Source organism: Sorex araneus, chromosome 6 (assembly GCF_027595985.1).
Source record: "Sorex araneus isolate mSorAra2 chromosome 6, mSorAra2.pri, whole genome shotgun sequence".
NCBI lineage: Eukaryota > Metazoa > Chordata > Mammalia > Eulipotyphla > Soricidae > Sorex > Sorex araneus.
Genome location: NC_073307.1, coordinates 83336991 through 83458886, shown reverse-complemented (window position 1 = coordinate 83458886; position 121896 = coordinate 83336991). Strand labels below are relative to the sequence as shown.

Genomic DNA, 121896 nt, shown 5'->3' with positions numbered 1-121896 from the left:
ACTGGAGCGAGGTTACCACAGCTTGTCCTCATTCAAAGTTAGCTTTAAAAAAATTATTTATACAGGTTTTTTTTTTTTTTTTTTTTTTTTTTAACTGGAGCGATAGCACAGCGAGTAGGGCGTTTGCTTTGCACGCGGCTGACCGGGGTTCGATTCCTCGATCCTTCTTGGAGAGCCTGGCAAGCTACTGAGAATATCCAGCCGGCTGGGCAGAGCCTGGCAAACTCCCCTGGCATATTGCATATGCTCAAAACAGTAACAAGTCTCACAATGGAGACGTTACTGGTGCCCGCTGGAGCAAATCGATGAACAATGGGAAGACAGTGCTACAGTTACTTATTTTGGTGTTTTCTCCGACAAAGGTCTCATAAGTTTCAAAGGCGGTTTTGAGATTCCTCCGTGGAAAGTACTAATAATACCCAGTGTTCCTCAAAGACTGTCTTTTGTTCTCTCCCTATTTAACACAAAACCTGGCACACTCGACTTCCAACAAGTACTTTCAAAGTAACGAAGAGAAGCAGAGGTTTTTTTTTTAAGGCCGGTGGCCGCGGATGTCTGAGCGCGAGGACCCTCGCACGGTGGAGGCCGGGGGAAGGTACCCCCGGAGAAGCGGCTGCCGGGAGCGCTGCCGCTGAGTGCGGCGCCGAGGGTCCCGCGCAGGATGCGGGCAACGCCGGCCGCGCCGTGCCGGAGCCGGGCTCCGGGGGCGGGGAGGCAGGCCGGGAGGGCGTGCGGTGGAGGCGGAGCTCCGGGCTCGCGCTGGCTAGTGGCGCTCCGGACGCCTCTCCTCACTCCCCTCCCTTGTCGCCTCCACCTGGCTCCTCCCAGTGCTCGGCGAGCTCCCCTTCCCCCTTCCCCAAGGACAGTCTGCAAGGAAGCCGCCTCCGAGGAGCGCGAGGACGAAAAGGCAAGAGGGGGGGGTCAAGGCCGAGAGAAAAGCCGAGCGCTCGGTGGGATCGAAGGTGCCGGGAGGCGGCGGCGAGGGGAAGAGGGCGGCGGAGCCGAGGGGAAGAGGTGGGGTGGCATCCGAGAAGGAGCCCCGGTGGGGGATGGGCAGGGCAGCCGTGCCGAATCCCAGCCCCTCGGCTCAGTTCTGGCCTTTGGAATGCTCTGCCTGGCTCCGTGGGAATCCCGGATGGCTGGATCGGTGCTCGGACCTCGTTGCCCTTGGCTGCCGATTCCCGTCCTGGCGTTCCGCCAACTCAAATCCGCGCACCTAAGATGCTGGTGTCTCTGGGTTTCTCCCTCACGCGCGCTCAGCTACATCTACACACGTGATATTTTATAGAGGTTTTTAGCATGCATGTTTCTGAGCGGTGTCCCTGTGGCTCGGTCCTTAGACGTGACCTATATATGAATCTGCGTGCATTTCTGTGTTCAGTGCTTTTATAGCTGTCTTAGAGATGCAGGAGGAGACGGAGCTGATTTTGCAGGACAGCAGGCCTAACCTTCCCATGTTATGGTGTATTCTCTTCCTCCCTGAAATCTCTGGGGGTGGAAGATTCCTGCATGGATTTCTCCAAGAGTGAATGAGAAGGCATCAGCATACTCCTACACTGAGATCTTTTCTTCCCAAAATTTCTCCTCTTTGCACCTACTACTTATTCTTTCTCTTCTGAAAACAGAAATGTGGACATGAACACTCTAAATAGAAGAGTGACTGTCTTCCTTCTGTCACTGTGTGCTTTCTGGCAGTCCTATTTGTCTGTGTAGAAGGGAATGGAGCTATAACTGTATCAGGCATGTTATTAAATTTTTTTATGTGTGTGCCTATTTTGTGTTTTTTATCATTTCATTAGTTCTTGCAACAGGTAGGTTTTTGGTAGGCTGTTATTTTGTTTTTGTAATTCTGGGCATCTAACTTAGGACCTCAGACTGTATCACTGGCCCTTTATAGAGTTTTGTTGTTGTTGTTGTTTTTTAATTGGGGTGAGAGGTGTTGAACTCACAACCTTCAGTCCTGAGGGGCTTCTTCCAGTTCTGTGTGGAGGGTCACTCCCAGGGAACTGAAAGCATGACAAATGCCTTAACCCCTGTACTATCTCTCTGGTCCAGATTTGGAGTTTTAAAAAAGAAAAGAACATATCCCTTCCTGAAGGAGTTTTAAATCTAGTTAGGAACAATTACTTTAGTAGTCATCAAGCCTGCCAGGTGTGTAAACTTTTCCTGCAAAGTGATGATAGTAAATAGTCTTTGCAGGCTATGTGGACAAGGTGGCAATAATCCATGCTTTTTTATAGGTGGATGCAGCCATAAGTGATATGTGAAAGAAAAGGGTGATACAGACTAAAATGTGTATTTTACATCATTTTTACATCATGACTTCAACAGTTTAAAAACGTAGGAAGATAGCACAAGGGCTAGTGTGCTTGCCTTACTGGTGGCGGGCCCTCTTTTTGGTTCCTGGCATTTGGCTATAGTCGCCTAAACACTGCCAGGAGTGATCTATGAGTGCAGAGCCAGGAGTATACCTTGATCGCTGCTGGGTGTGACCCACAGACCTGAAACAAACAAATAGTAAAATCTCAATTAAAAAAAAAAGTTTGAGATGTAAAATCCTTTCTTAGTTTGCTGCCATTTAGGAAAGTGGGAAGGGCTGGGTTTAGCTTTGGGTTGTAGTTTAATGACTCCTGATAACAGATTTTAGCCTATATAACTACAATGATGCTTACATTAACATTTTATAGATTTCAGAGTGTGTCTCGTGTATTCCTTTTGAGAACTCAAAATGAAGGTGTTTACATGTCCTGTGTATATGTGGCAGTGATTTTGTTACTCTTCCCACATGACAGTAGGCAGTGTGAGAGGCCTAAAAATAAAGGAGTAAGAGATACTCAGCAGGCAGAAAGCCAGAGGGAAAGATCATAGAAAGTTCTTCACTATGTTTGAATCTGGCACCATTAACTTGTCCAAGTCTTTATAACCCTAAGCTCCAGTTCGAACTTATCCCTATTCTATAATACCAAATCCTAATCTTTTTTTTTTGGGGGGGGGGGAGGTGAGGGCGGGGCGCCACACTCAGCAGTGCTCAGGGCAAGGCCAGGTTGGGGGTTGTACATATGGGGGACCAAGAATTGAACCCAGGTTAGCTGCATTCAAGGCAAGTGCTCTACCTGCTGTACTATCTCTCCAGCCTTATACCCAAGCCCTAATCTTAACTATGATCGTTGCTTTTCTGGCTTGTTAGCTAGTGCCCCAAACTTTATCTGATTCCTACCTTGTGCAACAGTCCATTCCTTCACTAAAAGAAAGCTGAGGCAAACTTTTCTTCTGAATTTCTTTTTAGTCAGCTGCCCTTCTCCATGACCTTCGGGTTTCTCTAAATAGGCCTCAATTAGGGGGAAGGATCAGGGAGGGATTAGCTTAGACTTTTGTGGCATTGGACTTCATTACTGTGACATTTCAGCTGGTCACTCCATGGGATGTGATTCTCTTCTGGAAGAAGTCCAAAGCTCTTGGTCCAGATTTAGCAGAGTGGGAGAGCTTGACTTGGGTGGCTGTAGTCATTCTAACAGTTATTTCCTGGTTTAGCAGTACCTTGATCCTCCTGTCTCTTAACTAACCATTATCTTGAATTTTAGAGAATATCATGACCCATGAAGAGCACCATGCAGCCAAAACTCTGGGGATTGGCAAGGCCATCGCCGTGTTAACCTCCGGTGGAGATGCCCAAGGTAAGGAGGACGGTTCTACATAGACCTCCTTGAGTTTCTTGTCTTCCTTATTCTATAAAATAGAATTATTCTCCTTATAATTTTGCTGCAAATTTAGGCTAGGATCCTGGGCTTTTAAAATCTGTCACATCTAAGTCCCCAAGTGCAAAGATCTTGTTTGCTATTCTGTTATTTATTCAGATCATTACAAAACTTCTTTCCAAGTTCATTTGCATATTTGGATCCTCTAGTACCTAAAAGATTAGTAATTTTTCCAGCAAGAATGGGAGGGAGACCCAGTGATAAAGTCATTGCAAAGGCAATAGGTAGATCTACTTAAAGTTCATTAGAAATGATAGGAGAATGACGAGAACCAGAATTGGTCTTCGGTGGTCTTCAGCTTTAGGAATCGCCTCTGATATTTGTAGAGTTCCTGCCTTGACCTTTGTAAGGCACCTCACATGTAATGCACATTTCTTTCTTCTAGGCATACTTATGCTTCACCCTTTTCTGTGGCCTCCCCGCGTCCCCATCTCTTTAATCCAGAGCACACAGTAGTATTAACCAGTCAAGATCCACTGGGAGGAGTGAGGGAAAGAAAGGATGAGGGAACCCATCTCTGGGCTGAGAAATCTGGAAACTGGAAAAGTTGAATACATGGAAAAATGAAATGTGAGATAAGGAAGGTGTATTTGTGAGGGAGAGGGAGGTGTCACACCCAGAAGTGCCCAGGACTTACTCCTGGCTCTGCTCAGGGATCACTCCTGAGCTGGGGTGGGATGCTGGGGATCAAGCACAGGTTGGCTGTGTGAAAGGCAAGTGTCCTGCCTGCTGTACTATCTCTTTGGCTCACAATGTGTAATTTTTTTTTTGGGGGGGTCACACCTGGCAATGCTCAGGGGTTACTCCTGGCTTTGCACTCAGGAATTACTCCTGGCAGTTCTTGGGGGAACCATATGGGATGCTGGAAATCGAACCCAGGTTGGCTGCGTGCAAGGCAAACGCCCTCCCTGCTGTGCTATCACTCCAGCCACACAATGTGTAATTTTTTACAAGATCTTTTTCTCCTCTGATGATCTTGTATATTCTGATATGTTGAAGAGAGACAGAATATCATTGAAAGGGATCCAAATATACGGAAATTGTGATGAAAAAAAGGAGAGGAAGATATTTCGGCTATTCTGTTTGTTTTTCTTCAGCCCCATGCCGAGGCTGTTCTGGAATCTGTGCTAAGCACCTGCTATACAGAGTCCTGAATTATGCTGTGCAAATAAGTTAATTTACTTTGTGAATTTATCATATAATCAAGAAGGATATCATACATTACTATCAGTAAAATTCTTTTTTTTTTTTTTTGCTTTTTGGGTCACACCCAGCGATGCTCAGGGGTTACTCCTGGCTTTGCACTCAGGAATTGCTCCTGGCAGTGCTTGGGGGACCATATGGGATGCTGGGAATCGAACCCAGGTCAGCCGCGTGCAAGGCAAACGCCCTACCCGCTGTGCTATCGCTCCGGCCCTACTATCACTAAAATTCTTTTTTTTTTTTTTTTTTTTTGGTTTTTGGGTCACATCCGGCGATGCACAGGGGTTACTCCTGGCTCTTCACTCAGGAATTACCCCTGGCGGTGCTCAGGGGACCATATGGGATGCTGGGATTAGAACCTGGGTCGGCCGCGTGCAAGGCAAACGCCCTACCCTCTGTGCTATCGCTCCAGCCCCACTATCACTAAAATTCTTATGTAAGACACATTAAGTTGAAAAATCAAGTATGTATTATCCAAGTAGAATCCATTTGTGAAATGACAGCTCTTTGTTGGATTAATCAAGGAAAACTTAATGGAAAGGACAGAATTCAAGAAATTGAACTCATTCAAATAAAATGCTTAGAACAATGCCTGGTGTATCGTAAATTCTCAACAAATGTATTACTAATAAACAGTAAATTTTTTGAGCACCTACTGTGTACCAGGCAGGATGGCAGGTGTTAAAGATTCAAGGTTAAAACAAATCATGCTTGTACTCTGCTCTTAGGAACCTTCTTTTTTTTTTTTTTGGTTTTTTGGGTCACACCCGGCGATGCACAGGGGTTACTCCTGGCTCTTCACTCAGGAATTACCCCTGGCGGTGCTCAGGGGACCATATGGGATGCTGGGATTAGAACCCGGGTCGGCTGTGTGCAAGGCAAACGCCCTACCCACTGTGCTATCGCTCCAGCCCCCAGGAACCGTTTTATATATTGGTAGATCCAGATTTCAAATATATTCTCAGCCATCTTAATCATAATTGTTAATATATCTTATGATTTGGAGAATGCTAAAATGAGAAACTGAAAAAGCAGGGCACAGAGGCCTAAATTGTAAGAATAGTGGCCAGATTACAATGCAAAGCCCTAGAGGAGGCAGTAGAGACTGCTGAACTGTCATGTCTCTCTTGGAAAGACTCCAGGCCAATTCAGGTCATAAACAGAAACTGTGTAGCTTCTAAAACCATAGTAAGATGGCCTGTTGAATTGGATTATTAGATTAGGGGAACTAAGAGCCTGTTAAAAAATCAAAGAGATAGAATTATGAAATTATGAAAGAGAACTGGTCTCTAGAAATTGAAAGAGGTTTTTAAAAATGAATATACAAGGAAAGAGATCTAGGATGTAACTAGGTTCCAGGAGCAGCAGAGTCCTAGTTTCTGATCAGATGCTGTGAGATCATTAGGAAAATCATTACTTGTTTCCAGGGAAGAGCCATTTTTTCATAGAAAGCCATTGATAGTGACTTTTGGAAGGTCCAGCTTGACTAAGATTCGTGGGATTCAGTGACAAGCATAATTAGCAACATAACATAAACGTAGGTCCATGTAGGGATTGAGAATGGCAAAGAATGAAATTTTTTAGTCCACATAGAATGGTGGAGGATGAAATTCTAGGCAGGCAAGGATGCAATGAGGAAATTGAAAAGTAGAAAGCCAAGAGATTCTAACTGAAGCAGCCTGCAGAGCCAACTTTAATGGTACCTAGTTTTCTCAGGAGAGAGAGAAAGGTGTTTTTCTTAGGGATTCTGGGCCACATGGGAAAGTAAAGTTAGATTCTATAGAGCCCACCGCAGTCACAGCTCTGTTATTTCCTGAGCTTAACAAGATGATTAATCTCTTAAAATAAGAGTGTGGCCAGGAATCACACATCCTAGACTCTGAAACCAAAACTCCAATATGTGGGGTGGATTAGGTACCGAATCCTAATGCCCTTTCCAGCCCAGGAACAGCCCCAGCTCTGCTAAGCCATGACACGTTTGGCCTTGTGAAATCGATGCATTCAGCTGGAAAGAACCTCAGTCATCCGCTCTGTCTGCTGTCTTTTGATAGGCAGTCCATTCCAAATGCATGTTCATCCTGCTTTTAGAGCTTTACATGAATAGGGATCCTATTTTTCCTCTGGATTGCTAAATTAGGATTTCTAGTTTCTAATTACATATTCATCAAATATGTGTACCTCGTGTTAGAATCTAATAATTTAAAAAATCTTATTCAAAGTCCAATCATGATACAAAGAACTTTATTAGCCCCTGCTTTCATAAAAGCAGTGACCAAGTCCATTTTTTTTCTGCCTCATAGAAGCCCATCATCTTTAGCTCTTCCCAAATCCTCTTCCCAACAGGCTGTAACTGGAGCCTGTGAAGTACGTGGTTCTGATGTTGGCCAGAGCCCCTCCTGCCTATCCCCAGAATACTCCTGCGGTGGTGCCTGTAATCTTACCCTTCATGGTGCTTCTAATAAGTCAGCCGCTGAAGTGGACTATTTAGGGAACATGGAGCAGCCATTGAGAGCCTGCAGCCAGAACAGGCAGTGAGATTACTCAGGAGAGCCAAAAGAATTTATGGGACTCCCAATATAACTATTCCCTGTATCCCATTCTATGTATTCTGGGGAAGTCGTGGTTTGTGGCACAGTTATACAGGGGTGCAAAGTGGGTCTTCAAACTTAAAATTTATACATATATATTTATATATCTCTCCCAGTCTCCACCCCCTACCCCAACGTTTGGCGGTGCTCAGGGCTTTCTCCTGGCTCTGTGCTCAGGAGTCACTCCTGACTGTGTCTTGGGGATCTGTGCAGTGTCGAGGATTAAACTGGGGTGATCATGTGCGAGGCAAGTGCCTTACCCCCTGTACTCGCTCTCTGGTCTGTTTCTGTACTTTTTGACAAAGGTCAGCTTTTTTCTAAAGTGTTGATACTACCTCTCAGTGGGTACATTGGAATGATCTGGGGTAGTAGAGACCTTGGGTACAATTAGGGGATGCATTCTGTTTAGTCGCTTAAAAAAGATAGATTTCCACAGGCATTGAGTAAAACACAAACAAAAAAAATTTTTTTTTTTCTGAAAAGGGAGTAATAAGCCAAGTAAGTTTGGGACCCTCCAATACTGGTGTGGGGTCCTATCTCATTGTCTTTGTAATTTGCATTTCCCTAATTTTTAGTGGTGGTGAAGACCTTTCCATAGGTCTGTTGATCACCAAGATTATTTTATAACACTGACTTTTACTTGTTTTTACTTGTGTATTTCCTTCACCTGGAACACTCCCTAAATTATTCAAAAGAGGTTTTTTTTTGTTTTTTTGTTTTTTTTTTTTGCTTTTGGGGTCACACCTGGCGATGCACAGGGGTTACTCCTGGCTCTGCATTCAGGAATCACTCCTGGCGGTATTCAGGGGACCATATGGGATGCTGGGAATCGAACCCGGGTCAGCCGCCTACAAGGCAAGCGCCCTACCTGCTGTGCTATTGCTCCAGCCCCCCAAAAGAGATTTTTTACAGAGGTTTTTTTTCCCTTTTTGGGTCACACCCAGCAATGCTCAGGAATAGCTTTTGGCTCAGCACTTAGGAATTACTCCTGGTGGTGCTTGGGGGACCTTATGGGGTGCTGGGGATCCAACCCAGGTCAGCTGCATGCAAGGCAAATGCCCTACCTGCTGTACTATCATTCTGACCCACAAAAAAGATTTAAAAGTAAGTTGTGACCTCTGGTTTCAGTCCCTAGCATTTTAAATAATAAATAAACAAAAGCAAATTCTTCTTTAAGTCTTAAGGTCATGGTTTTCTTTTCTGAATCACTTTCCCTGACTTCCTCCTCCAAGCTTAGATGCTTTGTCTCCCTGTTCACATAGTGCTTTCTCTTTATTCATTTTGTAATCCTGTTAGAAAATGCTCTTTATAAATGTTGAAGACCATTACCATTTCTTTATATCTTAGAGTCTCTACTATTCTCTGCTGTATTTCTAGTGCTTCATACAGTGCCAGGAACATGACAGGTATTTGTTTTGTTAAACAAAAAGTATTTATTCTTTGAGTGAATGAATCTTCCGTTTAATTTGGAGCATTTAACTGTGTAGACCAACCTTTGACAGCCTGTAAAGCAATAACAGCAACAAATAAAATATAAAATAACCAGACAGTCTGGTCTTTTTGGTTCCAGTCTGTTTCATTCCAGAGAACTTTGGATTATACAATAATATGTTTTCCTTTTTTTTTTTTTTCCCCTTTCACAATTTCTGCTCCGGGCTCACTTTTAGCTCTCCGTCCAGGATTTCTCCTTGGCGGAGCCTGGAGGATCATATGTAATCAAACCTAGGTCTCCTGCAAAGCTAACACCTTACCTTTTATGCTAGCTCTCTGGCCCTAATATATTTTAGATTTTAGTCTGATACTTTAAGTTTTTTAATTGCTGGCTTTTTTCCTGCTTACTGGTATAATATTTCTTCAGTCATGGTTAAGGACTATGTGAATAAATATTAGATTGCAACACAGTATATCCTTCAAAAGAGTAGCTAAAATGATTCAGTTGCAATTATCCCTTTTTGATTGTAAAAGTTCTTGAGTATCACCATAGACCCTGTCTTATATGACAAGATATGGTTAGGGTTACCAGGTTGGGTTACCAGGAATATCTCCAATATGTTGTCAATGAAATTGTGCTTAGCACAATATTCATGACATTATTTTTGATATAGAAATATTTGCAGCACTCACCATGTGTGGTATGTTGTGACAGGATGTTTCTCTATATTGCTCTTGGCAGTCCATCGCCTTAACCACTCGGCCACCTCGTCACCTTGTATATTGCTCTTGGGAGAGACAGTTCTTGTTGTCAAGAAGCTACTGAGAGGAGTGATAGAATTATCTGTGTCATATATGGCATATAAAGAGGCATAGGAAGGGACTAACAAATTAAAAAAAGCAACAAAACCTAAAAACTGACCTGTAGAACTGAGTTTAAAGGGAGAATCACTTTCCCTTCCTGTTTTAAGTTTTAATTGTTTCTCCTCATGGAAACAATAATTTGTAGCATAAATTTTAAGTGATTGTTTTATGTATAGGATCAAGGTAGAAATCAGAAGGCAGTGAGAGCCTCTTGCCCCCACTGACTCTGCTTGCGCCATGTTCACAGCCTCTTCGGGCAGTGTGGCAATGCACATTGTAGTGCCACCAGCTGAATGACACACAAAATCTCTGTATGTGGAGGCTGGGAGATTCCATGACCAGTCCTGGGCACAATCCTAAATGAACTGTGACTTACTGGATCACTGAACCTGAGCGAGTTGTGTTGTCTTGAAAAGCCTACCAAAGCTAGTATGTCTAGATTTAGTGCCAAAATTGAGAAAAATCTGGAATGTCATTGAAATCAGGAGGGTACAGCATAAAGCTCAATTGTGTTGGTTTAGGTATGTTAGGGCCTGGATTAAAATCTGAGCTTCCTAAGAGCTTTAGTTTATTAGTTTTTAATTTGAAGCTTTGTGATTTATAGTACTATTTTTTTTTTTTTTATTGAGTCACCATGTGGAAAGTTACAAAGTTTTCAGGTTTAAATCTCAGGATTTATAGTACTATTGATAGGATTTAATGCATACAATGTCCCAGCACCACATCTTCCCCCAAAGTATCTGCTTCCCTCCATCAATGTCTCAGGGTCCCCTTTCATTCATTCCCCTTTCCCTACCCCACCCCTACTCTTGGTAAACTCAGTTCCATAGACCAGTTCTTAGGTTTGTTGCTTTTGATCATTAGTTAGTCCCTTACTATGCTTCTTTATATCCCACATATGAGAGAGATAATTCCATTATCTGTTCCTTTTCTGACTGACTTACCTTGCACCCTCATGCTCTCTCTCTCTCTCTCTCTCTCTCTCTCTCTCTTTCTCTCAATCTTTCGTGGGTGGGGGGAGAGTATTGGGCTCTGCCCAGCGATGCTCAGGGGTTACTCCTGACTCTGCACTCAGGAATTACTCCTGGTGGTGCTGGAGTACATATGGGATGCCAGGGATTGAACCCAGATCAGACTCATGCAGGGTAGGTGCCCTCTGTATTATCTCTCTGGCCCCAACCATGTTCTATATAAACTTAAGTTTCCCGACTGTAAACTAAAGGTCATTCCTGGGTTGTGAAGAGAATTCAGTGATAAGATGTGTATGTGTGACAGTCTCTTAGCATATTAAGCATTCCAAATTATTGTTCTCCACAGAATTATGACTAGAAAATTTGGGAAAGGCAGAATTTGTGTGTGTGTGTGTGTGTGTGTGTGTGTGTGAAGGAGAGATAAAAGGGATTATTTGGAGCTTCAGCATTGAGTGTAGTAATTCAGTGTTAGTGGGGAGGCCCGCAGACTTAGATGAAAGTGGTAGTCTAGATTAAGAAATAAACCCTAGGAGAGGCTGCCTCCTATCTTGCTTTTCCCAGTAGTATCCTCTCCCTGACTTCTTCCCCTCTTGCAGGTATGAATGCTGCTGTCAGGGCTGTGGTTCGAGTTGGTATCTTTACTGGAGCCCGCGTCTTCTTTGTTCATGAGGTTGGTTTTCTCTGATTTCTTTCTGTCAATCTCAGTTTTCTCTGATCCTGTTTCCTGCCCCAGACCCTCCCCCGGTCCCCATCCCAGCCCTTACCTCCTCTAATAAATCTCTGTCTGGTTTGTTTTGGATCACTGTTTCCACGGATCACACCTCACATGTCACTCTGACTCCAGGAATGACGGTGGCACCCAGGAACATGCCCAGCAGGTCCTCATACTTTTGTTTAGAGAAGAAATAGCCATGAGCCCCCTCAAACAGAAATAAAAGACCCCGGAAGTTTATTTCACAGGGGATTAAGTATATCCAGAGATAGAGCCTGAAGATGGGGAAACTCTCACTTTATTTCTATGGGTCACCCAATTTTGTGAGGTGTTTTGGTTCCCATCTCTGTTCTCGCTTTGCCTGTTTGTACTAAGTGGTCTATCTGCCTTTCTTCTCAACTTTTAAGAGTCTCTTTATTTTTCCAAGTCACATTTCTGTTCCTTCTTCCCTCCAACATCCCCATTTCATTTACTTCTATTCTTATCAAAACTATCTGTTATCTAGTTTTCTTGGGAAATGGATTGAGGAAATAGAATGAACCAAAAACAAGAGGAGTTAAGGTTAAATTTTGGAAGGACAACATTGGGATCATCTGTAAAAGAGACTGAAAAAAAATTGCATTCTTCTTTCTTATACTATGCTAAATATGATAGTCTCACATGCATCCAGAAATCAGTGACAACAGGAGCTGATTCTTTTTTTGTTGTTGTTCTTTGGGTCACAGCCGGCGATGCACAGGGGTTACTCCTGGCTCTGCATTCAGGAATCACCCCTGGTGGTGCTCAGGGATCACCCCTGGTGGTGCTCAGGGGACCATATGGGATGCTGGGAATTGAACCTGGGTCAGCCATGTGCAAGGCAAACGCCCTACCCACAGTGCTATTGCTCCAGCCCCAGCAGGAGCTGATTCTCAGAGAGCCTATTCCCAGGGAACCCGTCTTAATCCTTGGAGTTTAGGGGGAAGCCTGGCAGAAACTGAATGGTCTGTTGTGTCTCACAGGGTTATCAAGGCCTGGTGGATGGTGGAGATAACATCAGGGAAGCCACATGGGAGAGCGTTTCCATGATGCTTCAGCTGGTAAGTTTCAAAAGGCTCGTGTCCCGTTTTTGTTCTGCCTAACCCTATTCTAGTTTGGGCTCATGGTTTCTCAAATTCTCTGTGATGTTTTAGGATGAAAAATGATTCAGTGACAAGAGGGGGGCTATGTCTATCCTTTGAAAGCAAACATCATCATGGTTTCCTGAAGTGGGAGGGGGGGTGGTGAGGATGGGATCACAGAACTGTTTGTTCTATAGAAAGGTCACGACAGGATTTGGGAAACTGGCATATAACACGTCCTGTTCTGGGGTCACAGGGAAGGTCTGCCCTGAAAATAACCTTACCAGACGACTGGAACCAGAGCCAGAAGCACAGCTGAAATCTGCCAGTTCTCGTGATGGTGATGCTGTGCCCTGAACTAGACCACTTAGAAAGGGAGGAACCAAGAGAGCTTTTCCACGTTATCCTGATTACATTCACAGTCTTTTTCACTACGTTCTCTTAAATCATTTTATACCCATTTCTGGTTTACTGAAAAAGTCTACAAATTAACAGCTGTGTCTCCGTTCTTCATCTCAGTGCCCTAAAAGTCTGTGGAAAGAAATTTAGTATGTAATGCTAAGTAATTTTCTGTGCAGATGATGATACTTGTCATAAAGAGATCTGAGAATGAACTAAAAAAATTTTGTCTTTACTCTCAGAATTATGGATGCCAGGAGCTTTTTTGATTTGTGAAAACCCTCTCAAGTTTATAAGCTCCTGAGAATTTAAATGTTTTTTTTTTTTTTCAGAGCATTTTTTTTTTTATGAGTACTCCTTCCACTAACATCATTGATCCTAAGAAGCAAAGGAGAAATGATTGGCAGTACCCTGTTACAATGAAAAATTACAGCATAAGGAGGAAAATTACTCCTAGGCACATTGTGATGAACTCCTAGTAATAATCTGGATGTAATCCAGTAATAGTAGGGCACCTAGGAAGATTCTTTTATTTTTTTATTTTTATTTTTTAAAATTTTTTTATATTTTAGTGAATCACCGTGAGGTACAGTTACAGACTTACAAACTTTCGTGCTTACATTTAAGTCATACAATGATCGAGTACCCATCCCTCCACCAGTGCCCATTCTCCACCACCAATGTTCCCAGTATCCCTCCCCCCTCCCCCCACCACCTCTGTGGCAGGCGCATTCCCTTTTACTCTCTAGGAAGATTCTTTTAAAGACTGAGTGATTGCTTCTTCTTACACTTGTAAAACATGGAGATCATTTCAAAAGCCTATAGATATTTATGCATTTCCTTATTCTCTTCAAGGACAATCATCTTAATGACACAGCCTTTAATAAAATGACTTGATTTTAGGAACCTAAGGTGTAGATATAGCCAACTAAGAATGACCCTTTGATACCTCAGCCAGCATCATTCCTTTTTTCTTCAGAAAGGGCAATAATTCTTAGTATACTAAGAAATTCTCAAGAAACTTCATGGTTATCTCAACCTCGCAGTGTTAAACAGAGGAACATTCTTAGCATGTTGAACCCAAAGTTGGCTGTGCCATTTGAGAAGCTGACTTCTGCCTCTTCCCCAAAGGGAGGCACTGTCATTGGAAGTGCCCGATGCAAGGACTTCCGGGAGCGAGAAGGAAGACTCCGCGCTGCCCACAACTTGGTGAAGCGTGGGATCACCAACCTGTGTGTCATCGGGGGCGATGGTAGCCTCACTGGGGCGGACACCTTCCGTTCTGAGTGGAGTGGCTTGTTGGGCGACCTACAGAAATCGGGTAAGACCTTATTCTCATCTCTATTCATTTGTGTAGCAAATATACCCCATCCCCACCCCCTATTTCTCACTGGAGAAAATTGTTACCTAAATCCCAAATAGGTGACTGGTAAAAAAAAAAAAAAATTATTTTAATGTAGGGAAAAAGCAGCAACTGTTGATACAATTCTAGGATTAAAACTGATGAGTTAACAAGTTGCAATATCAGTCTCACTAGATCTTGAAATTAAATTTATGTGAACATTGTCAGATTGCAGGACTGGTAAGGCCTGGTCTAAGAATTTATTAATCATTTTGAGATTATGAGACTGACGCGCTAAGAAGGCACATTTTATTAAGCATTTTGTTGCTTCAGGAAGTGTCATGCCACCATGTATGTGGCCACAGGGTCCAGACATTTCCAGATCTATGGTCTGGGCCAAAGAGTCTGCAAGGCAGCAGATGGGCGTGTTGGGCTGGACTGCCGGGCTACTGGGAGTACGTGGCGTTGGGGAGAGGCCACCCATTTAGATTTCAAAACCACCTAGAGATCTCATTCCGGGGGCTGGTACCTGAAATTATTCCGAGCTTGGTGTCTCTGCAGAGACTATTTGAGGAGTGGGAGAGTCGAGCCCGTGGCGTGGCTGTAGGGGTGGGGAGCGGCTGCTGCTGGGTATCAGCTCACCTGCCCCCCACGGGCACTCTGGGGTTTCCAGCATTTCCATCAGGCTTAGCTGCTTAACATGCTTCTCCCGGGAGATGTAGTCAAGAGTTGGTGGAGCAGGGCGGTGTGTGAGTCGACGTGGTGGTCTACTTGGATGGTGGGCAGGACTGCCCTGAAATAGGTGACCTTCTACATCCTCTTCCTGTCACTGCTTTTAATTACCATTGGCCACAGTTCTTGCTGTCACAGTGATTTGTTCTCTGGGTGTGCCAATACCTTACCCAGTGGCTTTTGGTTTGTTTCCTATTGTCAGGTAAGATCACAGCTGAGGAGGCCAAGAAGTCCAGCTACCTGAACATCGTGGGCCTGGTTGGCTCGATTGACAATGACTTTTGTGGCACTGATATGACCATTGGCACAGACTCAGCCCTGCACCGGATCATAGAGATTGTTGATGCTATTACTACTACTGCTCAGAGGTAGACTTCTGGGGAGGCAGTGTAAGGGGATGGCGTCTGGGGCAGGCTCAAGACTAGGGTCCAAGAAGAGTAAATGTTTGAATAGTTTATCTGCATTAACTGTATCACTCTCACTGTATCACTGTCATCCCGTTGCTCATCGCTTTGCTCAAGCAGGCACCAGTAACATCTCTATTGTGAGACTTGTTGTTACTGTTTTAGGCATATAGAATATGCCACGAGTAGCTTGCCAGGCTCTGCCGGGAGGGATACTCTTGGTAGTTTGCCAGGCTCTCCGAGAGGGATGGAGGAATCGAACCTAGGTTGACTGCATGCAAGCAAACACCCTACCCGCTGTGCTGTCATTCCAGTCCCCATAAAATATAGCTAGCAACAGCAAAGTCAGCACAACTATTTAACTATATAATCACCAGTCTTCTGGAAGCAGTATTTTTTACCTTTTAGCCTGAAAAGTGTACGGCTTTCTAAAAACATCAAGATTCGCCTCTTGCCACTGTCTAGCCCACTGTTCAAACATGTGTCCCTGAGGTCTTTACTACCTGTCATGTCCTATTGTTGCCTTTTCTTTTTTCTTTCACTTTTTGGGTCACACTCAGCAATGCACAGAGGTTATTACTCCTGGTGGTGTTCGGGGGACCATATGGGATGCTGGGAATCGAACCCGGGTCGGCCGCGTGCAAGGCAAACACCCTACCCGCTGTGCTATTGCTCCAGTCCCCTATTATTGCCTTTTAATACTGATTAGTGCCCAGACCAAGACAAATCCAGGGGGCCGCAAACCTCAGCTGTGCTTTCCAACCATACTGTGGCAACTGTGCGGAGGAGTTTAACACAACTGCTTGGAGATTAGGGGACTGTGGGAGGCGCTGTAGGAGGACTAGAGGAAGAAAGGGTGATAGTTGATGTCAGGGCACTCCTAAAAGATTCTAGGCAAGTCCAGTCCTCTCTTTTTTATTTTGTTTTCCTTTTACTGCTGTTTTTATTATTATTATTGTTGTTGTTGTTACTATTCTTAATTTTGGGCCACACCCTGTGGTATTCAGGGGCTATTTATTGGGCTTAGTGCTCCGGGTAGTTCCTGGCAGTGCTCAGATAGAAACTGGGCCTCCTGCAAGCATAAGATGTGCTCAATGTGTTGAACTACCTCTCTGGCCCCAGCTGCTATGCTTTCTTGGTTTTTTTAACATAAAAATATTTGGAACTTTTTGAGGAAGTTGCGGGGGGAAGGAGAGAGAGAGAGGAGAGAGAGAGATAAGGAGAGAGAGGGAGAGAGGAGAGAGAGAAGAGAGAGGGAGAGGAGGAAGAAAGAGAAAGAGGGAGGGAGAGAAAGAGGGAGAGAGAGAGAGGTGAGAGAAAGAGAGGGAGGGAGAGAGGGGGAGAGAGAGAAAGAGGAGAGGGAGAGAGAGAAAGAAGAGAGAGAGAGAAAGGGAGAGAGAGAGAGAGAGAGAATAAGACATTCGAGAAAGAACATCGGCTTGCCCAGAGTGGAGAAGGGGCCCCAGTACATATCCCAGTAGTAGATAATGAAAGTCTGAAAGTCCACACCTCACATGGGGAGATGTGGATGCCGTGTGCTTGGCCACTGCATGTGCTCGGGCAACACATGGCACAGGCAGCACATGGGCTTGGGCAGCAGCATATGCACCTTAAAATTTTTTTTTTCAAATTGAATTGCCGTGAGATACACAGTTACAAAGCTGTTGATACAAAGGGGTTTCAGTCATGCTGATGTCCCCGGTTTCCCTTAACCCCTGTCCCCCGGCCTGCCTCTATGGGAGGTACTTTTCTTTTCTCTCTCTCTCCTCTTTTTCTTTTAGGCATGGTCGTTTGCAACACTGGTCCCTTTTGGAAGGGTATCATGCATATCACTGTCTCCTTTCAGGACTCAGTTTTTGTCCTGAGTGATCATTTCCACCTATCATTGTCATTGTCCCTTCTCTGTCCTAACCGCGCTCCTTCTCCCCCCTTTGTGGCAAGCTTCTTACCATGGTTTAGTCAGTGAAGAAAGGTCACCCTTAGAGAAAAGTGGTCTTTTCTCTAAGGGTGGTCTTCCTGCTCTTGGAAGGCCTCACAACGAAAATTCATCCCCCAGAGAGTGGGTGGAGGCTTGAACCAAGCCAGTCGGACTCTTGAGTGTAACTCCTTTGTGTGTTTCTTACAGCCACCAGAGGACGTTTGTGTTGGAAGTTATGGGCCGGCACTGTGGGTAAGATCCCCATGTAGACTCACTTATTCCCTGGACCTGCAGTAGCTCTTTCTCTTCCCTCGAGCGTCCCAAGGGTCCCCTGTATCAGGTTTTAGATCTCTTGGAGATGTGCTCCTCTTGGTACAGCTCCCTTTCTCAGTCTCCATTCCTCCTCCCTTAGACACTGCAGTCGTGTATAAAGGTGTGTCTGTGCATAGGTACAGGTGAGCATTAATCGGTGCTCTTGACAGACACTGAGAAGCCATCTTAGCATGCTCTTATTCTTCAAGACTAAAACGGAGGACTCTCTGGCCCTTCTATGGAGACTACAGGAACTGGTTGGATATGGGTGAGACTGTTGGTTAGCGTCTTGGGTAATGCTTCTGTTTCTCATCTCAGCTACCTGGCTCTTGTCACCTCTCTCTCCTGTGGAGCTGACTGGGTTTTTATTCCTGAATGTCCACCAGATGATGACTGGGAGGAACATCTTTGTCGTCGGCTCAGTGAGGTACTTTACTTTATCCTTGAAAATAAGCCTTCCCAGGCCAGAGTGATTGTACAGCAGGGAGAGTGCTTCCATGGCAGTCAGCCAACCCAGATTCAATTCCTGGCACCACATATGGTCCTTTGAACACTGCCAGAGTGATCCCTGAGTGCAGAGTCAGGGGTGAACCCTGAGCTCCCAATTAATTAGTGCAGTTTTTCTCTGCTCCACTGATAACCCATTTCCTTACCATCAGTTTAATTCCACTGACCATTTTTCTCTTCCTTTTGACCAGACAAGGACCCGTGGTTCTCGTCTGAACATCATCATCGTTGCTGAGGGTGCCATTGACAAAAATGGGAAACCGATCACCTCAGAAGACATCAAGAATGTTAGTATGAATGAAACCAAAGAGCCCTATAATACTCTGTCTAATCATAAACCCCATTAAGTAGTGATTTGAGTTTCCCTTTAGTTCTCTGTATTGGTACCCTTTGTTTTTTCCCAATTGAAGAATCATTATAAGAGACTGTGTCATCCATGGTTTATCTAAGTCTCTACTTATTAACTGTGTGTGTGTGTGTGTGTGTGTGTGTGTTCTGTGTCCTTCTCTTGATCCTTTCAGCTGGTGGTAAAGCGTCTTGGATATGACACACGGGTCACTGTCCTGGGACACGTGCAGCGGGGCGGAACACCATCAGCTTTTGACCGAATCTTGGTAAATCCTGGGGCTCTGTGACCATAGCTTTTTTGAACCATCAGCTTGCTGTTCTACTGGGAGGACGACATTCCACCAGGACAGGGACTTAACCATCGTTGGAACCTGCCCCCCAGTCTTGAGCCTCTGGGCTACAATGACCTCTGCTCCAATTTTATCCCCTTGAGCTCTCATGTTAAAGAATGTTGGGAAAATACGTATTGGTCCAAATGGTGGGCTTAATATCTTAGAGTTTTGAGTAGTGAAATGATTGAAATTCAACCTTAGCACTTTGAATCATCTTGTCCTACTTTCATTGGAAGGGAGAGACGGGATTCTTCTTATTTTATCAATAAGAAGGAAATTGTATGACAAACTTGTCTCCTTGATCATTATAGAGGACATGTTTCTCTGGAACCAGCTAGAATCCTTGAGGTAGTGATGGCCAAAAGACCAAAAAAAAAAAAAAATCAAGCTTTAGATAAAAATTGGGTAGGAAACAAAAACTAAGTTCTTGGCTGCAGTCAAATGTAGAACTCAACCCTGTGACTTGGAAAGAGCCCTGAGTATCCTGGGAGGTCTGAATCAGACTCTTTGTTCCCCGGCTTCTGCAGGGTAGCAGGATGGGTGTGGAAGCGGTGATGGCTCTTTTAGAAGGAACCCCAGACACTCCAGCCTGTGTGGTGAGCCTCTCTGGTAACCAGGCTGTGCGCCTCCCCCTAATGGAATGTGTCCAGGTGGTAAGTACTGACCCCAGCCTCCCTTCCTATCAGCCTTGAGCCCTAAGCACCTGTTTATTGGAGTGGAAGTGTGAAGGCATAAGACCAGTTTCCATGTGTTCAGTGACAAGAGCAGATGGAAAGGCAACATGGTGTAGGCATAGACTCATGGGAGAGAGGGAAAAGTGCTTTGCAAAGCTGTACCCTCTTTGTTTTATTTTTTATTATTATTTTTTTTACCTGTACTCTTTTAATTAAGTCTCAGTGTACTGATGTATTAAATATCTCTAAAAAAAATGGGAGGCTATACCCTACTTAGTATTAAGACCTAATTTCTCATATCTGTCTAAATGCTTTCATCATATCTTTCTTGGAAGAGAAAGGCAATAATTTCATTAAACTTACTTTAAAGCAGGGGAATACTATTAAGGTCTGATGGAAAGCACATACCTCTCAGTTTCTTCCTTCAACATGTTTCTCTGAACTTGAGTATTATTCAAAGAATTGGAGAGAAGCTAGGCAAAGGGTCTGATGCAGTCCCTGGATGTGTGGAGTGCTCAGGAAACATTGCCTCTAACCCTTGATACCGCTGAGTGAACACTGTGGCTAGGAGCTGGGGGTCGGGTCTGAATTTTCACAGCTTGCTACTCATGTCCTGGCGTGTTTCTTTCTGAGACTTGGGAGTCTCAATAACTTGATGAAATATTTGAAAGATATGATGAAAGCTATTGCTCTAGTCCAGGATTGGAGCGATAGCACAGCGGGTAGTGCGTTTGCTTTGCATGCAGCTGACCAGGGTTTGATTCCCCCGTCCTTCTCGGAGAGCCCGGCAAGCTACCGAGAGTATCCCGCCCACACAGCAGAGCCTGGCAAGCTCCCCTGGCGTATTTGATATGCCAAAAACAGTAACAACAAGTCTCACAATGGAGACATTACTGGTGCCTGCTAAAGCAAATTGATGAACAGTGGGACAACAGTGCTACAGTGCTATGATGAAAGCATTTAGACAGATATTATGAGAAATTAGGTCTTAATACTAAGTAGGCTATAGCCTCCCATTTCTGTTAGAGATATTTTATAGATCAGTACACCGAGACTTAGTTAAAAAGGGTATAGCTAAAAAAAAAAAAACAAATAAACTCCATTCTTGCTTGGAACTATATGGCTTTTAGAGATACAGTAACTATATCGCTAAAGCACTGGCTCAATGCAGAATTCACCTAGGAAGCACATGTCATGGATAGCCTTTCTTTTAACTGGGTTATCTGCCCGACTGTCCTCTTCCACTCATTTGTGTGGAGGCTTCTTTGAGGCTGATCTTGAGTGTGGAATGGAGGAAGATGCTATTTTGGCTGTGTACATTACCCCACTCTGCCCTTATTCTAATTAAAAAAAACATTGAAATCAGCCCTTTTCTTTTCCTGCACATTACTCAAGGAGTTGAGTCAAAACAGCAAAACTTCTCCTTCTGTGCAAATTTTGGGGGCAAGCAAAATGTGAGGGTCGAGGGCAGACAGGACCCAGTCAGAAGCCTGAATATGAACAGAATTACAAGAGGATGGATGTCACACCCTTCAGAACCCTAGAGTCATGATTCTTGCTCTGTTCCTCCCTCAGACCAAAGACGTCACCAAGGCCATGGATGAGAAGAAATTTGATGAGGCCATGAAACTGAGAGGCCGGTGAGGAAATGACTAGAAGCCTCGAGCTATAGAACTCAGACGCTGAAATGAAGCCCAAATTCCCCCTCTTTCCAAACCCCAAATTTGAGCTTCTGCCTCTTGCTCTTCTTGGAGAACAACCTCTGCAGTAGTTTCTTCCTGAAGAGACTTTAACTGTGAGGTGGCCCGGGGGGTTGGTTCCCTCCAACGATGGCTTCTCCTGTTTGCTCTTGGTAATGTTATTTCCAGGAGAGGACCCCAGTGAGAGAAGTTTCTCTCTAGGCAAGGGGTAGTCACTTGTGTCTTTGAGGAGAGGGCTTGCAGAGTGTTTGATGTATCAGTGGAATCTCTTGCCGTCCCCTTAGCTGTCCCCTCCTGCTAAGCCCCGGTTATGTCCCCGGAGGTGTGCCCTGTGAACTCCATGGTGGAACAAGACTTCAGATCCTTTTGGCTGCTGGTCATGGGAAATGGCCTGAAGACATCCCCCTCTCGCTTTGCTTTGTACAGGAGCTTCATGAACAACTGGGAGGTATACAAGCTCCTGGCTCACGTCAGACCTCCAGTATCTAAGGTACTAGCAAGTTGCTCTCTTTCCTTGACTCTTTACCTCTCCTAGCCTTTATGAAGTGCTCTAAGTTGATACTCTCTATAGCCTTTGTCAACTTCTTGCACCCAGTCTAATTTTCAGTGCTGAGTTCTTGACTCTACTAAGATAATTTTCTCTTAGCCACCCCAGCTACCAGTCCAGTATTCTTAGTATTCTCTCGCTGTCTGGAACCCAAGACCTAGATCTAATTCAGGACTGAGAAGACAGGTTGCAGGGAACGGGAAAGAGGGAAAGGGGCAGCATATGTGTTCTTTCCTCTGGGGCAATGTGGGGATAATCCAGTGTACTCCAGCCACTCTCCCTGGGGGAATAGTTATTTTAGTATTTCTTGTCTATATGAAGTGTCTGGGTTACTTATTAAAGATGAATATTCTGTGTCTCTCGGGATTGGGATTTATCGCCAGGGGCCAGTGCTATGTAGAGTTTACAGCCGCCCTAGATAGATGATGAGGCACATGGCTTAAGGACATACTTTGGGAACTTCTGCTTTGGAAATTCTCTTGCTCCTTATGGAATGATATCTGGGATTGGGTGTATGTTTTGACTTGTGACAAAGAATTTTGCTTCCATTCTATGAAGGGACAACTATGCCGGCATTGCCTGGGAAAATGCTGTGCTCTCCTGGTCCTAGAACCTTCGAGGGACCCAGCATTTAGCTCTCCTTATTAGCCTGCCCCCTCCCCTCTGGGCTTCTGTCTTTCCTTCCTCTACAGGTCGCGTCACACACTGTGGCCGTGATGAACGTGGGGGCCCCGGCTGCAGGAATGAACGCCGCCGTCCGCTCCACTGTGAGGATCGGCCTCATCCAGGGCAACCGAGTGCTGGTCGTGCATGACGGCTTCGAGGGCCTGGCCAAGGGGCAGGTATGCGACCTGGAAGGAAGGCGAGCAGTTGCGCCAGGGCCAGGGAGCAGTGATGGGAGAATAAGTGGAGTAGGGGTGAACCTGCTCACTCTCTTTCCTTCCTGAGCCCCTTTCTACTCTGTCTTCCCTCTCAGAGTCTGAGCAGAATAGATAAAGCTGGAACCGGAGCGATGGTACAGTGGGCCTGCACACAACCAACTCAGATTCAATCCTGGAATTCCTTATGGTCCCCAGAGCACTGAGTAATTCCTGAGTGCAGAGCCAGGAGTAACTTCTTTTTTAAAAAAAAAATTTTATTGAATCACCATGAGATAGTTAAACGCTTTCATGTTTGGGTTACAGTCACACAATGATCAAACACCCATCCCTCCACCAGTGCACATTCCCCACCACCAGTATCCCCAGTATACCCCCCCTTTCCCACCCTCCCTCGGCCTCCATGGCAGACAATATTCCCCATACTCTCTACTTTTGGGCATTATAGCTTGCAACACAGACACTGAGAGGTCATCATGTTTGGTCCATTATCTACTTTTGGCACGCATCTCCCATCCCAACTGGTTCCTCCAGCCATCATTTTCTTAGTGATCCCTTCTCTATTCCATCTGCCTTCTCCCCTCTGCTCATGAAGCAGGCTTCCAGCTATGGGGTAATCCTCCTGGCCCTTGTATCTACCGTCCTTGGGTGTCAGCCTCATGTGATGTTATTCTATAAGAAGTAACTTCTGAGCATCACTTGGTATGACCCAAAAAACCTAAATTAATTAATTAATTTTTTAAAAGATAAATAGAGAAGGCAGTGAAACAAGACAGACACCACTGCAGTTTTCCCTTTGCAACATGTCACTTAATTCTCTCCCAAACTTTCGTATAGTTCCTGGGATAGTAGTGCTTAATAGTGATAGATGAACAGCCCATGTGAAAGAAACTCACCGAGGAGGGTGAAAACATGCTTAGTGTTCCTCTTGAGATCAGGAGGGTTGTAAATGTGGTGGAAGCAAGAAGTGGCATCATCCACATTAGCTTCCTGGTGCTTCAGCCACCAGCTGACCTGTGCGATCTTTCCCCACAGATTGAGGAGGCTGGCTGGAGCTATGTCGGGGGCTGGACTGGCCAAGGTGGCTCTAAACTTGGAACTAAGAGGTCAGTGGCTTTCCAGCAGCACCTCCTCCCCAGCGGTCCATAAAACTGCCCCGTGGACTGTGGGCACCTGTTTGATCCATCAGGGTGTGCCCTTCCTGCTTTGGTTGTGTGAATTCTCTATTCCCAGCTGACACTCACTTTGGTGGGGGCAGACATGCCCACCCAGACACCTTGTGGCCGTCCTAACAATTTAGAGCCCGCTTTGTATTCTTGGACTAGAGTGAGAGGCGGGGTAAGGACAGGGGAACACGTCATGAAAGCGGCAAGAGCCTTCTCACCAACTTCTCTCACCCTCCATTTTGCTCTTTCCCAACCCATCGCATCATTGCCCGTCCTGCGCCCCATGCTCCCCTTTCTTCTAGGACTCTGCCCAAGAAGAACATGGAGCAGATCAGTGCCAACATCACCAAGTTCAACATCCAGGGCCTCATCATCATCGGGGGCTTTGAGGTGAGTGCTCTCTCGTCTCCTCTCCCCTTACCTTTCCTCTTCTCGTCTCACTCCTGTCTCCACTGCCCTTTACCAGGCTTACACAGGCGGCTTGGAGCTGATGGAGGGCCGGACGCAGTTTGATGAGCTCTGTATCCCCTTCGTGGTCATTCCTGCTACAGTGTCGAACAATGTCCCTGGCTCAGACTTCAGCATTGGGGCTGACACAGCTCTCAATACCATCTGCACGGTGAGAGCCCCACCACTGCCCGTTATAAACCTTGAAATGGATGACTAAAAAGTAATCAACTTCCCCCCCCAACCAAATGATGTTTGAAAATGTTTCTTCAAGTTCAGATACTTAAAAGACTCTTATTTACCCAAAAAACAAAACCCAAAACCAAAAGCAGTATTCTTTTTCTTCCTCATGCATTTCCCTAACCAAGAACTGCATCTGTATTCTGTATACTGTTTACTTTTTTCCTTTCAGAGCTCCTATATCCTAATTTCCCTAATTCAACAGAATGGTCAGGGGCAACCTCCTTCACTGGAGAAGAGTTTTGCAGCTGTGTTGGCAGATTGCCCAGTGTACCTCAAAGCAAGGGCCTGATGAAGTATAGGTACCCTGTAGGTCTGGGCAGTTGGGTTAATACAGGGTTCGTGAAAGTAACAAGAATCCTGACCCTGTTTTTTAACCTTGATCTCGTTGTCTTTGCAGACCTGTGACCGCATCAAGCAGTCAGCGGCAGGCACCAAGCGTCGGGTATTTATCATTGAGACCATGGGAGGCTACTGTGGCTACCTCGCCACCATGGCAGGATTGGCAGCCGGTGCTGATGCTGCTTACATCTTTGAGGAGCCCTTCACCATTCGGGACCTGCAGGTAGATGAACATCAAGTGCCTACTAGGTAGTTTTCCTCACCCGTGTGTCCTGACAGCTCAAAGCAACAACAGTTGATTCTTCTTCAAGACTAGGAAGAACAGCAAGCAGGCAGTCTCCAGTATAACCTCCCATTGTGAACACAGCTACCGTAGCACTTGAAAGAGTTATGGCTAAGCCCTTTCCCTCCCTCCCTCCTTTCCCTCCCTCTTTTCTTGGGCCACACCCAGGGGCGCTCAGGGCTTACTCCTAGTTTTGTACTTTGGAATCACTCCTGGCAGTGTTCAGGCACCATATGTGGTGCCGGTGTCAAACCCAGATCGGCTGAGTGCAAGGCAAACACTCCAGCCCTTGCATTTTAGTTTTTGACATGGCACGCAGGGGAGCTATTATCTCATATATAAGAAACTAGTGAGTAGGTGGTTTAATTTTCTGCCAACTGGGCCAGCGGTTCAGTGCTTGGGCCCTGTGGTCCAGGGATGACTTAGGCCACCCTGACAGTGCTTGGAATCCTGCAGGGCTGCATCCTAGCGATGGTCTGGAGACCATGGAGCACCAGGGTCTGTGGGTCTGCTGCATGCGAGTCAACATTGTATTAGCTCTCCTGTCCTATTGTTCCATTTTTGAAGGGGATACTTTTTTTTCCTTCTGGGATGGAGCTCTGGTTCTTGTCTCATAGAGAGACTATATGATACTTCTTTTGCAAGATCCTAGTGTGCTGGTAGAAAAAGGTGCAACAGAAATGAGGGGAGTCAGGCTAAGGGAAGCCTCTAATCCAAGAATTTAGCCAACCCTTGTCAGTGGGGGTGGGGGAGTCCCCCCTCCACTCCTGGAGTCCCCTTCACCCCCAACTCAAAACCCAAATAAGGGGGCTAGAGCGATAACACAGCGGGTAGGAAATTTGCCTTGCACGCAGTCAACCTGGGTTTGATTCCCAGCATCCCATATGGCTCCCTAAGCACCGCCAGGAGTAATTCCTGAGTGCAGAGCCAGGAGTGACCCCTGAGCATCGCCGGGTGTGACCCAAAAAGCAAAAAACAAAAAACAAAACAAAAACCCAAATAAATGAAGGAACTGGTTCCGGGTGAGTCCCTGTTGTACAGACAAGCAACCCATTTTCACACGGACACTTGGGACGGAGGGAAATGGAATCAGCAACCCCAGAAGAGAGGTTGGGAGGGAGTGGAAGGTACTGAAATTGATAAGTACCACAACTGTTCTTACTGTCCCCCTTCCAGTTCTTGTCTTATTTGCATTTTCTTTTTACCTTTCAGTCTACTCTAAATTTCTTAAAGGAATTAGGCATAGTTCAGGCCCCAGACTATAGCCAATAGTTTTCCGTGTCCCCGTCCCTCCTGGAAAGGCCTGGTGGGGAAGAAATCTATGCAATTGCACAACTGTGTCTCTTCCCAGCTGGAGTTTACCATTTCAGAATTTACTTACTGTTTTATTTTCAGGCGAATGTTGAACATCTGGTGCAAAAGATGAAGACAACTGTGAAAAGGGGCTTGGTATTAAGGTACTCACCAACAGTTTGTTCCTAAGTGAGGAGAAGCAATCGGAACATCTTAGCTCTAGCCATGATTGGGGTACTCTAACAAATCTGTGGCTACACAGGGAACAAATTTGAATCATGGGAGGACATAGAAAAGAGGAGAACAGAGCCTGGAGCAATAGTAGAGCGGAGGGCATTTGCTGGGCACATGGCTAATCTGGGTTCGACCCCAGCATCCCATAGGATCCCCTGAACACTTCCAGGAGTAATTCCTGAGGGCAGAGCCAGGTGTAACCCTGAACATTGCTGGGTGTGGCCCAGAAAGCAAAAAAATATGCAAATTTGAAAGTGGGGAGAACAAAGCCTTCAGAGGCAGGAAGTGGGTGGAGGGAGGGAGAGAGAATCAGAGTCACAGGCTTTTGGTCTTTCCCTGGCAGGAATGAGAAGTGCAATGAGAACTATACCACGGACTTCATTTTCAATCTGTACTCCGAGGAGGGGAAGGGCATTTTCGACAGCAGGAAGAATGTGCTTGGCCACATGCAACAGGTAGGGAAGGTGCCCGGGCCCTGCTCGCCGCACACAGCCAGCCAAGCTCCCGACCCACCGAGGCTCCGTGGAATGTCAGTGCCGTCACAGAGCGGCTGCAGTCTTAGGCCATCAGAATCTCTTTACCCATAAGGAGAGGGGAACGGGTGACTGACACGCTGGTGAAAGGTGTGGGGTTGGAATGTTTCTTACAGAAAACCCTACCATTATTGTAAGCCATGGTGCCTAAAATAAAAATAAATGAAAACCAGAGATGATGGCCTGAAGGTATTAGGTAGTCCCTCCTCTATATTTAAGGCAGCCTTTGTTATTTTACTATTTTTCATATATTATTTTGGCTTTGGGGCCACACCTGGCAGTTCAGGAGCTGCTCCTAGCTTGGCGCTTCGGGTCACTCCTGGCGTGTCTGGGGAACCTTGCTGGCTTAGCTCACCCTCGGTCCCTACATATTTCAGCATTTCTCCTCACAAATTTCTGTATTTCTTTCCTGGCAGTCAACCAAGGAGCATTCCCCTTTCTCTGTGTTTCCAGATAGCATTGCCGCTTCGCCAGTGTCCTTCCCTCTGGAAGAGTTTTTTGTTTGGGGGCCACACCTGACAGTACTCAGGGATCACTCCTCGTGGGGCTTTTTTGGGGGGGTGCTAGGGATGGAACTCAGGTCTCTCTCTGGCCCCTCTGTAATTTTTGTGATTCATCTTGCAGGGTGGCAGTCCAACCCCATTTGACAGGAATTTTGCCACCAAGATGGGCGCCAAGGCTATGAACTGGATGTCTGGGAAAATTAAAGAGAGTTACCGTAATGGTAGGCGGGGCAAAGGGGCGAATTTCATCTCCAGGGAGGTGACTGCTCCAGCTTGGAAGCTGACTGACCATTCCTTCTTGCAGGGCGGATCTTTGCCAATACCCCAGACTCTGGCTGTGTTCTGGGTATGCGTAAAAGGGCCCTGGTCTTTCAGCCAGTGACTGAGCTGAAGGATCAGACAGATTTTGAGTGAGTACATTGACTTTCTTGTTTTTTTGTTTTTTTTGCCTTTTGGGTCACACTCGGCGATGCACAGGGGTTAACTCCTGGCTCTGCACTCAGGAATAACTCCTGGCAGTGCTCGGGGGACCATGTGGGATGCTGGGAATTGAACCCAGGTCAGCCACATGCAAGGCAAACGCCCTACCGGTGTGCTACTGCTCCAGCCCCGAGTACATTGACTTTCCGGAGTGTTCCCTCTCTTGCTGTTTTAAATTGTGCTCTTGATTTGTTCCCTGTCTTTAGTCCTTGTCTCGTAGGAGTGATACTTGATCGATATAAGTCTTACCTACCTCCCTTTGACCTAATGCCTGTGCCCCAATCCAGCCCCTTCTGTGCTATTTCTATCAGCCTGTGATAGAAGTTGATTGGGTGCTGAAATATGCCATCCTCATCCCCCCTCTAGGCACCGCATCCCCAAGGAACAATGGTGGCTGAAGCTGAGGCCCATCCTAAAAATCCTGGCCAAGTATGAGATCGACTTGGATACCTCTGAGCACGCCCACCTGGAACACATCAATCGGAAGCGGTCTGGAGAAGTTCCTGTCTAAACCACTCTGGAGAAAGGGGAGTGGATTGTCCCATCATGATCAACTCACTGCCTGACAGATCCACGCCCCCACGTATTCTCAAGTGTTTTAGCTCATGTTTTCCACTAGGTTTCCTTTAATTCTGTAACTGCAGCTACGATCAGCTCTGCCAGAAGGTAGTGAGTGAAAGCTCCTTTTAGGTTCAGTTTGTCATGACTTCTACCCCAGCTTCACCTGTCACCACAAGACTGGGCTCCTCTAGTGCTACTGCTAGATTTCAGTTACTCGGTTAGAATTTTCCTAAAAGTAAGCTTTATTTATTTCTTTGTGATAACAAAGTCTTGATTCCCCCACGACTTTTACTACAGTGACAAATATTAACTACACTAATAAATGCCAACTGGTCACTGTGCTTTTGGTTCTCATGTTGTCTTCACAAGTAGGAGGTACTCCGACCGGCCTCAACCACCAGATGCTGCACAGAAAGAACACGTGGGGAAGTGGAACCTAGGCGTTCACCATGCAGATTCTGCCTCCTGGATTATTTTCCCACAGTATCTCTTGATTCAGTACATAGGGTTCTAGAATAGCGTATACTGACTGGTCTTCACATTTAATCTAGGTTTTTGTTTGTTTTGCTTTTTGGGTCACACCTGGCATTGCACAGGGGTTACTCCTGGCTCATGTACTCAGGAAACACCCCTGGCGGCGCTCAGGAGTCCATATTCACATTTACTCTAGACTAATTCCTCTTGCATCCTCTATAGCCAATAGATGTCTTGCATCCTACAGCCAACAGATACTCCCTGAAGCATAAAATTGTGTTTGATCTCTTTGTTTGGGGGTCACACCAGACAGTGTTCAGGCCTTATTCCTGACTCAGGGATCACTTCTGATGCGCTTCGGGGACCATATGGGATGTCGGGGATTGAATCCAGGTTGGCCACGTGCCAGGCAAACACCCTCCCCACTGGACTATCGGTCCAGCTCTGTGTTTGACCTCTTGATCATACATGTCATACATACCCTTTAGCCAGAGCTGCTTTCTTTCATTCGTCCCAGGATCTCTACCCCCAACAAAGAGCTCTTCGCAGCTTTCCCCCTAAACTTCTACTCTAGGAAAGTGGAACTGTTTCCTTCTTTGGAAAGACATATCCATTTTGTTTTGGGGCGCACAAGCAGTGCTCAGGGCTCACTCCTGGCTGTGCTTGGGATCACATGGCATGCTGTATGGGTCAGCCATGTGTAACGCAAGCAACTTATACCCCATACTATCTCTCTGGCCCAAGACACATCCATTTTGAAAGCCTGGGAAATTGAAACACCAAGTCCTGAACTGTGTTTGGTTAGAAGGCTGAAATACTGCTTTGCAGAGTTGTCGCTATTTCAATTTGTTTTCTGTTCCATAACAACTTCTTCCTTTACCTAAATATCCAACTGCCCAAACTACTGGATGCCTCATGAATGCCAGGTTAGCTTCTAATAACCAGATCCTGACTCTTGGCACAAGCATCTCTGTTTCTCCCAACCTAGTTGGAGTTTACTGATTTGCTTGATGTAGTAGAAGAGGTGTGAGATTAGGATTAGCTTTAGTACATCACTGTTTCTAGCTGTCTGTGATTATTACTATAAACTGAAAATAGTCCTAAAAAGTGACTGAGAAGGCTGGTCAGAGCCTAGAATTAAAAATTAGCCAAGTAAATGCTCTTTGTACGGTTCTCTAAGAAGAAAAGATACTAACAACAAGTATCAAGTACTATTATTCAATCCTCAAAATGGTTTGTGAGGGGCTGATGTTAGCCCTGTTTCAGAGCAGATTTCACTGGGGCTCAGGATGATTAAATAATGTGGATAAAAGTAGGAACAGTAGAAATTACCAAACTTGCTTTTAGAACTATTTATTTCTATTTTTTTTTAAGTGAGCAAAAAACAGCAAAAGGGCAAGAGGAAACACTTTTTCAGATTCGCTGTGCAGCAGGTTCCGTTCTTTTCCTTCTTTTTTTTTTTTGGTAGTTCCCAACCAATATTTTTGAAAAGGCTTTTCAAATTTGCATATAGATAATCTAAGATCAATAACAACTTGATCTAGTTTAGGAACATTAAAAAAAAGTATTTTTGAATAAGTATTATTCATTAAAACTGATCTTTTTTTTGGGTAAACAGCTCATAAAGTTCATAAAATGTTTTCCCTCTCCCCAATTCCACCCCCGTCACCCCATCATATAAATCAGTGAAAAGCAAAGTTTGCAAACCAACTCAAAGAAATATAACTCCAAACTCTTAGCAGAGTAAGCGTACAACAGGTAATGAAGATGACCCCTGGGAAAAGGCAGCCCAGACTATCTATCCAACCCACTACAGCACACATCTTCATCTGCAATGCAAAAGAGAAATGCACTGCATTAGGAAGAGAAATAACTACATCAGAAATTCTTAATACTTTTAGTACTCAGGGCTGCTGAGAACCTGCTATGTCCTCTACTCTATGGAAAACAGCAAGACAATCTGTCTGGAATTTTGAGCTTCTGTTATAACCCTTGGGCACACCATGGAAAAGAGGCCAAGACTGCTGTTTACCCATGATGTGACACTTTAGGGATGCTGTTCAGTCCAATTATGAAAGCACACCCTTTTGGTGTATTTGGCTGCAACTAACAGGAATTTTCTTTAACTTTCTCACACATCAGTTAAAATAATTCTAGTGGGATTCTTCTGAAATCACATCTACAAAGGAAAACCAAACACAGTCTTTAAATATTCCTTATCTTCCCAGAGAAATATGGCTGCACGGTTGACTGTTTTTCCCCTAAAGGGGAAGCCGGGGAGGGGAAGAACCTCTTCTTTTGCAGGGTACAATACAAAAAGCAATAAACAGAAAACAAAAGTGAGGGATTTTTTTTGTTTGGTTGTTTGGTTTGGGGAGGTGAGATGGTATGGAGGTTACTGTTGTGACGTGTTGCCTGGAAATATAAACCATACAACAAGAATGTCTGCTTTTCCGGTTTTCCAAGACAGAGTACTTGAGGGGAAACCTCACCCCGAGTTGCCTGCCTGCTGGTGTAAGTGTCTCTTCCAGATTATTCTATGAGTAGCAGGTACTCTTTCAGAGAAGCTGGCAGTGGAAGGCCCTTCACTGCATCTGGTAGATACTGGAGCCCCAGGCTGCGGCGCACGGCATAACGAGATAGTGTCTTTAGAGTTCCTGGGACAGAGCACAGAAGAGTCAGTTTTTCACACAGCTGCTGGTCTCTGGCCACTTCACGGGGCATGATGCCATTTTTCCTTAATTCAAAGTGTCCAACAGCTCTGTGGAGGAGCTCAAAGCAAGAGTCCTCTTTTTCCGTTCCAAGTCCCCTGACTAGGAGAGCCACCAGGCGGGAGATGGGCGTCTGGCCTTTTAGGTTGGTGACTCTCACCTCTGCACCATAATCAAGAAGGATACTGACACTCTCAAGGTTCCCCTTCATGGCAGCCCAGCTGAGTGGAGTATCATTGTTATAATCCAGAGCGTTGACAGAGGCGCCGCTCTCTAGGAGGGCCCGCACACATTCAGCATTGTTCTTAAAGGCTGCCCAGTGGAGTGGGGTATCTCGGTTGCCATCCAGTGCATTAGGATTTGCACCATACTCCAACAAGACCTCCACACAAGCCTCGTCCTTCTCAGCCGCATAGTGCAAGGCAGTTCGATTGTAACCATCCAGGGCATTCACCTGTAAAGAGACAGGAATACATTACAGCAGACAATCTATTGAACGGAAGAAAAGTAGACAATGCAGCTTACCTATATCTAATCGCTGTGGAACTTTTCTATGGAATGTTCTAAAGAAGCGGGTCAATAAGCAATTTCCAGGGAATTTGATGGCGATATGACAGGAACATAGGAGCAAATAGGAAAATAATTTTCCCCAAACAACCAATATTCTAGCTTTTGCATCGATTAGCTGGTGGGCATATTTCAGTTTTTGCTGTGTTATTATATACTATCAACAGCCAACATCCAGAGACTATAAAACCAAGCTCCCGGAAGAGAGTGACGCAGTCTCTTGCCCCCGTGCCTGGCTGTCTTCACCGAGGCCCTCGAACGGGATGGGCGGCGTTTCCCTCCCCGCTCTGAGCAGAGCCTCAACAGTTGAAGACCTCCGGAACCCAGCCACAGCCATGCTCAAGGCCCCTCTCCACACGTTCAGACGAGCCTCACGCATGAAAAAACCGGCAGAGGAACCCCAGTGTGTGGGACCCCGGGCCTCGATCTCCAAGGCTGCTCGTATTGGGACTGAGCCTCTTCCATCCAGATTCCCCATTTTCCAGTAACTAGGCAGTCACACCCAGAAACTGCCCCTGGTGCCATGTAATCCCATCAACGGCCAACATCTAATGACTATAAAACCAAGCTCCCAGAAGACATCTTATAGCCTAGTTCTCCCTCTTGGAGAACCTGACAAGCTACCGAGAGTATCCCGCCTGCATGGCAGAGCCTGGCAAGCTACCTGTAGCGTATTCAATATGCCAAAAACAGTAACGATAGGTCTCATTCCTCTAACCCTGAAAGAGCCTCCAACAGTTGGGAAAGATGAGTAAGGAGAGGCTGCTAAAGTCTCAGGGCTGAGTGTAATAAAGACGTTACTGGTGCCCGCTCGAGTAAATCGACGAACAATGGTATGTCAGTGACAGTGATACAGTGATTATATATTATACACTAAAAAATAACTCAGCACAGAGAAAGAGGTAAAGAAGGTGGGGGTTGAAGTGATAGTACAGCAGGCCGGGCACTGGCCTTGCATGTGGCTGATTGGGTTCAATCCTTGGCATCCCAGGTAGTCCCCTGAGCCTGCCAGGAGTTATCCCCAAGTGCAGAACCAGGAGTAAGCCCTGAGCACCACTGCTATGTGTTGGCTACTACTCCAAAAGGCATTTGCTGGAAAGCAGCCTAAATGTACTCAACAGGATAAAGGCTCTGGATTCTTCTATCATCCCAGCTCACTGTCTCCAGTGGCCAGCAGCAACCAGACTGAAAAAGAATGAGTCCAAAGCTGTGTCCATCTAGCTTTCCTGTGTTCTTTGGTCATAGAGAGAAGCTCAAATTGTTCGTCCAAGCCAGACCGATTGTCCCCCAAAGTTATATATATATAAACAAAGCCCTGTGGGTTCACAAGATAACCTGGATAAAAGCATATGGAAGGAAGGTGCTGGAAAAGCAGATGCCTTGCCTAAAACTGGAGCCACTTACAATCTCTAAAGGCTACAAAACTTCCAAATCCAAACTTTAAAATAGCATATTATCTTCCTCTGAAAAATATCGTAAAGAAAAGCTAAAATACTGAACAGAGTTCAACTGTATATAGCTCAGAGGTTCCCAAACATTTGGTCTACCATCTGGTATAAGAGAAAAAAAAATCACCCAGTAGCCCTCTCTCCCCCACCTGTCTCTGAAAATCTATACTTCATTTAAGCAAACAAAGCACCCTCTGGCTGCAGCTAAGGCCAGGACCACCCGTCCCCTGAATTATTCCAGTGCCCTCATCCCACCCACACTGGGAAAAATAAATATAGTCAAAATTTTTTTCCAAGATATTTTCACTTTCATCAGTAACATTGTTCAGTGGCTTTCACTTCAGGGTCACTCACAAAAGTGATGGAATAATAATGACAAGTACAGAACAAAACTGTATGGACAAGGATCCTGGATGACACCTTAACAATAACGACTAGTGTGTTTGTTTTGTTTTTGTTTTTTCTTTTTGGGTCACACCGAGCGATGCACAGGGTTTACTCCTGGCTCATACACTCAGGAATTACTCCTGGAAATGCTTGGGTGACCATATGGGATGCTGGGAATCGAACCTGGGTTGGCCACATGCAAGGCAAATGCCCTACCCGCTGTGCTATCTCTCCAGCCCCTGACTAGTGTGTTTGGAAATGACACACAAATGTCTGTCTCAAATTAACACTTTTGTATGTGCACTTTTAAGGTTACTCACACATAGTTAAAACTGCAAACTTCTTTAGCCAATTTAGTTCACTGTTACATCCTACTGATCCTCCCTCCCCTCATCCCTCATTCCCTCCTTCCTTATTTGATTTTTGGTGCCACACCTGACAATGCTCAGGGTTTACTCCTGCCTCTGCACTCAGGAATTATTCCTGGTGGTGCCTGGGGACCATACGGGATGCTGGGGATTGAATCCCAACTGGCTGCATGCAAGACAACTATCCTACCTGCTCTGGCTCCTGATCTATATTTCTGTTTTAGGATATATAGAAAATAAGAAGAAAACAGGTCTATGATATAATAGTATAAACAGCCCAATCTTGAGAAAGATATTCTTTTTAGTGTTGGTTTGGTTTTTGGGCCACACACAGCAGTGGTCAGTCAGGGCTTACTCCTGGCTCTCCAGTGCGATCATTCCCAGCAGGGCTGGGATGGCAGGAATCTAACCATGTACGTCAGTGTGCAAGGCAAATACGGTAGCTCCCAGAAGAGAGAGATGCAGAGTGTCTTGTCCGCATGCCTGGCCGTCTTCCTCGGGGCCCCTCGGAGGGGATGGTCTCCAGCTTCCCTCCCCGCCCTGAGTAGAGCTCCCGGCGGCTGAAGACCACTGGAACCTGGCCACAGCCATGCTCGAGGCCCCTCTCCACATGTTCGGACAGGCCTCACTCATGAAGGTACCGGCAGAGGAACCCAGGTGTGTGTAATCCCATCAACGGCCAACATCCAGAGACTTAAAAGCAAGCTCCCAGAAGTGCGCGGCCGCTTTGCGGCCGCACAATATCTTATAGCCTACTTCTCCGTCTGGGAGAAACTAGCAAGCTTCTGAGAGTTTCCTGCCCACATGGGACTGCCGTGCAAGCTTCCCATGGTGTATTCATATGCTAAAGCCAGTAACAAGCTGGATCTCATTCCCCTGACCCTGAAAGAGCCTCCAGTGTGACATTGTTGGGAGGGCCGAGTCAAGAGAGACTTCTAAAATTTCAGGGAAAGGACGAATGGAGAGGTTACTGAGCCCACCCGAGAAATCGACGATTAACGGGATTTTGTGATTCGTGATTATTTATCTGCTACTGAAGTTTGACAGTAGGTCTCACCTGGTGTAGATCAGTGGTTTTCAGTCCTTTTATACCTGCTGATGAGTACTAGCCTGCAGACTGGGGGGTTGAAAATCCCTTGTTAAGCAGCAATACCTTTTTCATGGAATGGCAAGAAATTTATGTTCATTGGCGCAGGTCAGAGGAACCAGTGGCTGAAACCACTGGTTTAGATTTAATCACAGTACATGGGTGTCTTAAGAATTAACTAGGAAAAATAGGCAGTTCCAGAAGAAAGGCTGAAGAGAAAGGATGGAATAGATTTCCCTCTTCTGGAACCGTAACAGCTTGGAAGAAAGGCAAAGGATGTAATCCTTAGGATCATTTTATATATTTACCACAATATTTTGCTTTAGAATGGGCTGTGCCAGTGTTATATCATGTGCAAAGAGATGAGAAAAGAGACAAAAAAATTAAGAAAATATGAAGCACATGTTTTAGACTATAACCAAAAAAATGTTAAAAGCAACTCAAACATTACCTCTGCTCCTTTCTCCAGGAGCAGCTCCACACAGTCCGCATCTGACACCATGCAGGCACAATGCAGAGGCTTCAGCGTGCCGTGGGTACAGTTCACATCGGCTCCCTAGGGGCAGAAGGACACTCAGTCAGTGTGCTCAGCTCTGGCTCACAAAGGGTGACAGTCAGAGGGGTGGGTCTGAGAGAAGAGGGCTCTGACCGACTACACTCTAAACATTATCCTGGCCCCAATTTCTATTTCTATTACCTAAATAATATAATGCTATTATATCAGCCAAGAGAATACACTGAAGATGAATGAGAGGAATAATCAATTACTTAGAACAAGTTCTTAACTTCCTACAAGGCAACCTGCCAGATGGCCACGCGGACACTGCTGAGAACATAAATTTAGGCTGGGAACATAAACTTATGTGTAACAGCAACAGGAACCTGATGCTCGAGCAGGAAAGATGGAAAAGCAATGTACTTTCTGTGGTCACCATGTGCTGAAAAGTAAGGAAAGCAAGTTTGCCGGACTGAAACAGGAGGACTGGCACATTCTTTTTGCCATCCAAGAGATGAGCATCATGAAAGGACAGCATCCTAACATTAGCTTGTTTGTAAACATCTTCAAGTAGCCTCTCTGCATCAGCACTCACTGCCACTTGGCCCCTGCTAGTGCTTCTATTTCAAATCTGATAAAGGAGACAGATACCAGTCAGGACCAAAGTCACTGAGTGACTCAGCAGCAGAGCTAGAATTAGAGTGTGACAAAGTTTCTACTGATGAGCCTTCTGATACCATAAGACTTCCCACAGCTCGCCACAGCACACTAAAGGACTCAGACATACAGACTCTTAATAAGAATTCCAAAGTTGCTATAAAGGACATATAGAAATAACATCTGGATTTATTTTGTAGTGACAAAAAATTACCTAGTAACTTTAACAGCAATAATATAAAGTAATATGCAAAAATATACAAAAATAATATAGACTCAAAGAACTTATAAGTTATTTTTACACAGAATTACTGAATTGCAATGGCAAGTATCAAGAGAGTTAAGAAATTTTCTTAATGGGGCCAGTGATAGTACAGTGGGTAGGGTGCTTGCCTTGCTTGTGGCCCACTCAGGTTCGATCCCCAGCATCCCATATGGTCCCCATGCAACACCAGGAGTAATTCCTGAGTACAGAGCCAGGAACAGCATCTGAGCACTGCAGGATGTGGTGCAAAAAAAGAGAATTTAAAAAAAGGGAAAAAAGTATATACCATTAAGCCCAAAATGAATATTTGTTTTAGGCGTTAACTTTCTCTTCAGAACAAAAAGTAGTAGGTACTGGAGGCTGGAGTGATAGCACAGCGGGTAGGGCATTTGCCTTGCACGCAGTCAACCCGGGTTTGGATCCCATATGGTCCCCAGAGCACCACCAGGAGTAATTCCTGAGTGCATGAGCTAGAAGAAACCCCTGTGCATCGCTGTGTGTGACCCAAAAAGCAAAAACAACAACAAAAAGAAACAAAACAAAAAGTAGGAGGTATTAAGACAGAAGGGAACTAATTAACGATAATAAACCACAAGCACTTTGAAACCACTTCTGCTTTGTTCACCGTCTTCCTCCCTTACTAAACACATGTAGAATACTTTGAGTTTCCTGGATCCCATATATATTGTTTAAATAGATTTTTACAAAGAACAGAATATATTTCCTGAAGAAAAATATCAGATACACAAAGGGAAAGAGAGAAGCAAAACACAGGCAAAATAGATCTTGATGGTCTAGTAAGTGCATTTCTGCGCTGAGCAGGGTTGCAAATCTGTACCTATTGGGATTCCCCAAGACCCTTTGACTTCACCTCCTAGAAGAATGCACATCAATGGAAGCACACTCACCCCTCTGATGAGATCCTCCACATTATCATGTGGGAAGGAACGAATGGCAGCGATTGTTCGGATCAGGCGTTCTGAGAGAGAGTATTTGCTCTGGATGCTCTGCATAATATACCACATACTGGAACTCATCAAGGCTCAGAGTACGTTCACATGCTCCAAACTGCCTGGAACAAAGAAGTTTTAGGCATACACAGCATCACTCATCATTCCTGTCCCACAGGTAGAAGTACTTTGTGGACTTCCTAACACTAACAAAAGATTTCACAGAAATCAGTGTTTAATTAATACATAGTCTTAATCATAAGAAAATGATGTAAAAGCTTTGACCCTCTCTGGCCTTGTTTAGCAGAAGATTTCTTCAAGACTCACTAGGAGGGGCCGATCTCCAGAGGGTAGGGCACTTGCCTTGCGTGAGGCAGACCCACGTTTGATCACAGGTTTCCCAAATGGTCTCCCAAGCACCACCAAGACTAATTCTTGAGCACAGAGCCAGGAGTACACCATCAGGTTTAGCCCCCAAACAAAATAAAACAAACAAAAAGATTCCTAAAAAGGTCTGTTTAGTCTACAGACAAGACTGGGTAAAATAAGGGAGTTTAAAGCCATTTTTTAGAGGATCGACATCAGGTGCTCTGAGTGCCGAGGAAGGACACAACAGGAGCTGGGGACTGAACTCGGGGCCTTGCACATATTGGACGCCTGAGCTCTCTCCTTAGCCCTCAGAAGGGAGTTTCAAAAGCTGAGGATGCCAAAACATTCCTTTCTCCTTTTGAATTTTGTGACTTCATTATCAACACTGTCTTTAGGTTATTTGTTACATCTGACTTGCAGTATATTTGTGTGCATATTATTTCTTCATCTAAATTTTAATGAGTTGTAAGTCAAGGTCCACGACTTGTATTTGCTTGGCACAAATAACAGCGCAACAGCCAGAGTGTCACAAAAGTGGATATTTAATAAATATTGGTTGACTGACTAAAGGGGATGGAGGCCATTGCTGCGTCTAAGGAGAGGGAAAAGGCTATGAAACAAATATCAGTAAAAGCAAGTATCTGTGAAATAGTTTAAAATGGCTCTATCTATAAAAGGAAAAAAAGGGGACAGATTCAAGGTAACAGTCTACAACAAAGAGGGAATGTAAAAGTATAATTATACTGTAGACACCTATTAACATTTGAAAAAATTTCAAGGTTCACATCAGTGACGTTTAAGTTGCAGGCAAACATGCAGCGCTACCACAAGAAAATGAAAGCAAAAAACTGGCTGCTCATCATGATAATTGAAAAACAGTTTTAGGCAAATACATGCTGAAACAACAACACGGCAGAGTTTAGGATGAAGATCATAATGAACTATCGTAAAATTTTGGGCTGACTAGGAACAACATACTAGATGGTTACAGGAAACAAGGTGGAGGATTTCTATTAAAATGATCAAAATCTGAAAATACAGTATGCTGTCCCAGCGTGACTGTTTACGAATCGATGTTCTTATTAATCTACAGCTCCTGGGAAGTAAATATAGTGTCATTTTCAATAGTCCCGGGACAAGGAAGATTCTCAAATATTATTAAGCCAACTGTAAAGCCAACTACGTGGAATCCTCAAAGTATCAAAACTGAGGTACTTACACATGACATAAGTATATCACGTAGACAATATAGACAATGATCACTATTATACAGACCACGATTACTAAGGGAACAATGCTAGTTATTCCGGCTATTCCATCCTTTTCGCTTCACGGCAAGGAGTACCCCTTCTCCGTTATGTATTACACGATAAACTAATGGTTCCTGTTTTGCTAATCATTAGCCACTGATCGGTTTCCAATATACACGGTGCCAATTAAGAGGATGCAAGCTAAAAAAATAAAAAATCCATGAATGTGTGTCAGTGACTCAGTTGGCCCCCTCCCCTATTTGACGAGGACCCTCTAAGGACACACGGCTGTCTGCAGAGCCGCAACTGAGCGGTCTAAGGCGCGGCGGCTGCGGGCGGCCCGGGTTCGAATCGCGGCTTCGGGGCCTCGGCTCCGCGGGGCTGCGGCCGCCCGGCCCCGGGGGGCCCTCACGGCGCCCCTCCCGCGGCCCCCGCGCGCGGGCCGCCCCCGCCTCCCCGCGCCCCCGCTCCCGCCTCGTCGGGCCCCCGGGCAAGCGGCAGGGGGCGCCGTGGGGGGGGAGGGGAGCCCCCGAGCCCGCCGGCCCCAGCCCGCCGGGGCCCACCCGCCCGCACCTGCGGGAGTCAGGCTCGCGGCCGCCGCCAGGGCCCTGCGCCCCCCGCGACCCCCTCCCCGGCCTCGCCCAGGCCGGGAACGGCGTCGGGGGCCTCGAGGGCGCGCGCAGCCCCGGTGCGGGCCGGAGCGGGCGTTACCGGCGCCGGGGCCGCACTCACCCCGGCGCGGCGCTCGGCGGGGGCTGCGGAGCCGCTGTCAACGCGTGACCCGGAAGCAGAAGTTGTCCCCGGCCGGGCCCCGCTGTTTACGGACGGCGCGCCGCGACGTGGACGGCGCATGCGCACCGGTGTCTGCCGGCCGCTTAACGGGTTCTGGGCTCGCCGCAGCCCGCGGCTTCGCGCAGGCGCCCTGCGGCCCGCCCCGCCGCAGCCCGGACGCGCCTCTGCTCCTGCCGGCTTCTTCCCTCCGAGCGTGTCGCTGCACGTCCCCAGGTTCCTCCCAGGCTTGACGCCTCGATCTAGTTGCCCAGGACGCTCAAGTGTTCATGAAAGCGGTGTCGACAGTTCAAAGAGACTCGCATTATTCGTACTATTGAAGTGATCTGTGCTCTGAAACCCCCGGGTGCCTCTCTCGGGGAACTAACTAGACTAAAGATAAACAGCCACCCCAGGGGGGTGAGAGCCCAGATGTTGAGGACCGCAGAAGATGTGCATGCGGATGTAACCCCGCTTTCCCGGAGACTGACACCGTCGCGGGCTGTACTGTCCTGGCAGAGTATGAATGTTGACGCCGGCAGTACATGGTGGTGCCCATCGAGAGTGAAACCGTGACGTCTGCTGGCTGTAAGTGCTCTCCATCAGCCGGCAGCTTGTTTAAGCCGAAGTGTCTAGCACTCACCCCTGGAAACTTGCTTAAGCGACAACATTTAATCAGAATAAAGCAAGGTCTAGCTAGTCCTCATGCGCCGTTGGTGGAGTGGAGAGTTGGAAAGGAGTGAGCCTCCCCTCAGTTGCAAACTCATAAAGCATTTTTCCATATGGTTGTGCTCCACCTCCCTACTTCCGGCTACTCTGCTATGTGAGTTTGTCTGATTTTTTATAAGAAACCAAAATCATATTCTAAGTGAATTATCTCAAATGTTAATTATCTCAAATCTCCAAGCCTGCTCGGATCGGGACTGGGCTTCCTCTACCCAGACCCCCCATTTTCCAGTAGCTTGGCAGCCACACCCAAAAGTTGCCCCCAATGCCGTGTAATCCCATCAACCCCAAGATCCAGAGACTATAAAAGAATGCTCCTGGAAGCAACCTCACAACCTCTTATAACCTAGTTCTCCCTCTCAGAAAACCTGACAAGGTACCAAGAGCATCTTGCCCGCATGGCAGAACCTGGCAAGCTCTCCATGGCATATTCAGTATGCCAGATACAGTAAGGACAATGGGTCTCATTCTCCTTACCCCGAAAGAGCCTCCAATGTAGCACCACTGGGAAGAATGAGTAAAAAGAGGCTGCTAAAATCTCAGGGCTAGGATGAATGGAGACGTTACTGGCACCTGTTCAAGCAAATTGATGATCAACGGGATGACTGTGATACAGTGATACAGTGATCTCAAACGCTGGCAAAGGTTTCTAAAGAATATTTTTTAAAAACAAGCAACAAATAGATCTATGAGCTACTACTTTCAGATTTTTAGATTAAAGCATGCTTTGGTTATTGGTAGATAGCTCCGTGGAATAAGAATTTAGTGGAAGCTCTCTGACCTGGAGGGAATCTTTAGTGTTGACCTGAAACTGTAGTTACATAATAAGGACATTTTGGGGGCTTTTGAGGGAGGGAGCACACCCCATGGTCCTTAGGTCTAACGGACCTAAGGCTTGGTGCTCAGGGATCACTCCTGGCGGTGCTCAGGGGATCGTATAGGATGCCAAGGATCAAACCCCGTTTGGCTGCATGCATTGCTAAGGCCCTACCTGATGTATTATTTGTCAGGTCTGGACATAATAACTATACTGTTTTTTAATTAATACTTACTTAGGACCTGACTAAGATTATGTACAAATTAATTCACTACCTTCACTACTTCGCTCATTCTGAGGGCATAGATCAGTTAATGGAAAACAGTTTGTGTGTGCACTGCTTTTAAACAAGGAACCTATATTAGGACTGTCCTCCTGTTGTTCATTAATTTGCTTGAGCGGGCACTAGTAATGTCTCCATTGTGAGACTTGTTGTTTCTGTTCTTGGCGTATCGAATACGCCACGAGTAGCTTGCCAGGCTCTGCCCTGTGGGTGAGATACTCTCAGTAGCTTGCCAGACTCTCCAAGAGGGACAGAGGAATCGAACCTGGTTGGCCGCATGCAAGGCAAACTCGGGTTCGATTCTCAGCATCCCATATGGTCCCCTGAGCACCGCCAGGTGTAATTTCTGAGTGCAGAGCCAGGAGTAACCCCTGAGCATCGCTAGGTGTGACACTAAAAGCAAATATTAGGACTATAAATAATATTTATTCTCCTTACACAGAGGAGGCAAGAGATACCCATGTTGGTGTTGATTCCAAACTGGGGAGTTTGTTCTGTGAAACATAATCCTTCCTGTTTACAAAGAAGGGAAGATTATAGAAAAATTAGCCGTCTACATTCTTGTTCCGACTGAGTCTAATTTCAGTTCTTCTAATTCTCCCATTTCTATATCTGGTAATGTGTGACTCACATTAATAGCAAGTTGGTATAATCTCTTCTGAGTCTTCTTGAGTTCAGTTTAACTTGGGAATTATGAAGGGAGTGGCAGAGTATAATAAATTCCATTCCATGGCATCATGGGTCCAACCAACTTTCTTCCTCTCTCTGGATCCAGAAAGGAGATGCTTTGGTCGGCACCACCAGAGCTTTGTGGTGCTTCTACAACTGAACTATTTTTTAAAAATAATTTATTTATTTTTAATTAGTGAATCAACGTGAGGGTACAGTTACAGATTTATACATTTTTGTGCTCATGTTTCCCCCATACAAAGTTTGAGAACCCATCCCTTCACCAGTGCCCATTCTCTACCACCAGTAAACCCAGCATCTCTCCCGCCCTCCCCAGTCCCGTCTCCCCCACCCCACACTGCCACTATGGCAGGGTATTCCCTTTCGTTCTCTCTCTCACAACTGAACTATTGAAGGGGGTTGACCACTGCCTCTTTGACCTTCATCCTTATAAGTCTAGTGCTAGTGGGTCCACCACACTCTCTCTGAAAATCCACTGTGGAAAAGAATGTCCTAATTTCGCTTGGGAAGTCTCAGGCTGGGGCTGGTACTGGCCCCGGCTTGCGCTCCGCCGGGATTCTAACCGGGTGGCCATGCATTTGCACAACCGCTCTGCTGATGAACGCCCAACATCCAGAGCCAGCTAGATGACTTCTGAACCCAGCAAGTGTTCCCAACCATGTCCCCAGACCGTGAATGAAGCTTTTGCTTTTTGCTGCCCCAGGAAGGGAAATGATGAAATTTCCCACTTAAATCTCCATGTACTGGGGCTGGAGAGATAGCACAGCGGGTGGGGCGTTTGCCTTGCACGCGACCGACCCGGGTTCAAATCCCAGCATCCCATATGGTCCCCTGAGCACGGCCAGGGGTGATTCCTGAGTGCATAGCCAGGAGTAACCCCTGTGCATCGCCAGGTGTGACCCAAAAAGCAAAAAAAAAAAAAAAAAAAAAAATCTCCATGTACTTAATTACCTAAACAGAGACCTTTTACCTCCTTATTCTCATTCATGGAGAACTAATTATCAAATGTTTCCTTGTCAATAGGGCTGTATTTTGGGGGGATAAACTCCAAGGAGAATAGTGAGTTCAGTGTTGAAAAACCAACAACAATAGTGAGCTTTAAGTTGAAATATGGAATGTAATCAAGGTAAAGAGAAAATGAAGTGAATTTTATCAGTTATGCAGGAGGGGGTGGGGGATGGGATGTGTACTGGGGTTTTTTTTTTTTTGGTGGTGGAATATGGGCACTGGTGAAGGGATGGGTGTTTGAGCATTGTATAACTGAGACATAAGCCTGAGAACTTTGTAACTTTCCACATGGTGATTCAATAAAATTAATTTTTTTTTAAAAAAATGTACTAATTTGTGCACAGTAGAAATAACAGAATCTGAGGTTCCATGTTGGCAGTATTGTTCAATGTTATATGCCAACCAAGGGTGGTAGACGGACCTTAGTACATAAAACCTAGGTTTTTGCTCTGGGTCTCAGGTTGATAGCTGTTTTATTCCATTTTTCAGTTGTCAGTGTTCTCATTTGTAAAGTGAGAGATTAGTTGAAATGATCTCTAAATATTTTATCTTGGTAAATTATGATTGTTCCAAATTTCTAAGCAAATTTCTTTCCAAAATTTTTGCTCAATGCAAAAAAGAATCATTTTCTGGTTATCATACTAGTACTACTACTACTATATACATAGAATTGTGAAGGCTTAATTTTATGGTGGGAGGATATTAAGAACTTCTATTCCATTGTTGCTTCTTCTGTTGCTTTCTTTCTAAAACAGACTAAGGACTGTTATTTTCCATTTCAATTTTTGTTATTTTTATTATAAAATGTTCAGACAGAAAATTAGAAAAAAAGTATAGTGAACTTTTTTTATTCATGAAATGTATTTGACATGTTAACATTTTGTCAGATATTTTAATCTCAATTTCGTGGGTTTTGCTGTTTTGTTTAGATCTGAAGTTTTGAAATAAATTACTGAAATGATATTTCCTGCAGATTTGGGGCATTTTTTTTCTGAATAGGTTTGATATGGCATGCATGCCCTGTCTTAAAAAAAAAATCCTACAAAACCAACAACACTACCATCAGTGAAACACCTGGACCATCTCATACTTTTCTATTTCTTCCTTGTAGAAAACATTTTTCCTCTGCTGTCTTTTTGTTTTATAAAATTATTCTTTTTTTTAGGCAGTTCAGATAGAGAAGGGAACACCAAGTAAAGTGTAGTTGGAGGACCCGCTTGGGATGGGAGATGCGGGCTGAAAGTAGACTAGAGATTGAACACTATGGCCACTGGGACCATTGGTGGTGGAGAATGAGCACTGGTGGAGGGATGGGTACTTGAGCATTATATGACTGAAACACAAGCACGAAAATATGTAAATCTGTAACTGTACCTCATGGTGATGCACTAATAAAAACCTTTTTTTGATTGTTCTTTTTTTTTTTTAATGAACAACTTTTGGCTGAGACTGACAGTGTTTGGGTGCTACTAGTGTTATACCTGGTGGTGCTTGGGTACCATGTGGCACTGGGAATCAAACTCATTGTTTTGTATACACTGTGCGTTTTCTCTATGTCTTGGGCTATCTCCCTGAATGTCAACATCTTTTTATTTTAAATTAAAAGGCAAGTGTGGGGGGCTGGAGAAATAGCACAGCGGGTAGGGTGTTTGCCTTGCACGCCGCTGACCCAGGTTCGATTCCCAGCATCCCATATGGTCTCCCTGAGCACCGCCAGGAGTAATTCCTGAGTGCAGAGCCAGGAATAACCCCTGTGCATCACCAGGTGTGACCCAAAAAGCAAAAAAAAAGGGAAGTGTGGGCTAGAGAATGGGTTAAGAGTACATGGATTGGGGAGAGAGATGGTGAGGGAGGGAGGAAAAGAAGGAGGAAGGGAAGGAGAGAAAGGGGGGAGGGAGTGGGGGAGAGAAAGGGAGAGAGGGAGAGAGAATACATGTGTGTGTGTGTGTGTGAGAGAGAGAGAGAGAGAGAGAGAGAGAGAGAACACAGGGGACAGCTTGCCCTGCATGTGGTAAACCTGGGTTCAATCTTTAGCACCCCATGTGGTCCCCCAAGCCTCACCAGAAGTGATACCTAAACACAGAGCCAGGAGCAATTCCTGAGCACTGCTAAGTGTGGTCCTAAACAAATGAAGAGTACATAGATTAAGGCACTGTCTTGCATATGGTAGACCCTGGTTTGATCCCCAGCACCATATGGTCCCCAAACGTTGCTGAGAAAGTAACCCGAGTATAGAGCCAGAAGTAGACCCTAAACAATGTCAAGTGTGGATTAGTACCTGACCCCAAGCAAAGGCATGTGGAAGTTTAAGAATAATAGTATATAATGATAATAATAATAACAACATACATGTCTTTTATGAGAGAGATCCAGAAAGTCTGAGATACTCTCTCAAAATTTCTTGACTGTTAAATACTTAAGTATGTAAATTATGGGAAACTCACAGATCTTATAAAAGAGTCATTAGGAGAAAATATTTTGGTTACCTATAAAATAGGTTATCCATAGATTATTTTTTCATATCCCTGAGAATTCACTGAAAAACCAAAAGGTTTCAGATCTATGCATCCATTCATCAAACATTGACTGGATACCTACTGTGTTCTAGGCTCTGTGGTGTAGAGAAGACAGACATAAAAACCCATTCCCTTGTTAACAAAAGTTGGAAGACAGATTTGCAAATTCTGAATTATAATTAAAGATTATTTCAATGAAAATTTTATATACTAACTCAATACTGAAGACAGTCCTGCATTCACAGTGAGATAAAGAGTGCAGACAGGAAGAGTCACTGCAGAAGTTTCTTGAGGAGAAAATTGTAGTATGGAATTCCTACTCCTGTACCGCCCAGATGAAGAAGCAATACTAATGCCTCATATTTTTCCTCAAGCATAAAGATGTATTTTTGTGGGATCAAACAGTTTGGAAATTGACCCTCTTAGTTTAAAGCTTGGAGAACTGCACTAGCTCTCACCTATAAATTAAAGAAGGTGATAGACACAAAAGACAGTAGACTGCATTGGGAACCACCCAGATTTATTAGGACTATAAATGTAGAAAAAAATTCCCTGGACCAGAGTGCATCACATATAAGACAGCCTGGAGTTACATTTAGTCTGTTCAAAAGTGCTGTCTAGAGGTATGGTGGGATCCAGGCCCAGAAGCAAGAGATGAACACAAGTATCATAGAACCCACAGGAGTTGTTACAGTAACTACTTATGTCTATTAAGACCCAGGGACCCTGGTGAGAGGCATTTGATGGTGGAAATGTCCAAAGAACTTTAAAAGCCTCTTACAGGATGAAAGAGTTGAACCCAAGAGGTAAATAACGCGTTCTATGAACAAAAAGCCTGCTGCCTTAACTGTCCTGCCCTCTTTTTTTCCACAGATCTAAAATTAGATGGTGATGAAGGAAGTAAGGAGAGAGCTGAAGCTAGGCATCTGCCAGTCACAGGAGACCTCACGTGGGGAGGTGAAGAAAAAAAAGGATTTAGACAGTATTATTTTATCATCATTTCAGACTGGAAACAGGTGCTCAGTGCTTCCTCTTAGCTCTGTGTCAGGGATCACTCTTGGTGGTTCTTGAGGGACCGTGGGTGGTATGGAAGATCAAACCCAGGTTGACTGTATGCAAGGCAAGTAAGTACTTTATTGTGAGTTCAAACTGTGGGTTCATTCGTGGGGCTGAAAACCGTTTCCCCAGCCAGCCAACCGACAGTGATGGACAAATGAACAACAGAAGCAAATGAAGGAATGGGGCCACAGGCGAGTTGGTAATCAATGACAATGACCGTTTATTACATTCTTATTTCTCACTTACAGCATAGTTATATGGAAATTGTGAAGGGTGGGAGGTACACATAGGTGAGGTTGAACATTATCATAACAATAAACAGATGTGAAACCACTCCTTGGGGAAGTTCTTCTAGGAGGTTAACACAAGGACAAAATCTCATCGGGGGTTCAGCACTCTAGATTACTAGGAGATCTGCTCAAGGGTGGGATTCCATCTCAGCGCATTTTGCTTTCTCCTTTGCTTAGCTAGTAATCCATTTAAACAACCATATTAAATTTATTTCTTACTAATATTTCTAGTCATTTCATATGAACATAGTAAAAGAGATATATTAAGCTTAAAGAGTGGCAATTCCTGGGAACATCTCTCTATATTCCAGACTACAGTCCTCAGCCTAGGTTCGTCTTTCCTAACCCTAGCAGGGTCCTTGTTCAGCTACTTCTTTTTGGACCATGTCAGAGTCTGTTTCATGACCATACTCTTAGTTCATACCTCTTATAGCCCTTAGCTTGTCCCTTTCCGATGCCAGGGTAGCTTGCAGTTTGCCCTGGGTCCATGCTTTGTCCATCGCTGGAACCCTCCTTTTGGGAGTGTTAGAAAGTAAGGGCAACTGAGGTTTAAGTCAAGTAAATATGATGGATGCCCAGGAGTAAATATTATTCGAAGTCAATTAACTCCCATGTTACAAAAGCATAGCATCAACTGTATTTCTGTGTCTATACAAAAAAAGACATTACTAAACCATGAAAGGACATAAAGGAAAGTGAAAAGTAATATAGGATTAGGAGTGCCTGATGGAATTTGGTGTTCCTTGGGAGCACTGTAGTGGGAGTAACTCAATAAACCTAAGCCCCTGGAGGAGGAGCAAGGACAAACCAATGTTACCTAACACTACCCTACCTGCTGTACCATCTCTCCAGCCCAAGACTGGAAACATTCTAATTACTAATCAAGGCTCCTTTCTTACTTAAACGGATTATAATGGTGTGCATTTGATTTTGATTTGGGGACCAAAATCAGAGGTGCTGAGGAACTGCTCCCTATTCCATGCTCACGGCTCCCTCCCAGCAGTGCCCTTTGAACTATCTCCCTGGTTCAAGCATCTTCAATTATTGAACAATGAACAACGAACGAATAAAAAAGTTCGTGGGTCTACCTAGTATTTTCATTTATGGCAGGAGAAGATTATACCCTACCAATTGATATTTTTAAAAATGATGAAAACAAAACAAAAATCACAGGTGTATTTTGATTATATTCAATGAATCTTGTATTCAACATCCTACTCCATTTCTACATATTTTCTGTATTTTTATTTTATAGCTATTCTTCATATTTTGATTGTAACTAACTTTACAAGTATTACTTGTTTAAATGTGTTACATCTCTCAGAAGCCTTTTAGATAATTAGGATAATTAGATATCTCCTGGGCTGGAGCGATAGCACAGCGGTTGGGTGTTTGCCTTTCATGCAGCCGACATGAGTTCGATTCCTCCGCCCTCTCGAAGAGCCCAGCAAGCTACCGAGAGTATCAAGCTCGTGCAGCAGAGCCTGGCAAGCTACCAGTGTGTATTGGATATGCCAAAAACAGTAACAATAAGTCTCTCAATGAGACTTATCTCTCAATGAGAGACGTTACTGGTGCACGCTCGAACAAATTGATGAGCAACGGGATGACAGTGACAGTGACAGATATCTCCTATGCTAATTGCAGTTCTGGTCTAAAGAAGATATTGACTGACAGAACAGTTAGTACTTCTATTTTCAGACCTGGGCTTAAACTTGAACCAGAGAATTGATACTTTGGTTTTGCTTGTAATGAAACCAGTGTTCAACATGCATCTGTCTCCGTGGGTAGATACCATCTAGGTGCTTCAGATTAAGAATCTGTGGCTTGCTTTTATAGTCTTGCTTTTATACCTTGCTGAATGCCTGGCTTTTATACCTTTGGCCACAATCTTTTGGGCAACTCTTGTTTGTAGTGAAAACAGTCATCTCTTCCCCTGCTGACTACAGACCCTTTCCTGATTTTGCTTGTGATCCTCTAGAATGACAGCTTTCTGGAGAACAGAATTTTACCTTGAAACCTCTAAACGGTAACAAGAAACCTTTGCCTCTGGCAAGAAGTGAACTCTCTTTTGTCTGGAAAGACTTCATCTTTCTTCTTTCGGGGGTTCTTGGCTAATATTAATGGCAAAAATTTTTACAACCGTCTGCAGAACAGCAACTTAAATCAAAAGTGACTCTTTCCAAATAAGTTCTTCTGCCATCACTAAAGAAAAAGAAAATAAAAAGAAGTATGAGATACCTTATGAGCAAAAGAGAGCAACTGATAAAATCAACTAAGTCGTGTGGAAAAATAGTAACAAATATTAGACTAATGGGAAAATAACTTTCCTATGTTCATATAATAGTGTGTTTTCTCTTTGAAGTTTGTCACTTGAGGTGAGGGCCACCCTTTGTGGTGTTCCTCAGGGCCCTCACCTGGCTCTTGCTTAGGGGTCATACTAGGTGGCATGCAGGGTACATTTTGTGGTGCCAGGATTCAAACCATTGTCAACTTCCACATGCAAGGTAAGTGCTTTAACTACTCATTGTCTTTCTGGCCCCAAAGTTTTTCTTTTTAAGATTCTTGCTTAATAGTACATTTCTTGTTTTTGATAGGATGTGGCACTGTAGCACTGTTGTCCTGTTGTTCATCGATTTGTTAGAGCGGGCACCAGTAACATCTCTATTGTGAGACTTGTAGATACGATGTAATAGCATGACAATACCAGAGGAACCCAATTTTCTTTATTGATTCTAGCTCAAGTTACTTTACTTGTCTAAGCAAAGATCTTTATCTAAGTCCCATTTTACTAATCTGTACAAGGAATGAGAGTAACACCAACTGTCCCAAGGGATAAGTTTACAAATTTTAAATCACATTTGTTGAAAGTGGTTTTTTAAGGTAGCTAAATATTCTTACCGACGTGATGTTCATATTCTTTTATATTTAAGGATGCTAATAAATGTCTAACCTTCCCAATTACATTGTAAGCGCCTTCAAGGTAGAGATTTTGACTTTTTATACTTATCCTCCCTCCCATAGCACAATCCCAAAATACACTAAAGGTTCAGATAAATACAGGCTGAATTGAACTAAAATGAACTGACCTATCAAATACAGGAATAGTAGAATGCCTCAATGTACTTGATCCTGAGAGAAAAGTCAGAGGCACATTTAAAAAGAAAATTGGAAAGGGAGCTTTTAGAATAGAGCAAAGAGAAAGAGCTCCCCTCTTTTCAAAAAAATAATGTGGGCCTCCCTCTCCAAACTTTTCATGCACTTAAGCCTTGTCCTAGAGAAAGTCAGTGGAGAAAAGAACAGTTTTAACGTGCAGCAGGCGTTGTCTCCCAAGACGGGTCACCAGGGTTGAACAAGGGCTTCTTTCAGAAACTGCTCAGGGGCAGACGTGTCTTCAATGCTTAAGCTTCACTCTTTTATTTTTCCTTTTTATTTTTTGTACAACTCAGGGAAATTTATAAATCACTTTATTTTTTAAATTAGCTTTTATTAACAGTTAGCTTTGGCGCCCACAGGATACCATGTCACACTATTAGAATAATTTTAGAAGATTCTGAGACTTCATAAAGATCACTTGAATAATTTTGAAAAAGTTACAGTAAAAACACAAATAACATGATACTATTTGTTACATATTCATGAGATTATTTTTTCCAAGTAAGTAGGCAATAGCTTCTCAATTACCTAGTAAACCAAGATTGGCCTAGACTTACTTTACCAGGGATTTTAAGGCTGCCTACTGGAAGAAAATCAACAATGGTAAAGCCCATTTGCTGGTACCAGTAGGTTGTCTAGACAGATTTAGAGAGTTCTACTTGCAAAGAAATTAAATTGGATTCTTTGAATAGATTTCGGGGTGTTGAGAAACAAATTATGGTGGATCTCAGAATTTTCTGCTTTCTTGATATTCTAGCTCTCTTTATTAAGTCTATGTCTCCACCTGGAGGGAAAATATAGTATTTGCTTCTTGCCAAGACTTTAATAGTTACTAGTTTGATTTTTCATTCATTCTTTCAAGACTTTAAAAATCCTATTACCGTACTTATTATTATGATAGATGCTAACATTCAGGGTGGAGAAGAAATACAACCTTCTGCCTTCAGGGAAATGATAATTTAGCATGAGAAATAAACATTGAACCATCTGGCTGCCTAAATAATCACAGTAGCGATAAGGTCTATAAAGGAAGTGTTGAGAGTATAGTCATGCAGTCTGGGAGACGAAAGAAAACTTTCGTAAAAACAGATCTGGACATGAGAAAGTCAGATGTTCTTTTATTATTTTAATTTTTTTTTTTGCTTTTTTTGGGTCACACCCGGCGATGCACAGGGGTCACTCCTGGCTCATGTACTCAGGAATCACCCCTGGCGGTGCTCAGGGGACCATATGGGATGCTGGGATTCGAACCCGGGTCGGCCGCGTGCAAGGCAAACGCCCTACCTGCTGTGCTATCGCTCCAGCCCCTATTATTTTAATTTTTAAATTTTAAATAAATCTCTGTGAGAGACACCGTTACAAAGTTGTTTGTGATTGAGTTTCAGTCACACGATGTTCCAACACCAATCCCTTTACCAGTGCACTTTTCTCACCACCAAAGTCCCCAGTTTCTCTCCAGCCGGCCCTGCCCACACAATCTGCCTCTATAGCAGACACTGCCCTCTCCCTCTCTCTCTCTGTCTCTCTGTCTCTGCCTCTCTTTCCCTTTTAGGCATTGTGGTTTGCTGTTATTTCAAGGGTATCATGCATATCACTCTACCTCTTTCTAGCACTCAGCTCTTGTGCAGAGTGATCATTTCCAAGTATCATTGCCATAATGGTCCCTTCTCTGTCCTAACTGCACTCCTTCCCCATGCCCTGTGGCAATCTTCGTACTATAGATCAGACCGCCTGGCTCTTGTTTCTAGTGTCTTTGTGTATTATTCGCATGATAGGCTTTGTTTGCTTTATATCCCGCAAATAATTGCCATCAATCTATGTCTGTCCCTCTCCCTCTGACTCATTTCACTCAGCAGATATTCTCCAAGTCCATCCATTTATAAGGAATTTCATGACTTCCTTTTTCCTGACAGCTGCGTGGTGTTTCATTGTATAGCTGTACCATAGTTTCTTTATCCACTCGTCTGCTCCTGGGCACTTAGGTTGTTTCCGGATTCTGGCTATTGTGAATGGTGCTGCAATGAATATAGGAGTGCAGATGGCTTTTCTGCATTGTGTTTTTGACCTACTAGAGTACATTCTCAGAAGCAGTATTGCTGGGTCATATGAATCTCAATTTCTAGTTTTTTGAGGAATGACCATAAGGTTTTCCAAAAAAGACTGGACCAATTGGCGTTCCCACCAGCAGTGAGTTAGAGTCCCTTTTCTCTGATCCACGTCAGTGCTGGCTGTTCTCTTTGGTGTGTGCCAGTCTCTGTGGCATAAGACGATATCTAATTGTTGTTTTGATTTGCACCTCCCTAATAATTAGTGATGTAGAGCACTTTTTCATGTGCCTTTTGGCTATTTGTATTTCTTCGAGGAAGCTTCTGTTCAGCCTTCTCCCCATTTTTGATGGGTTAGCATGTTTTTGCTTTTCTTGTAAAATTTTACCAGTTTCTTATATGTTTTGGATTTACATCTGAATTTTTAAAGAGAAGTTTGGTGGTCACATTTGATGGTGCTCAGGGCTTACTCCTGGCTCTGAGTTCACTTCAGGGATCATATATAATGTCAGGGATCAAACTGAGAACAATTGTGCTCAAGGCAAGTGCCTTAATCCCTGTACTGAGTCACACTGTTGGTGGTCAGGGACTTGGTTATGCTCAGGGGACTGGATAGTTCTAGGAATAGAATCCAATAGAATCCAACAGAAGCCAGCAAAGCATGTGCTGTCCCGCACATGCAGCTATTTCTCTGGCTCCTTGCTTGAAATATTTTTTTAAATGTCCAAATTTTTCAAGGTGATTTCAAACACATTTGTTTATTGGCTGGGGATTGAGCTCAGGGTCTCATTAGGACAAATACGATCCCTGGACCCACTGTCACTGCCACTGTCAGCCCGCTGTTCATCTATTTGCTCGAGCGGGCACCAGTAACGTCTCCATTGTGAGACTTGTTACTGTTTTTGACATATCGAATACACCACGGGTAGCTTGCCAGGCTCTGCCTTGCAGGCAGGATACTCTTGGTAGCTTGCTGGACTCTCTGAGAGGGGCAGAGGAATCGAACCCGGGTTGGCCGTGTAGAAGGCAAACGCCCTAACCACTGTGCTATCACTCCAGCCCCCCTGGACTCAGAAACATACATTTTTTTAAATTGAGATACATTTTAATCATGAGATACAGTTACAGAGCTGTTCGTGATTGGGTTTCAGTCATAAAATGTTCCAACACCTATCCCTTCACCAGGGTACATTTCCCACCACCAATGTCCCCAGTTTCAAGGTTATCACACATATTCCTTTACCTACCTTCAGCACTCAGTTCCTGTCCAGATTAATCATTTCCAACTATCATTGTCATTCTCTATCCTAACTGCCCTCTTCCCCCCCTTTTCCTCCAGTCACCCTCCGCCCCCCACCACACACACACCACGACACTTCTGGCAAGCTTACAACCATGGACCAGTCTTCCTGGCCTTTGACATATATATTCTTTTCTTCTTTTTTTTCCCCATGACTTCCTTTTTCCCATTTTCTTTATTTTTTACAGTTGAAGGTACCATTTTCTTTATTTTTTATAGTTGAAGGTACAATAAGTTTATTTTATAATATGTATAATTATATAATGTATTAAAATCAACATAATTCTATACATATTAACATTATAGTCATTTGTGTTTGATAAGTACTTTTCAAATACATTAACAGGTGTTAATATGGGGAAAGTATATTAAGCAACTTCTGTACTAATAAATCTAACAAATTCAGGCTGAATATTCACTTTCAGAAGCACTTCTCTGGCCTACAGAAAACAGGACTGACAGGTTTAGCTTGTTCTTCTTCAAACATGATAATTCAGCAATTCCAAATAAAGTATGATAAAGATCTACTATATCCCCAGACCTGTCTGCAAATCCTCTTGTTTCTTCATCTTAGATGAAGAACAGCTAAGATGAAAGTTCGTAGCTTCTCTCTATCAGTCTAATGAAGTCTTTCAGTTATCCTTAAGGAAGCCAAAATTCACCCTGAATAGCATACATCTGGTAGCTTCTCTGGTCTTCCATTGAGTCCACTTGGTGGTAAAGTGCCTTTCACAAAGCCACCAAGTCAGTAAATCAGAATTTCCTTAATACAACTGATTAGTAATAGCCAAGAATCCTGTGAAACGATAGATCTGCCCAGCATGAGATTCAGATCCTGGCCTACAACCAAATCCACCATTCAAGTTTATATATGACAAAACAAATTCACTTGCCTTTTGCACATTAGTAGCATCCAGCTTTCTCAATAGAGCCATAGTTGCCACCTCACAGAAAAAGAATCTCATATCAATTTCTCCCCAAATGTCTCCAATAAAAGAACCATTTTCTTTCTGTAGATTCTAAGCATATCCCACAACTTTGTTTACATTAATTACATTAATGATAGTATCACAAAGAGTAAGGATCTGGACAGTGCTAAGAGTGTCCAACAGACAATGATCATGTCCAGTGTTGATGTAGGCAGGATAGGGAAGGCCGCCCTCCCAAGGCAATGGCAGAAGCCAACCTTGCAGAAAACGGGAAAAACAGAGCCAAGAAGGATGATAAGACCTTGAGAAGCAATGGACTCTGAGGAGATTGGTCCTCCCCCTGAAGAAAATTCCTCGAATACCCTAACTTTAGTGATTCAGCCCAAAGAAGACCATCACCACTCCCAACCTCCCTGGTAACCTCCTTAGCAACGGACTTTTACCTAGAAAGAAGCCCCACATGGGGGCAGGTTGGAGAAACCCTATAAAAGCCACCTTGAACAAAGGAAGCACGCGCACATGCTACCCAAGCTCATGTGCTGCTTGTGCCCATGTGGCTGAGCACATGTGTCTCCCGCATCTCCCCTCTTGAGATGTATACTCTCATGCTTTCATTTCATTTCCATTTCTCGTGCTAATGCTGGGATGTGTGTAGGGGCTCTCTCTGCCTTTGAAGAGGCCCACATTCTCTATTGAGCACGTTAATCTCTCTCTTTCACTCTTTCTCCCTCCACACCTTAAAACCTCCAAATAAAATCTGTTTTACTTCACTGCTTGTCTACTCCCGAAATTCTTTTCTGCAAGCGAGACAAGAACTCGAAAACCCAGGATAAGGCCTGGGACTAGTTTCTCCTTTCCTGCAAAGACCAAATCTTCGTCCCGCCTGAGTCTGTGACTCCCTGAGAAGTCAGGTGCCTGGCAGACCAAGCAAACCTCAGGTGTGGCCTAATGGCCACCTGGTGGGGCTGGCGGTGTGTGTGTGGGGGTCGTGGGGGGATTGGAGGGAGGAGGGGGGAGGCTCAGGCCTGTGCCCAGCAGGGGCTCATTGCAGACTTTACCAGTCCTAGTCTTCCCAGCACAGCAGAACCCCGGGTGGCAGAGGCGGAGAGGGAGAAGGTGACCCTCTTTCCCTCCTCACGACTCACGTGAGCCACCCGTGGGGTCCACCGACATCAGTACTAGCACTTATTCCACCACACTCATGTTGATAGGATTTAATAAATATTAGAATTCATGTGATGAAGCTGTCCCATGAGATCCATCACTGTCAGACCTCAGTCGATGCCGATCTCTCTCAAATATTCCTACATACACTATTCATAGTCACCTCTTTTTGAGCCATAAGATGCAATATAATCTACATGCTTCTCCAATAGTAAGGTGTCTGTACATCCTGCTTAATACCAGTATACTTCTGTGGGGTGTCCATGTCTGAAAGAAGAAAGCTTTTCCTTCTTTAGCCCTACAATCCTCATTCTGTTCTGTAACTCTAAAGGAAGCCAACTTCAAAAAAAATTTAATGAAATAAATACATTGTTTAAACAAATGTCTGATAATGACTTAAAAAAAAACAGTAAAACCAAACTCATTTAGAAATACCAGTCTAGAAATACTAAACAAAACACTAGCAAATTGAATCAGACAGATTCCTTTGTCATGACCAAGTGGAAATTGTTTAAGGAATGCAAAAATGGTTAAGTGTCAAGAAATGCATTAATAGATTTAGTAATATTATTTATAAGAGGAAAGGCCTTATAATCATATTGATAAATGCTGGGGAAAAGCATGAAAAAACCCAGTAAGTATTTTTTTTTTTTATAAAACTCCTTCTGAAGGATGAATAAAAAGTATTTTCAAAAGTATCATGAAGCAGCCTGCTCCGCGGCCCTGAGCACCCCGGGCTTCCCTCCCCTCCGGACTGCCGGCCGAGTGGCCGGCACGCTGACCCCAAGCACCGCCGCCGTCCTGTCTTCCGGCAAAGGAGACAGGGATACTCATCTTCAAGGGCCCTCTTTCATATCACCACAAACAACATGAAGAAACAACGAAAATCCCCATTGCAACCAGAGGACGATCAAAGGAGTCCGGAAACCTCAATGGGCGCTTCCTACAAACTTGACCTCTCTGAGAAAGAATTCAGACTTGAAATCCTCAACATGTTCAATGAACTCAATGCAAAGATGGACAACTTCAAGGAAGACCTGACGGAAACAATACAACAGACAGTCGACAAAATACGGGAAGAAATGAGAGCAGAAATAAAAAACCTTCAAAAAGAAATGAAAGATTCCGTACATGAAATCAAAAACTCTCTGGCTGCCCTCAACAATAGGATGACTGCAGCTGAAGACAGAATCAGTATGCTTGAAGATGAGCTGCAAGAGGCCTACAGGCAACAACAAACCATGGCAAGAGACCTCAAAATAGCTCTAGCCAGAATCAGAGTCCTAGGGGATGACTTCAAGAGGAACAACATTAGAATCATTGGACTACCAGAACCACAGGGAACCAACCCCAACGAAAAAGACACAGTCAAACAAATCATTGCGGAAAACTTCCCACAGCTGGACAATTCGGGCATCCAGATTCAAGGCGCCCGAAGAGTGCCAGCTAAAAGGGATCCTAACAGAAAAACCCCAAGACATATCATTGTTACAATGCTGGACGTCTTCCAGAGAGACACAATACTCCAAGCAGCAAGGTCCAAGAAGGAAATCGCATACAAAGGAGCACCCCTTAGGCTCACAGCAGATCTATCAGAGGAAACCCTCCAAGCTCGAAGGCAATGGTGGGATATAGTGAAAAGACTCAATGAAATCAACGCTTCACCAAGAATACTTTATCTGGCTAAACTCTCATTCAAACTAGAAGGAATCATACACTACTTTGGGGATAAACAACAGCTCAGGAACTTCATAGACTCAAAACCAAACCTAAAAGAAGCACTAAAGGGGCTATTGTAAGACAAGAACAACCCCTACAAGCACAACAAACCCTTGCACAAAGACGGCACAAAATCCCATAACAATAATCTCCCTTAATGTCAATGGTCTGAATTCACCAATTAAGAGACACAGACTGGCAAAATGGATTCAGAGACTCAACCCAACATTCTGTTGCCTGCAAGAAACACATCTTCATAGCCAGAACAAACACAGACTCAAAGTCAAAGGATGGAAAACAATCCTGCAAGCAAACAACTCCCTCAAGAAAGCCGGGGTGGCTTTACTAGTATCGGACAACATAGACTTCAGGTTGAAAAAGATTAGAAGGGATAGTGAAGGCCACTTTTTATTAATCAAGGGATGTGTACATCAGGAAGAAATCACACTCCTAAATGTCTACGCACCCAATGAGGGACCAGCTAAATACCTACAACGGCTGCTAAGAGACCTCGAGAAGGACATCTCGAGCAACACAATAGTAGTTGGAGACTTCAACACCGCACTGTCTCCTCTGGACAGATCTAGAAGATTAAAACTCACCAATGAAATACTGGCTTTGAAGGAAGAAATAGAAGAGAGAGGGCTAATAGATCTATACAGGGCTTTATATCCCCCAAAAAAGGAATACACATTCTTTTCCAGTGCACATGGAACATTCTCCAGAATAGACCATGCTCTGGGCCACACAACATACCTCAACAGAATCAACAAGATAGACATTGTACCAGCTATCTTTTCAGACCATGATGCACTGAAGATAAAACTTAATTGGGGACAGATGCAGAAAACCAAATCAAACACTTGGAAATTAAATAGCTCGATATTGAACAATGAGTGGGTCAGGAAGGAAATCAAAGAAGAAATCAAAAGGTACCTAGAAACAAATGAGAATGAAGACACGAGCTACCAGAACCTGTGGGACGCAGCTAAAGCCGTTTTAAGGGGAAAATTTATAGCTCTGCAAGCATATCTCAGGAAGGAAGAAAGGGCCCACATAAATAACTTGACTTCACAGCTCAAGACCTTAGAAAAGGACCAACAAAAGGAGCCAAAACCAGGCAGAAGGAAAGAGATAATAAAACTTAGAGCAGAAATTAATGACATGGAAACCCAAAAGACAATCCGGAAGATCAATGAAGCCAAGAGCTGGTTCTTCGAGAAAATAAACAAGATTGATAAACCACTAGCAAGACTCACAAAGAAAGAGAGAGAGAGAACCCTTATAAGCCGAATCAGAAATGAAAAGGGGGACATCACAACAGAAACCAATGAAATTCAAAAGATCATCAGAGACTACTTTGAAAATCTCTATGCCACGAAACAAGAGAACCTAGAAGAAATGGATAAATTCCTCGACTCCTATAATCTCCCAAGGCTGAACCAAGAAGACCTGGAGTACCTGAATAGTCCAATTAACATCAAGGAAATTGAAATGGTAATCAAAAGTCTTCCCAAAAACAAAAGCCCAGGTCCGGACGGATTCACTAGTGAGTTCTTCCAAACATTTAAAGAGGACCTTTTGCCAATCCTTCTCAAGCTCTTCCAGGAAATTGAAGAAACAGAAACCCTCCCTAACAGTTTCTATGAGGCTCATATCTCCCTAATACCAAAAGCAAACAAAGACACCACAAAAAAAGAAAACTACAGGCCAATATCCCTGATGAACACAGATGCAAAAATTCTCAACAAAATATTAGCAAATAGAATTCAACAACTCATCAAAAAGATCATACCACGACCAAGTGGGATTCATCCCGGGGATGCAAGGATGGTTTAACATCCGGAAATCAATCAACATAATCCACCATATCAACAAAAGAAAAGATAAAAATCATATAATTATATCAATATATGCAGAGAAAGCATTTGACAAGATCCAGCATCCGTTTATGATGAAAACACTAGCCAAAATGGGTATAGAAGGGACCTTCCTCAATATAGTCAAAGCCATTTATCACAAGCCTATGGCAAGCATTGTCCTCAATGGGGAAAAACTAAGAGCCTTCCCTCTGAGAACAGGGACGAGACAAGGATGCCCACTCTCTCCACTTCTGTTCAATATAGTACTGGAAGTACTTGCAATAGCGATTAGGCAAGAAAAAGACATTAAGGGCATTCAGGTAGGAAAGGAAGAAATCAAGCTCTCACTATTCGCAGATGATATGATACTATACTTAGAGAACCCTAAAACCTCTACCAAGAAACTCCTAGAAACAATAGACTCGTACAGTAAAGTTGCAGGCTATAGAATCAATACCCAAAAGTCCATGGCCTTCCTATATGCAAATAATGAGAGAGAAGAAAGTGACCTGAGAAAAGCAATCCCGTTCACAATTGCGCCTCAAAAAATCAAATACCTCGGAATCAGCTTAACAAAGGAGGTAAAGGACTTGTATAATGAAAACTATAAAACACTACTTCAGGAAATAAAAGAGGATACAAGGAAATGGAAAGACATCCCCTGCTCATGGATTGGAAGAATTAATATTGTCAAAATGGCAATTCTCCCCAAAGCATTGTACAAATTCAATGCAATCCCTATAGGGATACCCTTGACATTTTTCAAAGAAATGGAGCAAGCGCTCCTGAAATTCATATGGAAAAATAAGCCCCCACGAATAGCTAAAGCAATCCTTGGGAAAAAGAAAATGGGAGGAATCAACCTCCCCAACTTCCAACTCTACTACAAAGCGGTAGTCATTAAAACAGCATGGTACTGGAACAAAGGCAGAGCGGCAGACCAATGGAACAGGATTGAATACTCCGACATACACCCCCAAATATATGATCATCTAATCTTTGATAAGGGAGCAAGAAATGTGAAGTGGAGCAAGGAAAGCATATTTAACAAATTGTGCTGGCAAAACTGGACGGCTACATGCAAAAAAATGGGCTTAGACCTCCATCTATCACCATGTACAAAAATCAGATCAAAATGGATTAAAGACCTCAACATCAGACCAGAATCCCTAAGGTACATTGAAGATAAGGTCGGCAAAACCCTCGACGACATTGAAGCCAAAGGTATTTTCAAAGCTGACACGCCACTGGCTAAGCTAGTGAAAACAAAGATAAATAAATGGGACTATCTCAAACTAAGAAGCTTCTGCAACTCAAAAGAAACAGTGACCAAAATACAAAGACAATCTACAGAATGGGAAAGGATATTTATGCAGTACCCATCCAATAAAGGGTTGATAACAAGGATATACAATGCACTGGTTGAACTCCACAAGAAGAAAACTGCCAACCCGATCAAAAAATGGGCTGATGAAATGAACAGAAACTTTTCCAAAGAAGAAATCCGAATGGCTAAGAGGCACATGAGAAAATGTTCAACATCACTAATCATCAGGGAGATGCAGATCAAAACAACAATGAGATATCATCTCACACCACAGAGGCTGGCCCACATCCCCAAAAACAAAAGCAACCGGTGTTGGCGTGGATGTGGGGAGAAAGGGACTCTCCTTCACTGCTGGTGGGAATGCCGACTGGTTCAGCCCTTTTGGAAAACAATATGGACGATTCTCAAAAAGTTAGAAATTGAGCTCCCATTTGACCCAGCAATACCACTCCTGGGAATATATCCCGGAGAGGCAAAAAGGTATAGTAGAGATGACATCTGCATTTCCATGTTCATTGCCGCTCTGTTCACAATAGCCACAATATGGAAAAAACCAGAGTGCCCGAAAACAGATGATTGGCTAAAGAAACTCTGGTATATTTACACAATGGAATACTATGTAGCTGTCAGGAAACATGAAGTCATGAAATTTGCATACAAGTGGATCAACATGGAAAGTATCATGTTGAGTGAAATGAGTCAGAAAGAAAGAGACAGACATAGAAAGATTGCACTCATATGTGGAATATAATGTAACTGAGAAGTACAAGTTGGCAACGATGCAACTTCTGGCAGATGTCTCTCTGGACTTAGTTACTAAAATACTAAATTACAGAAACCCAAAACTGAGAGGCCGCTAAGTGTGGTCACTCGACCTCATACCTCTTCATCCTCAGCAATGGAAAACAAATTATCTAATGCTTCCTTTTCAGCAGGTCTGACTTTAGGGGAGAGACTCTCCAAACAATAATAGTGAGTTTTGTTGAAATATTGTATGCAATCAAAATGAAAGTAAAGTGAAATTTATTAGTTACACAGGCGGGGGGGGCTTAGAGTGGGGGGGGCTAGGGGCGTGGGGGGGTTTGGGGTGTGAGGGGGCGGGGTGGAGCTATACTGGGATTCTTGGTGGTGGAATATGAGCACTGGTGAAGGGATGGGTATTCGAGCATTGTATAACTGAGATTTAAACCTGAAAACTTTGTAACTTTCCACATGGTGACTCAATAAAAAATTAAAAAAAAAGTATCATGAAGCATCTTGCTTCCTTTTATCATTTACATAGTTTCACACCTATGCGTAATTGCTCATCTCAATCCTTCAAGGTTTCTCTATAATAATGCTGATTGATTTGAATAGTGTCACTGGTAACCAGCCAATGGACCTGTTCCTTCATCCATTGGCTGGGGGGATGGTCATTGGCTCCAAATGCACTAGGGGACCACCGTCACTGAAGGATGGTGACTCAGTTTAGTTAACTAAACATAGCAAAAATAGAAGCCCAAAAACTTAGAGAAGAAAGTATGGGTCAATTGCTGTATATATTCATAGAAGTAAGGGGTAAAGACATAAATTCTCTTATGTAATTTTAAAAAATTTCAGGGCCCAAAGAAAAATGGCTCCCTGCAAAAAAATATTTTTTTAATTATTATCATAGGAAAAGATAGGTCTCCCCAATTTATAAACTATTCTTAGAAATAAAAAGACAATGTAGAAAAATGGGCACAAGGGTCTGAAGAGCTAATATAGGACAAAAGACACTTGCCTTGCAGGGTTCAATTCCTGGCACCACAGATGGTCTCCCAAGTTCTGCCAGGAGCCATCCTGAGCACAGAGCCAGGAGTAAACCCTGAGAACAGTTGGGTGTGGCCTAAAAACTAACACACAGAAACATGCACAGAGACACACACAAACAAAACAACAACTAAATATAAGCACAAGACTAAAGTATTCAGGCAAGTGGCTAAGAGTTAAAATTAATCAGTTCACTTACTCAAGAAAAGCAAGTTGCACTATGGGCATTTCCTACTGATTTGGGCAAAACTACAAACCCTGGGTCGAAAACAATCTAATTTTTATTTTGGAAAAGACCCAAGAAGAATTGGAATTCCTTTTGATAAAGATAAGCAAAACTGGTTAAATCAGTTTTCAGATTCATGGGCTATTGCCTTAGCAAATTATTCAGGTACTATTTCAAATCATTTACCGCAGGACAAGATTTTACATTTTATGGTGACTCATCCCTTTATTTTTTCCGCATAATACAGTTCAACAGCCTATCACGAATGCTTGTTTAATTTTTACTGATGGATTTTCTAATGGCCGTGCCGTGGTACAAACAACGCTGGCACTAAGGTTTGGCAGACAGGATATACTTCTGCTCAGGAACTGAACTCTATGCTGTACTTCAGGCTCTTAAATTGTTTAATGAGGTGCCCTTTAATCTTTATTCTGACAGTCCAGTATGTGGTGCGAGCCTTACTTGTTATTGAAACTGTTCCGTATATTGGAACTTCTAATCATCTTGTACAGGATTTTTAAAACCAAATCCAAACTGTTATTCATCAGGGAACTTATCCACGTTATTTTGGATATATTTGTGCACATACTGGCCTTTTTTCAGAGGGAAATGCTTTGGCTGACAAAGCAACTCAAATATTCTTTTCTCAAGCTCAAGCCACTCTATGTTCCCATAAACTTCACCATCAAAACAGCAGGAGCCTTTGCCAGCAGTTTCATATTCCTAGAGAAGTTGCCAGACAAATTGTTAAACAATGTTCGGAATGTCCTTTGCTGCATTCAGTGCCTCATTATGGGATTAATCCTAGAGGCCTTTTACCCGATGTAATGTGGCAAATGGATGTCACACATATTCATGCTTTTGGCAATCTTCGCTATGTCCATGTCACCAAAGACACTTATTCAGGATTTCTACATCCTATTTTACAAACAGGGGAAGCTGGTAAACATTGTATAACACATTGTTGTGCAGTTGTTTTGTTTTGCAGTTGTGGGTACCCTGAAACAGATAAAAACAGACAATGACCCTGTTTATACCGGAAAAAATTTTCAATCTTTTTGTGCACATATGAATATTGCACATAAAACAGGTATTCTGTACAATCCTCAAGGACAAGGTATTGTTGAACGAGCACATCAAACTCTTAAAAATCAGTTGCAAAAAATAAAAAAGGGGGAGTTATATCCCCAACAACCTAGGAATTTATTAAATCATGCCTTCTTTGTTTTAATTTTTTTGACTTTTGATAAAGATGGATATACCCCAGCACAGAAGCTGTGGGGAAAAAATATAGAAAATAAGTGATAGCACAGCGGTTGGGCTTTCACCTTTCACGTGGCCGACCTGAGTGCGTTTCCTCCGCCCCTCTCGGAGAGCCTGGCAAGCTACCCATGCATATTGGATTTGCCAAAAACAGTAACAATAAGTCTCTCAATGAGAGACGTTACTGGTGCCCGCTCGAACAAATCCTCTTGTAAAATGGAAAGATCTATCGGATGGAAAATGGTGTGGGCCAGATCCAGTATTAATGTGGGGACGAGGGCATGTTTGTGTCTTTCCACAGGATGCTCAAGTGCCGCGCTGGTTGCCGGAGAGGTTGGTGCGCCAGACGGAGAAAGAACCTGATCAACCGATTTGCACAGATGACGTTGGCGGATCCGACCAGCCCTGCCGAGACCCCATTGACCATGGAGCAGAGCCAACAGGCGTACTCTCAAGCGAAGAGCAGTCAATCTCACGTGACCCTGACTGCCTTCCTTGTACAGCTGATGCTCTTTAGCTCAGCAAGGGCAGACACGTTTTGGACTTAGATTCCTGATCCTCCGGTGTTACAGTTAGCTACCTGGGGAGGCGAGCAGGTTCAGTTTCATAATAATGCTAGTTAAGCATTACACCTACCAGGTTTTTAGAACGCTTTTCTTCCTATCTCAAACCAAGAAAGTTGTTTAAGCTTGCTTATGGTGTTATTGGATTTGTGATAGTATTGTTTTTTTGTGCTCTTTCTTTTACTAGTGTTATTGCCCTGTTTGTTTAAAAGATTAGTGAAGAGCATTCTGCAGATGAAGGCTCTCTGGCGTTATAATGAGCTACAAAAGTTACCTCCACTTTAACAAAATAAAAAAGGGGAAGATGCAGAGAGTTGCCTGTTTATGCAGGGTCCCTATCAGGACATAGCTCTAGGAGCTGCCTCACATGGAGGGCCGAGAGTTCTTGGCATAGCTCCCTGCCCCACCACCCCCAGTACTAGAGAAGTTATTATATCGCCAACTCAAGCCTATACAGAAGTTAATAGCTTACCATTCCCAGTTTGCAGAGATGTTAATAAGAAATAGATGTATATTGTGATTTAGCATTGAATGCAAGATGTTGTGCCTTTTGTAAATCACTAGGAGATATAGGAATGATCAGATTGTTTTTTAGGAGACTTTGTTCTTATTTCCAGTTATGACCTAAGAAACAAATTGTCCCCTATTATACTATGTTTTCTATTTTTGTTATGATCAAAGAGCTGTGCTTTCTTTGAATGAATGATTTTACTTGCCAAGTTCCTGATAGAGATGTATAAAAGGCTGCCTGGAAATAAAGATTGATGCTGCTGTTCCAAGAGAACTCAGCCCTCTCAACCACTTGTATTGTCTCTTTAAGATCCTCACCTTCCCTCTTAATCTATTCGACTATTAACTGTTGGCTGGTCCGGCAGGTTTTTTGTTGCATATTTGCTAGGGTGGGGGGGTAGTAATATACTTTTGGGAAATATAATAATGGAAACTTAAGCAGAGATTCCCTAGCCTGAGATATCAAGTATCCTGAAGGCATAAATACCACATTTGTGGTATTTATACTCTCTTTAAAAAATGTTTAATCCTTTTAAAATTGAATCACTGTGAAATACATGTTAGAAAGCTGTTTATGGTTTGGTTTCAGTCATATAAAGTTCCAGCACCCATCCCTCCACCAGTGTGTCCATTTCCCATCATCAGTGTCCCCATTTCCCTTCCATCATGGTCTTCCCCACCCACCCACCAGCCTGCCTCTACGGCAGGTACTGTTCTTTCTCTTTTTCCTTTTGGGCATTGTGGTTTGCAATACAAGTACTGAGATCGATCCTATTATATTTGTTCATTTACCTATTTTCAGCACAGAGTTCTTATCCCGAGTGATCATTTCCAACTAGAATTGTCATAGTGATCACTTCTCGATCTCAATTGCCTTCTCTCCCAGCCCTGGAGGTAGATTTCCAAGGAAGGACCAATCCTTCTGTCCCTTGTTTCTACTGCACACCCTACCCCTTGTCATGAAAATCCTGAGCTCTTTGGAGAGGAAGAAATGAGGCACCACCCAGATGCTACTCCATGGATGGATCTGGAGAGTATTCCACTGAGTGAAGTTAGAAAGAGAGGGATGGACACAGAATGACTTTTCTCATGTGGGATATAAAAAGACCGACTAGGGGTATAACAAACACCCAAAGGCAACAGAAATAGAAATTTACCTCAAAAAAAGCATGGGGGGATTAGCATGAAGGTGGGCCATGGTGACAAAGGTGAAGGGAATTGTGCAGTCTGGGGAAAGGGTGGTGTGGGATTGTGCTATGCAATGAAACCCTATTATTAACAGTATTATAAAACAACGTGCCTAAAATAAAATCAGGGGGGAAATCACACCAAAATTTTCTTTTTGTTCTTTTGTTTTTGAGGCTATACCCAGAGGTTGTGGCCACAGCTTTGTTCAATGCAAGTGTCTTCCTGTATTATCTGTTTCTCGAAAAACATTCTTTCCCACAGGATAAACTCACCCAAGAGCAGACCAGCAGAAAAACCCAAGCAAGCGGGAGCCCATGACTGAGATCTCCAAGTCCTCTTGGACCGGGACTCCTCCCCTCAGCTCCCCAGTTTTCCAGTAACTTGACAGTCACATCCACAAACTGCCCCCAGAGCTACGTAATCTCATCAATGGCCAAGACCCAGAGACTACAGACTAAAGCTCCCGGAAGAGAATGACGGAATTTCCTAGACATTATTTTCTATCCATAACAGGCAATACAAAAAAAATAGTCTAGCATTGCCTTTTCAGCAGGTTTGCATGGTAGTGAGACTGGTGTTGAAATATCAAATGTAACCAAAGTAGAGAGAGAGTATGGGGGAAATTGTCTGCCAAACAGGGAGGGGAAGGATTGGAATGGGGTGGGGGAGGGGAGGTGGAATACTGGAAATTTTGGTGGTGGAAAATGTGCACTGGTGAAGGGATGGGTGTTTGATGATTGTATGACCATAGCTTAACCATGAAAGCTTTGCAACCGTATCCCATGTGAATCAATAAAAAGGGGGAAAATAATAATAAAATAATAAAATAAAATTAACATTCTGAATAAAAAATGTGGAGTTCATGCCCAATTCAATCAGCTTAATCAATGGCTGAATAAATAGCAGTACTCCTACATTAAAAAAAGGAAAAAATATTCTTTCACCAGGCATACATAAAATCTTGTCTATTAGTCAATTTTTAATAAATTTCAAAAGAGTGAAACCACACAGGACATTTTTTCAATTATGAATTTTACTACTAACCAACAACAAAAGATAACTAGAAAATTTCCATCTTTGGAAATGAAGAAGTATTTATTCAATAAATACCTAGTGCGTGCAAATATCTATTTATTTAATAAATACCTAATGCATGGCATAGTTTTAGGCTTGGGATCATATCAGAGAGAAAATTGATAATTCAAAGTTTGATAACACTGTGGTTGAAAATATGGTGTAGACCCAATTTAATAAGTCCATTTTTTTGGCTGTAAAAAAATTAGAAAAACCTTCTATGTACACTACTAGGCATGCATGTAGGAGAGCAGTCAGAGCAGTAGTGCTAGTAGCACTGTAGCACTGTCCTCCCATTGTTCATTGATTTGCTGGAGCGGGCACCAGTAACGTCTCCATTGTGAGACTTGTTACTGTTTTTGGCATATTGAATACGCCACAGGTAGCTTGCCAGGTTCTGCCATCCGGGCGGGATGCTCTCAGTAGCTCTCCGAGAGAGACAGAGAAATCAAACCTGGGTCAGCCACATGCAAGGCAAACGCCCTACCAACTGTGCTACTGCTCCAGCCCAGTATTGCTAGTAGTAGCCTAAATTTCAAAGAACTAAAATGTCCACCAATAGTACAGTACACACAAACATGTCACATTATATTTCTATATGGAATACAGTAAAAATGAGGCTCAGGTATAGCAAAGATAACTTTTACAAGTATAAGTAAGAAATAAGCAAGGCAATAAATAATAGTGATTCCACTTATATAAAGTTCAAAAGAATGAGTTTATTGTTATGCCAGACATAAATGTCTAAAAACAGGCAAAAATTAAACTTTGTATTAAAAGTTTTTTTAAAGTATGTGAAAAACTACAGAGAAAACAAACCAATTATTATCAAGATAGTAGTTAAGGTAACTAGAAGGAGAAGATTTTGATTCCGAAGTGGGAGCGCTTGGAGGAATGGTGAAATGATACAATACTGTTTCTTAATCCTGATTGTAAGTATAAGAGAATTTCCTATATTTATTAAATTGTGCCTCTTTGGAGAGCCCAGCAAGCCACTGAGAGTATCCCGCCTGCACAGCACAGCCTGGCAAGCTCCCTGTGGCGTATTTGATATGCCAAAAATAGTAACAATAACAGGTCTCATTCCCCTAACCCTGAAAGAGCTTCCAATCGTTGGGAAAGATGAGTAAGGAGAGGCTGCTAAAATTCAGGGCTGGGATGAATGGAGACGTTACTGGCGCCCACTCGAGTAAATGGATGAACAACTAGATGACAGTGACAGTGACAGTGATATATATGGTTATTTACTTGAGAATATTAGTGTTTTATTTCAAAAGATAAAGGCAAGAGGGATGATGATGATTGATGATGATGATAATGATGATGATGATGTTGATGATACAGAAGATGATGATGTTTTCTGGCTATACCTGGTTTTGTGCTAGGGATTACTCCTGGTGGTGCTTGGCAAATGCAGTACCAGGGATCAACTCTGGGTTGGCTGTGTGCAAGGAAAGCGCCTTACTAGTTTATACAATATCTCTGGCCTAGTAGGTATTTTTAAAAAGATGCACATGAGTAGCGTAGGAAGGAAAGTATCAGCTGGTTGGTTGAGAAAGAAGTGTTGATAGATTTGTATTATCCAGAAGTTAAATTCTAAGGCAGCATGTGGTGAAAAAAAAAATGAGGCTGGAGACTACAGGACATCTCTGGAGCCTCTTAAACTAGACTGAGAAAAGGCTCAATCCTGAACTTTCGCTGGATTCTTCTATCTGAGTGAGGAGGTGATGCTTGAAGGAGAGAAATGGAAAGGGGAAGAGAAAATGATGCCAAAAGGCTGGAATAATCCTTCAAGGGCCTGAATTGTGGGATTCCTCAGAGAAATCAGAAGGAGGAAATGGATTCAAAATCTGTTTCCATTGGAGATTATGGGAACCTTACTATTTTGAAAAGCTAAAAGCACTTCAGCATTCTTTTAGCTTTAGCTTTTTGTGGTTCAAGTGTGAACAGTAGGGGGCAAAAATATCAGAGTTGCTTTCCAAGTTAAACTCAGAAGCAAAACTCTTCTGTTTTGCAGGCCTCTTGTATGGGAATTCAGACTTCTCTCTCTCAAATATTATCTTTCTCAAGAGTTCCTTTAGGAAACCTTAAATGCCTCATCCTTTCTCAGGTCCACGCAGAGAATGCACTACTCTCTGTTGTCTGTGCTAATTGGTTCAAAATCAATTGAGAAATTCTTTCTAGCTTTTCCTTCTCTTTCACATCTTTAACTTTCTTTCATTACACCCTAAACTCAAATTACAGTCCTGGCATCATTTCCCATACTCCATCTCAGAATCTTTCTCTATCATTGCTTTTTAATATAGAAACTGCTCCCTGATATACTAAAAAAGGTCATAGATATGAAACAGAGAGGCTTTATGTCCCACAGACCTCATTATAATTTTCACAAGCTATTTCAGTGGTCTAGTAATGTGAAGTTGTGGGCAATTTATTGTCTCTCAAACCTGGAGGCATCAGGGATAGCAACTCATTCTGTTGAATGACAAAAGTCATTAATACCACTGGAAAGAAGGAATTGATTTTTAATAAGACAAGAAGCAACTGGAAGCCAGCATGTGGGATGGTAATAGAGAAGCGTGGGTGAGTAAGAGATTGGATATATGATTAAGATCAACCTCTGAGAGGAATCAAGTCCCAACTTAATATGATACATTCAACTGGGGCAGTTACTAGGTACTTTGCATAAATTTGTCCTGTTTCTTAGAGACCTAGAAAAATACTGTTGAGATCAGCAAGGCCTTATTGAAAGTATTCTACTTAGGTTCTCTAAATCCCAATTTCTTTAATACTGTTTTTTTCTCATTCTTGTTTAATGTTTGACTTTAATGTCTTGGAAAATACTAATCTTTAGATCTTCCTTTGTTATTTACTAAACACTGTGAAGGTTTTGGTTTGGTTTTATTTTATTTTATTTTTATTTATTTATTTATTTAATTAATTAATTTTAATTGAGTCACCGTGAGAACAGTTACAGGAGGTCTCAGTTATAGAATGATCAAACACCCATCCCTTCACCAGTGCACAAGTAGTAATGAGGAGGAGGGAGAGCATGAAGTTTCCTGACCTTGACTTCCCACTGTGGTACCTGCATCATTGAGACTTGGATAGCAAACATGTGACTCTGTTGCTGAGGGTTCCAATGCATGGGCAGGTAAATCTAATTTCAAAGCGTGTGTGTGTGTGTGTGTGTGTGTGTGTGTGTGTGTAGATTTCTATTTCTATGTATCACTGTATCACTGTCACCCCATTGCTCATCAATTTTTTTCTAGCGGGCACCAGTAATGTCTCCATTGTGAGACTTGTTACTGTTTTTGGCATATCGAATACACCATGGGTAGCTTGCCAGGCTCTGCCGTGCAGGTGGGATACTCCGTAGCTTGCCAGGCTCTCCGAGAGGGACAGAGCAATCGAATCCGGGTTGGCTGCATGCAAGGCAAATGCCCTACCCGCTGTGATTTCTATGTATCTTAAAGAATTTCAATGTTCAAGAAAAGTCACTGAAAGGGCCAGTTAATTGTGTAAGCATCAGCCATAGGTCTTCAAAGTACATGGCTGAAATCATAGAAGCTAAACTCTAAGAAAAAGCAGAACTGGAACTCTGTAGCTTACATATCCTTAAGGATAATGCTTCTTTTTCTAGTTATGAAATCAGAGACTTCAGAAGTACAGTCTCACGGGAGAGCCTGGCAAGTTACCCATGGCGTATTCACTATGCCAAAAACAGTAACAACAAGTCTCACAATGGAGATGTTACTGGTATCCACTAAAAAAAAATCGATGAGCAATGGGATGACAGTGATACAGTGAAATCAGAGAATCAGAGTTAATTTTCTCATCAATTCAATAAATATTTATTTAGTATGTTAATATATATTTAGTATTATTTTATGTGTATATATGTGCCAGGACGCTCTTATACTAGGTGCTAGAGATATGGGAGTGAACAGAACCCCTGAACTAGTGGATATTATACTGCAGCCGGAAGTTAAAGATAATGAAGAATGAAATGAACAATAAAAATGTTGATAACTTCTGTGAAGACTCATGTATTCTCGACTGAAGGGGATCTTGTGCTTTAAACAAACAAAGCAGCATAACACCCAAAAGGAGAGCAAGAGAAAGAGGAAATGTGCCTGCCACAGAGGCAGGGGTGGATAGGGGTGGAGGTGGCAGGAGTGATAGTGGAAACATTGGTAGTAGAGAATGGGCACTGGTGGAGGAATGGGTACTCGATCATTGTATGACTGAAACATAATCACGAAAGTTTGTAAGTTTATAACTGTATCTCACGGTGATTCATTAAAAACAAACAAAGCAGACACTTGCCTATAAATATAAGCATGTGATGGACCTTAGAAGACAAAGTTATTTTACATGAAAGACTCCTATAAATCAGGATCTGGGTAAAAATGTTGGAGAAAGGGAACTTCTCCTTACTTCTCCCTAAGGTCCAGCACTATTGCAATACTTTCAAGATGTGGATTATATTCAGAGACCTTGTTCATAACCCCATCACAAATACAATCTCCAACTGTGTGTGGAATAGAATTAAAGTGTTACCTCTAAGTGGTTGTACAAGATTAGCCTTGAACTATTTACAACTTTCAGGAGGCAGAAAATAAATTCGAAGGGTAGAGACTGCATGAGGCCTGTATAAGGGTTACAACTGACTTCAGGACTTCAGATAAATTCTTGTGTCTGTGGTTAATTACCCAGCTACACTAGGAAAGGTATGGCTCATAACAGAATGGCATGAGATGAATAACGGATCGTGCACAGAAAAGGAGAAAAAGTTTCTGCACGCACTGATACAAGAAAAAGGGAAATGAAGAAAAGGGAAACAAGGTGAATACAGCAAAGCACATTTAATTAAAATATTTTCAGTGAAAACCCAGACTTGAGGAGAAGTTGGAAGTTTCCCTGGAATGTTTGCGCTGAGTAAAGTTAATGCAGATGAGAAAGAAATGCGACAAGAATGGTATTTAAAATGCCTAAATAATTTGATGGCACAGAGTAGTAACTGGAAGTCCATTTAGACCATATTTGAAGGGTGAGTCTCATTCATGGTCAAGTCTATGATTAATATATGTATATATATATATAACATATATATACACACAAAAACACACACACATATATGTCACTGTCACTGTCATCCTGTTGCTTATCGATTTGCTCGAGTGACACCTGTAACGTCTCCATTGTGAGACTTGTTGTTACTGTTTTTGGCATATCTAATACACCACGGGGAGCTTGCTAGGCTCTGCCATGTGGGTGAGATACTCTTGGTAGCTGGAGTGATAGCACAGCGGATAGAGTGTTTACCTTGCACCCTGGCCGACCTGGGTTTGACTCCTCTGTCCCTCTCGGAGAGCTCGGCAAGCTTTATATATATGTGTATACACACACACACACACACACACACACACACACACACACACACACACACATATATATATATATATATATATATATATATATATATATATCACCTGTCAGTTGTCATCCCGTTGTTCGTCGATTTTTTCGAGCAGGCGCCGTAATGTCTCCATTCATCCCTGTTGCATGCTAGTGTAGCCCGATAGTGTCTGCTCATTCCAGGAACACGAAGAGCTTCAAACCATTCACTCAGGTCTTGACGAAGTCTGACCATCTTGTAGGTGGGCGGCCATGCGGTCTTTTGACATCCCATGGAATCCAGTCGGTAACAGCTCTAGTCCAGCGGTCATCTCTAAATTGCATTACATGTCCGGCCCATCTGATTTTTGACGCCTTGGCAAACAAGACAGCGTCACTGATTCTTTTTTTTGGGGGGGGTCACACCTGGTGATGCACAGGGGTTACTCCTGGCTCTGCACTCAGGAGTTACTCCTGGCTCTGCTCAGGGGACCATATGGGATACTGGGAATTGAACCTGGGTCGGCCACGTGCAAGGCAAATGCCCTACCCGCTGTGCTATCGCTCCAGCCCCAGCGTCACTGATTCTTGATTGTTGATGGAGGTCAGAACTCCAGATTCCTTCTCTCACTTGAGTGAAATGTGATACTCCAAGCATAGCTCTTTTGATTCCTCTTCAGGATATTCGAATAGGGTTCTCATCCTGTTTTCATAGGGCCCAGGTCTCTGAGGCATATGTTAGTGCAGAAAGAATGGTGGAGTCAAAAAGATGTGCCTGGAGCCAGAGGTTCTTTGTCCTCGTAACCACTTCTTCAATGCGCTTAAAGGCATTCCACACTGCTCTCTTCTGCCTGTGCAGTTCAGGTGCCAGGTCGTTTGTCATGTTGAGCTCTTAGCCTAGGTACACATAAATGCTGCATTCGGAGATGTTCATTCCATTGAGGGCAAATGGAACATCAGGAACTAGTCCGTTTCTCATGAACATTGTTTTTGTGAGATTCAGCTGCAGTCCAACCTTTCCACACTCACGGTCAAAGTCGGCCAGCATTATTGCCGCTTGGCTGATATTTGGTGTTATGCAAACGATGTCATCAGTGAAGCTGAGGTGATGTAGTTGCCGACCATCTATCTTCACTCCCATTCCTTCCCATTCCAATTGTCACACGATGTTCTCAAGGGTAGCACTGAAGAGTTTCGGTGAAATGGTGTCACCCTGCTGAACCCCTCTCTTTACATCAATGATCACTTCTTTGTAGAATGGTGAGATCCTGGTGGTGAATCCGTAATACAGCTCACAGAGAATCCTGCTGTATTGAGTTTGAACACTCCGTTTGGCTAGGGCTTCAATGACCACTTCAGTCTCAACAGAATCAAAGGCCTTCTTTAAATCAATGAACGTTAGACAGAGCGGCATCTTGAACTCTCACGAAACCTCAAGCTTGGTCACCATGTGGATATGGTAGATCATGCTGAATCCTTTTCGGAACCCGGCTTGCTCGAATAGTTGTCCTTCATCTAGTCTTCTGCCAATCCTATTCAGGATGACTCGAGTGAATAACTTGTAGAATACGGACAACAGGCAGATCGGGCGATAGTTGCCTATGTTGTGGATATCTCCCTTCTTGTACAACAGGATGGTCCTGCTGGTTTTCCACTGGGATGGAACCTTGCATTGAGACAGGTAGCATGTGAAGAGCCACACCAGTGTATTGATGAGTACTAGCGGCAGATTCTTCAGGTGTTCAGGTCTGACCGTGTCTGGACTGGGTACTGTATGCTTCTTTACCGATAAAATGGCGTGATGGATTTCGGCAGGGAGGACGTTGGGAATGACATATCCATCCTTCGGAATTTGGTATGTGGGCAGGTGGACGTGGCTGTCGAAGAGATCTGAGTAGAAGTCATGAGTAATCCTCTCCATTGCCCTTCTGGAAGATGTGATAGATCCATCAGGACGTTAGAGGGCAGTCATCTTGGTCTTGTAGTTGGCGAAGGGCAGGTGGGTGTTGCAAATACTTTTCCCAGCTTCTGGCACATCAGCCAACACTGCTGCTCTTCTCTCTTTGAGGTTTTCCATTACTGCCTTTCTGCACAGCTTTGCGAGCTCGGACGTTAGCTTGTGATTGCCTGAGGCTCGTGCCAGACCACGTTGGTGTATGAGCTTGAGAGTTTCTGGAGACAGGTGACTTTTTGTGGCTTTCTCTCTCTCTGCATTCCTTGCACAATCATGGAGGTGCTGAAACAGTCAATCGTATTCCTCGTCAATATAAGCTACATACATCGACACTGGTGGTGTTCAGGGACCAGATGCGATGCTGGGGATGTGCAAGGCAAATGCCCTACCTGCTGTACCATCACTTCAGCCCCTTGTGTAGAGTATCCAATCACACCCATTTTCTTGGCAATGTACCCACTCAATAAACCTTGGAGATCTCTAGTTATCCATTGGGCCCTATAAATTAGTCGGCTGATTTTAGCCTCTGCTTTGCTGTTTTGCACCTGCTTTTCTTATTTTTCTGAGACTAGAACTATTTCTTATTTTTTCTTGTTTTATCTCACACAAACTTCCTGAAATGCATGCAACAATTGTCTCATTTGTTTGTTTTTCACTTGCGTGCCAATGCAGAGTGAGAATTTAATTGCTTCATTTAATTGTTTTTCACTTGAGTGTCAATGCAGAGTGAGAATTACTTTCAAATATTATAGATGATTGGAATCCAACCCTTTAACAAATCAGGAAAATATTCAAATCCTGATACTGGTCTATTCCCCTAGTTCCTACCTACCCTTGGCTCTCAAATGACTGTTATGTACTTGCCTGGATCAGCCACATCCCTTGATCTCTGTAACTGTTTCTCTTATGTCTGTTCAAGTTTCTTCAAGTCCATCTTCCCAGCACCTGCCCCTAATATCTCTGAACTTTCAGCTGGCCTCATGCCCATTGTCTCTGATTAGCATGATATATTATTTTTGTTTGTTTGTTTGCTTTTTGGGTCACATCCGGCGATGCACAGGGGTTACTCCTGGCTCTGCACTCAGGGATTACTCTTGGTGGTGCTCGAGGGACCATATATGATGCTAGAAATCAAACCCGGGTCGGCCCCGTGCAAGGTACTCTACCCGCTGTACTATCACTCCAGCCATGATATAATCTTATGTCACTGTCGCTGTCATCCCATTGCTCATTGATTTGTTCGAGCGGGCACCAGTAACGTTTCTCATTGAGAGACTTATTGTTACTGTTTTTGGCATATCCAATACCCACGGGTAGCTTGCCAGGCTCTGCTGTGCAGGCTTGATACTCTCGGTAGCTTGCCTGGCTCTCCAAGAGGGGTGGAGGAATCGAACACCGGTTGGCCGCGTGAAAGGTGAAGGCCCAATAGCTGTGCTATCGGTCGTAGATGGTATCCTCAATAATTGTGGTAAAGGGCTTTACATAATGGCTTAAATCAGCACCTACTGGAAGGCAGTTTTGTTAATGTAAGATTAAATTTAGATCGTAGGCTCTATATACTGGAGATAGTGTCCCTTCTTACTGGTAGGAAGTAGGACCCCATCGCAAGGGTGAGGGAGTTGACAAGATGAAATTGTCATGTGAAATGATGATTAAGAGATGTACCAGATTTATGCAAAAGCCTGAAAACTATAATTATTTTTCTGGCTATAGTTGAACTCTATCTATCTGGATCAACAGGTTGATTACTAGGGCCAAACCAGTAAACCGGGGAATATTATAGTTGTAGAAAGTTAAGCTGTGGGGCTGGAGCGATAGCACAGGGGGCTGGCTTGGCATTTGCCTGGCATGTGGCTGACCCAGGTTTGATTCCCAGCATCCCATATGGTCCCCGAGCACAGCCAGGAGTAATTCCTGAGTGCAGAGCCAGGACTAATCCCCTGTGCATCACTGGGTGTGACCCAAAATAATAAAAAAAAAGTTAAGCTGTATAAGCTTGCATGCAAGTGTGAGTATGCTGTTTCTAGTTTTCCTAGAGTTTTGTAAAAATGATCTTATAAGTACTTTAGGCTCACTTAGCATGCTCAGGGAAATCAAGGAAAAGCATTTGTTCTTTGTCTGAACTTTAGGAATAATCTATGGGGCTCTTGGCAGAGATAGAAATAACCAAGGTAAGAGTGGTGTAGAATGAAGGAATGAGCAAGCAAAATAGAATAAATAAATTTGTTTTAGAAAATGATACTGTAGTTTCTAATTTGTCTATTTGTTTAGAGAAATTAATGTCTAATGGCTTCTTTAAGCCTTATATTATAATTTATGGGCTGGAGCAATAGTGCAACGGGTAGGGCATTCGCCTTGCACGTGGCCTACCTGGGTTTGATTCTTCCGCCCCTCTCGGAGAGCCCGGCAAGCTACCGAGTGTATCGCGCCTGCATGGCAGAGCCTGGCAAGCTACCCATGGCCTAATAGATATGCCAAAGACAGTAACAAGTCTCACAATGGAGACATTACTGGTGCCCGCTCGAACAACTTGATGAGCAATGGGATGACAGTGACATTCATTATTAGTTGGAATGTTGCTTCTCCGGTGCAGCTGGCTTTTCAATCTGGTCACCTGTAAACGTGTTAAATAAGTTTTTTATTCCTCTCCCTCCTCACTCCACCCTTCACACAGGAAATAGGGTTATCACAAATGTTGGGAAACTGTCAGTCATCTTGCACATGGGCAATGGTTTAAGGGGATGGGAAGGACTGAAATTAACTTCAGCTACTCCCTTTCACACATCCCTTTCATAGTATGTTCGGAAGCTCAGTTTTTCACTTGAGTGTCAATGCAGAGTGAGAATTACTTTCAAATATTATAGATGATTGGAGCCAGACCCTTTAACGAATCAGGAAAATGATGTAGTCAAGGGCTCTGAATTAATGCGTGGCAGAAACAAAATTGAATTCAGGTCTCCTAATCTTCATTACGTATGTGCTAGGGACTCTCAGATTAGGGAATGGAGACAAAGTGGTTCTTGTTCAAGTATTCATTCAGCCAAAGTATCGAATATTTGCTTCCTACGCGTCAGACACTATTTTAAGTACGGGGATTCCGTGATGGAGGGCTTGGGGGCCTTAGGCGAGAGCTCGTCCTCAAAATTCAAGTGCGCCGCCTCATCCTGGAAACATCCCAGTGCCTAGGTATGAATATGGGAGGAAACGCTTTCCCCACCCCCACCCCCGACTGCTCCGGTGCTTTCCACAGCGAGTGGGGGCTGCTTTATGCAGAAGCCGAAAGGGCAGGTGGAACTCCCTGGAGTCCAGGGCGCCGGGGCGCTTCAGCTCAAATCCCGGATTCTTAGCATCGGCCTCTCCGCGGACGGTTGGAGGACAGAACCGCACACCCGGCTGGAGCGCGGGCGGGACCCAGTCCCTGGCGCAGGGTGGGTGGGAGGGCGATGCTGGTCCTCCTCCCTACGGGGTTTCCTGCAGCAAATCGCGCTCTCCCACCGCCCGGTTGCACATTGCAGCCGCCGCAGCGTCGCCCCGCGCGCCCCACCCTAGCGCTCAGCCTCCGAAGCCGCGCCGCAGCCTCGGGACCAGCTCCCCTTGCCGGCTCCACTTCCCGTTGCCATGGAGACCTACGTCATTTACGTGCCGTGCGTCGCCTTGGAAACAGAGGAGCATCCTTGGCGCGGCTGGGAGACCCGCCCCTGCCGCTCCGACCGCACTCGCGGGCTCTGCCCGTTTCCCCGCCGGGGGTAGTCCCGAGCCCGACCCGCCGCGAGACCCTCGGGCCCCCCGGGGAGCCGCCGGGCGCCGAGCGCGCGCCGAGCGCGCGCCGTTCCCGAGCGCGGCAGGCAGGGCTCCGCCAGCCGCGGGGACTGTCGCCCGGTGCCGGTCGGCCCGGGACGCGGCCGCGCCCGCCGCCTCCCCGACCCCGTCCCGAGCCGGCTGTCCCCTCGGCTCCTCCCAGCCCCGCGGGGACCGCTGCCCCCGCCCCGAGGCCGGCCTGGCCCCGCCGCGGAGCCGCCGCCGCTCGCTGCTGCCGCTCGATGGAGGACGGGCCGCTGGAGATCATGACCAAGGACGGCGGCGACCTGCCGGCGCCCCTGGAGGTGTCCACCGTGCCCGCCGTGGGGGACGTGCTCTCCGGGGAGTACAACGGCGGCATGAAGGAGCTCATGGAGCACCTCAAGGCCCAGCTGCAGGCGCTCTTTGAGGACGTGCGGGCCATGCGCGGGGCCCTGGACGAGCAGGCCTCGCACATCCAGGTGCTGTCGGACGACGTGTGCGCCAACCAGCGCGCCATCGTCTCCATGTGCCAGATCATGACCACCGCGCCCCGCCAGGGCGGCCTGGGCGTGGTCGGCGGCCCGGGGGGCGCCCCGAACGCCCCCGCCCGGCCCGAGAGCCCGCCGCCGGGAACCGGGCACGACGAGGGCGACGAGGACGACGAGGACGAGAAGGAGCTGCCCGGCTCCACCACACCCACCAGTCACTGTGAGCGCCCCGGGAGCCCCTGCGCCGGTCTCCTCGCGGGGGACGGGCCACTTGTGGAGCCCCCCGAGCTGCCCGACATCACGCTGCTGCAGCTGGAGGGCGAGGCGTCCCTGTGAGGGGGACCCCCGAGGGGCGCGCCGCTGCCCCGCGCCGGCTGGGGGGTTCCGGATGCATGACGGCGCGGCGCGGCAGATGCCCTCGGACCGCAGCTCGGGGGTGGCGGGCAGAGAAAGGCGCCCTCCTGCAAGGGCTGCGGGGGCACCAAGAAGTCTTTCTGCCCAGCCGGGCGCAACTTAGCCAACTGCAGAAAGGTGAGGTTCCGGGAGAGGAAGCGCCCAGGCCAGGACTTCCATCTACCCCCTCCTCTGCACCCCCACTCCCCAGCCAACAGGAGAACCCCTGAATTGTGTAAATAAAATTCTGCTTTTTGTATTCTGAAAAAAAAAACGGGATGGGGGACGTATCTAGGACTGTGGCAAATAATCAAATAATCTCTGACGATTTACCTAGACATTCAGGAATCGGGGTTATTCTGTTCTGGCAACAGAAAATCGAAACCCACTGAAACCCAAGCTACTCGGCGCTCTGCAGAAGCCTCTCCCCTCACAGATCTCTGCTGCTGCTGATTGGTAAAGGAAGCTTGAGGAGGGAACTGCAGCCCTAGGAATCTGGGTGAATGGGGGTTCCGAGGGCCCCTGGGCTGGGAGGAGCTGGCTATGAATGTGCATGAAGACATAGTAGCTCAACCTCTAGGATTTTGCATGCAGAGCAAAGCCTGCCTTGCCACTGACTTCATCTGGGATCGCTTTATCCACTCACTGGGGCTTAGAGAACAAAAGAGCCCAGTTCACAGGCAGAGACTTGGGGATACTCAGCATCAGCCCCATTTTAGGGACTCCTGGGGGGCTGCAGCCCCAGACCTCTCTTCGGGCTTAACCTGTTTAACTTCAGTTCTTTTTCCTGTTAATAGTCTCTGCCCGGCTGCTTCTCCATGTTGCCTCCATAATGTCTTGTTATGTGTGTCAACCTGTGTAGTGTGTGAGCCCTGAGGGGCAGGGCTTATGGCTCTGGTGTTAGGTTCTAGGGGCTTTCAGACCATCTGTGAGCCTCGGGATATCATGGCGCTTTCCTTCTTCCCCCCCCCCCCTTCCCTTCCCCAACCAGGGCATGGAGCATGTGCTGTCCTTAGGTTCTTAACTGATGTGCCTCCCTCCCTCCAGTGGTGACTTTGTGTGCCCTTCCTCCTCCTCTTCGTCCTCCTCCTCCTTCTCTGTGTACTCCTCAATGCTTTCCTTGTTGTTAACCTGAATAAAGAGGCATCATCTCCCCTCCTTGCTGACTGGTACTAGAAGGGTGTCAGGGTGGGGGTCTGGGACCACTGCATGGATGCAGCGTTAGCGGTGACTGTAGGGACTCTGCTCCCCTCTTTTCTCCTTGCTTCCGGTTCCAAGGAGTTGTCAGTGCCTGCTCTGATCTGGACAGGCACCACCAACTCCACCTGCTTCCGCTTGATCTTGGACTTTGTTCTCAAGCCGGACTGGGAAAAGAGGACACGTGTTGAGATTCCCGCAAACAAATAAACTAATACAGGTTTTTATGAACCAGAATTCCAGCAGTTTAAGAGAATTTGTAACCCCTCCCCTGGTTCCTGGGACAGCTTTCCAAATCTGAGCCCTGGACTGATAGGCAGGACACTTGTTCTACGGAAGGGTTAGGGAGGGGTTGAGAAGGGATTCCTGGGATCTCCGGGAGTAGAGTGACACATCACAAAGGAAACCACACTGTCTCAGGCCTCTAGTGGAGAATGTGGGTATGGTGAGGTATTCCCCAGGGCTTTAGACTGACATCAGCTCTAGCCGGCTACCACAGCCATGGGACATTTCCCAAAGCTGCCTGAACAAAATTGTGTGTGTGTGTGTGTGTGTGTGTGTGTGTGTATCTGTGTGCGTGCGTGCACGAGCGTGCGCACACATGTGTGCATGTGCCCATACATGCTGCAAAGATTCAGAAGGAGCACTGGAGGCTGCAGTCACTGACCAAGGCTTGAATCTATTTTTTTTGAAAAAATTTTTTAGCATAGAATCTCTTGGCCCTTGGTTTCCTGCTTGAGACTTGGTTTCTTTATGTGTAAGGTGGGACCAAAAATTTGTTCCTAGATCTTCAAGAAGTCTTGTGTAAATCTAAGTTTCCTTCAATTTGTGGAGTTGGGAAGAAAATGATGGTGATGACTTACTCCTCTGGGAAAGCAAAACTGAACGTTAGGAGTTCCTTTTAAATGTATGAATATATATAATATATACATATATAATTCCATCTAATTAGCTATCTTTTAGGATAGAGTCAAATAAAGAGGGAGAAATTCCCAATTTTCCCTGGGCATTTTCTGTCACAAAGGTAATGCAATCACGAGCGAAAAAGAGCTTGTGGAACAGCTCCATACATGTAGGGTTTTTTTTTTTTTTTTTTGGTGGTGGTGGTGACTGGTGGTGCTTGAGAGTTCCTCTCAACTCTGATCAGGATCATCATGAGACTGCACTGGGATTGACAAGTGCCTTAACTTTTGAACTATTCCTTTGACCCAAGCATACATCTTTCCTTTCTTTCTTTCTTTCTTTCTTTCTTTCTTTCTTTCTTTCTTTCTTTCTTTCTTTCTTTCTTTCTTTCTTTCTTTCTTTCTTTCTTTCTTTCTTTCTTTCCCTCTCTTTCTTTCTTTTTCTCTTTCTTTCTTTTTCTCTTTCTTTCTTTCTTTCTTTCTTTCTTTCTTTCTTTCTTTCTTTCTTTCTTTCTTTCTTTCTTTCTTTCTTTCTTTCTTTCTTTCTCTCTTTTTCTCTTTCTTTCTTTCTTTCTTTCTTTCTTTCTTTCTTTCTTTCTTTCTTTCTTTCTTTCTTTCTTTCTTTCTTTCTTTCTTTCTTTCTTTCTTTCTCTCTTTCTCTCTCTCTCCCTCCCTCCCTCCCTCCCTCCCTCCCTCCCTCCCTCCCTCCCTCCCTCCCTTCCTTCCTTCCTTCCTTCCTTCCTTCCTTCCTTCCTTCCTTCCTTCCTTCCTTCCTTCCTTCCTTCCTTCTTCCTCTCTTCCCGCCCCCCTCTCCACCAGCAGTGCTCAGCCTGGTCCTGACTTTGTATTCAAGAATCACTTCTGGGAGGGCTGGGAAACTTTAGGAGGTTCTGAGAGTTGAACCCAGATTGGTACATGCAAATCAAGCACCCTACCTGTTGTATCTCCAGCCCCAGCATAGGAATTCTTGAGTTGTATAGTGTAGGACCCTACAGAAGATAGTTACAGTATGTAAATGGGGAAGCACCCCGATGGGTTCTAGCATTCAACACTAATAATGATAGCTACAATTTATTGAGCACTTACTCTGTGAAAGAAACGGTGTCCAATTTTATCTTCCAACCATATAAAATAGGCAGTATTATCATTTTCACTTACAATTCTAGAAACAGACTCCAAAACTTACTCAAAGTCACAGTCTTAATGTGGGACTTAAACCCACATTTTCTTTTTTTAAAATTGGATTACCATGAGATATACAGTTGCAAAGTTGTTCATGATTGAGTTTCAGTCATTCAATGTTCCAACACCTGTCCCTTTGTCAGTGTACATTTCCCACCACTAGAAACCCATATTTTCTGACTATATGGAAAACACTTAGGTAATTGTTCTATTTGGATATTCAGAGGAGGAGATCCCTTATTTTTAAGAGTCCTCAAAAAGAAAGTACATTTATGTTAGTCACTTCCTGTTGGAATAAGAATTTGTGGTTCAGGTGTTGGTCAGTGATCCTTCTCAGAGTATAGTGGGTGGTATTACAGTGGCAGCATGAAGACACTGACCTTTGGGACCTGTTCCTTTAGAGAAAGAAGTTGGTGCAGTTGAAGTGTTCCCAGTCATAGCTTCATCCTCTTTTGCACTCCATTTAGCTCAAATTCCACAGATTTTGACATGCATCTTAAGGCAGCTTAGCCCTTTAATTTCTGTAGAAGCCTTTGACTCCATTTTACTTCCCCTTCCTATGTCACTGTCTCAAATAAGTCACTGGTCCCTTAGCCTAGAGCTTCCTAGCAATTCTCTAGCTGTTGTCCCCAAGCCCAGATTGATGAATATTTACCCATAGAACAATTCTTCATGGACAGAGGCCACTACTGAACTTCAAGGGACTACGACCCTTTGAAATTGAGTGTAAAGTCATGTAAGTATATAAAATTTCTACAAAGAAGAATCACTGTTTTAACATTTTTTTGATGGTGTGGGGTGGAGATAAGATCACACCTAGCAGTGCTCAATGCTTATTCCTGCCTCCTAGCTCAGGAATCATTCCTGGTGGTGCTTAGGGAATCATACACGGTACCAGGGATTGAACCCACATGACTCTTTTTGGTTTGGGGACCACACCTAGCTTTGCTGGTGGACTGTGGGGTACCATTATGCGGTGCTAGAGATCGAACCTGGGTCAACTGCATACAAGGCACCACTATCTTTCTAGTCCTCTCAATTCCTAAAGATTACATTAAAACAGTATCATTGAGTGGTTTTAATTTTTACCACACCCATCGGTGCTCTGGGGTTACTCCTAGCTCTGCACTCAATAATGATTCTTAGCAGTGCTTGGGAGACCATATGGAATGCTGAGGACCAAAACTGGGTCAGTCACGTGCAAGGCAAGCACTCTACTCGCCCTACTAGCTGTACTATTGCTCTGGCTCCTGGGCCCCTCATCTCCCTCCCTCCCTCCCTCCCTCCCTCCCTCCCTCCCTCCCTCCCTCCCTCCCTCCCTCCCTTCCTTCCTTCCTTCCTTCCTTCCTTCCTTCCTTCCTTCCTTCCTTCCTTCCTTCCTTCCTTCCTTCCTTCCTTCCTTCGTGGCAATACTTCTTGGGGGGTGCACACTTGGGTCAGAAGCAGGCTCAACCCCTGCACTATCTCTCTAGCCCTCACTGAGCTTTTAAAAGGTAGTGAGACTTTTTAGCTTGAATAAAATACAGTATGTGTGTTCGCTTGAACTGATACCCTAGCCCCCTTCTGGAGTCTCAAGCAATGTCTTATATTGAATTAAGGTTTTCTCAGGGAGGGGGGAACACATTCAGTGGTGCTTAAGGGTTTTAACCAGTTCACAGGAGAAGGATTGCTCCTGGTGATGCTTGGGTTTGTGGGGTGGGCAGTATTTGGTACTGGAAATTGAACCTGGGTCTCTCGAAAGCAAAACGTGTTTAGCCCATTGAGATCTTTACGTAAATCTGATTATCACCTCTCCAACAAACTCAAATTATATTAATATTCATCATATGCTAAGAATCTTGTATTTCCATGCCTTCTAGAGCATGGAGCTTGCAAGATCCCGAGTCATATGCAGTGGTGAGGAGATGACTCACTCCATATAATTACCTTGCAATTTGTGTTCAGGTCAGAATAATACTATTATTATTATTAAAATAGTAACTCTTCATAACTATTTTAGTTTTTGGTATGTATCTCATTAAGGGAAATCTCTCAGTGTTAGCTCTTAATCTGAAAACATACAGCTTTACAGAAATAAATCAAGGGCCTCTACTTGATACGTATGAGGAAATGACTCCCTTGGAAGTTTCCCTAGAACTAAGGAATGGTCTTTCAAAACTACATTAAATCTAAATTTCATGCAAGACAGAAAGCTACTTGCATCTTTGAAAGAACAGGTTTTCCCAGTAACATGTCCTGCCAATATACTCAACTACAGTAAGAAATGATATAAAAGTACAAAAGGTGTACTCTCCAATCTCATTCCAGTTGCCATCCCTACCCTCAGCCCCATATCTAGATTGTTCCCAGAAGGAGATTTCTCTCAGGGAAATGCCGCCTGTCAGCTAAAAAGCTCCATGCTTATAGAAGGAACCCTGTTCTGTAAAGAGTGATGCCACCTTGTGAGGAACAGGGACATTACAAGGGAAACTGCAAAGAATTTATGACTTTTAGTTCAGCAAGTACTACTAAAGGCCTGACTCTTTGCCAAATGGTGGGTGGTAGGGAGGGAAGGAGTCATCAAATAAATAGAAGGTACTCGAAGAATATGAAAACCAATGGCAATAAACTCCTAACTGGTCTCTCTTAGCCCCTCCCACCTATAATCCTGAAGATTAAAGCTTAGGTGGAACATTTTTAGAAATTTGCATCATGTTCTCAATGATTCCTGATTTAAGTATAAAATTTGAGGGTTTCAGTTAGTCAAGTTCCTCTCTAATATAAAGTCCTGGTAGGGCTAAGAGATAGTACAGCAGTGAGGGTACACCCCTAAAACCCCAGGTCTCACTTAGGAGGCTCAAAACAAAGCAAGTCCTGACATAGCACTATCCTCCTCTTGATCATCGATTTGCTCGAGCGGGCACCAGTAACGTCTCCATTGTGAGACTTGTTGTTACTGTTTTTGGCGTATTGAATATGCCACGGGGAGCTTGGCAGGCTCTGCCATGGGGGCGGGATACTCTCGGCAGCTTGCTGGGCTCTCTGAGAGGGACAGAGGAATTGAACCCAGGTCAGTGACATGCAAGGCAAATGCCCTACCCGCTGCGCTATCACTCCAGCCAGTCCTGACATACTAAAAGGGTCACTGTCACTGTCATCCCATTGCTCATCGATTTGTTCGAGCGGGCATCAGTAATGTCTCTCATTTGGAGACTTATTTTTACTGTTTTTCATATCCAATACACACGGGGAGCTTGCCAGGCTCTGCCGTGCGGGCTCCATACTCTCGGTAGCTTGCCAGGCTCTCCGAGAGGGTCGGAGGAATCAAACACGGGTCCGGGTCGGCGGCGTGAAAGGCGAAAGCCCAACCGCTGTGCTATTGTTCCAGCCTAAAACAAATTTTTTAAAACTTAAAGAATAATGATTTACAAAGCTATTGATAGTTATGTTTTAGGCAAATATTCCAGCTCCAAGCCCACGACCAGTGCCAACATTCCTCCAGTGTCCCCATGTCCCCTCCCTTGACAGGCACATTTTAAAGTTTGGTGGTTGTGGTTTGTATCTCAACCACCAGTGAGTGTGTTTTCAGTGCTGTTGAGTCTGTGCTTTGTATAGCCACACCACTGCACACCACAACACACCCCCGATACACGAGGGCCCTGACTCCTCTTTCCCCAATTCTTCCCTTTCTCGTCTTCTTTCTCCACCCTCCCCCCACCCCATTGATTTCTCTGTCCTTATCCCTATATCCTGGGTTCAAGATTGATCTAGGCATCTCTGCTCTACTACATCACATTTCCTTATCCAGTCAGTTATTCTATATACCACCAGCAAGTGTCATACATTTTAACCCATATATTTCATTTACGATTTGTGTCAGCAGTTGGAAGTTCATGTCACGTGGTCAGCTGAAATGATTTATTTAGTTATTAATTGATTTATTTTGTCTTTGGGCCACATCTGACAATACTCAGGGATTGATAGCTCCTGGATTCGTACCCAGGAATTACTCCTGGGGACCATATGGGACGCTGGGGATTGAACCTGGGTCAGCTGTGTGCAAGGCAAATGCCTTACCTACTATACTATTGCTCCTGTCCCTGGGAATAATTTCTTTGCTCCTTGAATCTCTGGATGAGTTGCTGGAATGAGCCTGTCACCCCCCACCTCAGCTGCCATGACCATTGATTCCATTTGTCTCAGCCATTCTTCCCCAGTCCAGTCAGCTACAGATGTCTCTTTCAGAGGAAGACGACTTCGGAGGCTCGGGGTGTAGTTTAGCTATAGAGTACTTGCCTTGCATACGTGAAGCCTGGCCTTTAATCTCCAACACTAGAAAAAAATATTTTTTCTAGGACTCTGACTCAGTGGTACTTGTCTTGTATAGGCCAGGCCCCGGACTCAATTTCTGGTATCACAGTGGAAAAAATGAACAAAACCCCTCTAGAAATAAAAACCAGAAAAGGGACTTCTGCTGTCTTGGTTGCCCATCCAACTGTCATGAAGAGTCCAACAAGGTTGCTTTCTCCTGTCTTCAATTTTCCTTTTCCCTTTTTAAATTTTAAAAATTCAGTGGCCTTGGGGTCACAACTGGTCATGTGGGGGCTACTTCCAGCTTAGTGCTTGGGGTGTTCCTTCTCACGGTGCTCAGGATGCATCAGTGCTGGGGACCGAATCTGAGGCTCCCACATACAAGACATGCACTCCAAACCTTGGCCCCCACTTCTTTTCTTTTTCTTTTTTGGAGGGGTGGCATACCCAGCAATGGTCAGGACTGCTCCTGGAGGCAGTGCTCTCAAGTCACTCCTGGTGGTGCTGGGTGGGGAGGATGTGGTGTTGGGTGTTGAACCCCGACTCCCTCCCCCCAGTCTCTGGTGCTTTCTCCCTTTCCTCTTTTTGCTACCCGTCGGGGGAGTAGCCAGAAATCATATGTCAACTTGTACTATTGAGTTTTTATTTCTAGAAATTGGGTCCCTACCTATCTTTAAATTCTTAAAAGGGTAAGTAAAATGAAATTGTTAAACAAATCTTATAGTCAAAATATGTCACCATTTTCGCCTGATTTATTACTTATTATCTTTACTCTTCCTACTCTATTCCATCTGATTCCATCCTAGCGGTGTGTATTTTTGTTTTTTTTGTAATCCTCAGATGCTGTGTCCTTTGTGGACTTTTTCTTAATAAAGTCTCCATTAAAGGTCCAAGAATTTCTTTCTTCCTCCCTCCCTGCCTCCCTCTCTCTGTCATTTCTTTCTGGGGGGAGGTGTTGGAGTGGGCCCCACCGGCTGTGCTCAGCACTTTCTTCTGGCTTTGTAACTTTTTCCTGTCCTGTTAGTGCTCAGGGAATACTACAGCGCCCGGCGTCGAATTGGGATCCGATGTAAGCAAGGCAGGCTCCATCTTCTATCTTTTTGGCCTTGCATTTCTTTGGGGGGCAAGAAATAATAAATAATTTATTTATTATTTAATAAATAACTTATTTATTTATTAAATAATAAGTAAATAAATAAATAAATAAATGCCGATCTCCGAATCATTTCAGGTGCTGCCCGGGCTGAGAACGTTGGTGTCTTTTCAGAGTCGGGTGGGTGTCCTCTGCCCCAGCACCACCACACCCACCACCCGCGCCCGAAGCCCACCCAGCTCCACCAGCTCCCGACCGAGTCTCCCAGGAGGCCCACGCCAAGCTAAACCACTCGGAACTGTCCTGGCAGAGAACGTGTGTTTCTTTCCGAGTTGGGGCGGGGAGCCTCCCTGCCCAGGTCATTGGTGGTACTCTCGGCCTCCGGGAACTCCATCTCATCCATGCCCTCGCCCAGGGGTAGGTGTGTGTGTGTGTGTGTGTGTGTGTGTGTGTGTGTGTGTGTGTGTGTGTGTGTGTGTGGCGGGGGAGGGAGGGGGAGGAGGAGACTCCAAAGAGTCATGTTTCCTGCTTGAGTTTGCTCAGTCTAACATTCTTGAGTTGGGACAGAGTACTTTTCAGACGGATGGGAAAATCCGTGCGCATTATCCACTGAATTGAGAGCATGGTTGTTGGGGCTGGAGCGATAGCACAGCGGGTAGGGCATTTGCCTTGCATGTCACTGACCTGGGTTCAATTCCTCTGTCCCTCTCAGAGAGCCCAGCAAGCTGCCGAGAGTATCCCGCCCCCATGGCAGAGCCTGCCAAGCTCCCCGTGGCATATTCAATATGCCAAAAACAGTAACAACAAGTCTCACAATGGAGAAGTGGGACCTGAGTAATTCCTGAGTGAAGAGCTAGGAGTAACCCCTGTGCAATGCTGGGTGTGACCCAAAGAGGAAAAAAAAAAGAAATTCAGGAGATCACAGCTGTTTTATGATGAGAATCTTTGAATGCTGAGGAATGGGGCGGGAGGACAAAGAAAAATGGAAGGGACAAAAGTTTTAAAAAATATATAATTATATACATATTAAAATATTAAATATTTCTAACACTTTCTATCTGTGACCTCTTGACATCAGGCCTGACTCCTTAATGACACAGACATCCTATACATAAACCCAGCTACAACTTAAGTTTTCATCTTTACACGGGCACACTGCTCAAGAATAAAAAACTTCTTGTTTCTTTTTTCCAAACTTCCTATTTCCTTAATATATTTTCTAATACCTACAATTTTCTGAATGCTTTCCTAAATTCATGCAACCCACTCAGAGACCCCCAACAATGATTACCCAGGTTTCAGTCACTCATTGAAGCACAAAAGCAGGCTTGCCTTTGTGAAATAAACTTCCATCTTTATAATAAACATTCGCTAATTGTTATGAACTGTTAGTGCCTGGAATGTTTTTTCTAAGAAAAATAAGGCACTTCCCAATAGGAAAAAGATTAAAAATAAAAATAAACATGTTTCTCCTCAAAACTATTACAAATGGGTTTCTATTTCCTACAACTAAATTATAATTATATAATTAATATATTAATATGAGAAAAAATTCTGCAGAAGACACTCAGTATGACATTGGATTATGGCTTCCATGCCAACACACAAAGTACTATTTGTTCTATGTACACATAGAACTTGATATCTTAAGGAAGAGATCTCAGATATAAGTAGGAGGTACTCCTATCTGGAACCTGGCTAGGGAAATGGTAAAACACCTTGTTCCAACCTTATTCTAAGAAAACAGAACTGGATTCTGCCAATGATGTGACATACAAAAAGTGTACATAAAAACTTGATTCTGGAACAGAGGTTGTGTTCCTTTGCTGTGGGAAGTAATTCCTTGTGCTCAGGAATTTTAAAATTCAGATGGGAAAGGGGGGTAAGGGGACAGAGAGGAGAGTAGCAAAGAGGTAGTAAGACAAAAGGAAGTAATGGGAATAAAATTAAAACAAGAGCAGAGATAGAAGAAAAGTCAAAGTATACTTTACATCACAAAAAAGAGAAAAATTTTGAATGAAATTTTACCTCCTTGAGAGTGGTAATAAGAAAAGAATTATTTGGGCAAAGAAAAGAGGAAAAACATGCTACCATTGAAAGAAAGAATGTGATAGTTTGTCAAAAAACAGATAAATTGGGTTTTATATTTGTTTAGGAACAAATAATAAAACTAGTCAAGTTCCAGAAATGAGGAAATTTATTTAGTGTACTAGAATACTTCAGATGGCAGAACAGAGATGGCAATTCTAGATCTAATTCTGACTCTCAAAAAAAGGATGAATTAGTGAAATGGGAGTGAAGAAAATCTTGAAATAAAAATAGAAGATGCCACTTAGGTTCTTCCTGACAACCAATCAGATATAAGGAAAGGTGTATATCTAGGGATATGGAAAGTCTTAATTCAAGTAGCTAAAAGATAAATTTATAGCTGAAGACTCTCTGGAGGAAAGGCTCAAGGAAAATGGGATTCTCTTTTAAAAACTGAAATGCAGAATTAGCATTGAGTCTATTGTACAGGACTGGATGGAATGACTATAGTGATAATTGGAGGAAAAACAGTATTATTGGAGGTGTTTATTTATTTGCATAAAATACTTTATCTCATTTCATTCTCATCACTGCAAGGAGGTAGGTATTGACTTGTTAAGACTTTTTAGTTGTAGGAAAACAGAAACCCATTTGTAATAGTTTTGAGGAGAAACATGTTTATTTTTATTTTTAATCTTTTTCCTATTAGGAAGTGCTTTATTTTTCTTGAAAAAAATATTCCAGGCACTAACAGTTCATAACAATTAGCAAATGTTTATATAAAGATGGAGGTTTATTTCACAAAAGCAAGCCTGCTTTTGTGCTTCAGTGAGTGACTGAAAACCTGGGTAATCATTGTTGGGGGTCTCTGAGTGGGCGTATGAATTTATGAAAGTGTCACTTGTAGGTATTAGAAAATATATTAAGGAACTAGGAAGTTTGGAAAAAGAAACAAGAAGTTTTTTATTCTTGAGCAGTGTTCCCGTGTAAAGATGAAAACATGTTGTAGCTGGGTTTAGGTGTAGGATGTCTGTGTCACTTATATTAAGGAGTCAGCTTGATGTCAAAAGGTCACAGGTAGAAAGTGTTAGAAATATTAATGACAAACAAACTTCTCTTCCTTTTTTCTCTTTCTAGCTTTTGGGCTACACCCAGCTATGCTTAGGCTTGCTCCTGGCAGGGCTTGGGGGGACTCTATATGATGTTGGGGATCAAACCTGGGTAGGCTACATGCAAGGCAAGTGCCTTATCTGTTGTACTATCTCCCTGGCCCCACTTTTTTTTTTTGTTCAAAATGCTACTTGCATCCTACTAGGAAGTTTTCTGCTCAGCATCTGGACCTTGTCTATGAGAACAGAAACCTGCTAAAACATTCTAGAGGTCTGTTTCCTCCATTGTGGTTTCAGGATATATTGATTCTGGTTTTGTGTATGGGAACAAGGAATCTGTGAACATGCCAATTTATAACTATATCACCCCTTAGTCTCAAATGGAGGGTTTTGATTTCTAATACTCATCACACTATTTCTAACACAATCTCTCGCTCTTTCTTGATCTATTTTCTCTACTTCCTTTTTGTCTACCAACTTTCTTTGCTTTATCGCACACACAGAAGACAAACACTTCATAGAAGTTATCCCTCTCAGCCCAGAAACAGTCCATTATGTACCAATTCAAATTTCTAGGAAAGAGGACTTAAATGATCTAGCTTGGCTGAGCTGATTGTGGTGTTGTTGGGGGATGAATGCCCCATTGTACTAATTTGCCAGTCTCATCCTTGTGGGAAAAAATAATGAGAGAATTCCAGAGAACATGTTATATGCAATAGGTTCTCTATAAATGTCTACTATAGCTAGTAGGAAAACATTTTTTTCAAGAGAATGAGGGACATAAGACCCAGTATTATCTAACTTAAAAGCTTTTGCTCCTTCTGTGACATCAACATCCTTCTGAATGTGCCATTTGAGATAACTATTTCCGCTACTTCAGCTAAAGAGAATGATGTTGTATCAGGATATCCCCAGTTAGCGTACTCAAATTAGGAAGGCTTTAATATGGTATTATTTACAAAGGTGTGGAGGGTATATAGTGCTTGCATATAGTTCTAGTGCTGTGAACCCTGAAAGAGGTACTAGAAAGTGGCCTTTGCAGAATTTTAATAGAAACCTGGGTAGCCACGTGCCTAGAACCGAGATCCAACTAAAGGGGCTCAAGTGAGCTTGCCTCTAACCTCCACTGAGATGAAGATGAAATACTCCAACCTGAAGATTGAGATGAAGATGAAATACCACAGCTGAAGATGAAATACCCCAACCTCGGGGCTGGAGAAATAGCACAGCGGGTAGGGCGTTTGCCTTGCAAGCAGCAGCCCAGGGTTCGATTCCCAGCACCCCATATGGTCCCCCGAGCACCGCCAGGAGTAACCCCTGAGCGTTGCTGGGTGTTGACGCCCCCCCCCAAAAAAGAAACACCCCAACCTCACACTCTGTCTTACCTTCTGCCTGTTCTACTCCTTGGCAGAACCCAATAAACATGCCAGAGGAAAGGGGGAAAAATTGTATTTGTTAACTACTGGCTCTGAGATCAACTCCTGGTGGGCTTGGGGGATCGTGTGGGATTCTGAGAATTGAACCTCTGTCAGCTACGTGCAAAGAACCCTACTCGCTGCACTATTGGCTCGGGCTCAATGAGGGACATTTGTTGAAATGGTCCATGTAATTAATTCTCTCAAAACCTTGAACAAGGCCCAGGAGCAAGGGATTAATCTGAGGAGTCAAACAGGTATCTAGGTTTTTAGGTTAAAGAAAAAAAAAAGATGCTTGGAAACTAAAAAAATATCTTTTCAGGATGCTCCCAGAGGAAATTTAAACTTTTGAATTTTCATGTCCTGGACAAGCCATATTTCTATGTATGTATCTGGGAGTGGGGAATGGCGATATTTGGGCCACTGCCACTGGTCTCGGGGTTTACTCCTGGATTTGTGCTTAGGGGCCCATCTGGCTGAGATGGAGTGACCTCATGTAAGGCAAGTGCACTTTCTCCCCACATTTTTATATATTAAATAATTCACTTGAAATTGCCAGTAATATCCCTCGCCACTCCTATCACAAGTTTGCATTTACTAAGTTGAATAAATCAGGATTCTGTCTACCATTTCATTGAGGAAACAGCGCTACAGGACCTCTGGCCAGGCGGGGCGCAAAGAACTGAAAAGCGAGTCTGCAAGAGGTGGAGAAGAGGAAGGAACGAACATAGGGAAACGCACTGAGGATGTAGGGAACTCCAAATCAGGCAAACACAGGCTTCCCGGAGTGAACAGCTGGGAAAGCGGAGTTAAGGAAGCCAAAGAGGGAAAGGGTTCAAAATGACTATTACTAATTATAGCACAGCGGGTAGGGTGTTTGCCTTGCACGCGGTCGACCCAGGTTCGATTCCCAGCATCCCATACGGTCCTCTGAGCACCGCCAGGAGTGATTCCTGAGTGCATGAGCCAGGAGAAACCCCTGTGCATCGCCGGGTGTGACCCAAAAAGCAAAAAAAACCCCAAAAACCTAATTTAGCATTAGCTAAGAGGTGGGGAAAAAGCAAAGAACTAAGCAGGGCTGTCTGGAGACTCGATCTCCATCAAGTGCACGCGTGTGTCTCGCCGGCCTCCGTGCCACAAACCCCGGCCTGCCCAAGAGGCGTCGGGTTCATTCTGCAGAGAGGGGATCCCGGAGCCGAGGTCCACCCACAAGCGCGCCGCCGCAGGGGCCAAAGCCTGCCCGAAGCGCTGACGTTTCCCCGAACGGTCCGGTCAGCCTTCCGGCCGGGCGAGCCAAAGGAAGGCGCTCATTGGTTGCAGTAGCGGTAATCCGAGAACCCCGGAGATCTGATTGGCTACAGGCCATAGCGCGGACAACGCCCATCTCTTCCCTCCAAGGCCATTGGGTCGGGGCCCCAGGGCCTCATGGGTAGTTGGGCGGTGCCCAACAGCAAATATGGCGCCGGCGTCCCGAGGGTGGGGCCGGCTGGGACAAAGGGGCCCTCCCTAGGTTCCCTCCCTCACATTCTCGCCTCCCCCCGCCCCCACGTTCCCCTGCCCCGGAACCGGGCCGGGGCGCCCTTTTCGCGGTTTCCAGTGGGGACGTGCTCGCCGCGGCCAGGGACGCGCCCGGGCGGAGGCCGGTGTCGCGCGCGCGTCTCTCCCGCAGCTCCGCGGCCGGCCCCGCCCCGCGCGTCCGCAGCCGGGCACGTGCGACTCGCCGGCGCCGCGCGGAGGAGCCAGTTCGTCTTGCCGGGCATCGCCGCTCCCTCCGCGGGCCGCCTCGCCCCCTCCGCGTGTGTCTGGGTTCTAATGCCGGCTCACCGCTTCTGCTTTGTGTGTTCGGCCCAGCGATCGCCCCGTAGGTCCGAAGCCTGCCCGGCCTGCAGGCGCTTTCTGCAGACGCCCGCATTTGGTGGGGTTAGGGTCATGCAACGAGTGCCCATCCCCTCCACCAGTGCCCATCGCCACACCAGTGTTCCCAGTGTCCCCCCTCCCCCCTTTAACCTGTGTTGCAAACCACGACATCCTGAAGGTCAGAGAGGTTAGGTTTTATAGCACGGAAGCTGTGCTTTTCGAAAGCCGGTGTGGTTTCTGAGCAAAGGACCCTAGCAGCTGCTGCAGCCCCGCATCTCAGAGTGCAGGTAACACCGGCGCCGGTAGGGATTTGTCAAGATCCACAGTCGAGCTGTTAGAATTGAATTAAGCCTTCTAAATTGGAGCGGTTGTCCTTCCCAGCACTTTGCTTTGACCTCTCCTCAAGCTTGCCCTTTGTTTTGCCACGGTTGTCTGTGCTATTAAAAGTTGAATTTCGAATCTGGAACTGCCATGTTTATAATCTCACCATGTAACGGTGCTGAGGCAAATGCAAACCTAAGAAATTCGCAGAAACTTTTTTTTTTTTTTTTTTTTTTGCTTTTTGGATCACACCCAGCGATGCACAGGGGTTACTCCTGGCTCTGCGCTCAGGAATTACTCCTGGCGGTGCTCAGGGGACCCTATGGGATGCTGGGAAGGCAAACACCCTACCTGCTCTGCTATCACTCCAGCCCCTCCCAGAAACCTTTCTTAAAAGTACCCTTCCCCACCTTTTCTCTGATTTTTTTTCTTTTTTTTTTCCTTCCTCTTTTTACTTTTCAAGCCTCTTTGAAACCAGATTTTCAAAATTGAGGAAACAGATTCTAAGGAGAAGAATAGGCACTTTCTAAGAGGCCCTAACATTTCCTTTCTGCTCTGCTGAACTTGCACAAGCCCCCAACTCCCACTTTTTTTTTTCTTTTTCAGGAGATTCACTTTGGAGAACCTGCATATGAAATGAAATGCATATGAATCACGTTAAAAAAAAAAACAAACAGGACGGGGCTGGAGCAATAGAAGCAGCGGATAGGGCATTTTTCTTGCACCTGGCCAACCCGGGTTCGATTCCCAGCATCCCATAGGGTCCCCTGAGCACCGCCAGGAGTAATTCCTGAGTGCAGAGCCAGGAGTAACCCCTGTGCATCGCCGGGTGTGACCCCCCCCAAAAAAAGCAAAAAAAAAAACCCCAAAACGGGACGTTTTAGAGATAAGGATAACATTGTTCTCAGAGACATGGAAAACATCCTTTTAGAACAAACAAGGAAAATAGCATCCTTCTGACTAGTCTCTGTGGAGGATTAGGAGCATAACTTGAGTGGTTACTGCTTTCCAAATTAAAACTGTTGTCTGGAAACTTTCTTTTCCTTGGCAAGGGCACTTTCCACTTGCAGGTGGCTGGTGTCAACTCTCCTTCCTTGTTTCAGTAGCTGAGTTTCAATTTCCTATTGCAATATAGGGTTTCTTGCCTGTTTGACTTTGCCTAGTGAAATGTTTCTCTGATAAATGAAAATTTTTATATTTTAAACTTACTGTATCTTCCCTGTTATAGCAGTGGCTCTTCAGTTTCCTTGCTAAGTAGTGCTTCTTTCATGCCCTCTGATTTCTAGAGACTTACTAATTTAGACTCCAAATGTGGTAGTTTTATGGAATGTTGCTAGTGCTTTGAATCTCTGCAGAGGTTTGTGTGGGATGTACAGGGTGTGGAAAAACGGCAATGTATCTGTTGAGGCTATTCTAAATGAGGTGATTTTATCTTACGGAAGTAGCACAGAAAAAGATGAGGCCTATCTCTTTTTCTTTCATATCTGTTATGAAAGGACCAGGGGGGGGAAGCAATTTCCAAAGAAAAAGAACACCTGAGAAAATAATCTGCATTCAAGGGACACAAGGAGAGAAGCTAGCAAAAGCCAGAGGACAGAGGACAGAGTTGCTAATAGACCTTTGCAGGAGTGGAGGTAGGGAACCCTTCTCACAGTGCAGGGAATGTAAAAGATCCATTTATGATTAGGTAAGCTATAATAGGAATGAGTTGCAATGAAATTGGAAAAAAGAAGGTTTTTAATTGGTAGAAAGTAATTTCTCCCAAAGCCTTCTTTTTTCAAAGGAGAAAACTTTTCTTTTGCGCACAGAAACATCCCCTCCCGGGGGTTCCCGCCCCCAACACACAATTTACCATTTTGGTCTCTTCTAAAATACACTGTCTGTAGCTCTGTTGTCCTGTTGTTCATCGATTTGCTCGAGCGGGCACCAGTCACGTCTCCATTGTGAGACTTGTTGTTACTGCTTTTGGCTTATTGAATACACCACGGGAGCTTGCCAGACTCTGCCATGCAGGAGGGATACTCTCGGTAGCTTGCCGGGCTCTTTGAGAGGGACAGAGGAATCGAACCCGGGTCGGCCATGTGCAAGGCAAATGCCCTACCCACTGTGCTATCGATCCAGTTTCTTCTAAAATAGTTTCTTTTAATAACTATGAGAGCCCTACACTCTTTTTAGCATAAAATAGCACATCTTATGAGTGTTAATTTCTTTTTTTAAGATAATTTTTTATTAATTTGAAATTTAATTTTCTTTTAGGAGCTGGTGGTTTACAATACTGTTAATGGTTGGGTTTTGTGCATAAAACATGCCAACACTACACCCTTCACAAGAGTATCCACTTCTTTCCACCATTGTCTCAATACTAGCCTTTCCATCAACCCTGCCCCTCCCCCCGGCTTCCTACTGAAAACCAGTTCTCAGTATCTTTCATGTTTAGGCATTTGTTACTTCCCTACTGTATTTCTTTATATCTCACATATGAGGGAGACCATTCTGTACTGTCACTCTCCCATTTAACGTCACTCAGTATAGTGCTCTCCAATCTATCCATGTAGATGAGTGTTCAATTTTTATTTCAAGGATTGCATTTTGCTCACGTCTTTGATACATCCTACTTCAGATGCCCCAAGTGTAAAAGCAGTCTTTGTTATGTACTTTCTTTTTTAACTTATTTCCAATGTAAACTCCTCCTCTAGTGAAGATAACCTGCTTGTCAAAATTATTCATGTGTTGTATAAAGAAACTAGAAAATGTAGAGACAGAAGGGGTTTGATACAGTGGCCTCCTCCCCCTGCTCTTCCATCAAAACATGCAAATATAACAAATTGAATATAGTGTCAGCACACCACAAATTCTCCTTCATTGGCCAACAGAAGCAAAGAAGATGGAATTCAGGCTACTTATTCTCAAGTTTTCATCATTTGTGACTTCCTTCCTCTCTTCCTCCCTCCCATCCTTCCTTCCCTCCTTTCTTCCTATCCTTCCTTCCTTCCTTCCTTCCTTCCTTCCTTCCTTCCTTCCTTCCTTCCTTCCTTCCTTCCTTCCTTCCTTCCTTCTTTCCTTCCTTCCTTCCTTCCTTCCTTGTAGCCAGGGGCTATTTCCAGTGCAGTGCTTAGGCATTGTCTCTGGTGGTGCTCAGGGAACAATGCAGTGCCAGGAGTATACCACGACTCCAGAACACAACAGAAGTGTTCAGGCTAATGAATTATTTATCTGGTAGTCTCTGACTATTTTTTTTTTTCCTTTTTGGATCACACCTGGCAATGCACAGGGGTTACTCCTGGCTCTGCACTCAGGAATTACTCCTGGTGGTGCTCAGGGGACCATATGGGATGCTGGGATTCTAACCCGGATTGGCCGCGTGCAAGGCAAACACCCTACCAGCTGTGCTATCGCTCCAGCCCCTCTCTGACTTTTCTTAATGTCATTACTTTTTTTCTCCCTAACTCCCCTTTCTTATTTCTTTCCTACTTTCTCACATAGGAGCACGCAACAAAGGCAAATCTAGGAAATGAAATGGAGTGTAAGAAAGACAGTAAAAAATGGTAAGCTGAAAGAAAAAACCAATTTATTATGAAGCATCTAGGCAAAACTTAGGCAGTGGAATAAGTTTCAGGAGAAAACAATGTTTACTGTGTTGTCAGCGGTCAACACTAGACATCAAAAATAACTTTCAGGTTGGAGCCTGGTAGAAAGGAAGTTTGTATACTCTTTCCTGGTGCTTTTGAATATTAGAGAATGATCCAACACTTAGGGCTCAGAGGGGTGTTTCCATTTCAGGATTATTTTCAAACAGAGTCTTCCTGGACCAGACAAAGTCCTACGAAGGGCCCTTCCCATGGCCCCTTTCATTTCCTTGTTTCGAAAGCTGTAGATGATGGGATTACACATAGGGATGATGATAGTATAGAGGAGGGACAAAGGTTTGTCTTTGTCAGGGCCATGTGTACTGCGAGGGTTCATGTAAGAAAACATGGCCGAAGTGTAGAAAAATATGACCACAGTCAAATGGGAGCCACAAGTGGAGAAAGTCTTTCCTCGACCACCTGAAGAGGAGGCTCTGCCAAGGATAGAAGCCAGGATGCGGGCATAGGAGATGACAATGAGTGCCATGGGACTGAGAAGCACCACGATAGCATCAACAAAGAAGACCTTCATGATGAACAGGAGGTCGCCCTGGGAGAGAGCAATGACTATGGGAGCCTCACAAAAGAAATTTTCTACATGGTTGTCTCTACAGAAGGGATTCCGGAATGACACATACTCTAGGAAGATGCCATTGATAAGCCCAAAGGACCAGGCAGTACTCACTAGTCTCACACACACCTGTTGGCTCATGATCTGGGCATAGTTAAGAGGGTGGCAGATAGCAACATAACGATCATAGGCCATAAAAGCCAAGAGGATGCACTCAGCCACACCCACAAAGAAGACCAAGTACATCTGGGTCATACAAGACACAAAAGAGACCACATGGTTCTTGACGATCAGGTGGATCAGCATCTGTGGGATGGTGGTGGTGATGAAGCAGACATCCAGGAAGGACAGGTGGCCAAGGAAAAAGTACATAGGACTGTTGAGCCTAGGATCTGTCCAGGTGATGAAGATAATGAGACCATTCATGGCCATGGCAAGGCTGTAGAGGGCTAGGAAGAGGACAAAGAGCAATGTCCTGGTGGAAGGAGAGCTCTGCTCAAAGCCCACGAGGATAAACTCTGTCACTGTGGTGCCATTGCATTGGTCCACAGCTTGAGGTCTGTTTGAGGAAGAACAGAGAAAGCATATAAGAGAGAGCTTTAGGATGATGTTAATTACTCACTTGGCCCCAGAGTCAACTGTCAATATTGAAAAACCAACCACTAAGTGCATTATGCTTAAAAGAAAGTCAGTTCTCAAGACTATACTTTCAGGGATCATTTCCCTGGTTTGTTACTAGAGAAGTTCTCTGATCATGTGGAGCACCTGAAACCATGAGGAGGAGTCAGAGCATCTTCTCCTGGGCATGAAACCGGTTCTAGGTGTTGCTTTTGCAACTGCCTTTTTTTTTTTTTGCTTTTTGGGTCACACCCAGCGATGCTCAGGGGTTACTCCTGGCTTTGCACTCAGGAATTGCTCCTGGCAGTGCTTGGGGGACCATATGGGATGCCGGGGATTGAACCTGGGTCGGCCGCGTGCAAGGCAAACGCTCTACCCGCTGTGCTATCGCTCCGGCCCCTGCAACTGCCTTTTGATGATCATTTTTCTCTTCCTCTGGAAGAGTGAGAGGGAGGAGATGCAGCCTGAGTGGTTTCTTGAAAACAAAAACAGGGCAGTTCTGTTTGGAAGCTATGACAAGTGAGGGGGTATAGGCTTAAGGATCTGAAGATGGAATGCAGGTGTATGAGTAGATAGAATGTTCCTGTTCACTTACAAAAGATCATATTTAGGCAGCACTTGAGATTTTTTTAATGTATGTTTGGCGACCGAAGTGATAGGTAGGGCGTTTGCCTTGCACACAGCTGACTGGCTTTGATCTATGGCATCCCATATGACCCCCTGAGCACTGCCAGGACTAATTCCTGAGTGCAGAGCCAGGAGTAATCCCTTAATATCGCTGGGTGTGTGACTCAAAAAGCCGCACCCCCCCCAAAAAAAAACCCATGTAATTTTTCTTGATAGAAAATATCTGTCTCTATGGACAGTTATGCTTAGCTTGTTGCTAAGCTTGCCTCAATCATATTGTCTTTTCTCAGACTCACTCTGCCTGTGCTTACTGATGCTACATCAGCAACCCATGTGCCATGCTGGCGATGTTGTCTGGGTGTGAAGTCTTGCATGGTTTCTTAACAGGAGACAGTTTTCCTGCTGAGACTGAAACTTGGGGCTACACCTCATTGGGTGAAAAGGATTCAATCATCCCTGTGAGAACAAGGAAGCTATGAATAGAGCACAAATATAAAATACCTGTCTGGTAGGAACCTGCAGAGAACTTTAACCCATTCCTATTCTTCTAGTAGCAAATCCAGTTTTTTTGCCATCTTCAGAAAATGATAATTTTGAATTTGTATAATATAAAAATTAATATAAAAAGTATTAAATGAAATGTGACATTAAATACTTGTTTTATTTATATTAAATATATAAACTATATAAATATAAATATATAAAAATGTGGTTATCTTTCTCTCAGCCACACCCAGCAGTGCTCAGGGCTCACTCCTGGGTTTGCATTCCTGGCATGCTTGGGGTGCTGGGAATCAAACTCACGTTGACTGTGCGCAAGGTAAGTGCCTTACCACTGTACTATCTCTCAGATCCCTTGAATTGTCTGTCATATCGTATGAAGCTTTGGGGAAGTCATTAGTTTTTATATGAAATATTTGTATTTTGGAACTAGGTGTTTTAAATGTAATTTTCCATTTTTACATGCATTTCAATGGTTCATAATATCCTCTTAATTTCTAGTTCTGGGAAATTAATTTCTTAATTTCTATATCTGTGATAGCACAGTGAGTAGGGCGTTTGCCTTACACGCGGCCGACCCAGGTTCGATTCCCAGCATCCCTTATGGTCTCCCGAGCACCGCCAAGAGTAATTCCTGAGTGCAGAGCCAGGAGGAACCCCTGTGCAACACAGGTTGTGACCAAAAAAGCAAAAAAAAAAAAATTTTGTTTTTCTAGTTCTGCCAACCCATTGTTTATTTTCCTTACCCTACTCTCTTTTCTATAAACTACCATTCAGTCCTGTTACTCACTTCCGACATTCCCCATTTTTTTCCCAATTCTCACTCTGTATGTCTTCCTTTCCTTTTCTCATCAGTAGTGAAAGATAGGTTCTGTTTATCTACCTCTGATTGAACACTTTTCTCTTCTCCATGTCCTTCAAACTCTCTTGTTTCCATAATTTTTGAATGTACTTACCTTATAATTGGTCACTGTCATCCCGTTGCTCATCGATTTGTTCGAGCGGGCACCAGTAACATTTCTCGTTGAGAGACTTATTGTTACTGTTTTTGGCATATCCAATAACTGGTACTTTTATTTTATAATATAATTATTTTATTATATATAATATGATTATTTTATTTTATAATTATTTTATTTTATAATATAATTATTTTATAATTGGTATTTTATAATTGGTACTTTTATTATTTTATAATTGGTACTTTCATTATTTTTTTTTAGACCTGGAGTCCCTCAAGGTGATTTTGTCTTGTACTAATTCAGTTTGGTAGTAGACCAATGCATCATCTTTACCTTTTCCCCCATGTTTCCGAACTTTAGATTAGTTAACATCTGTAATTTTACTACATGCTTTTACATTTCTACTTTGCGATGCTATCCTAGAACTTAGATATAGGACTTTAGCAAGGGGGCAAAATACCCCACTTAATTAAATGTGTTGCTTGGAAGCATGGATCCAATGGATATGTTGTGGCTGAGATTAGAAACTGAGCAAGGGAAATCAGTGAATTACACTCCAGAGAAGCACGAGACTTTTCCAGAAGAAACAGAACTAAGGAATTATTAGGATCTATAGGAATATAAATGTTTAATTATGGATCATTGTGTCAGAAATAATTCTTTGATACTTGGAATCTAGTGCCTTATTAACTACCATGGGAATTAATCAAATGGAGAATCTGTCTAAATGAATGAATATTATCTTGAAAATCACATCCTACCTCATTCTTTTGCTCTTCTGGTAATGATATTTGTTACATAATCACTGTGGCAAATAACATGGATAATCCCATGGTGTTTGAAGAAGAACTGATCCAGGGAGAGTGGTCTGAGCAGGTATAACAATCTGGAAGAAAAGTTTTATCTGATAATTTTTTTAGTTACTTGACATTTATACCATTAGTGATGATTTATACATAATATTATTAACAATTATATAGCATTTTAAAATTTTTATTATTTTATTTTATTTTTGGGTCACACCTGGCGATGCTCAGGGGTTACTCCTGGCTCTGCACTCAGGAAGTACCCCTGGCGGTGCTCAGGGGACAATATGGGATGCTGGGAATCAAACCTGGGTCGGCTGCCTGCAAGGCAAACGCCCTACCCACTGTGCTATCGCTCCAGCCCCTTATATAGCATTTTATAATATAGATATCAACCTCACGTGACACATATTCCATTTAACATTTGTTTTGCACTCTTAAAATAGTGTATATTTTGGGTCAGGAGTATGGCTGAGATAGCAGAGCACATCCCTACCATTCCAGGCCCTTAGTTCAGTCGCTGACACTGCATGACACTCCAGTCACCCCAGAGAAGGTGAAGCCTGAGTACCACCAGGTGTGCCCCTAGGAAAACAAACAGAAAAGATTGTAAATGTTTTAACTTCAAGTATTTTATTATTAACTTTATAGAGGTCACGTGCGGTCGTTTGGGAATGGGATGGGGGTTGAGGAACAGGACCACTCAGCAATGCTCACTCACCTGAGGAAGTGTATAGGTCTGACTATTTGGTGTTCTACCTAGAAATGGAGTGTTAGGCCCCACGGTACTTGGGGTCATGAGGATTGCAGTACTCAGGAGTCAGAAGGCTACATCTGATGATGCTAGGGACTGTGTCACGCTTGGGGACTCTTAGTGTTCACAAACTGAGTTCCAGTAGCTTGATTTGAAAATCGCATTCCCTTTTTTGCTATTTGTTGAAGAAATACTGACAAGACATTACAAAAACATTCCTTTAGCTGTAGACAAACATGTTTTAACATAAAATATATCCTTGCAAATATTATTTTTTCAGACTTCTAAGATTGATCATAAAAATTTTTGCTGTGTGTTTTTTGCACAACTAACCTTAAACTTGTAAAATGTAGTTTTTGTTGAAATGCTCATATGATAGACTCATTTTACAGGTTCAGTGCAATCTATATTGACGTTTCAACATACTTTTCATATAAATAGAACGAACAATCCTAAACTTCACATGAACCACAAAAGGTACTAAATTATGATTTTCAAAAAAAAAAAAACGTGGGGGGTGCAGGACAAGAGCATTTGGTGGCCAAGAATCACTCCCCTAGCTGGCCTATGGCAACGGACGGACGAAGGACCTGGGGAACGGAGAAACAGGAAGTGGGCCCCGGGCTGGTTGGTAGACAATTTATTTCTCTCTCCTCCCCAACGTAGTTCAATCTTTCCCCTTACAGCATAGTAATTTCTTCTCTTTTCCCATCATCGTCATTGTAGTCACAGTCATGGTCCTCATAGTCTCAGTCATTGTCATCTTCCTTGTCGTCATAGTGGTAGTCAGAGTCATCGCCGTTCCATCATCCTAGTCCCCTCTTTCCCCTTACAGCATAGTTATATAGAAATCATGAAGAGTGAGGGTACACATAGGTGGGGTTGAACATTGTCATAACAACTAACAGAGGTAAATCCCCTCCTTCAGGGGAAGTTCTAGGAGATTAACTCAAGGACCAGATCTTGCATGGGTCTGACCCAGGTTTGATCCCTGACATCCCATATAGTTCCCTGAACCCCACCAGGAATGATCCCTGAATACAGAGCAGGAGTACGCCCTAAGCACCACAAAGTGTGGCCCAAAACTCAAAAAACTTTTTGAAAAAGAGCAAGTGATCTTATTAGATATTTTCCAATGTAGATACTATTAACTATCAGTCAACAGTTATGTGAATAGATGTTTAACAGCACTAAACACCAGAGAAATGCAAAATGTTCCCACAATGAGCTGTCACCTCACATCAGTGAGCTTGGGTAGTATAAAAAGGGTAAGAAATAAAAAAAGGATCTCTAGGATGTGAAGAAAAAGTAATTCTACTATTGGTAGAAAGTAAATTGGTACAACCGCTGCAGAATTGGAAGTGAGAAGCCCCCTCCACCCCCCCAACACACACAAGTTTTAAGACGGGAACTACCACAGGATTCAGAAATTCCACCCTGGGTATGTATCTGAAGAAAATAAAAACACTAAATTGAAAAGATAAATAGCAACGCTCCCCAAAGCATTATACAGATTCAGTGTGATTCCTATCTGGATATCCATGATATTTTTCTTTCTTTTTTTAATTAAAAAATTTATCTTTTTAAATTTTATTGAATCACCGTGAGATAGTTACAAGCTTTCTCCCTTCCACTTATGAAACAGGCTTCCAGCTATGGGGCAATCTTCCTGGCCCTTGTATCTACTGTCCTTGGGTGTCAGCCTCATGTTATGTTATTCTATACTCCACAAATGAGTGCAGTCCTATGTCTGTCCCTCTCTTTCTGACTCATTTCACTTAGCATGATACTCTCCATGTCCATTATATTTTTCAAAGAATTGATTATATGGAACAATAAGGTCCCATGAATAGTGAAAGCAATTCTTGGGGAAAAAAATATGGGAGGCATCACCTTTCCCAACTTCAAACTGTATTAAAAAGCAGTAATAATTAAAACAGCATGGTACTGGAATAAAGACAGACCCGTGCACCAATGGAATAGGGTTGAATATCCTTACACACACCCCAAATATATGATCATTTAATCTTTGATAAGGGAGCAAGAAATATGAAGTGGAACAATGAAAGCCTCCTTAACAAGTGGTGCTGGCAACACTTGACAGCTACGTGCTCAGACCTCTACCTAACACCATGCACAAAAGGCAGATCAAAATGGATTAAAGACCTGAACATCAGACCAGAATCCATAAGGTACATTGAAGAAAAGGTTGATGAAACTCTCCACAATATTGAAGCTAAAGGTATCTTCAAAGATGAAATGTCACTGACCAAGCAAGCAGAAGCAAAGATAAACAAATGGGACTGTCTTAAACTAAGAAGCTTCTGCACCTCAAAAGAAACAATGACCAGGCTATATAGACAGCCCTACATAATGTAAAGGATATTCACCCAATACCCTTCTGATAAGAAGTTGACATCAAAGATATACAAGGCACTGGTTGAATTCTACAGGAAAAAAAATCCAATCCCATAAGAAAATGGGGTGATGAAATAAACAGAATTTTTCTCAAAGAGAAATTTGAATGGCCAGAAGACACACACAAAAATGCTCTTTATCACTAATTATTAGGAAGATTCAGATCAAAACAATGATGAGATATCTCACACCACAAGACTGGCACACATCCAAAAGAACAAAAGCAACCAGTGTTGATGTGGATGCAGGGAGAAAGGGACTCTCCTTCACTATTGGTGGGAAGGTCGCCTGGTCCAGCCTTTTTGGAAAACAATATGGATGTCTCTCAAAAAACTAGAAATTGAGCTCCTATTTGACCCAGGAATACCACTTCTGGGAATACACTCTGGAGGCCCAAAAACACACAGCAGAAACACCATCTGCACTCCTATGTTCATTGCCCCACTGTCCAGCATAGCCAGAATCTGGAAACAAACTGAGTGCCCAAGAACAGATGAATGGATAAATAAACTATAGCACATCTACACAACAGAATACTATGCAGCTGTTAGGAAAAATGAAGTCATGAAATTTGCTTATAAATGGATGGACATGCTGAGCAAAATGAGTCAGGAGAAGGACAGATATAGAATGACTACATTCATTTGTGGTATATAAAAATATACAGTAGAAGACTAATATCCATGGCCACGGAAAACAGGGCTTAGGAGGACTGGTCAATGGTTGGATCTAACCACAAGTGTGTGTGTGGTGGAGGGTAGGTAAGATAGAGAAGAGAGAGAAGATACTAGTATGAGAATATTAGCAGGGAATGATTATGCTAGACAAGAACTGTGTGTTAAAAGTAGGTAAAGGGATATTCTTGATAACCTTTCAGTATCAGTATTGCAAACCACAATGCCCAAAAGGTAGAAGGAGAGAGCGAGCGAGAGAGAGAGAGAGAGAGAGAGAGAGAGAGAGAGAGAGAGAGAGAGAGACAGACAGACAGACAGAGATAGACAGAGACAGAGAGACAGAGACAGAGAGAGAGACAGAGAGAGAGAGACAAAGAAGAAAAATGCCTGCCACAGAGGCAGGCAGGGGGTGGGGAATGATGGAGGGAACCCGAGGATCCGGGTACCGGGAAATGTACACTGGTGGAGAGATGGGGTTGGAATATTGTATGACTGAAATCCAATCATGAACAATTTTCTAAGGGTCTATCTCAGAGTGATAGAAGAAAAAGTTTAAAAAAATTGAAAAGATATACACATCTCATATTAATTGCAGTTTCATTTACTGTAACCATGCTATGGAAACAACCTAAATATTCTGCAGTGGATATGTGAGTAAAGAAAATATGGGGCCGGAGTGATAGTACAGTGGGGAGGGCATTGGCTTTGCACGCGGTCAACCAGAGTTCGACCCCCAGCATCCCATATGGTCCCCCAAGCACTGTCAGGAGTGATTCCTGAGTACAGAGCCAGGAGCAACCCCTGAGAATTGCTGGGTATGCCCCACCCCCAAAAGGGAAAATATAGCAATTTAATACAATGGACTATTTAGTTATAAAAAGAATAAAGTCCTGTCACTTGGGACTATACAGATGGAACTTGAGATTATACTATGTGAAATAAGCCAGCAAATACCATGACTTTACTTATGTGACGCATCTAAAAAACAAAATCAGGGCCAGAGTGATAGTATAGCAGGGAGGGCAACTGCTTTGCATGTGGCCAACCCGAGACAACAGCGTCTAAGCCTCACCAAGAGTGATCCAGGAGTGCAGAGCCAGGAGTAAGCCTGGAGCACCACTGATGTGACCCACACCACCATCCCTCAAGACAAAAAAAAAAAAAAAAAAAAAAGAATTCACTCCCAATCTCCCAAACTAAACAAGCCAAGCTTATAGTTAGAGAGAACAAAGTCTGATGGTTGCCAAATGTGGATGTGTGGGTGGGCAAAAAGAATGAAGCAGATCATAAGGCACAAAACTCAAGTTATGAAAATATGTATGTCACAGGTATATAATATACTGCATGATGACTACAGTTACTAATATCATATTGTGTATTTGTTGATGAGAGTAGGTATTCTCATATAAGAAATAAATTTTGTGGGGCTGGAGTGATAGTACAGCAGGGAGAGCATTTGCCTCGCACATGGCTGACCCGGGTTTGATCCCCGGCATCTCATATGGTCCCCCGAGCACCGCCAGGAGTAACTCCTGAGTGCAGAGCCAGGAGGAACCCCTGAGCATCGCTGGTGTGACCCCCCAAAAAAAGCAAAAATAATGAAAAAAGAAAAATTTTGTGACTTATGCATTATGATAAATGCTAACTGGATTTGCAATCACAAATATAAATGTTAAATCATTATGTTATATACCTGAAACTAATACAATGTTAGTGTGAATTGCACTCATTTAAAAAAAAAATTGAATTTTTTTTTCTTTTTGGGTCACACCCGGCAATGTATAGGGGTTACTCCTGGCTCTATGCTCATGAATTACCCTTGGTGGTGCTCAGGGGACCATATGGGATGCTGGGATTCAAACCTGGGTTGGCTGAGTGCAAGGCAAATGCCCTACCCACTGTGCTATCGCTCCAGCCCCAATTTTTGTTTGTTTTAATGGATGCACCAGATCATATTTAAATTGATACTTGTTTTCTGAAAAATGTATATCATTGTGAGATTTTATAGTATTTACTTCTCCATGTGTAGAGATAAAATTTTAAAGTTTCTTGGATTTATTATTTAAGAATAAAAGATCCACTGTCTCACTTTAATAATAATTTATAAAGTCATTCACTCACTCTAGCATTTGAAGAACAACTTAATTCTTTATTTTAATTTGCAATTGATTCTTGCTGAAGAACCTCTTCTATGTTGGACAACGTAGCTGAGCATAATGTAGTGAGTAAGGAAAAAAGAACATGGAATAAGTTTTTTGTTTTTGTTTCTGGGTCACCTGGCTGTGCTCAGGGCTTACTCCTGGCTTTGTACACAGGGATCACTCCTTAAGGGGTTGTGGGACCCAGTGAGGTTTTGGGGATCAAACCCAGGTCAGTCGCATGCAAGGCAGACACCCTATCTGCTGTGCTATTTCTCCAATTTCCGGGATGAATTTTTGTTTTGATTTTTGGACTGATTCCAGAATTGAATTAACTTACAGTTCTCATCCATCTTAGAACCAGATTCAAGCAAAACAGAACTGCTCAAAAGCTGCATGGCTTATAAAAAAAAGAACACTGATTTTAGTTTTTAAAGCCAAGTTAGTGATAGAGGAGATTCCTTGTTTCTTGTCAAGAGGGACAACCAGTAAGACAGAGAGTGGGGTGAAGCACCCCTGAGACCAACACAGACTGCACAAGAGGGGAGGCAATGCAGGTTTACATTTTACTGGATGGGAGAAAAATAGACAGAATTGTCTAGGGTTGTGTTGTGAGATGGGGCAGGCTGTTGTTTTCATCTGAGGTCCTGGGGGAAAAAGAGCAGAAATATGCTTGGCTGGGTGACGGTCAGGTGCAGTACCTGGGGTGCCCCACTCAGGCTAGGAGTCCAGGAAGAAGGAGCAGAGAAAGCACTCAGACTGCACTCTCCCTTCAATACCCTTGTGACAGGTTTTGACCACATAAGTGCACTGATAGTTAAAAGATAACTGAGGTTCAGAGGAGGAGAGAAGAAATACTGGTGGTGCAACCAACACAAATCAGCCTCCCCTCCCCTCTCCAGCCTGCTAGGACTCTTCATTCCTGTCCCCTCAAGTTTGCAAATGTAATTACAGAAAACCTGATTAAATAAAATTAAATCAACAAATATAGTGCTGTGGTAGAGTGTATAGTTTTCCTATCTTGTAATTATTAGAGTTTTTAATTCCCAGTACCAGAAAGAAATACAGAACAAAGCCAAATAATAACAGCAACGAAACGAATGAAACCATATCTCTTTCTTCGAGAAAAAATAAAAGTAGTTCAATTACTGTAGTAGTTCAAATTGTTGTAGTTGTAGTTCAGGTTGTTGACCCAGATTTTTAAACAGAGAAGCTTACAGTAACAAAATAGATAAAATTATGTAATACCTGGCATCTTAAACTCTCAGTGGAATATGAGGTCTCATAGACAGAGCAAATCTCCGTACCCTACCTGAAAGGCAGGGGAGACTGTGTTTCCCTATCAGATACAAAGTTCAAAATTGCTACAATAAACTGGAGGAGGAAGCTGGAAGAAAATTTTAAAAGTGATGCAAAAGAACTGTAAAATACTAATCAAAAAGATAAAACAAAACACAGAAAAAAGTTAATAAACTTGGATGTAAAACAAACAAGGGGTAGAATAAAGCTTTAAATATGTAAACAAAGTCAAATTGTGAAAACTTAATAAATGAGGGTTCGAGTAAGTCATGGAAACAAAAGTTGGAGACAACAAAATAAGGCAGTGGGAAAAATTAAAAGGAGGTAACATACAAAGGATTTCATCATTTTCCCCCAGAAACTCTATAAGCCAGAAGAAAATGAAATGATATATTAAAAGTATTCAAAGATAACACTTCCAGCTAAGACTATTTTACCTTGCAAAACTGTCTTTTTAGGTATGAGAGAGATGTAACCATCTTACAAGACAAATGAAATCTAAAGGGATTTTGCCAACACTAAACTTCTGCTACATGAAATTTTGAAAGGAATTCTCCAATCTAAGTTGAAAGATAGATCCCACAAAGTTGAATGAGAAACCAGAATCAGGAAACAAAATACAAGGTGGCTGTAGCCAATCTTCATATATCAATAACCACTGACATATAAACTGAACTCACAAATCAAAAGGTACAGTTTTCTGATGAATTAACACATATACTCTATTACACACACAAAATCTATTTAGTATTTATAAGAGGTTCACTTAACTTATAAAGACAGACTTAAAGTGAGAGAATCTAAAATGGTTTGTCAAACCAAGGGAACAAAAGGCAGGAATCACAACAAATTTTTGTGTTTTCTAGCCTGTCTAAATCTACATTTGTTAATAGTTTCTATTTTTCTAAAGTATTTGGGCTTTTCTATATATATATTATCATATATTCTGTAAATAATGATAGTTTTGCTTCTCACTTTTCAATTTATTATACCTCTTCTTATCCATTTGGGTCTTACTAGAACTTCAGATACTCTATTAATGCTGAGACCAGACCTCTGTATCTCGTTCTTGATCTTAGGTAGTGCTTTAATTTTTTCCCATTAATTATGATGTTGGCTGTGGGTTTGTTAAATGTTGCTTTGATTGTAGATATATTTTCTCTTTATACATTTTAACTTTAAAAAAAATCACAAGTGTCAGAGTGATATGGGTAAGGAGCTTGCCTTCATGTAGCTGATTCAGGTTGATCCATGGTACCACATATGGTCTTTCAGGAGTGATTACTGAGCACAGAGCCAGTAGTAAGCCCTGAGCACCACCAGGTATGGCCCCCAAACCAAAAAAAAAAAGAAATCACAAATGGATGATATGATACTTTTGTCCTTCTTTAGTGATGTGGTCTATCATGTGTATTAATTTGTATAAGTTGAACCATCCTTTCAGCAATGAAATAAATCCTACTGATCAAAGTGTATGGCTTATTTGATGCATTTCTGGAGTTGGTTTGCTGGTATTTTGTTGAGGTATTTTGCATTTATATTCATCAGAGGTACTGGTCTACATAACTTTCTTTTATTTTTATAGTTTTCTTTTTTGTGTGACTGGTCTTAAGTCAAGATAATATTTGCTTCAGAGAATTCATTTAAAAACTTCTCAAATTTTCAGTGTATAATAGAATTTTATAAGTATTGGTGTTCATTGTTATTTGAAAGTTTTACTCAATTTACTGGAGCCATTTGGTACTGAACTTTTGGTCTTTGGGATGCTTTATAGTAGTTTAAATGGTCTACTCATGATGAAACTGTTCAGATTTTCTCTTTATTCTGATGCTCTTTATTCTGAATGTTGAAACACCAGATAAGTTCCAATACACTTACTAAGATGAACATTATGTCAAGCATCTTTTTGGATCACAATGACCTGAAACTAAAAATTCAATCTAAAGAAGAAAGAGAGGGAAGCCCACAAAGAGATGGAGAATAAACAGCGTGTAACTCAACAACTATTGAGCCAGTGAAGAAATTAAAGATCAAAATGAAAAGAATCTGGGGACAAATGAAAATTAAAATACAAATTATCAGAATCTATAATGTGCAACAAAAGCAATGCTAAGAGGAAATTTTATAGCAATATATAAACTTAATGCAAAAAATGAAGAATCACAAATACAAATTCTATGCTTAATCCTGAAAGAGTTAATAAAAAGGTAATAGTATATTCTTGAATATGTTCCATCAATGCTTGGAAAAATGTATTTTTATTTTATTAGTTTTGAAGTGAAGTTGTCTATAAATATTAAGGTCATCTCCAGCAATTTGTCCCTTAGATATTGTTTCTAGTTTGAATTTTCTGTCTGAATGATGTGTCCATTGCTTTAAGTAGTGTGTCAAAAATTTTTTTTTTATATTGAAGTGGATCAATGTCAACATTTACTTAATATATTATGGTGCTGCTATGTTGGATGAAAATATATTAGTAAGTGAAACATATTCCTGTTATATTGACCTTTTTTATTACTATACAGTGTTTACTTTTGTCTCTTGCTACGTTTTTTGGCCACAAGTCTATTTTGTCTCATATAAATATAGTGAATCTGTCATTAAAGTTTTCAATTATTGGGGCTGGAGCGATAGCACAGCGGGTAGGGCATTTGCTTTGCACGTGGCCGACCCAGGTTCTAATCCCAGCATCCCATATGGTCCCCTGAGCACCGCCAGGGGTGATTCCTGAGTGAAGAGCCAGGAGTAACCCCTGTTGCATCGCCGGGTGTGACCCAAAAACCAAAAAAAAAAAAAGTTTTCAATTATCTTAGAGCATTTTTTTGACCTCTTCACTTTGTCTTAGTCTTTGTAATTTGAGTGACTTCTTATAAATAGCATAATTAAGTTTTGGCTTTAAGAATACCCTACTTTGTTTTGATTGGAGAGTTCAGTCCACTTTCAAAATTTAACTACAAAGATGAGACTTATTATTGTCATTTTGTCTTTAGTTTTGGTTCTGTATCTTGATTTTCTTTTGCAATTTTTGGTAGGCTTTATTTATTTATTTATTTATTTGGTTTAGAGAATTTCTTTCACCCGTTCTTGTAAGGAAAGTCTAGGAGTAGCAAACCATTCAAGATGCGATTATCTGAGAAAGTCTGTTTTTCCCTAACTCCTTGATCTATCTAACTATCATACTCCAGGAGTTGGTAGATCCCTCCTTAATCACTCCAAGGTCAGAAAGGAGATAATTACGCTTAATATGAATTGCCCAATATTCTCTGAACTTATTCAATTATCAATGCCTACTCTGCTGCTTACCCATTTTTCTTTTGGAAAACCAAAATTCCATATAATCCAGTTGTTATGCTTCTGGATATTTACCTAGAAATCATAAGAACACTAATTCAGAGAGATGTATGAATCCCCATGTTTATTATAGCTTCACTTACAATGATTGGAAACAATCTAATTGTTTATTAAAACAGGTAACTGGATATGGAGAATGTTAGGCGTACAAAATAGAATACTATTCAGTTATTAAAAAATAAACTGAAAATCCTGCCATTTGCAAGAACACAGATGGACCTAAAGGATATTATGGAAAGAGATCACATGATTTCACTAATATGTGATATATAGAGAAAACAAATAGATGAACTAAAACACATAAACACACACAACTCTCTTGGGTTATAAGACCATTATTGGTAACTGAAAGGAAGGGGAAAGGAGAGTAAATAAATTTGGACATAGTGGATGATGAAAACAATTCAGTGGTATCTATAATGCACTGGAGCAATAGCACAGTAGGGTGTTTGCCTTGCACGCGGTTGACCTGGGTTCAATTCCTCCGTCCCACGGCAGAGCCCGGCAAGCTACCGTGGTGTATTGGATATGCCCAAAATAGTAACAACAAGTCTCACAATGGAGACATTACTGGTGCCCACTCGAGCAAATCGATGAGCAAGGGGATGACAGTGATACAGTGATACAGTGATAGAATGATCTACAGGATATATACATGTGATTTTCAAGCATTCATGGCAAAATTTTACACAATTTTGTAATGTAATGTAACTTTGTTAAAAAAACAAAAAAAGAGAGAACTGCTTTTCTGAATGAACAACTACCTGTGAAGGTGGAAGAAAGATTGTCATAATATGCTACATCCTCCAAAAGACTTTATGGAGAATGGATACGTTGCCACATATTATTATATGTGAGGTAGAATGAAGATTAACATCTTTCATATTCCTGATGTTCATGGATCTCTAGAGAATCAATAAATATGTGTGGTGTACCTATAAAATCATTAAATATTTAATTATTTAATATTAAATAAAATAAGTATTAAATACCATTTGTGTGAAATAATTTTTCACGGACTTAATTCTTACTAAACTTTTAAAAGATAATCGGAATTCACAGAAGAATTTAAAAACATATATGATTTCTTTAACTGTTTCTTTAACAGTGTCTATGGAGAATGACTGGGAGATAGTTAAATATCCAATTCTACCACCAGCAGACTTTTCTATTTGGCAGGGAGCACACCCGGCAGAGTTTTTGACCCTGTATTCAGAAATGATCCCTGACACTAGTTTGTGGGAATGTACATGGGATGTCAGGGATTGAACTGGGGTAACTGAACGAAAGATGAGCTCCTAGCCTTCCGTACTGTCTCTTCAGCTTTAGCCACCAGGAGTCTTTTGAGACTGTAATTACAGCCGAGGGAGAAATAAAGTCAACCTACCTGAGTTTGGCTTCCTAATGCTGTGTTTCCTAGATCTCATTTTTGGGGGGTCACCCATGGTCTATAATGTCAAAAGTAGCTGAAAAACCTCTGAATTGATTTTCCATAGAACTATACACTATAACTTAGCTATTGGGCGTTCACCTTTCACGCTGCCCACCCATGTTCAATTCCTCCACTCCCTCTCGGAGAGCCCGGCAAGGTACCGAGAGTATTGTGCCCGCACAGCAGAGCCTGGCAAGCTACCTGTGGCGTATTGGATATGCCAAAACCAGTAACAAGTCTCACAATGGAGACGTTACTGGTGCCCGCTCAAGCAAATCGATGAACAATGGGACGACAGTGACAGTGACATTCAGTTAAAAAGGGAATAACATGAACTAAGAAAACAAAATTGGGAGGATTGGGATTGGCAGGGATTGAAAGGGGGTGCAATAAAATGAGTACTTAGTGAATGTGATTTAATCCAGAAAATGACATTTAGAATCACAACAGGTGCAATGCATCTATTATTTAGATATGATCTTGAGAAAATAATAGTTTGCTTTTGTTTTTAATGAGGAGCTAAAGGAGGTGGGTTGGTGGTGGAGGGAGACAAAAAGAAAAGGACTAAAATGGAGTTTTAGCTTAAGCAATTTAAGGAAGTTCACCCTGAGAGTGTTCAGGTTCTGTTCACTTCATTCAAGGTAAGGTCAAGAAGAAACAGGAGCAGGAGGATCTTCCTGACTTACAAAGACTTTTAAACCATAATAATTTCTTGCTTATTACTTTTTGAGATTGCTTGGTTTTCTGTGTTCACAGAATCTATACCCCCTCCCCCTAATAGCTTTCCTTAGTTAATGGTATTAATCGAATAGTTTTATATAAATCAGAAATGAAGAAATAAACTTCCATTCCCTTCTTTCTAACTGGTGCATGATACTACCATTAAATGCTGATAAATAGTCTTTATCTTCCCCACTCTCCTATGGACATCTTATATTCCAGTTGCATTTTACATTCTCCAAATATTTCTTCATTTTCTAAATCTTCAAGTTTCTGCATAGGCTATTCCTTCTTTGTGGAATGCACTCTTTACATATTCTCTGCATCTGAAAACTCCTGCCTCCTAAGACCAAACATAACTCTTGCATCCGAAAGGAAGCTTTCAGTGACTGTTGTTTAAATAAGCCCTTATGAAATAGCAATTGTTCCAGACTCTTCACACAGTGTGTATTTTATGATGAATTATATGATCCTTTTGTGTTGCTGTATTATATTCCTATTTCCTTGTATGCTGCATAGAGTATAGCAGTTATTCAATGTATCTTTTTAAAAGACTAGTAGAATAATGGACTGGAGCGATAGTACAGAGGGTAGGGTGTTTGCCTTGCACACAGCTGACCCGGGTTCTATTCCTCTGTCCCTCTCGGAGAGCCTGGCAAGCTACCGAGAGTATCTCGCCCACACAACAGAGCCTGGCAAGCTACCCGTGGCATATTTGATATGCCAAAAACAGTAACAAGTTGAAGACGTTACTAATGCCCGCTCGAGCAAATCGATGAACAACGGGATGACAATGACAGTGCTACAGTAGAATAATCATAGGTATTTCATTTTTTGTGTTACCTCAGATATAAGCTCCTATAAACCTACTTATCAGTAAAATAAGAAGGAAATCCTATTTATGAAATTGTTATGAGATGATAAAGAGAAAAATTATTATTCAAATATATTTATGTGTATATATATATCCAAACTACATACAATATTATCTGCAATGGAGATGGTGATCAATAATTTTAAGTTCTCGGGGCTGGAGCAATAGCACAGCGGGTGGGGCGTTTGCCTTGCACGCGGCCAACCCGGGTTCTAATCCCAGCATCCCATATGGTCCCCTGAGCAGGGCCAGGGGTAATTCCTGAGTGAAGAGCCAGGAGTAACCCCCTGTGCATCGCCGGGTGTGACCCAAAAACCAAAAAAAAATAATTTTAAGTTCTCTTTTTTGGTCACTGGATAAATGGAAAATATTAATTATGGCATTTTCTTTTGGGACACACCTGGTTCTGCTCAGGAGTCATAGCTGATGGTGCATGGGGAATGGCCTTATGTAGTTCTGGGGATCAAACTGCGGTCAGCCACATGCAAGGCATTGTATCCTGCCTGATTTATGCTTTTTAAACATCACCGATAGTCAAAATCCCCGAAGTATTATAAAAGTTTAGTCTGTGGGGCAAATGTGTAGCACTGAGGATGAATGCAAGAGGCAGAATGTAACCACAGAAAATATTCTTTTCTAAATTGAGTCTCTTTGTTAACTGGTTATACAGTCTCACTCAGGAATGTCATATTTGGGATATGGGATTAATGGTATAATGAACAGAATCAGTGATGAATACCAGTTTCTTCTCAGTCTTAATTGGAAGGATAGAGTATCCTACTCCAAATTATGACATGTTGAAATTGCCCAATTCCATAATGGCCAATACTCAAAAATTTTGAAATCAACCATATAATATAAAAAAAGGGAACATCATATATCTGAAACTCAACTATGAGTAACTACGTAAATCAGTGTCTTAATAATTAACATGTTCAATATTAAAAAATAAAAATAAAATTTAAAAAGAAATATAAGAAAAAATTTTGGAGCTTATTGAGAGATTTCTTTAATTTCTTAAACCTTAGAACTACAAGCCAATACTTATTCTCTATTGCATCTCTGAAAATTCTACTCATGAAATTAGATTAATTCACAGGCAACCTGCAAAAAGAAGGCAAAAGTCATCATCTCTTTAGACTCTATTTTCTCAGAGGATTCCAAAGGGTATAATCAATTTTTCTTTCTCAGTTCAGAATGAGTAAAAAACAATGCTTTGCTAATTGGAAACTGCACTCTGCACTGTAGCACTGTCGTCCCGTTGTTCATTGATTTGCTCGAGCGGGCACCAGTAACGTTTCTATTGTGAGACTTGTTACTGTTTTTGGCATATCGAATACACCACAGGTAGCTTACCAGGCTCCACCGTGCAGGCCGGATACTCTCCGTAGCTTGCCGGGCTCTTCGAGAGGGATAAAGGAATCAAACCCAGGTTGGTCGGGTGCAAGGCAAACGCCCTACCGCTCTGCTACAGCTCCAGTCCAATTGGAAACTAGCAGTATAAAAGAACATGATGGCCACTCAATACCTCTATTGCAAACTACAACATCCAACAGGAGAAAGATCAAAAGGGAATGCCCTGCCGCAGAGGCAGGATGGAGTGGTGGGGGTTGGGGTGGGGGTGGTGGGAGGGATACTGGGAACATTGGTGGAGGAGAATGGGCACTGGTGGAGGGATGTAAATAATCACTGTATGACTGAAACACAGACATGAAAGTTAATAAGTTTGTAACTGTACCTCACAGTGATTCACTAATAAAAATTTAAAAAATTATATTAAAAAGCTGGGGTCAGAGAGATAATTCAGTGGGTAGGGTGCTTGCCTTGCACTCATCTGACCAGTATTTGATCCTGGTATCCCATATGCACCTCCAGGCCCCACCAGTAGTGATTCCTGAACTCAGAGCCAGGAATGAGCCCTGAGCACTGCTGGGTGTGAGCTGTGAACAAAAACAAACAAAAGTAAGCAAATAACCTTTAAACATTGAAAGTGTGAGTGTGATGAAAAGCCTTGTAATCAGTGAGGCTTGAGTCCTAAACTAGCCCTGCTCAACACAAGAGAGTAATAATAGAATTTGCACAAATCTTTGTTAGTTAGACTCCCTGATCCACAACCAGCATCTGGGAGAACGCAATAGATACAAGATGGCTTGGATGGTTGCTGCCAGTTGGTGCAGAAGGAGAACCAAGTAACTGTATCTAGAAGTTTGACTGCAGGAATGTCGTTAGTTTCCCAAGGAGCAAAAAGGAGAGCCAGGAGGAAAGACCTTGTAAGATCAGAGCCCTAGTCTCTGTGTTCTCACCAAACCAATCCTTGCACTAGCCGCTTCCTCGAAACATGAGTTAGGCTTCTTTCAAATTCTTGATAGCCAGAAAGTTTTCCCTTCTGATTTTACATGTTACACAGAAGGCTCTAGAATCATGGAATATTAGAACCCGGGGCTGGGGCGATAACACAGCGGGTAGGGCGTTTGCCTTGCACATGGCCGACCCGGGTTTGATTCCCAGCATCCCATATGGTCCCCTGAGCACCGCCGGGGGTAATTTCTGAGTGTAGAGCCAGGAGTGACCCCTGTGCATCGCCGGGTGTGACCCAAAAAGCAAAAAAAAATATTAGAACCCCATGATTTTCACTAAGACACCTACCTGGCTATTGAAGAACTTGGAATAAAATTACGAGACTCAGGAAATAAATTTATGCCTTCTATTATGTAATAAAGATATAAAGAACATGTTGTCCATGTTGGAATGCTATTTAGAGGAAAGGTATAAATGGTTTTTGGGGAAGAGCAACTAATTTTTAGTGTGAGTTCCCAGAGGTGTCTGCTAATAATTCTGTTAGAACTGAACACCTCTACTCATGTCTTATAAACTTGCTCTGGAAGTGTTTCTATAGGTTCCACACACTTCCCCTTTTCTATTTTAAAATCATTCCATTTTTCTTTTCCTAAGCAAGATGGCCTTTTAGTAAGTAGTCTCCTTGCTTAAGTAAGATCTTGCTAATATTTGATATGGAACAGAGATTTATTTACTGACTTAAATTGTAGATGTGTTCTAAACTATTGTCGTGCTTCATTTTTCTTCAGTTTCCTCTTTTCTGCTCATCCCTTTAATTTTTTCCTATCTGATATGATATCTCACAAGTGCCAATTTATAGATATGCCATAGCTAGTTTTGCCATATGTGTGTGATGTCTAAATGGTATCTGTAGGGAATGAAGTCAGTATGGTAGAAAAATCTTCCTACTGATTTGTATAAAAAGGAGACACCATCAATAATAAAACACCAAATAACCTCAATTTTATTTTAAGCTGAGTTGCTAACTTTATATTGTGCCTCCTTTCATCTCATAAGACTTGACGTCCTCCCACTGTCCCTACTCTTTCCCCATCTGATCCCTAAAGTCAATTTACAATTCTATTAGATGCTATAATGAAAAGCAAACTAGACTTGCTCCCAGACCTCCTCAGAGTCACCTTGTATATGGAAATTCAAACAAAGACTAAAACAACCAGAAAGCCAAGAGAAAGAGAAAGAAAACATCACACTAAGGTATCTATACTAATATTCCTCTGAATATTGAGAGCCTGTGCATATGTCCAGAATGGATTAAAAAAGAAATTGTGGAAAAAAATTTAAGCGGAGAAAAACAATTAGAATGTGTGCTGTCCATGACCTCAGTTAACCTAAATGATTTTGCTGTTAAAATGACTCAAAACATATAAGAATGATTCTAGAAAACTAGGAGAGAAAAGTCAATGTGAAAAGAAACAATAAGAGTAAGACGGGAGAGGGTTGTATACCAAAAAAGAGAGAAAACATTAAAATAGAGTCTAGGTCTAAGAATAGATGATTCCATAATTTTATAGGGAAGCAATGAGGTATAAAAGAAAAAGAAAGAGGGAACTGTGGAATCAGACACAAGTGAATTCAATCCAGGCGCTATCATTTATGTTCATGTAGAGTTGACTAGTTAAGTCTTTAGGCCTCCCCCTCTAATATGTGGGTAAATGGGCCAGAAAAATAGTACTGGGGTTAAGATGTTCACCTAGCACACTGGCTGACCCTGGTTCAGTCCTTGGCACTGTATATGGTTCTCCCAAGGACTGTTAGGGAGTGATTCCTGAGCACAGAGCCAGAAGTAGCCTCTGAGCATGACTGGGTATGACCCCCCAATTAAAAAAAACAAAAAAGGGGGGTAGTACCTGAAATATTAGCTAATTAGTAGCTGGTATGGATTAGACAGCAAATAAATATACTCATGATGTTTCCTGTCTCCCAGTGGTTCCACTTCACATGTGGAAAGAATACTGTAAAGACTTCCCACATGGAAGCCAAACTTCCCCTGCAGAAACATGGAGAGAGGAGAGATTTCATGCATCCCTCTGGGTGTCTAGATGTCTAGAGAAGGAGGAACAGAGCAACAGTGGTGACAGTTCTCTGTGTGCTGAATGCTGGTGTGACCAGAGCACAGGAGGTGACTGAGGAGCCAGGGGTATTCATCTCTGAGAGATGCTGACACTGCCGAGTGTTAGCTCTCACTGGAGAAGTGAGCATATGCACTAACCTTTTCCATGAGCTCTGGCACACTCGGGAAAGGACATTGGCTCTGCTGATCTCAGGCCCATAGAAGGTCTCCACAGGCAACGGACGAAGGTGCAGTGAACTGAGCTGCAAACCAGCTGCTCATTTATTGAGTTGGCAGTACAGATTCCTTCGACCTCCAGCTTCCTTTCCCATTCCTTTCATTTGTAGGTGTGGGTGCATGTATGCCCATGCATGTTCATACACACACAGCCTAGCATCAGCTTCTGACAGATCACTGTTGGGAACCAACTGTAATGAGGTCAACTCTCTCTTGATGCATTTTCTAATGCCTCCCTGGGGATATTCTCACATGAGTTCATTCCCAAGTTATTTTGTGAAGCTATCTTGACAAATTGCCCTATAATGCTAGAATAGTTACAGATTTTTCTCAGGAATTTCCACTGTCTGGGTCTCAATAGATATGGAG

At 43.3% G+C, this 121896-nt stretch overlaps 4 protein-coding genes and 2 pseudogenes across 9 annotated transcripts; 3 read left to right on the top strand and 3 right to left on the bottom strand.

The window, feature by feature from the left end:
• The first annotated feature begins 774 nt into the window (after positions 1-774).
• PFKM (phosphofructokinase, muscle) lies at positions 775-29140 on the top strand. 2 transcript variants are annotated; one of them, XM_004610425.2, is made up of 23 exons: positions 775-907; positions 3582-3674; positions 11409-11482; positions 12526-12603; positions 14155-14344; positions 15300-15465; positions 17627-17671; positions 18050-18158; positions 18430-18525; positions 18760-18852; positions 19446-19571; positions 21168-21232; positions 21719-21782; positions 22532-22681; positions 23753-23823; positions 24186-24273; positions 24350-24502; positions 24971-25135; positions 26591-26652; positions 27066-27177; positions 27880-27979; positions 28063-28168; positions 28605-29140. In XM_004610425.2, the coding sequence occupies exons 2-23, from the start codon at positions 3590-3592 to the stop codon at positions 28747-28749; spliced, it is 2343 nt and encodes a 780-aa protein (XP_004610482.1). In that variant the 5' UTR covers positions 775-907; positions 3582-3589; the 3' UTR covers positions 28750-29140. The 2 variants fall into 2 exon arrangements, with proteins under 2 accessions (XP_004610482.1, XP_055000113.1); XM_055144138.1 differs by lacking the exon at positions 775-907 and adding an exon at positions 940-962.
• Positions 29141-30610: 1470 nt separating this feature from the next.
• ASB8 (ankyrin repeat and SOCS box containing 8) lies at positions 30611-40703 on the bottom strand. 5 transcript variants are annotated; one of them, XM_055143460.1, is made up of 4 exons: positions 40561-40703; positions 38168-38327; positions 36293-36397; positions 30611-32438 (listed from the first exon to the last, which is right to left on the bottom strand). In XM_055143460.1, exons 2-4 carry the CDS (start codon positions 38294-38296, stop codon positions 31806-31808), a joined length of 867 nt encoding a protein of 288 aa, XP_054999435.1. In that variant the 5' UTR covers positions 38297-38327; positions 40561-40703; the 3' UTR covers positions 30611-31805. The 5 variants fall into 5 exon arrangements, with proteins under 5 accessions (XP_054999435.1, XP_054999434.1, XP_054999436.1 ...); XM_055143459.1 differs by having other exon boundaries at positions 38168-38331; positions 40561-40698; XM_055143461.1 differs by lacking the exon at positions 40561-40703 and adding an exon at positions 40402-40554 and having other exon boundaries at positions 38168-38331.
• A 14151-nt stretch (positions 40704-54854) lies between these two features.
• Positions 54855-56844, bottom strand: LOC101557529 (geranylgeranyl transferase type-2 subunit beta-like; annotated as a pseudogene).
• A 22172-nt stretch (positions 56845-79016) lies between these two features.
• On the top strand, positions 79017-81275 carry CCDC184 (coiled-coil domain containing 184). The gene has a single exon (XM_055141864.1). The coding sequence runs from the start codon at positions 79497-79499 to the stop codon at positions 80058-80060; it is 564 nt and encodes a 187-aa protein (XP_054997839.1). The 5' UTR covers positions 79017-79496; the 3' UTR covers positions 80061-81275.
• Positions 81276-99261: 17986 nt separating this feature from the next.
• LOC101557258 (olfactory receptor 10AD1-like) lies at positions 99262-116287 on the bottom strand. The gene is made up of 2 exons (XM_004610593.2): positions 116205-116287; positions 99262-100267 (listed from the first exon to the last, which is right to left on the bottom strand). Exons 1-2 carry the CDS (start codon positions 116285-116287, stop codon positions 99262-99264), a joined length of 1089 nt encoding a protein of 362 aa, XP_004610650.2.
• LOC129406148 (small nucleolar RNA U3) lies at positions 100406-100596 on the top strand (annotated as a pseudogene).
• Positions 116288-121896: the final 5609 nt, after the last annotated feature.

Bases quoted from the DNA above. Each gene is read 5' to 3' on its own strand.
- PFKM (XM_004610425.2), top strand. From the start codon at position 3,590: ATGACCCATGAAGAGCACCATGCAGCCAAAACTCTGGGGATTGGCAAG. The intron at 11,483-12,525 runs GTTGGTTTTCTC...TGTGTCTCACAG, and splicing joins GCGTCTTCTTTGTTCATGAG to GGTTATCAAGGCCTGGTGGA. The intron at 22,682-23,752 runs GTATGCGACCTG...CTTTCCCCACAG, and splicing joins AGGGCCTGGCCAAGGGGCAG to ATTGAGGAGGCTGGCTGGAG.
- ASB8 (XM_055143460.1), bottom strand. From the start codon at position 38,296: ATGAGTTCCAGTATGTGGTATATTATGCAGAGCATCCAGAGCAAATAC. The intron at 36,398-38,167 runs GTGAGTGTGCTT...TTCTGCCCCTAG, and splicing joins TGGAGGATCTCATCAGAGGG to GGAGCCGATGTGAACTGTAC. The intron at 32,439-36,292 runs GTAATGTTTGAG...GTCTCTTTACAG, and splicing joins TCCTGGAGAAAGGAGCAGAG to GTGAATGCCCTGGATGGTTA.
- CCDC184 (XM_055141864.1), top strand. From the start codon at position 79,497: ATGGAGGACGGGCCGCTGGAGATCATGACCAAGGACGGCGGCGACCTG.
- LOC101557258 (XM_004610593.2), bottom strand. From the start codon at position 116,287: ATGCAGAAACTTGAAGATTTAGAAAATGAAGAAATATTTGGAGAATGT. The intron at 100,268-116,204 runs GTGGGGAAGATA...TTCCTCAAACAG, and splicing joins TATAAGATGTCCATAGGAGA to ACCTCAAGCTGTGGACCAAT.